Here is a 132,308-nt window from a genome sequence, read left to right on the forward strand (position 1 = left end):
GATTGATACTGACTTCTGATTTAATCCCAACTCTGTCACCAACCCCTTGAGCCAAAGTGCTTCCTTTACAGCTTCTGTAGCAGCTGTATACTCAGCTTCAGTAGTTGAAAGGGCCACTACACTTTGTAGTGTTGCCTTCCAATTTACAGCACAACCATTCAACATGAACAAGTATCCTGTGAGAGACCTTCTCTTATCTAAATCCCCTGCATAATCTGAGTCAACATACCCCTTCAGAACCTCATCATTTGCTTCTATCTTGCCATACATCAGACCCCAATTTACAGTGCCATTGAGATACCTGAGTATCCATTTTACTGCCTTCCAATGGTCTTCTCCAGGTTGTGCCATGTATCTGCTGACTACACTGACAGCATGAGCTATGTCTGGCCTAGTCAAGACCATTGCATACATAAGGCAGCCTACTGCATTTGCATAAGGTACACTTGCCATACCTTGCTTCTGAGCTTCTGTTTGAGGGCACTGCAAATTACTCAACCTGAAGTGTGAAGCCAATGGTAGTTGCACAGGTTTAGCCTTACTCATGTCAAAGGTTTCTAACACCTTTCTCAAGTATTTTTCCTGTGATAGAAACATGATCCCTTTACTTCTATTCCTTCTAATCTCCATACCTAGAATCTTCTTTGCATACCCCAGGTCCTTCATTTCAAATTCTGAATTCAGCAGTACTTTGAGCTTATCAATTTCTTCTCTATCTTTGCAAGCAACCAACATGTCATCTACATATAGAAGGAGGTATATGTACAAACCATCCTTGATTGTCTTGTAGTAAACACAGCAGTCATAGCTACATTTGATGAACTCATGTAGTTGCATGAATTCATCAAATCTGAGGTACCACTGTCTGGGAGACTGCTTAAGCCCATAGAGTGACTTCTTTAGCTGACATACATGGTCTTCTTTACCAGGGAACTCATACCCTTCAGGCTGGGACATTAGTATTTCTTCCTCAAGCCTTCCATGCAAAAATGCTGTCTTGACATCGAGTTGATCAAGCTCCATATCTTGCACAGCTGTTATGGCTAATATAACTCTGATTGAGGCATGTCTGACCACTGGAGAAAACACTTCTTTAAAGTCTATCCCCTCCTTTTGTGTATAACCCTTGGCTACAAGTCTGGCATTGAATCTCCTTGGTTTAGATCCATTTATGCCCTCCTTGATTTTGAAGATCCATTTGCAGCCAACCACTCTCCTATTTCCAGGCTTTTTTACCAGCTCCCATGTGTTGTTTTTATAAAGGGAAGCTATTTCATCATCCATAGCTCTCTGCCATTCTTCTTTGAACAAGCTCTGGGTTGCTTCCTTAAAATTCTTTGGTTCCTGATCATCTATATCTTTTGCAGCTGCAAGAGCAAAACCTATTAGATCTGCATAGCCATATCTCCTTGTTGGTTTAATCTGCCTTTTTTGTCTATCTCTGGTGAGCTGGTATTCTCTGACTTGCTCCTGAGAACTTGACTGATCTTGAGGTGCCTGTGTGACATCAGTGATTTCAGGAACACCATCTGAATCTGCAGTTTCAGTTGTGTTTCTGGAAGTAGATGGCTCCACCTCAAACTCTAGCTTCTCTGTTAGTCTTGAATTTTCAGTTTCCATATCATGTGTATGATTCATCTTCATCAAACTGCCCTCATTGAACACCACATCCCTGCTTACTATGCATTTTGGTGGATTAAGGTCAGTGCACCAAACTTTAAACCCTTTGACTCCTTCTGGATAGCCTATGAAGATACCTCTCAATGCTCTAGCTGCTAGCTTACCTTGACTGACATGAACATAGGCTGGGCAGCCAAAAGCTTTAAGTATCCCATAGTCAGCAGGTTTCCCTGACCATATTTCGAAGGGTGTTTTGAAATTGATTCCAGTAGAGGGGCTTAGGTTGACAAGGTAACAGGCTGTGAGTAAGATTTCTGCCCACAATGTTTTTGGGAGCTTGGACTGAATCAGCATACATTTTACCCTCTCCATAAGGGTCTTGTTCATCCTCTCAGCTAACCCATTCTGTTGTGGGGTCATCCTTACTGTTCTGTGTCTAGCTATACCCTCATTTGCACAAAAGTTGTCAAATGGCTGGTTGCAGAATTCAAGACCATTATCAGTTCTCAGCTTCTTCAATCTCTTTCCAGTTTGGTTTTCTACCATCTGTTTCCATTCTTTAAACTTCTCAAAAGTCTTATCCTTGTTCTTTAACACATACACCCATACTTTCCTTGAGAAATCATCTATGATGGACAAAAAATACCTATTCCCTCCCAAAGATACACACTGTGCAGGCCCCCACAAGTCTGAGTGTGCATAATCCAGCCTCTCATTTGATTTCTGACTAGACCTTTTGAAGCTCCCTCTTGAAGACTTCCCTAGAACACAATCTTCACAAAACTCCAGATTTCCAATCTTGTCAGAACCAAACAACCCTTGTTTTGCTAACTCTTTTAACCCTCTCTCACTTATGTGCCCCAGCCTTAGATGCCATAACCTGGTTTTATCTTCAGCATGCTTAATGGATACATCAGCTACTCCAGATATCACCTCACCATCTAAGATGTAAACCCCATTTTTCCTAGTCCCTTTCATGACTAGATTTGAGCCATTCAGAACACTTAATTCACCAGATTCAAGCTTAATTTTACACCCTATTTGGTCCAACACTCCAAGAGAAATTAGATTTCTTTTCAAGTCTGGCACATGCCTAACTTGCCTAAGTACTCTTATTGAACCATCATGTAGCTTAAGACTTATATCCCCAATTCCAATGATTTTACAAATAGAGTTATTACCCATCATCATTCTACCTCCATCAAAAGCTTGATATTCATTAAAGTAATTTCTAAAAGGGCACATGTGAAAGGTACATCCAGAGTCCAGAACCCATTTACCTTTTTGGCTGTTTTCTGTTGCCACACATACACCAGCAGACTCATATCCTTCCTCTTCTACTACAGCAGCATCCCCACTCTGATTTCTTGAATCTTTTGTCTTGAACTTCTTTTCTGGGCAATCCCTCTTAAAATGGCCTTCTTTGTGACACTGAAAACATTTTAGATCTCTTTCTTTGTTCTTGGATTTGCCCTTCTTCTTTTTCTTGTCAGTTTTCACCTTTGCTGTCAGTCCTTCACTTCCACTATTCTCTAAATGCCCTTGCTTAGTTTGAAGTTCCCTAGTATTTAGGGCAGATTTAACTTCATCAAGTGTTAGAGTTTGCCTTCCATACATCAGGGCATCAACCAAATTTTCGTAGGATTTTGGTAATGAACTGATTAGCAAGAGAGCCTTCCCCTCATCATCCAGAGCAGCATCAATGGTTTCCAGGGTATCACATACCTTGTTAAACTCATCAATGTGTTCTTCTAGTGAAGCTCCTTCCACCATTTTCAGTGTAAACATCCTCTTCTTGATGTAGAGTCTATTTGCAAGAGACTTGGTCATATAAAGACTTTCTAGTTTGCTCCATAATCCAGCAACTGTCTTTTCTTTGGCCACTTCTCTAATGACAGAATCACCAAGACTCAGGATTATTGTACTCCTGGCCTTTTTGTGGATTTCAGCAAATTCCTCTGGAGTCTTTGATGAAGAAACCCCTTTACCTTCCTTCATTTCAGGCTCAAATGCATCTCCCAAACCCTGAGTGATCAGCAAGGCTTCCATTTTAATCTTCCACATATTGAAGTCATTCTTGCCTGTGAATTTTTCTATATCGACCTTAGAAGACACCATACTTGGACTTGATCACAGAACACCAAAGCTCTGATACCAATTGTAGTGAATCAGCAAGCCTATAACCAAGCTAAACTGAACACTACCCTAGGATGCTTGTGATTTAGTCAATGCAAGTTGCACACCCCCAAGATTTACTTAGACAAATTCACTCAAGAATAACAAAGCACAATAGCTAAGAACACAAAAAAGAAACTGAAACAAGAACCAAGATAAAGAACCACAGACACCAAGAATTACGTGGTTCAGCTGAGCATGAAATGCTCAGCTTACATCCACGGGAGAAGCCTCAAGATGAGCTTTATTGAAACAGTAATGGAGATTGTTACAGAGCCTTGTTACAGCCTTTACAGAGAACAAGTTAACGCTTTCTCTCTCTCTTAAATGCCTCTTCACAAGACTCTTCGAAATCGCTTCTGAATCTCCCCAAAGAACCAGCCTTTATACTCTGTTTTGGCAGCCAGCTTGATTTCCAGAATGAGCAGCTCGTTAACACGTGGTTTAACAACTTTAACGAACTCTGAATAACCCTCGTCACATGCTTCCTCACGTGGTTACTTAAACTGATACACAAAACTCGCTTGAGCTCTGTCGTTTCGATCAGTTCGTTTTCTGTTAAGAACCAGCTGAGAAGCACGTGAGCTTAATGAAGCTTTACAGCTCCAAAACACGGTCGTTTCTGGAACCAAACTTGATTCATTTATCTCACAGTTGTACATTGTTAAATCAATAAAACAGTTACAATTCATTACTCAATATGATCCAAAATTCTCTCAGAGTGCAGCACCTGATATATAAACCCTTTCTCGCTCACTTCTCCTCCATTCAGAATAATTCTTCTTTCTGTGGGAATCTTGAAATCTCTTCATTAAAAGTGATCTGTTTGTATTCAGTCTTGATTAATGAAAGAGTGTGAATTTTTTCCTTCAAATATGGTAGCTTGTTCTTAGCAATCCAGTTCTGTTTCTTTGTTCATTGTTCTAATTTCTTCTCAATCTTGATTGATCTAAGCTCGAAGTGTTGTCTTATCTCTTGTGATTAGCCATTACAAATTACAGCAAGATGATGAAAGCAGCGTGGAGTATCAGCAGCAGCAGCGTTTGACATGGGATGCTCTCCGTAAGAGTATCAACGGGCTTGTTAACAAGGTCAGTGCTTCTAACATCAAGAATATAATTCCTGAACTTCTTTAAAACAATCTGATTCGACGACGAGGTCTATTCTGTCGTTCGTGCATGAAATCCCAATTGCCATTGCCAGGTTTCACAGATGTGCTAGCTCAAATGTATGAAGCTACTAAATTACTTTTCCGATTAAAGCATAAACAAATATTAAAGATGGAACGATGCAAAGTCCACAACTCACTAGTAGTCAGGCTGCCTTCACATAGATTGTTGTTGCAAGGTCAACACCCTCAATTTTATAAATATTACATGCTTTCCATCACACCCAAAAACAAATCACAGAAAAATTCTCCACTTTTTTATTAACATTAGTAAAATAAATCAATTCTAACTTGTTCCTAAATGCAATTGGTTTGAAATTAGGATAGGCTTTTGTATTTCATTGTTTGACCCGAAAGTTTAGGTAAAAGTCAATATTATATTAATTGGTAATTAGAGTTTAACTATTAAGTTAAGCCTTCCCTTCCTAGTTGGATTAGATTATGTTGGTTATCAATAAAATTAAAAAAAGAAAAGAAAAGATAAAGTATTAGAATCTGTCAGTTCTCCAACTTACGTGTGGAATATTTATTGTTTATTTTTCATTTTTTTGGATTAAGTTCTTAGCTCATCAAGAAGAATCTGATTATTAGAAATATAATTATTATTGATAATTTATGAATTTGACTAAAATGTTCCACAGGGAAGAGACAAGATATGCTTTTTGTTAGCCATTTAAATTACAAGTTTCCATATATTTAGGAAACATATTTGTCTTCGTATGTTTTTTAGTTGGCTTCAATCAATTCTCTATTTTAATTTTTAATTAGAAAATAAATTAATACCTTACATTTGGATCTCTATAATAACCAGCCTTCATTCATACCCTCACACACTGTGCAAACCTAAAGATGATAAGACTAGCACATCGGTCAAGCAACACACAGATGATTTACTTTCATTTGCTTTTTCTTTTTTCTTCTCCCTTTTTTTTGATATGATAAAAATAAAATTCTATATATTTTTATCAAATAAACCAGATGTGCAGACAACATATTCATTGGCTTAGGGTTTATTCAACAATAATACGAAAACAATTTCAAACAATGATAAATATATAAGTTTAAAACATTTATCATACTTCAACATATCTTTATAAATATAAATAAGTTTGTGGGCCATTTAAAAGTTAAATTACTGTTAATATTTATGGGCTATATTCAAGTTTTCAAAGCCCAACTTCTTTAATTTTGTATTTAAAAATTTTGGATGTCAGAAAAAAGTAAATATATAGGGGGCCTGAGTACTGTTTATCGAGAACCTTAAATCTTAATGAAAAATTAACTAAAATTAAATGATTTTTTTTCATCACTTGAGCCCCCCCCCTCACACTATGAATCCGCGCCTGCAATAATCAATAGCCACTAGATCAGCATACCAATATTCAATTAAATCGACTTAAAATTCTAATTTCTTCCTTTATTAAACAAATTAATCTAATTTATTTTCTCAATTTATCTTCACAAATTTATATAATCAAACTTAATCTAAAAATTATCCTAACTCATGAACTTTTAATCAATCCAATCCTTAGATTTGATTTCATAAATACCCAATCGAAACTAATTAGTAGTCTCACAACCACCACTATCACTGTAGCTTTGGCCAAACTCATTGACAACTGCAACCACAAGACTCCTCAATGACCGGTCTTGAGCAGGTGGTTGAAGGATTTTCTGATGGAGGATATAAGTGATGAAGGATTTGAACAAAAAATTTGTTGGATTTTGATTCTTTTGATTTTATTTTATTATTTATGATGTAAAGTGAAAAAATACCCTTAAATTTAAGGGTGAAATGATTATTTTACTTAAAACTTGTTAAATATTTTAAGGTGTTAATGTTTTGGTAGATGGTTGATACAAATTACAAATAAATTCAAACTTTTGTGGTATTTTGTTAATAAGGTAAATAATTTTTTACTTTATTATTAATAGTACAAAGTCAAAAATACCCTTGAATTCGAGGATGCAATAGTCATTTTACTTAGATTCTGTTAAATATTTTAACGTGTTAACATTTTGATGAACAATTGATACAAATTACGAACATAGTAGAAAATTAAAAAAAATTAAACTTTTACACTATTTTTGAGAATATTGTAAACTTAGGTGGATAATTAATAATTCTTCAAATATAAATTAATTAGAATCACATAATGAGACGTATATATTAAACTGTTAATTTGATTTTATGTAATAATAACAATATAATGTGATTTCATTATACTGAACAAATTTCCTTTAAAAAATTCTATTTAATGATCATCCATCATGACCTCCACTAAAACCGTAAAGTCCCAAAGGAGAAATCTACTTGAGTCTTGAGGTTTGACCCTAACTCCTGAATTAGGACACGAGTAAAGCAATTGAGTTTACACTTGAAATCTGATTGGCTCCATTAAGTCTCAGTAATCAAAATATCTTCAGCTACACTCGACTAGATTAATGATTAACACGAATCATCATTAAGCCTAGCTAGCTCAAATGTTTAAAGCTATTAATTAATTTTCGAATTAAAGCATTCATATTAGGGATGGAACAACAAATTAATCACAGAAAACTTCCCGGCTTTCTTGCCTTTTTGTGTGAAATTCCTAGAAGGGAAAAAAATTAAGAAAAAGATTACGTATATTAATGGATAATATTAATTAATCATTTCAATAATTATAAAAAAGTAATAATCTACTAGCTATATAAAATCAAGTTTATATATATCTTATTTTTACAAGTAATTAGTTCGAAAATTTGGAGAGGCTCTGGTAACATGTTTCATGTATTAATTAGTAAATAATCGATTTTTTTTTTATTGGAGCCCTAGTTTATTAGTATTTTAGAATAATAATAGGCTAAGGGGAAATGACTAGTTTATTAGTACAAAACTGGCTATTCCCATTTCCCAACGCCAGAAGCAGAAGAATGAAATAAAATAATCAGGAAATGAATCTGCGTGGGCCACGTTTGGAACAGCGAGATAAAGAATGAAGTCATTCAACCGAGAGAAGAGCACGAGGTATTTTTCATTGTTAAATAATTAAATTTTCTTTTTAAATGGAGAGATAAAGAATTTACTGATTTCTTAAAAAAATAATAATTAATGAACTGGTTATACAATATTATAATTATAACTCTCTATTAAATATAGAATATGTATAAATGTATGTAACTTAAAAAAAATTATTAATTCAAGTATTATTATGGAAATACTAAAAAATGAAGCTATGAGACATAAGATGGCTGTCTAATTTGCCATGCTTAAAGTCACTCCTACTTCCTAATTGATTAAATTCTATTAATTATAAATAAAACTAACCAAAAAAAATATATTAAATATGTCAGTTGTGCAAACTAACACTATTAAAAAGAAGATAATTGACGAATTTAATGACTTTAGAAATTGAAATGTTCGACAGGAAAAGACAAAGTCAGCTTATTGTTAGCCATTTAAATTACAAGTTTCATGTATGTAGGAAACGTATCTGTCTTTAAAATGATTTTCTTTTATTTTTTTTTAATCATTCATAGTTTAAATAATTCAAAATTATTTATATGGTTTATTTGAATTATCCAAATTTATAAGGGATAAAATCTGTCAAATTGAGCCAAAAAAATTGAAAAGCAAAGATGTAATAATGAGATATTTTACAAACTATATTATGTAAAGAACATTTACCGCATGTATGAAATAAACAGGAATAATGTTGTACAAATGCAAACGCAGACACAAATAACCGCTAATTTTCAACGCTACTCAAAATTCCTTTTAAGCATACCAAAGGCGTTATTATCTCGGGTATTTCACGAAATCCATAAATACAGTCTACGTCATCGATCAGGTCAAACAAGGCACGCTTGGCAGCGTCATCAGCAGAAGTTATTCCTAATGCTAAGTAATCACGAGCCATTCTTGCTAGTGTCGGAAAAGACGGAGCATTGCTACGCCACCATGCTAGTATGTCAAACTGTTTATCTCTAGGAACTTTAAGCAAATCGAAATAGCGATCGAGCTCTGATTTTGGTGATGAAGGCCTTCCCAGGGCGTCTAGCATTTCATATGACTTTGAATTGCTGGAGTCTGGTGGTGCATATTCATTATAAACGTCTCTAAAATCTTTGTTCACTTTCTCAAGGTATCTGTCAGCGTCACTGCCATAAATCTCTTTGTAACGAAGTTGCAGACCATCCATTTTGAACCGTGGGTCAAGAATTACTGCAATGACTCTAACCAAATAATGTTTGCTAAAAAATAGATCAGTCGCTTCCTTCATCACTTCTTGGCAAAAAAGACAATCTTCAATGGTGTGGTTGCACCGATCCGTTAATATCTTATGCACGTACGGAAGATCTACAATTATTGGAATGTCTACTGTCTCCCACCAGAAGCTGTCAGCAACATCCTTCAAGAATTTCAAATGCTCGAGCGTGGCAGTTACCTCATCCCATTTTTGTTTACTTAAATTAATTGACCTAAAATCGGAATCGAATTGCTCCAGCGCTGAAAATACTTCTTTCAAGCCCCCCATCGTCTCGAAGCAATCTAAAAGACCACAGAAAGAAGCGTCAGGCCATTTGAGCCAGGAAATCGCTCGTTTTAGGGCACCGTCCAACAGAAAGAATCTACGGTCCTTGTTATACACATAATCAGCCCAGACCGATAAGGACTCTATCCCATCCTGCAAGTAATCTACGGTCCACAATTTACCATAAATATAATCCAGTAAATAAACAGCGTCAAGTAGGCAGCCGGCAAAAGGGAGTGAACGTCGTTGACTAAACCCCCTTAACATCTCTGCAATTTCGTCATGCCGTTCGTCTTCTGGATCATTTCGCTCAACATGAAGTAGAAAGCATATATTCGTGTCGATCTTCCAATCCAAGCATGATTGTTTCACAGCTTCTACCAAATTCTCGAAATCATCAAGAGGATCTTCCCAAAAACTAATAATCTTGCTCTGCCGTTCCCAACAATCATTAATATAGTGTACTACCAAGACACGTCCATTAGCAATTTGTAGGGTGAAACGACAAGAGAGTTTTTTAAGAAATTGGCAAAGATTTTCCTTCTCTTCTTGGTAGAGTTGGAGTATTTCATCCTTTCTTGACTTTAACAGTTGGAGTATTTCATCTCTTCTCGAAATGAACACCCATGGGTCACTAGTATCTCCTTCTGGGTCGAACCAGTGCTTGATCAGACCACGAATAGATTTTTCTTTTTCTTTAATAAGACTGGCTAACTCTTTTGTTTTGATTGATGGGGACAGTGATTGATGTTGATCATCCCTATCACGACCACCAGGCCCTTTTCTCTTAGGGTTATCTCGGCATCTGTGCAAATGATTCCAGAGACGTGTGGTTCCGTCCTTGCTGTCAGCGGGAAACTCCTTCTTACAATGTTTGCATGCAGCCTTGACTTTTCCATCTCTGTTGACTTCTGTCATCTCATCCCAAACCTTTGAAGTCCTATTTCTTTTCTTATTAGCTGATGATGATGACCTTCCTACATTTGGGTCTCCCTACATTATTAACGATTCTCAAATAAGATAAGGATTGATCGCATGCTCAGCCTCTTCAACTTAGCTTTAACTAATCAATTAAGCTTACCAAATTTAATTATCTAATACAGAGGTAAAACAAAAGATCAAATCCGCACGTAAGATTTTAATTAAACTCTTAATTTGTGATCTGTCAAACAAACATACAACTAATTGGATAATTTTGAAACACTTATATGCAAAGGCGTGCTTTCTAAATGAAATTGAATACATGAAACATTATTATTGTATTTCAGAGCAAAGTTTTGTGAAAAATCTAAATCTAAGTGTTTATAATCCACTGCTCAAACTCAAATTTATAATTTGTTCGAAGAATGGAAAACAGAGCAAAAATCTGATTTAGATTTGAGAAGAAAACTTATTCTCAATTTTTCTCACCATGCTAAGCTATTAATTTTTGCACACCAACAAACAAATAAATAAAGGAATAAGAGAAAATAAAATATAAGCTGAAATTAGATTCAATTCAGCGTTCTCTGTTTCCATACTTTTATTTTTAGAATTTAATTTAAAAAACAAAATCTATAGAGAGTAAGACAGACACACCTCCATGGCCAGTAGCAGTTACCAATTTAAGACTTGAATTCGCAGCCAGCAAAACAAACAGATAAATATACCAGTTACCATATCAAACTCACTCTTTTTTTTTTGTTTCAATTAGGTAAACCAAAGTGCGTGTTTATATCTCAATAATAGTGATATTAATAATAAAACAATTAAAACAATCAGTACTTTAGATAATTTTTTTATTAATGTAAAATAAAGAATAAACAACTATCAATTTTTTATATAAAGACATAAAATATTAATTGAATAAATATCACATGATTTATGCAATTATTTTTATTCATTGGATTTTATTTATATAATTTTTTTCATATTTTTCATTCCATAAAAAAGTTTTCATGTTTTACTTGTTAAATCTTTTCTTTAATTTAAAAATTAATATAAAGTAAGAATTCGGTATCAAGTTCGTTTTCAGCTCAGCTCAATGTAAATTAATAAATAAATATTTAAAAAAAAAGATTGTCATCTGTCGAGATCCTGCTTTATTAATGTTCTTTGGGTGTTGGATGAGTAATAAAATTAATTTAAATTTTTTATTATTAAAAAAAAATTAATTGCTAATCGGTGTTGAGTAATCATATCAATTTCTGTTAATTCAAAATTTGTTTATCTGTTTTTTTTTTTTGATATGAAACTGTCTCTTTCATTTCTCAAACTCAGAAGACAAGTACAAAAATGTTTCTGGAATATTATCCAGCCATGAGACAAAACTATCTTGTTCTAGAGCTGCTTTAGCTAATGAATGAGCTACCCCATTACAATTCCTTGATTCATATTGAATTTTGGCCTGTTGCAGTCTCTTGATCCTTTCTTGGATTTCAGAAATGATCCAAAAGATTTCAGTCCTTGTGCTTTTTTTGTTAAGAACTAAATCAACCACCTCCTGCGAATCTGTCTCTATAATCAAAGGCAAGCATCCTGCACTTTCTGCAATTTCCAATCCCAGCTTTGTAGCTTCAGCTTCAGCAAATGCCACACTACCACTAAAAGTCGATGGCTTCATGGCTGCTGCCACACACTTTCCTTCTGAGTTCCTGATGACCACTCCTAAACCCTCTTTATCTTGCTCTTCTCGCACTGCAGCATCTACATTCACTTTAAAGTGCCCTGCTGGAGGTGGTTTCCACTGTTGACTGCTAATGGCTTTCTTTCCCAGATTTGATTGTAACTCAGGCTGCCTGATTTTTTTGTATGAATTCACCACAGCTTCAGCTCTTGCAACTGATATCTGGGGATCTTCCATTTTGTTCCTGAGAATATGAAGATTCCTTGAGTGCCAAACTACCCAGCATAAAGCAAATATCAGTTCCATATCAGATTTGCGTTTCTTTTTGGCCATTTCTATCAACACGCTGGCCATATCTTCGCATCTAACCTCCCTGATTTCACTCCCATGGTCTATAAGGCTCCATATCTTTTGAACAACTTTGCATTTAAAAATAGCATGAGCCATCGACTCCTCTGTTCTTTGACATCTCTGACACCAGGGGCTTTGTAACACCTTTCTTCTCCACAAATTAGTTGCTGTTGGCAGAAGGTTTTTGACCATTCTCCACATAAAAATTTTTATTTTTTCTGGTAGCTCTGTATTCCAAATTATGCTCCATGAAGTTTGGTTTCTCTTTGAACTGCTTGGCTGATCAGGAAACTTTTGATTTAGGGCCACTTGATATCCACTCTTAACTGTGTATTCCCCCCTTTTGTCAAAATGCCATAGTGGTTGATCCGGGCTGGGATTCCTGGGAAGAGGAATTCTAAGAATATGTTGTACATCTTCCTCCACAAAGCTTTGCTGAACCAGCAGCTCCTTCCATTGATTTTCCACATCTATAAGTTCAGATACTGTCGACTCCAGTGGTAGCTTTGGAGGAGAGAAAGGTTTGAAAGTCTTAGGTCTTGGGATCCAGCGGCTGTGATATATCTGAGCACTCCTCCCATCACCAATTCTCCATCTCAGCCCCTCATTTATAATTTGCCTCCCCCACAGAATACTTCTCCATATGAACGATGGATTTGATCCCAAATTTGCCCTTAAGAAAAATTTGTTTATCTGTTGGATGAGTAATAAAATTAATTTAAAATTTTTTATTATTAAATAATTAGAAAAAAATTAATTTTTATATGGTGCACCGTGCACATGATGAATTGGGTAATCATATACTCATTTTAATTTTATTGTTACACTTATCAAAATTTAAAAAATTTATCATTTTATGCAAAGAGCAGTCAATTCAAGTTTTAAGATTTAAAAATTGTGAAAGCTGCAAAGCCAAAGCATGCTGTAAAATTGAGTGGTCATGTCAATTTTAATGACATAAGGTGATATTTCAATGCAAGTTCCCGACAGGCTCTTTTTATATCGTCTGCAGTCACCTACTCACCTATTCTTTCCGCGCACTTTCTTCATGTAGGCCACTTTTTACTTGATTTATTTTTTTGATTACATTTTCTTTTTTCTTTTTTTAATAATTCTAAGTATTCAGTATTTTAGATAAGGTTTTTGTTTTTAAAGAATCTAAAATAAAGGATAAACAATCATCAATTTTTTTAATAAACTAATATGTAGTATAAAAGTATTAATTGAATAAATACTACATGATTTATATAATTATTTTTATTAATTAGATTTTTTATTCAAAATTTTATGTTATATTAATTTATACAAATAATTTGTGGCTCTGTCATTATTTAAGAATTAATTACGAAATGATTTTATTAAAAGTTGATGTAAATTAACATCTCCGTATATTTGCATTTACGAGAGATTGGACTAATCAAAATGCTACTCAAATAATTTAGACAAATTCAACTAAAATAGAAAAATTAAAATAACATAAAAGACTTACTGAATTGGTACTGAAACATAGTGTCAAAAAAAATTGGTACTAAAACATACAACATTATGATTTATGAACTCTCACTATACAAACAATCTTTAAAGCTCCTATGGTCTTTATTTATCATTTTCCTTTTTTTTTTCTTTTTTTTTTCTTTCTGTTCTCTTTAATCATGGAAAAGTGGACTTCAAAAACCCAAAAACCATGGTCAAAAAGTTAATGTGAAAACTGAAAAGTGAAAGGAAGAAATAGATTAAAGAACGGTTTGAGATCACATTTAAATGCTCAAACATAATTTTAAGAATTTAAAGGTTTAATTTTAATATTTAGTAAAAAAAACTTATAAAATCAGTCCATACTACAGTTTTAAAAAATAGAAAAGGAGTAAATTTTTAAAATTTAATTTTGAAAATCAATTTTATCTTTTTAATATAATTTCATAAATATCTTTACAATTATTAAATAAATCCAAAACAATCCCATTCAAATTGAAAACAAAATAAATATTTCAATAAATTTTTATTATAATTTCTTCTAATTCAATAATTTTTTACCCTATTTTTTCTTCATATTTTTCATTCTATGGTGGGTTTTTAAATCTATTCTATTGGAATAATCCGAAATTCCACTTAGAAATTTGTAGGATCCATTTAATTAATTAGGCGGAATTTAATAGTTATAGTACATTCTCACCTTGAACTCAAAACCATTACTCCTTAAATTTTACTTTTTATCTCAAAATTATGTTAAAGATTTGGCCCAAACAAACTCTAACTTGATCATAAAGTGCTTTTGTTTTTGTTTATTTTAAAAAAATGGCGCTGTCGAGTGTCGGCAATTGATGGCAGCATTTTTTAAAAAAATTAATTTAAGATGTGAAAAAATATCAGACTTTGGATTTTCATGTTTTACTTATTAAACCTTTCTTTTTTAATTTAAAAAAATTTAAATTAATATAAAGTAAGAATCCGTGCACTCGAGTTCGGCTTCACAGCTTTGCTCAATGTAAAACGCGGGGTTTTAACTTTTACAGTTTTACTATGTTTTAAATTTCTCTTATTTTTCCTTTAAAGCAGGAGGTGTCAGGGTATTACAAGAGTGGCCAGTGATATTTCCACACCACAAGTTTTGTAAGCCCATCATATTTTTAGAAAATTATTATAATAAAATTCCTATTATTTTTTAAAAATTAAAAAAAATTAAAAAAAATTAAAAAAATTAATTAATTAAATTCATTTTTTCTTTCTTTTTTAGAACTCAACTGTATGAAACCATACCACAGCATTCATCTTTATCCCATGAAACCATTAGATTTCAAAGCAAGTGATCCGATGCGCAAGAGGTGGCCACGTTTGTCTCAAAACATACCGGAAAAGTCGGCGAAGAAAAGGTAAATTCACCCGTAGCAAAACTCACAGTTTTTGTCGTACCTTTCTCAAAATGCACGGTGACTGTACGTATCGACACCTCGAAATCTCTAACGGAGCTTCTCCATCCCGGCCGTCGCGTCCAACACCAAAAGACAAAGTTTCGCCGGCGCTGTCATTTGGGTATAATGGGTTTCAATTTTGAACCAATAGAGGGAAATTTTGTGAAAGAGAGAGGGGGAAGAGAATTCTCAAAAATTCGTCAGCCGTGGAAGGTTTGATAGTCTTTTCTTAAATCTTAAAGCATTTCAGATATTTGGCTCGTCGTGATTTTTATTTTGTCATGATGAATTTTTTTTACTTTGGATTTGTCTCATTAAAAAGTTTATTTTATTTGAATTTTTTGTGGATCATTGAAGTCAGTGGCGGACTTTTATACCCCTTAATTTTTCATTAATTTAGTAAAATTATAGAGTTTTAATTTTATTTTTATATATGTCCCTAACTCAATTACCCTTATATTTTCATCAATTTAGTATAACAATAGAGTTTTTATTTTATATTCAAATATGTCCCTAACCCAATTACCCTTATGTTTTCATCAATTTTATATAACAATAGAGTTTTTATTTTATTTACAAATATGTCCCTTATTCAATTATATTATTTTCAATTGAAATTAGTGACTTATTTTATAAAATGATTAAATCATATATTTATTGAATAGATTGAAAACATTAGGGAGCTAAAATTTTATTACTACTTTAATTTATTTTAAAAAATTCTAATTGAAAAAAAATATGTCAATGTAATATAACATTGTCACTAGTATTAAAAGTACTTACAGAAACAACATGCAGTAACAATTATCAATATTTTATAAAATTTTTATGTGAATTTTCAGATTTTATTTATTAGTTATATTAACTAAGAGGGCAAGTTAGAAAATAAAATTTGAGTATTTTAAGGAGCTTTTGATAGAATAATTATCAACATCTAGTTTTTTAAAGAGAGATAGAGCACCTGACAAAGAAACAACTGCACCCAAATACATTTTTGCTGAATTGAGTTTAGTTTATTATTGAAACTTTTGATTAATAATACATTTACAATTTGAAAGGATAAATAAATTTTAATTGTTTAATTTATTAAGTTTAGTAATTAAGTACTTCATCTCAAACATAAAAGTGTTACTTGTAATTTTTAATTGATTGTAATTACATGTATTGATCTGTTTTAATTTGAAATTCTTAATTGATTTTTTAATCCTTATATAATTATATATTATTATAGGCTGCAATGTTAGATTCTATAATTGAAAACCTTTTGTTTTTTACTCTTTTTCTATAATTATTTTTGTTTATAGTTCATATTTAGAGAGATAAGATTTTTGGTATTCCTCCTTATTTAATAAACTTATTTTTATATATAAATTTTTATGTTCGCTTCAAAATATAAATTTTAAAATTTAGCCCGGGGTAATATTAAGTCCTGGATCCGCCCCTGATTGAAGTTGTTATTTTTGGTATTATAAAGATGGGTTGTTTGCATGCATTGCAAGAATATTGACCTGTTATGCCATGTTTGTCAATTTCAATGAAATTTGAGGAAACCCATTTGCCTGGTTTGTTCAAGGAGCCTTTAGATTTGTGAGTCATTGTGTAGTGGGTTTACAAAAATGGTTTGTTGTTAAAAATGCTTTGGTTGTGACGGGTGAAATGGTGCTGAAGATAAGTTGGTTTGAGCACTGGAGTAATCCTTTTTTTTTTTTTTTGTATGTATATATAAAAAGGAAGAAATATCAAGTTTCATATACAGTGTTACTTGTTTTTTATGGCTCATACATCGTTTACATGCCCTCTTTTTCCTTTCAACTAGAAAATATCCACAGCGGCTACATATTATATGTGGTTCTTTAGCTACAAACAATATGTTAGTTTGATTATGGAAGTATAAATTGAAAAAGTGGCATAATAGTTTTGTTTTAACCTTGAATTACCACTTTTCAGTGAGGTATCTATTTTGCTTGCTCGTTCATTTTTTCTATGGGATTTCGTGTTTGATCTAGTTTGACATGCATTATACAATTATCAATTTTACCATGATTAGAGGTTTCATAAATTTCTTGAAGTGTTTTGTGTTAGGATCGGTTTAGAAGTGTTAATTTGCGAAACTTAGAAAATTTATTTATACAATGGTCTATATTCTCTCTTTATAATTTGTGAAGAAACAGAAAAACGAGGGAAGTAGTGTTTTTATTCTCTGAAAAAGAAAACAACCTGATCCCCACCCTGACCTGCCCCCATCGCCAGCAGTATGGACCTATAAAGTTCATCCGACTACGTTGATTGAATTGTTATTTAACCCTTGATTGACATGTTTGACTATCTGGGTATTTGTATTTTTCTAGTTATTTTTTCTTCTTATTTGTGCATTTCTCATTTAATAGAATGCAAGAATGATGATTTTTTTTTTTCAGGGGTTTGATAGTGAGCATCAGCAAAATCAAGTTACGTAGTTGAATCAAAGATATCACAGCTATTGGTTAGCTGGGAGCTGTTTTTATCTAATCGACCTGTAAGGTCATAATCCAAATCCATTACGATTCATTGTTTTTATGTACATGTGGATTAATGCATCGGAGCATCAGTTAGTTGCTGTAAATTAGTTTATGAATTATTTATTGATTGGTGGATGTGGTTTTGAATTATCAACATTATTGTAATTGAGTGAGTCGAATATGCACTGTAATTAAGATCTCCAGCTTCATTGATGCATGTTGGAGGATTTGATGTGTAGTGATAGTTGGATACGTGCTCTTTATGGATGTATATAGTTCACATTTTGACTTTTATATTTGCATTTTTTAACTTATGTAATAATTGCTTGATTTTTATTTTCATTTGTCTTTTTTTTTTATTAGCTGTTGCATGTACCTCTCATGCCAAGATTATTGATGACGAACCAGAGAAAGAAACAGCTATAGAGACTATAGAGTTTTAATTTATATTATTACGTTCAGTATTTATTAAGTTGAAATTGTTAAAACATGTTTTTATTTTGTTTGTGCATTCTTTATAGGTTTATGAAGACTGTCAGAATGTACAACAATGCTGATAGTTCTTGAAGCTATAGCAAGTTTGGTGATGGTTCCTAAGAAGCTACTGCAAGTTTATGTACAGGGTTTATAATTATTTTGATTTGTCTTATAAATTTGAAATAAACTTGTTTGATAATTATTTCTTTTGGTTATTTGGAGGATGTTAAAATTTAATCATTTGTATTAGTTAAAAATGTTTATATTAAAAAATATTAATTTGTCTGGAAAAAGAAAAGGAGAACCATGCCCATAAGCTGTGTACGTGGTGTCTCATTCATTGAAATTCTCTCCTATTTATTTTGGTAATTATCAGATTTATGTAATTAATCATATCATGTTGGACGCATTCTTAACCCACTGCTTTAGCACTATGCTAATTCGTATGGTTTGTCTCTGCATATAAGTAGTACATATGAATATCATAGTAACACATGAATCCATTATACAATTCAATCTGTTGGTGCTTAACAAAATTGAAAGCAAATGATAATACTGCATGTGAGGACCAAAGCAAAACACTCTAATATTGCCAGTGAAGCCTAACGCATTCCACCCTACTATTCCGCTAAAATCAAAGGTAATAAGCAAGTATATCAATACGTAGACCACATAATCCATAAAGCTGTCTACTGTCGTTGTGCATCATGGGGAGTGCAGACTTGATCCTTGTATAAGTACAACCCCTCATTGTGCAACATCGGGAGTGGGGACTTAATCCTTGTATAAGCACAGACCTCGATACGAGAAGTAATTTTCAATCTTTGCTGTTATCTTTGACGCACTAGATTATGATATGCAACTACCTAATCCAGCCATATGCTTCAATGTATATGACGCACCAGGTTATGATCTGCAACTGCCTAATCCAGCCATTTGCTTCAATGTATATACAATGAACTTAATCAAACAGAAAATGCAGAGTTAGCTACTGGCGGTGACTATTTCCCATTCGCCTCGACCTCCTAAGCTCATGTAAGCACGCTTTCTCCATGTCTTGATAGATAGAATGTGCTGCAACATCAACATGCTTTTGATGGTTCAAAGCACTTGAACGAATCCTATCCTTCAAATAGTTGAAACTGTAAGTGATAAGTTCGATAACAATGCGTGCCCTCTCAGTATCCAAATGAAAGTTGATCTAAACAATATAAATAGACACTTTAGTAGCTCCTCCAATTAACTCCACTGCATATATCTTGTCCATCTTCAACCCTGAATGCTTAAGTTCACAGAGCTCTTCGAACTTTTGACAAGCAATGCCGCCCTTAAAACAAACCCCCAGCCAATACGCATGTAAATTAATTTATTTGGATTTATCATCTGTATGCAGCAAAACAAACTTTGCACCAAAATTGGTAAGTAAATTATATATATACTAGCAGCATGAATCAAAAAGAAAAGGAAAATAAGCCAATATAATTGATTTGTGTGTGTGTGTGTGTAATAGTTTACCAAATGAAAGCACCACAAGTAAATTTGAAAAAGAAAAAAAAGGAAAAAGGAATTTCATGCAAGAATTGGAATTCAAAATGTAATGGCTCAGTCAGTCTGGAGTCATTTTATTGTCAGTGTCTTATAGTGCCATATTAAAGAACAATGCACTTGTAAGAGAAAAAGCATCCCTCACACAACAAACTCCATTTGTCATGTTCTATAGTTCCTCACCCATTTAAACAACACATAAATTGATATAATAAACTTAAAACGTGCCTTAAAGAGTAAAATCTGCACTTAAACTCCACCTACCTGAAGTCCCTATCATCATAGAGAGATTTAACTGATATTGGTTCCATTATGTTTGCACAAAGAATTGCTTTTGTACATTTAACTTGCTTCTTCAGTTCAGTTGTAGCCTTGGCAGACTTCCTCAAGTCTCCTCATTATCAATTTGTTTATTGAACTCATCTGCAAAGTATTCAAGCAACAATAATTCCATGTTCCGACTGCCAAGTTCTACATCTCATCTAATACCCTTAACTTGCAAAATTGTCAAATATCAACTAGAATCTAAAAGTAATTAGATATGCAGAACATAACAAGTGGCACATAAAGATTGTATAGAGCATGGATGAAGTGAAGAAAAAATAATGCTACGGGAATAATGACCACTCAACTCATATTGCATGCTTATATCCCAAAATTATTTAGTCAGAGAGTACAAATACTTACAAATAGCTTATGAATCCATCATACTGGCTATCAAATACTATTGTTCTAACTATGTTATCATCGGCTTCCAATGCATGATTGCAGCTTTTTAAATCACTAGATCTCCGCTTACGAGTTTATCGTTCCTCATTCCTGTAGTGAAATTACAAAATCATTTATCGTTTCCAATCTCACCTTCTCTGAATCTAATAAATAATCATACTGTTCTTGCAAGCTAATTACAAGTTTAAATCTTTTAAAATGTGTAACGACCTTTTATTTTTGACAATATTTTATTTTGGGATTATTTCCATTAGCTAATTTTTAGGTGTTTTGAATTACTGGTTTTGTTATTTAAAATTGTTTGGAGTGTTTTCTTCCGAAAAGGGTGGCTTAATCAGTGTGGGCTCTTTGGCTCACACTTTTAAAGAAGCGGGTTGGCTGCTGTAAAAAGGAGGAGAGTTATCAATAAAAAATCAGATTTTTAGTCAAATTAGTGTTTCTTCTTCCTGACTGTTTCATTGGTATCAGAGTAGCGAACTGGCACCGTAAAAAATGACGGAGGGAACTAGAGCACACGATCAGCGACGTCTCGAAGAATCGGTACATCAATTGCAAGAGGCTTCTAACCAGCAAGCAATTGAGTTGAAGGAGTTTTCTCAGATGATGATAGCGATTAGTCTCAAACTTGATCAGATGATGGGCACATCAGGGGCTTCAGGATCAAGAACCGAGTCGAACTCTGGTATGTATAACTCACAGATGAGATTTTCAAAATTGAATTTTCCAACATTTGAGAGAGAAAATCCTAGTGGTTGGGTCTACAAGTGTGAACGATTTTTCAAATACAATGGGGTGGAAGAATCTGATATGGTGGGATTGGCAACCATTCATTTGGAAGGAAAAGCGTTGGAGTGGTTCCAAGGATATGAGGTGGCTATTGCAGAACCTAGTTGGAGGCAGTTCTTTACGGATTTAATGGCGCGGTTCGGTCCGGGTACCTATGATAACCCGGTTGGACAGCTCAGTGAGTTAAGGCAGATTTCAACAGTAAGGCTTTACCAAGAACAGTTTGAAGCATTGGTGGCCAGAACTCGAGGATTACCAGAAGATTTTTTTTGTGCAATGCTTTATGAGCGGATTGAGGAATGCCATAAAGAATCAGGTAGCCATGTTTCAGCCGAAAACACTAATTCAAGCAGTTGGGTTAGCTTTGTTACAAGAGAGTACCTTGGAGGCAATGATCAAAGAAGCCAAGGCTTCAACAAGGACAATGTCCTCCTATGTAATCCCTACAGCAGAATCGAAACGCAATTCTATGGGACAAATTCCTCCAATCAAAAGAATATCTGCTGCAGAAATGCAAGAGATGAGGGCTAAGAAGTTGTGCTACTACTGTGACGAGAAGTTTGAACCAGGGCACAAATGTAAACGGCGGCAGATTTACTTGTTGGAATGAGAAGACGATGAAGAACTCAGTGATGAAGGTAACAAAATTGGGGATGATGAAGAGGATCATTTGGTGTCTCTCCATGCTATGTCTGGGGCTGTCTCTCATCAAACTATGAGGATTAAAGGAAATATAAAGAAGAAGGGAATTATCATCTTAATTGACTCTAGTAGTACTCATAATTTCTTGGATGTGTCGGTGGCCAAGCGGACAGGGTGTGAAGTACAGCAAGATAAACCATTAATGGTGCCAGTGGCTAATGGCTCCAAAATTGCTAGTGCTGCAACGTGTAAGCAATTGGTCTGGAGTATGCAAGGGAGAGAGTTCAAAGCAGATATGAGACTGATTCCGTTGGGGGGATGTGATATGGTATTAGTAATTCAATGGTTATCTCAATTGGGCCCAATATTGTGGGATTTCAAGAATTTATGGATGGAGTTCAAGTGGGAAGGAAGAAGAATGATGTTAAGAGGTTCTACGGTGGGGCCCTTGAAGCTAGTTTCGGCAGTCCATATGCAAAAAGATCTTAAACAAGTTCCTCAAGTTGCTGTTGCCCATATCTTTTCACTCTTATTAGAGCCATGTATTAACTCTACTACTATAGAAATCATTACAGATGAACCAGCACAGTTGCAACATTTATTAAAAAAATATCATGGCGTATTTATGGAATCAAAAGGGTTGCCACCACCAAGGGCTCAAGATCATCGAATTCCTTTGTTACCTGATAGTGTTCCTCCAAATATAAGACCCTATAGGTACCCATATGTGCAGAAGGCAGAGATTGAACGAATGATTAAGGAGTTGCTTGCGGCAGGGAGTATACAGAGGAGTGTAGGTCTGTTTTCTTCTCCAATTCTCTTAGTTAAAAAGAAGGATGACACTTGGCGCATGTGTGTGGATTATCGTGTCCTTAATTCTATCACTATTAAGGATAAATTTCCTATACCTGTTATTGATGAGTTGCTGGACGAGTTACATGGAGCTAAGTTTTTCTCTAAGCTGGATTTGCGGTTGGGATACCACCAGATTAGGGTACACCCAGATGACATCTTTAAAACTGCCTTTAGAACTCATGAAGGGCACTATGAATTCTTGGTCATGCCTTTTGGTCTTACGAATGCTCCATCAACATTCCAAAGCCTTATGAATGAAAATTTTCAGCCATTCCTGAGGAAATTTGTGTTAGTATTTTTTGATGATATCTTAGTATATAGTAAAAATTGGGTTGAGCACATGAAGCAATTGGAGCTAGTACTGGAGACGCTTATCAAAAATTATCTTTTTGTCAAAAAATCAAAGTGTTCTTTTGGCAAAGAACAAGTAGAATATTTGGGACATTTGATTTCTGAGCAAGGAGTTGCTACTGACCCTGCAAAGATTGAAAGCATGAAGTGTTGGCCATCTCCTAACTCGTTGAAGGCGTTGCGTGGGTTTTTAGGTCTTACTGGGTACTACAGGAGGTTTATAAAAGATTATAGGAAGATTAGTCGGCCCTTAACAGATTTGCTTAAAAAGGATAATTTTTTATGGAATCATACTGCGGAAGAAGCTTTTAATAACTTGAAGTCAGCAATGTGCACAGCACCTGTTTTAGCCATGCCCGATTTCCAAAAAACCTTTGTTCTTGAATGTGATGCATCAGGGGAAGGCATAGGAGTAGTGCTTTCGCAGAAAGGCAGACCCATATCATATTTGAGTAAGGCACTGTCACCAAAAAACTTGGGCTTGTCTGCTTATGAAAAGGAAATGTTGGCAGTAGTGTTCGCAGTGCAGAAATGGCGGCCTTACTTGCTAGGGAAGCATTTCAAGGTTATTACTGATCATTTCAGCTTGAAATACATGTTGGAGCAGCGCATATCAACATCCACGCAGCAGAAATGGCTTACTAAGTTAATTGGTTATGATTTTGAAATTATTTACAGAAGTGGAAGAGAAAATAAAGCGGCTGATGCCTTATTTCGGCTACAGGAATCCACTGAGAATGCGATGGTAATGGCGATCTCCCTTCCTATAGGTGTTTGGGTGGAACAACTCAAACAAGAATGGCAACAGGATTCAGAAATTCAGAAATTAATTCAAGAAATAGTTACCAACAGTGCTCGACATTCTAAATTTACTTGGGAAAACAATTTACTCAAGTATAAGTGAAGACTTTGGGTTGGCAAACATTCAGCTTTGAAGCAGCTAATTATGTCTGAGGCTCATGGTGGAACAAAAGGTGGGCATTCGGGGGTTAGAAAAACCTTAGACAGAGTTAAACGGTCTTTTTATTGGAAAATGATGCGAAGGGAAATTTGTTCCTTTGTGGCAGCTTGTGATAATTGCCAACGAAATAAACATGAAAATGTGTTATCTCCAGGTCTGTTGCAGCCCTTACCAATTCCTAAGCATAATTGGACTGATATCTCTATAGATTTCATAGAAGGACTGCCAAAGTCTAGTGGTAAGCAAATTATTTTTGTAGTGGTGGATACGCTGAGTAAGTATGCACACTTCATGCCCATAAGTCATCCATATACTACTCTTGATGTTGCACAACTTTTTCTAGATAATGTGTATAAGTTGCATGGCTTGCCAAATTCTATTGTTAGTGACCGAGATAAAGTCTTCACTAGTACTTTTTGGCAAAGTCTGTTTTCCTTGTTGGATGTGAACTTGTTAATGAGCACTGCATACCACCCGCAGACCGACGGTCAGACTGAAGTGGTTAACAAGTGCTTAGAACAATATTTGCGATGCATGACAGGTGATAGGCCAAAAGAATGGGTGAAATGGCTTCCTTTGGCTGAATGGTGGTATAATACTTCTTATCATTTATCAACTCGAATGACACCGTTCGAAGTTGTTTATGATAGGCCACCTCCTTCGTATATTGCTTATGTTCCTGGTACATCTACCGTAGCAGCTGTTGATTTGAGCTTAAAGGATAGGGATGCCATGATACGTTTGTTGAAAGCCAATTTGGTGGATGCACAAGCTCGAATGAAGCTATATGCTGATAAGAAGAAATCCGAGAGGAAATTTGAGGTGGGAGACATGGTATTTCTACGGTTACAGCCTTATAAACAAGTAAGCTTGTCAATTCACAGCAATAGGAAGTTGTCTCCGAGATTCTATGGGCCTTATAAGGTTATACAAAAGATTGGACAGGTTGCCTATAAGTTAGAGTTGCCTAGAGAATCCAAAATTCATCCCGTCTTTCATGTTTCGTGTTTAAAGAAAAAAGTTGGAAAGGCTGTCATTTTGATTACAGAGTTACCAACAATACGAGAAGACGGGCACCTATAGTTAGTACCTGATTCTATTTTGGATAGGAGAGTAGTCAAGCGAAGCAATCGTCCGTATGTGTAGTGGTTGGTTCAGTGGTCTAACTCCTTTCCCGAAGATGCAACTTGGGAGGATGCAGTTAAGATTCAGGAGAAGTTTCCTTTGTCCAAGCCTTGAGGTCAAGGCTTTGATAAAGGGGGAGGGAATGTAACGACCTTTTATTTTTGACAATATTTTATTTTGGGATTATTTCCATTAGCTAATTTTTAGGTGTTTTGAATTATTGTTTTTGTTATTTAAAATTGTTTGGAGTGTTTTCTTCCGAAAAGGGTGGCTTAATCAGTGTGGGCTCTTTGGCTCACACTTTTAAAGAAGCGGGTTGGCTGCTGTAAAAGGGAGGAGAGTTATCAATAAAAAATCAGATTTTTAGTCAAATTAGTGTTTCTTCTTCTTGGCTGTTTCAAAATAATAATAATTATTATTATGGGTGTTAATAAGGAATTAACTACTGCATCGGTTGATTAGATATGCACAAGAATAGATCAAAGCGACCCGAAATTTACTCTGATTTGATATATACCTTAACTTTCAGCACTGCTAACTTTCGATTGCACTTTGCAGCGACGATTATAATTTCGCCGTCAATTGCCCAAAAGTGAAAGGTCATATTCGTGTTCTAATCACCAGAGTTTTTAATTCCCACAAATATGGCTATCCTCTAATTGTAATTTTATGTCTTAATTGCTGTCTGGAGATCAATTTTCTGCTGAAATCAGTGAAACTCTAATCAGTTCAAAGAAATTTCTGGAACCCACGCTCACTAAACTGTTATTATATTAATATACTCAACCGGTTGCAACAGTTGCTAGTCACTGCATCAATTATCCAATAATTAATTTCAGCCGTTAGATTGAACAAGGGAGCATCCAACGACTTTGTTCAATGAGGACAAAAACGGTGGTGTAGTATTCCAGTTGTAACATAGGCGGACCCTTTTATTATATTTGACCATTAAGATTGTTTGCATATAAATTTTATTTAAAACATATTATATTATAAAAATAAAACTAAATGTTTAAATTATTGGTTACAATAATATATGTTTCTTAGGGTAATTTAATCTTTTTTATATTTTAAAAGTAAAATAGTTAAATTAAATTTATGTTAAAGTAACTTTAAAGTAAAAGATTATTAAAAGATCTAAGGCAGAAAAAGAAAAAAAAAATATTATAAGAATAATTGTGTTAATTATCTGCTGGGAATTCACCCAACCATAAGACAGAACCTGAGCTTCTCAACGCTCTTTTAGCAAGAGAGTAAGCAACAACATTACATTGTCTTGGTGCATATTGGACTACTAGGGATTGAAATTCTTGAATGCTTCTTTTGAATCTCAGAGATCGCCCACCAAATTTCTGTTCTATTGCTGGTTTTTTTGTTGACCAGATCAGCCACTCAACTGCAGTCTATTTCAATGATAAAATCTGTAAGGCTAGCCTCTTTGGCCATCTCCATCCCCCATTTGACAGCTCGAGCTTCTACAAAAGAGATAATCCCTTGAAATTTTGTGCTGTTGGCTGCTGCAGCTATCACTTGACCTGAATAATTCCTTATGACAGTCCCTAAGGCTGCAGCTATCACTGATCTTTATAGACAGCAGCATCAGCATTAACTGTAAAGTAGTTGATTGGTGGTGGCTTAACATTCATGCTGTTTTCTAACTTCTTTGCTTCTCGTGAATTCTTGCACCTTTCCCCGCATTTTTGGGTAGGCATCCATGACAGCTTTAGCCTTGGCCGCTAAGAACATGACAGCTTTAGCATTTTGCTTTACATCAGCGCTTGACTAAGAACTTTCTCCTTCATTCCATGTGCTTTCATTTGCTATCTCATCACCCTTCTTTCCCTCCTTGTTTCAAAACTTATTGTCCACAAGCTTCCCTTTGCATCCAAAGTGCTGGAGAAAGTTGTGTTCGTCTTGGCCACTACAATGCCATACTCTGAGAAGCTTTAATTTGCAACTTGAGCATCCGTAATTTCAGTGAAGAAACGTCGAGCTCATCAAAAGTTTGTGTCCTCCAACACCTGGATCTGCTGTCGTTTCCTCTCTTAACAAATATGTCTGCTTCTGTGGATCTTGATACGTACGATTAAGATCAAAGTTTCAAAATAAGGCGGCCGTGTTATCACTTGGGTTTGGTGAGTAAATGTTCCAGTTATGTATAGTTGTTGTGTCACAAATTAAGTGTAAGTTGTGTTACCTCAAATTTCATTTATATGAGCGTTTGTGCTATTATTGTGTAGCATTATGAAACTGAATTAATTACTTAACAACATCAATCTTGCGTGCTTTAACTACCGAATTAGTAGATTTGTTAATTCTTATATGGACAAAGATCGGAACAGGTAATAAGTATTATTAAATATTAGTGTAATATCAGTTTTTCATAATATTAAAATATTACTAAGGGTCAGTTTGAGAATACTGTAACTTTTAAAATAATTGTCGTTAGTTGTGCTGTAAAAATAATCAGTTATAAAGATAATCAATTAAGTGTTTGGCAAATTTTGTTTTTAGAAATACTGTGAGTTTTAAAAGTAGTTATGGACGTTTGGTAAATTTTACTGTTAAACTGTTGAGAGAAAATAAATAACTAAAATGTACATAATGTGGGATAAAAGTTATTTATATATATAAAAACGTGTACATATAATATTTTTAATAATGTATTATAATAATTTTTACTAAAAATAAAAATTTATAATATATTATTTTTATTTTTATCTTAAAACAATTGATAATTAAATTTATAATATAGTGAAACAAATTTAATAATAATTCGACTAACAAATTGATATTAATAAATTTATATTGATGGATTATAATAAAAGTTTATTAAAACATTAATTTTGTTTCTAATTTGAATAAGGATAATTTTGAGTTTAGGGGATAATTTTAAGAATATTTATGGAATTATATTAAAGGACAAAAATGATTTTCAAAATCATAATCTAAAAGTTACTCATTCCATGATTTTCAAAATCCGCTGTAAGAGGGGTTGATTTTGATAAAAATGATTTTGATTTTTTTTTTTACCAAACACTAAAATTAGCTTTTAGATTTTCAAAATCACTTTTAAATATCTCAAAAGCAATCTCAATCGGGCACTAAGTGATATGTCACTTATTCTTAATTGTTATATTTAAGGTTTAATTACTTCGTGTTAGAATTCCATTAGAATTAGGATTTCGATTTTTGTTTTCTTATTTAATTTAGGATTTCCACGTTTCCTTGTAGGTTTAGTATTTCTCTACTACAACCCTATAAATTAAATAAGCAATGTCCCAGGCTTTTTAGTCCAAGCAATCAGATTAAAAAATAGTCTTTTGACAATACCCTTTTCTATTCTTTTTCTTTAATTTTTCAGTTAGAGTAATTTGAAGCAAGCATTACAACATCAACAACAGTGCGGGCAAGGTGAGGATAATGATCGAAGGAGGACTGTGGAAGAACACAGAAGATGGGATGCTGAAAGCCGCCGTTATGAAATATGGCAAGAATCAGTGGGACCCGTATCTCCTCTCTCCTAGATCGTAAAGAAGGGGAACCAAGAACGGGGGAGGAAGCGACGGAGCTTCTTTGGGAGCAAATGAAAGATGAAAGTGTAAAGAAGGAAAATTCTCAACAAAATGGAGCGCATTTGAGGAACAAAATATACGATGAACACTTAAATTAGGGGTGCCGTTGGGGAGGTCGTTATTGATGGTTCAGAAAATTTTGAGGGGTGACAGTGTGTAGTGTGTGGCTTAATATAGGGTGTGTTTGTGATTAAGGTGTTGGAGTTTCTAAGCTGCAGTTGTTGTGGAAAAAAAATTATAACTATGAAATAAAAGTTAGTAATATGTAGTAAATATAAATTTTAAATAATAATTTGAACAAAATTGTTAAAGATATAAAAAATTTTCTATTATAAAAGTGAAAAAATACATTAACATAGCTTCCAAACTACAACATTAAAGTGTTTGGTAAGCAGTTAGTGTTTATCAAACATTTTAGTGCCGTAACTTGAAAGCTACAGTTGTCCAACCTCAATCTCGAACAAACCCATAAACAACGGAACCGTTACGAAAAAGATTTGATGGGATTTGAGATTTATAATTTGTAAATTCTCACAATCACAGCAAATAAAAATGAATAGCCAACAACACTTCGATTGATCATTGTTTCTGCTTGTGTATGATGGCCTTTTAGAGCTGGCAATTGTGGGGACCCGGTCTATGAATTTTACGCGTATTCCAGACTGTGAGTTAATCTGATTAATTAACATTTATAATAACATTTATAATAATAGAAGAGAGAGGGTTAGGTATTTCCGGTAGTACACATGTACTTGTCGATCAATGTAATACTCAGTAGTTACATGCGTGCAAAAGAATCCAGCAACTGTGTAATTATTAAACTACAGGTAATATGAACCAACAAATATTGATTGTTAAAATGTAATTAGTTTGACTTTCATTATATGTATACATATATATATATTTTTTAATTTTTGTGTCAATAATTAAATTTCATTACACCTACGTGAGTGACCTTTGAAATTCAAATTTTGTTTTTATATCAACTCAAGAGATTTTAATATCCACCTCATAAAATAATTACTGCATAATATATCTTTATACACTACGGATATTTGTGTGTAAATTTTTGCATAATATATAGTCATTTACGGTTGAATTTTTTGCAATGATGTATAAGTTTGTATTTTATGAATTACATATAACCTCAATCGATGAAGATAATGGCATGTAAATATCACAAATTAAAATGAATCCATAAAATTAAATATTCGATGATGTACAATTAATAAGTATACAAACAACCTTTTTTTATGGGGGATTATTGTAAAGATAGTTGTAGTACTAGTAGGACCTTTTATTATTATAATTTGTTTTTAAAGAGAATTATTGCTCATGTTATTTACACCATACAAATTACTGAGATCCATTTACATCAACTCTAATATGGCACCGCTCAGATTTTTTAACCCTCTCAAATATTCGAGGGACTCCCAACTCCATTCCTGAAAGAAAAACTGTCTTCACTTAAACTCTGAGACTGCAAGAAAAAACATTTAAATTAAATCCCTGCAATGCGCCTGCAGGGGCTCGAACCCCTTCCCTCACATTTGTAAGGGAGTGGTTCTAGCTTAGCCCAAGTGGTTTTTATTATTATAATTGTTATTAATAATAATTTATCAATTTTTTGTTTTTCCAAAGGCGCGTTGTTATTATTGTTGTTGTTTGGTGTGTGTTTGGTCTGATTTTTAAATTTTATTCAAGTTACAACTTTACTTTATTGAACTTTTTTTCTTTTTCATTTAAAATAAATGGACCGTTGATAACGCATCTGAAACAAGAGTAACGCTGCGGACTCCAACGCGCCAAAAGATTGGGCCGGCTGATGATAACCGTTGGATTGTTCTTAACGGCTACTTCCGCGTGACTGGTGGAGTTACGACAAGTGGCAGGTGTTTGAAAAAATGTTGGTGCTGTCGGTACATTGTTGCGTCAACTTCTTCTTGGAATTTTTTTTGGTCAAGTCCTGGACGGCCTTGAAAATGACCATTAAATGATTCAATGGTGAGTAAGTTCTTGTTTTCGTAAAACAAGGATCAAACCGGGAGATAAAGAAAATACAAAGTATGTAATTAAGTATTTTTAATTAAGAAAATAATCAGTTTAATGTTAATATCTGGTCAATAATTATTGTACTGAATTTTCGATTAAGATGTCAACGCTTAAATTTGAAAATACAACTTTTATTCACTCTCATTAGTACATAGATTTAAAATCAAAAGAAAGATAAGGGGCATTATGTAGTTATCCTTGAAAAAAAAATCTTTTGATTATATTGAGGAATTATCTGATAGGTCCCAGTCAGAATTAGCGGAAACAACAAGCAAATAATTTGTTCTTCTTAGGGTGAGAACTACCACAATTGCTAATTGAATTAGATAAGAGTATGATATCTTTTTATTGAAATATTCGAGTCTATTTATAGAACAAAATTAATGAAATAAAGTAGTTAAAATCAATTAAACCACTTAGCTATAATTTCGAAGTAAATAATAATCTTAAAGGAGACATGATTAAATCTGAATTCTTCATCAATACGGCTTGACGTAGTAAGCTTTCCGTTGATTTTTTGAAGAGTCCTTGAAGGAACGTGATGCCCACCTCACGCATGGCTTGCATGGTTACTTGCATGTGCCCATGCATATTCATCATATTTGCTGTTGGGTTTTGCTTCTCATTTGGACTTGCGTATGCTCTTATCATTATCCTACCATGATATAATTATTGTATTAAACATTTATCCATTTACACATTTTGAGTTACAATTTTGGAATGTGAAAATTTCTAATGATTATCCATCATGACCTCCATTAATACAGTAGAGTACCAGTGAAGAAATCTAGTTTGCACCAAACACCTGAGTTGGAACAGAACAGAAGCAAAGCAGTTAAGTATAGGGGTGGGCAAAATAACCGTAGTCTTAAAAAAACCGAACCGAACCGACGGTTTTTTCTAATTTGGTACGGTTTTTTTTAATAAAAAAACCGAACGGTACAATTTATAAAAAAACCGAAATGTCGGTTCGGTATTCGGTTCATTTAACTGAACCGAAAAACCGAACCGAAAAACCGAATTATTTTTAAATTTTATTAAATTAAATATGTGTTAATTTTTAACTGATTGTGTAAGATAGCTAACATAAACTTGCATACACACAATCAGAGTATATATATATATGTTAGTATTACAATTTCGTAAATTTTTATTTCCCAAAATAAACCCTAAAATCAAATATAAAAAAATTTCGTAAATTTCGTAAATTTCAATTTCTTGAAGAATTTTTTAGGCTAATGCAATCTTAAGAACAACAGCAAGTAGCTGAGGAGTAAATGATAGTTGATTGATGTTGCTTACCAGTAAGTTTTCTTTATTTTTTTTTTAAACTAGCATCTTATTATATAGATTGTTTATTTAATTATTTATTAATAGTTAGTAAGATATTATTGATAAAATGTGTTTTGAATACTTTGTATTTATTGTTAATATTTGTAATGAAATTAGAATGAACTTGTTGAAAAAAATTATTACATTTATGAAGCCCAATGGGCTAAAAATTTGAAAATTCAAAATAGGCCCAGAACCGAAAAAACCGAACCGAACCGAACCGAAAAGAACTGTTTGAGTTCGGTTCTTTTTTAGTTCGGTTCTTATTCGGTTCTTTTTATAAAATAACTGATTTAAATCGGTTCTACTTAATTTCAAACCGAACCGAACCGAACCGTACCCACCCCTAGTTAAGTACAGTTGGCTTCATTGGACTTCAGTAATCAAATTGCCTCCAGCTACACTCCACTAGATTTATGAGGCCAACTGTAAACTCAAATCTGCCTAAAATTGGACTAAAGTTCAATACGATAGAAATTGTGTTAAAGCCCTTGGTTATGGGACTGCACTTTGAGAGATGCGTTACCAAAGAAAAGAAATTTACAGTATTTTGTCAAGTATAGCTTGATTAATTTAATTATTATTAAGGGATAAAGAATTAAGAACCAATGCTCATCTAATGTTTTTGCTGATTTTTAAAAGGTATGAGCGGTAATTATTAGATAAAAATGTATAGGTAATTAAATCTCAACCATACATTGTAAAAATGCACATATGACTCAAAATTATAAAAGAATTAGTACGAAAAAGATCAATCAGCACTTATCTAAATTCATTCACAAGAGATTAAATTTTATTCGGGTTTAGGCTAATTAGGGATATATGTGTGTGTGTGTGTGTGAGAGAGAGAGAGTTTTATTTTTTTATTTTCTTTAACATGTGTTTTTTATACTGACATAGTGACATTAATGTTTAACACGTACAACTCATTGTTAAGCCTAATTAGATATCTCGAATGTATAAAGCTACTAAATTACTTTTCCAATTAAAGCATAAATAGATAGTAGAGATGGAATGATACAAAGTCCACGAGTCACCAGTAGATAGGCTAGGCCGCCTTCACATAGATTGTTCATTGTTGTTGCAAGGTCAACACCCTCAATTTTATAAATAATACATCCTTTCCATCACACCCAAAAACAAATCACAGAAAAATTCTCCACTTTTTCGTTAACATTGGTAAAATAAATCAATTCTAACTTTTTCCTACATGCAATTGGTTTGAAATTATGACAGGCTTTTGTATTTCATTGTTTGACCCGAAGGTTTAGGTAATGATCAATATTATGTTAATTAGTCCTAGTTGGATTAGATTATGTTGCTTATCAATAAAATTAAGAAAAGATAAAGTATTAGAATCTGTCAATTCTCCAACTTATGTGTGGATTTTTTTTTTTGGAATAAAATTCTTAGTTCATCAAGAAGAATATGATTATTAGAAACACAGTTATTATTGAAAATTGATAAATTTGACTAAAATGATCCACAGGGAAGGGACAAGATATGCTTTTTTGTTAGCCATTTAAATTACAAGTTTCCATATATTTAGAAAACATATCTGTCTACGTGTGTTTTTGAGCTGGCTTCAATCAATTCTCTCTTTTAATTTCCAATTGGAAAATAAATTAACATCTTAGTTTGGATCTCTCAGATGGTTGTCCTTCAATCATGCCCTCGCACACGCTGCAAACCTAAAGATGATAAGATAAACACATTGGTTAAGCAACACACATATGGTTTGCTTTCATTTGCCTTTCCTTTTTTCTCCCAAATTTTTTTGATATTATAAAATATAAAAATCTATATATTTTTATCCAATAAACCAGGTGTGTAGACAGCATACTCATTGGTTTAGGGTTTATTCAACAATAATATGAAAACAATTTCAAACAATAATAAATATATAAATTTAAAAAATTTATCATACTTCAACATATCATTACAAATATTGATGAGTTCGTGGGCCATTTAAAAGTTAAATTAATGTTGATATTTATGGACTATATTCAAGTTTGCAAAGCCCAATTCTTTAAATTTGCATTTCAAAATTTTGGATCTGAGAAAAGTGAAAATCTACAGGGGGCTGACTCCTGAGTAGAGTTTATCGGGGACTTTGACGAAAACTTAACTAAACTTAAATGATTTTTTTATCATCACTTGAGTTCCCCTCCAGTCACACTATTAATCATCCCCTCCACTCCAATAATCAATAGCCACTGGCCCAGTACACCAGTATTCAATTAAATAGACTTAAAAATCTAATTTCTTCCTTCATTAAAAAAAATTAATTTAATTTGTCTTCTCAATTTATCTTCACAAATTTATATAATCAAACTTAATCTAAATTTACAAATTAGCTTGAATCCTAACTCATAGACACTTAATCAATCCAATCATTAAATATGATTTCATAAATACCCAATCAAAACTAACTAGTAGTCTTAGAGCCTCCACTGCCTCTGCAGCTTCAGCCAAACTCATCGATAGCTACAACCACCACAAGAATCCTCAATGGCCGGTCTTCAGCAGATGGTTGAAGGTTGTTGTGATGGAGGATATTAGTGATGAAGGATTTGAACAAAAGTTTGGGGGGTTTTGATTCTTTTAATTAAATTTTTTTATTTATGATGTAAAGTGAAAAAAAAACCCTTAAATTCTAGAGTGAAATTGTTATTTAACTCAAAACTTGTTAAATATTCCAATAGTATTAACGTTTTGGTGGATGGTTGATACAAATTACAAATAAATTCAAACTTTTGTGATATTTTAATAGGGTAAGTTTAAGATAGATAAATGATAATTTTCTACTTTATTATTTATGGTACAAAGTAAATAATACCCTTGAATTCAAGGATGCAATAGTCATTTTACTTAAATCCTGTTAAATATTTTAACTTGTTAACGTTTTAATGGACGGTTGATACAAATTGCAAACTTAGCGAAGAAAATCAAACAAATTTAAACTTTTATATTATTTTTAATAATATCGTAAACTTAGGTGGATAACTAATAATCTTCCAAAAATAAATTAATTAAAAGAGAATAACATAAAGATACGCATATATTAAACTGTTAATGTAATATAATGCAATAATAGCAATATAATGTGATTTCATTATACCGAACTAGTTTCCTTTAAAAAAAAAATTTGTTTAAAAAAAATAATTAATGAACTGGTTAGACAATATTACAATTACAATTCTCTAATATTAAGATTATTAAATATAGAATTTATATAAAAATATATTTATTGTCGGATAATTATTACTTTCGAATTGTAGGTAACTTAAAAAAATTTATTAATTCAAATATTATTATGGAAATACTCAGAAATGAAGCCTTTTAATGATATGAGACATAAGACGACTGTCTAATTTATCAATACTTAAAGAAGCTCCTATTTTCTAATTGGATTAAATTCTATTAAGTATAAATAAAACTGACCAAAAAATAAAGTACTAAATATGTTAGTTGTGCAAAACTAACGCTATTAAGAAGAAGATAACTGGTGAATTTGATGACTTCAAAAACTGAAAGGTTTGCAGGAAAAAGACAAAATCAGCTTATTGTTAGCCGTTTAAATTACAAGTTTCATGTATATAGGAAACTTATCTGTCTTTAAAAATTAAAATGATTTTTTTTTGGGGTTAGTCATTCATAATTTAAATAAATCAAAATGATTTATATGGTTTATTTGAATTATCCAAATTTATCAGGGATAAAATCTGTCAAATTGAGCCAAAAAAATTGAAAAACAAAGATGTAGTAATGAGATATTTTACAACTATATGATGTAGAGAACATTTACCGTATGTATAATATAAATAGGAATAATGTTGTACAAATGCAAACGCAGTCACAAAGATGTAGTAATAAGATTTTTTTTTATATGGTTTTCATTTACTTAACTCACGCTCCTATTTTCCACAAAAAAGAATTATAGGGCAACTTAACTGTAAATTCAAGCAAGGCTAGTTTCGGGATTAAAATTGATATTTCTCCCTTTTTTCCCACTAAGTGCGCAATGCATTACCTGATCACTTAAATCCACTTCCAAATATTTTCATCACTATTTTCGAAAATTTCAAATCAAACCCCAACCCGTACTTGCACGCTTCCAGCGACTTGTTTACAACCATTACATGCACCCGTTCCCTGTTTGCTTGCATGCGTTACTTGTTAAATAACTTCCAACCCATTACATGCGTTATTTTGTCAAAAAGTTGATTCCCTGCAGCTTAGCAGCCCATTACTTTTTTGTCAGGTTATTCCCTAACGTCTTTGTGTCTCTTCTGCAGCCGTGAGATGAAATCCAACGGTGACTGTGCTACAAAACAAAAGACTGGGGTAACAAACCCATGACGCAACGTAGCAGCCCCCTTGCTTTGGATCTCCTTTTTTCTCCCAAATTGTTTTTTGATATGATAAAATATAAAAATCTATATATATTTTTCCAATAAAGCAGGTGTGTAGACAACATATTCTTTGGTTTAGGGTTTATTCAATAATACTATGAAATCAATTTTAAACAATAATAATTATATAAATTTAAAAGATTTATCAGACTTTGATATATCTTTACAAATTTTATTGAGTTTGTGGACCATTAAAAGTTAAATTAATGTTAATATTTATGGGCTATGTTTGGGAGGGATACTGTTTGGGACAAATGCGTCGAAGGGACCAGGAATGACGAGCAGATATCTGATGGCGGAGTTCTGCGAACCGGTGTGTTCCGTTAAAGCCTGGCGCGTGGAAGAACAGGAGCAGAAACATCCTGCTCGTCCACGATGTTGTCGTCCGCGAGGCCAATTCCTATAAAAGGCATAAGGCCATTCCGGCTAGAGATCGAGAGGCGAGGAGACCCGGTCGACGGCAGTTGGCAAGACGTGCTCTCCAGCACGAGAATCTAGGCACAACAGCCACGCTTTCCCCAGAATCGCGACGTAACACGCAAGATCTCACAGAGCCATGACAGCCACACTTTCCCCAGAACCGTGGCGTAACACGCAAGATCCCACAGAGCCATGACAGCCACACTTTCCCCAGAACCGTAGCGTAACACGCAAGGTCTCACAGAGCCATGGCAGCCACGCTTTCCCCTGAACCGTGGCGTAACACGCCAGATCCCATGTTTTGCCCATAACGCAGCAGTTGGAGTCCCATACCGTCTCGAAAAGAGCGGAAGACTGAGATTCAGAGGAAGCCTATAAAAAGGTAGCCAACGAAGGTAAAAGGGTTGGCATTCTTGAGAAAAGGGGAGAAAACCACAAGAAACGCCATAAGACCTGTGGCAAGCTTTTCCCGAACCTTCATATCTGACTTGAGCGTCGGAGGGTTTGCGCCGGGAAAACAACCGGCGTACTCTGACTTATCTGTGTACGCAGGGACCTCTGGAGAAGAAGCCTGGCGAGGAGACCTCCTGGTCGTGACGAAGTTGATCGAGCAGAGATCCTGATCGTAGAACGAGGAGAACCGGAATCTCGCATCAACATTTTGGCGCCGTCTGTGGGGATCCAGAGCAAAAAGCTTCTGTCGATAGCAAGAAGAGGGGTGGAGTAAGCGAAAGGCAATGGAGATAGGAGGAAGTATAAGATGAAGCTCAACCCGGAGAAGTGTGCTTTTGGGGTCGAGTCAGGGAAATTCCTGGGATTCATGGTGAGCCATAGGGGGATTGAAGCAAATCCCGAGAAGATCCAGGCGATTGTACAAATGACGTCTCCTCGAAACCTGAAGGAGATGCAGAGCCTCACGGGGAGGTTGGCGGCGTTGAGCAGATTCATATCCAAGGCTACAGATAAGTGTCAGCCATTCTTTCAAGTGATAAGGAGGGGAAAGAAAACGGAATGGACCCCAGAATGCGAGGAAGCCTTCCGGAACTTGAAGCATTACTTGCAGCAAGCTCCGCTACTGTCCACACCGAGGGATGGGGACAAGTTGAATCTGTATTTGGCGGTATCTGATCGGGCCGCCAGTTCCGTTCTAGTGAGAGAGGAAGAAGGAATTCAGTATCCGATATACTACACCAGCAAGGCCCTGCTCGACGCTGAGACCAGATACCCAACGATGGAGAAATGGGCACTGGCCCTTGTGGTTGCTGCTCGGAAGTTGAGGCCGTACTTTCAAGCATTCCCGGTCTCGGTAATAACCAACCAGCCATTGCGTCAAATTCTGCACAAGCCTGATGCCTCTGGTCGGCTCGTCAAATGGACTGTAGAGCTGAGCGAATTCGACATAGACTATAAACCCCGCGCGGCGATAAAGGCCCAGGCAATGGCCGATTTCGTAGCTGAGTTCGCGGAGCCCGAAGTATGCTTGGATCAGCAAGATGCAGATATAGGCAACGACGAAACTCAAGTATGGCAGATATCTGTGGATGGGTCATCAGGAGAGCGGGGTTCAGGAGCAGGGATTGTCCTGGAAGGCCCAGAGGGGGAGGAGATCTCTTATGCTGTAAAGTTGGAATTTGCAGCCACAAATAACCAGGCAGAATATGAAGCCTTGATAGCAGGGCTGGAATTGGCTAGGGCCGTGAAAGCGGACAGAGTTAAGATCAGAACCGATTCCCAGCTGGTTGCGAATCATGTCAGTGAAAGATTCCAACCAAGAGAGGAGAAGATGGAACAGTACCTAAGGATAGTCAGGCAGATGATGGGGAAGTTCGAAGCAGTGGAGGTGATACAAATCCCCAGGGAGCAGAATAGTCGAGCAGACATTTTGGCTAGGATGGCAGCCGTAGCCGACCCAAAAATGCCAAAGTCGGTCCCCCTAGAAGTGAAGTCTCGCCCGAGTATCGAGCAAAATTTGGGGGTGTTGCGGATAGAACAAAAAAGCTCGTGGAGGGACCCGATAGTTTCATACCTTAGAGACGGGGTCTTACCGCCAGATAAGCTACGGGCTCGGAAGATTAGAGCTCAAGCCTCGAGATACACGATGATCGATGGGGTACTGTATCGGCGAGGATATACATTACCGTTCCTTCGGTGTTTGGACGATGACGACGCGGATTACGTGCTGAGGGAAGTACATGAAGGAATTTGCAGAAATCATTCTGGCGGGAGGTCCCTGGCCCACAAGGTTCTAAGGCAGGGATATTTCTGGCCGACGATGCACCAGGATGCGCAAAGGAAGACCAGGAGCTGTGCAAGCTGCCAGAGTTTTGCAAATTTCTCTAACCAACCACCAGAGAAGCTCACCTCCATGGCCTCCCCTTGGCCATTCGCTCAATGGGGAATTGATCTGATCGGCCCATTGCCAAAGGGACGAGGAGCAGCAACACATGCAATAGTCGCTATAGATTACTTCACGAAGTGGATAGAGGTAGAAGCCCTTAGCAGGATCACAGAGAAGAAAACAACAGACTTCGTGTGGAGAAACCTGGTCTGTCGATACGGGATCCCATATGCCTTGGTAACGGATAATGGCAGGCAGTTCGATAATCACAGCTTCAGGGATTTCTGCCAGAACCTCGGGATAGAGCTGAAGTATTGCTCGCCTGCTCACCCTCAATCGAATGGACAAGTAGAAGCAGCCAACAAGACAGTCAAGAGGCTTCTGAAAACCAGGCTCGGAGCAAAAAAGGGTGCGTGGGTTGACGAGCTGTCAGGTGTGCTATGGGCATACAGAACAACCCACAAAACCGCAACGGGGGAGACACCGTTCGCTTTGGCTTTCGGACATGAAGCGGTCGTGCCGGCTGAGGTAGGAACGACCACACACCGGACAGATCATTTCAATGAACAGGAGAACGACGAGCAGATATGTTTGAATCTTGATCTGCTAATGGAGAGGAGGGAACAAGCAGCCGAGCGATCAGTCACTTACCAACAGAGGGTTGCTCGGTATTATAACCAGAAGGTGAACATACGGCAATTCAGGGTCGGAGACTGGGTACTGAGAAGAGTGAATCAGAGCACCAAAGATTCGACTCAAGGAGTGCTGGGACCGAATTGGGAAGGGCCGTATAGAGTCAAGCAGATAGCGGGGCCCGGAGCTTACAAGCTGGTTCGCGCGGACGGCCACGAAGTGAAACGCCCATGGAACGCAGCACACCTCCGAAAATACTTCCAGTAAGACTTGCTCACATTTTAAAGCAATTTCTGCTCATGCTGTTTATCTTTTATTTTTATGTTTTATGTCCGAACAATTTCATGTAAGTCAAATCCTGCCATTAATGTAACGTCGACGAATTTTATTCGCTTGAAACCGAAAAAAAAATCCTAAGGCATGCAAAGGCTCATCAAGTCTCAGAGCCTGTCTTATGGCGAGACAGAAGCCAAGCATGCCAGGATCTGCTCGGCCACGAGAAGGCAGCAGAATCCAAATCGTTTGAAGAAGATTCCCAAGGCATGCAAAGGCTCGACAAAGTCTCAGAGCCTGTCTTATGGCGAGACAGAAGCCAAGCATGCCAGGATCTGCTCGGCCACGAGAAGGCAGCAGAATCCAAATCGTTTGAAGAAAATCCTAAGGCATGCAAAGGCTCGCCAAGTCTCAGAGCCTGTCTTATGGCGAGACAGAAGCCAAGCATGCCAGGATCTGCTCGGCCACGAGAAGGCAGCAGAATCCGAATCGTTTGAAGAAAATCCTAAGGCATGCAAAGGCTCGCCAAGTCTCAGAGCCTGTCTTATGGCGAGACAGAAGCCAAGCATGCCAGGATCTGCTCGGCCACGAGAAGGCAGCAGAATCCAAATCGTTTGAAGAAGATTCCCAAGGCATGCAAAGGCTCGCCAAGTCTCAGAGCCTGTCTTATGGCGAGACAGAAGCCAAGCATGCCAGGATCTGCTCGGCCACGAGAAGGCAGCAGAATCCGAATCGTTTGAAGAAAATCCTAAGGCATGCAAAGGCTCGCCAAGTCTCAGAGCCTGTCTTATGGCGAGACAGAAGCCAAGCATGCCAGGATCTGCTCGGCCACGAGAAGGCAGCAGAATCCAAATCGTTTGAAGAAGATTCCCAAGGCATGCAAAGGCTCTCCAAGTCTCAGAGCCTGTCTTATGGCGAGACAGAAGCCAAGCATGCCAGGATCTGCTCGGCCACGAGAAAGCAGCAGAATCCGAATCGTTTGAAGAAAATCCTAAGGCATGCAAAGGCTCGCCAAGTCTCAGAGCCTGTCTTATGGCGAGACAGAAGCCAAGCATGCCAGGATCTGCTCGGCCACGAGGAGGCAGCAGAATCCAAATCGTTTGAAAAAAATACTAAGGCATGCAAAGGCTCGTCAAGTCTCAGAGCCTGTCTTATGGCGAGACAGAAGCCAAGCATGCCAGGATCTGCTCGGCCATGAGAAGGCAGCAGAATCCAAATCGTTTGAAGAAGATTCCCAAGGCATGCAAAGGCTCGACAAAGTCTCAAAGCCTGTCTTAGGGCCAGACAAAAGCCCAGCATGCCAGGATCTGCTCGTTCGCGAGAAGGCGAGCAGACTCCAAGGCATTCGGAAAGTTTTCTACGGCACGCAAAGGCCTCACCAAGTCTCAAAGCCTGTCTTACAGCGAGACAGAAGCGATCAGCGTTTCAGACGAAAATTAATTCATAAGCACGACACGAGATAGTAATCAACAACATTTTTATTAATGGCTAACAGAGGGGATAAATTTCATAAACGTTGTTCATTACAATACAAGAAGAAATATATCAAAAAGATGGTGGATCAGTGAGCCGAGCAGCATCGGTTGGCTGGACCTCCTCGGGTGCAGGGGGGTATCACCAGTTGCGTCCGGGGGGGTGCTCGCCTCGCCAACATCAGCAGAGACTGCACGAGGAGGAGAGTTACCCTCCTCAATCACGATCGGCTCTAACCCCTCGGCATCTTCCTTGGCCGCCTCCTCGTCCATATGCTGAGCAACACCAGCTGCAAGGTCATCCATCTTCAGATCAGGGTGTCGCTTCCCGAGGACAGCCATGATGCAACGGTAGGAATGCCGAAGTCCTTGGTCGTACTGGTTGTCGACTTCTCTCTCTAAGTTCTCGACTTCCCTCTCCAAGTTCTCGACCTGGGCTCGGTGGGAGTCGCGGAGAGATTCGAGCTGAGCCGCGTACATAGCCATCTGCCTTTGCAGATCCTCCTTGACCCTGGTAAGCTCCTCCTCGAGGGTAATGGCTTTTGCTTGAGCAAGTGATTATTGCTCTATCAGCTTCAGGTTCTCGAGGTTCAGCTCCCCTGCTTTCTTCTCGGCAACGTCAGCTCTGGTCGTCGCCGATTGAATATCTTCCTTCATCTTCCGGTCGTAGCGGCCCACCTTAGCCTTGTAATAGGTGGTCATGCAGCTGAGGTGGAAGGCGCTATGCTGCATGGCCCCCACCAGCTCACCCAAGGTGCGGCCGTCAAAATCCTCCAGCTCCTTCTTGCTCACGAGTTTGGTTAACTCATTGAGGTAAGGGACCAGATGTTCTGCTCGGCTGTCGGGTAAGCGAGATCGAGGCCCGACAGGAAGAGAAGAGGTAGCAGGACCTGTGGCTACTCCACTGGCTTCCCCAACTTTTTCAGGGGCTGGAGGTAAAATCTTCAAGGGTGGGGCCTGCTGCACGACGTTGGCCCGCTTTGCAGTAGGGGCATCCTTACTCTGGTCCCCCTTCGTGGTTGGAGGTCGAGAACGTTTTCGGGTCAGGGCCCCAATCACAGCGTCCTCCATCCTATGGCCAGGAAGTATCAAGCGAGACTCGAGCAAGTTGTATGTGCTTAACAGTTCTCGGCTCGAGCAAGAATTGGCCCGTACCGCCTCGACCCGTTTAAGCTGGTCAGGTTTGAGCGGGAAGTGGACACCCCAAGAAACTACAACACAAACAGACACTTGGTTAGAGACAAGCCAATAAAACAAGGACAATTATGGATACAAGACATCTGAAGCGAGCAGGCAACCTGGGACCGTGAAACGGGGCGGGACCCGGTAATCCTTCCCGTCCATTTGTGCGACCTGACCCCAAGGACCCCCAGCAAAAAAGAACTTTCTCTTCCAATTCCCACCACCACCAGTAGGGAGGTCGGTTATGGGTTTTCTGGTCTTGGTGCTAGATTGGAAGTAGTACCAACCGGCATCTTTGGGGCTGCTCTTTAGCTGGTACAGGTGCTTCACCTCATCAATTGTGGGCTCGCTTTGACAACATCTGTCCCACAATATGAACAGACCAGAGAGCACTCTCCAACCATTTGGGTTCAGCTGACCAGGAGATAGATTTAGCCCGCTAAGTACCCGGGCAAAGTAAGGTTGCAAGGGACATCTCAGCCCGTACTTAAAGCTATCCAGGTACAGGGTAACATATCCCCTAGGAGGCCGGCTAGGAGCATCCTTCTTTCCTGGGACCTTGAGAAGTATTTCACCAGGAATGCTATACCTCAGCCGGAGGTCCTCGAGCTCATCAAACGTGGTCGTGCACGTCATGTAATCAATAGCGTAGTCCCGCGATAGGGCTCTACCTCCTATTCTACTCCTCCCTTCTGGTCGCGGCGCTCCTGATGGGGACGCCTCACCAGAATCATCCCCTTGACCCTCACTCAAGGTGTTCTCCGATCCAGAAGATCCTTCTTCATCGCTACTGTCGCTCGAGGAGGTTGTTTGGGGAGACATCCTCCTAGCGCTAGTACCAACACTAGACCTAATGGGCTCTAAGGGGATCCCGGGATCAAAAGCGGGATCAGCGAGCAGACTAGGTGGGAAGTCCAACTCGTCGTCGTCAACCTCAATGACCTTCTCTTTGCCCTTCGACATTCCCTAAACTCTACCACAACGCCACCAACTACTACCCAAACGAAAGAAAAAAGAAGTTATCTATAAACTATCCGAGACCGAGGAGAGAGAAGTAATACCTGAAGTACTGCTCCAATCGGAGAAAGGCAAGGATGGGGGCTTCGTGCCGGAACTTCTTTGCCGGAGAAATAGAGACGTAGACGGAGACAGAGTGAATGGTGAATATGCCGTTCGAGAGGATTTGGCTTTCCAAATGAGGACGGACTCTTGGGTTGCCAGCATATAACTGCGCCGAATCCCGAGGATCTCGTAACCGTCGGTTTGAAATTCAAATGGAGGGGGGGATTTCTGCCACGTCACCTCGTCCGCAATTAAATGCGACATGACTCCTGGCAGCCTTTTCCAAACCCACGCGAGCGAGTACTATCGAGTTTCTACTGCTGGTCCACTACATTACCCAACACCAGAAACTGGGGGACCGGTGTTTGGGAGGGATACTGTTTGGGACAAATGCGTCGAAGGGACCAGGAATGACGAGCAGATATCTGATGGCGGAGTTCTGCGAACCGGTGTGTTCCGTTAAAGCCTGGCGCGTGGAAGAACAGGAGCAGAAACATCCTGCTCGTCCACGATGTTGTCGTCCGCGAGGCCAATTCCTATAAAAGGCATAAGGCCATTCCGGCTAGAGATCGAGAGGCGAGGAGACCCGGTCGACGGCAGTTGGCAAGACGTGCTCTCCAGCACGAGAATCTAGGCACAACAGCCACGCTTTCCCCAGAACCGCGACGTAACACGCAAGATCTCACAGAGCCATGACAGCCACACTTTCCCCAGAACCGTGGCGTAACACGCAAGATCTCACAGAGCCATGACAGCCACACTTTCCCCAGAACCGTGGCGTAACACGCAAGGTCTCACAGAGCCATGGCAGCCACGCTTTCCCCTGAACCGTGGCGTAACACGCCAGATCCCATGTTTTGCCCATAACGCAGCAGTTGGAGTCCCATACCGTCTCGAAAAGAGCGGAAGACTGAGATTCAGAGGAAGCCTATAAAAAGGTAGCCAACGAAGGTAAAAGGGTTGGCATTCTTGAGAAAAGGGGAGAAAACCACAAGAAACGCCATAAGACCTGTGGCAAGCTTTTCCCGAACCTTCATATCTGACTTGAGCGTCGGAGGGTTTGCGCCGGGAAAACAACCGGCGTACTCTGACTTATCTGTGTACGCAGGGACCTCTGGAGAAGAAGCCTGGCGAGGAGACCTCCTGGTCGTGACGAAGTTGATCGAGCAGAGATCCTGATCGTAGAACGAGGAGAACCGGAATCTCGCATCAACAGGCTATATTCAAGTTTGCAAAGCCCAATTCTTTAAATTTGTATTTCAAAATTTCGGATGTGAAGAAAGTGTAAATATATTGGGGGCCGGAGTGTAGTTTATTGGGGACCTGAATGAAAAATTAACTAAACTTAAATGATTTTTTTTCATCACTTGAGTCCCCTCAGGCCGCAATTTGAATCCGCCCCTGCAATTATCAATAGCCACTAGCCCAGTATACCAATATTCAATTAAATAGACTTAAAAATCTATTTTCTTCATTTATTAAAAAATTAATTTAATTTATCTTTTCAATTTATGTTCATAAATTTACATAAATCAAATTTAATCTACAAATTATCCTAAATCCTAACTCGTGAATTTTTAATCAATCCAATCCTTAAATTTGATTTCATCAATCCCAATCAAAACTAATTAGCAGTCTCACAACCATTACTGCCACTGCAGCTTCGGCCAAACTCATCGAGAGTTGCAACCACCACGAGACTCCTCAATGGCTGGTCTTCAGTAGATGGTTGAAGAATTTTGAGATGGAGGATATCAATGATGAAGGATTTGAACAAAAAGCTTGCTGGGTTTTGATTCTTTTAATTTTATTTTATTAATTATGATGTAAAGTAAAAAAAAACTCTTAAATTTAAGAGTGAAATGGTTACTTTACTCAAAACTTGTTAAATATTCTAATAGTTTTTATGTCTTGGTTGATGATTGATTCAATTACAAATAAATTCAAACTTTTGTGGTATCTTGCTAATAGGGTAAGCTCGATGGGAAGAAAAGCATCGACACCACGCATGGTCTATTGAGGGAAGCAGCATTAGCTGAGTGGAAGTATAGTGGACCCTACCAGCAGAAGCAATGGTGAATAATTACCAATAAATAAGTGAAAAGTGTGTGGTGTCACATATATTGTCCTGTAAAGTAAATTCTTAAGATATAAAGATGTACTATGTAATGTAATGTAAAGTAGTGATGAATTATAAAGTAAATTTTTTTTGGAATAAGATGTAATAATGTAAATAGTAAAAAGATATTCTATTGATGCCTATAAAAGGAACTCCCTACTAGTGCGTTGGATCATCGAGTTTGGAGTCTTGCGTTGTAATAAGAGTGCTTGGGTGGAATCTTCTATTCTCTTTCTCTTATAATAAATTTGGAGATTGTGTGTGTATATTACAAGGAATTGGTTTGAAAATTTGGAGAGGCTCTGGTAACATGTTTCATATATAGTTTGATCTCGAAACCTTAGCGTAAGTAAGAATCAATATTGTATTAATTAGTAAATAAGTGATTTTTTTTTATTGGAACCCTAGTTTATTAGTACAAATCTAGCTATTCCCAAAGGCCAGAAGCAGAAGAATGAAATAAAATCATCAGGAAATGACAAGTCAGGGCCACGTTTGGAGCCCAGGTGAAATGGGAAGAAGTCATTCAATTCAACCGAGAGAAGAGCGCAAAGTATTTTTCATCGTTAAATAATTAAATTTTCTTTTTAAATGGAAAGATAAAGAATTTAATGATTTGTTAAAAAAATTAATTAACAAATAGCACATGAGCTAATTATAGGCGACATATTAATTGAATTACAAATTTTATATTCCAGCTACTGTTATTGATTTGAAAATTGTCGCAACTCCCTCCGTACTTCTTTCTGCGAATCTCCAAACAAGATATCAAATCTCAAGTGCTTGAATGAAATTCAACTTTTAATGAAGTACATATAGTATAATTTGCAAAAGCTCCCAAAAAAAAAAAAAAAGAAATCCCAATATAAATAAATCAAAGATAAGTTGGCAAAAGTAGTGTGCTAATGGCCATAAATGCAAAGTGGGAGTCCAAATCACAGCAAGTGGGTAGTGGTACCTTAAATCTTTTAACCAACCAGCATGAGATAATTTGATCGAATGCACGCTGAGTGCTGACAAAAAAGCGCAGCATTTTCCGGAAAATGACAATCATTGAAGAATCGGCCAACCATTTACAACTCATTTAATGAAAACAAAAAATGAAAAAGAAAAGGATTTTGTTATGTTACATTGAATGTACCATACACAATCAACAAGAACCACACAATTATGTGGATCCCATAATTTGTGTGGTTCTTATGAGTTGTGTATGGTACATTCAATGTAACATAGGGGCTCCCAAAAGAAAAAATAGAAAAATAGCTGTTTACCACTGATATTTTATCATCTTCTTTGAAGGAGCCAGATAGATTCCAAAACTTCTAAAGCTGTTTCAAAATAGCAAAAATGACTGTGTAACCCGGTGGGGAAGAAAATTAAAATGATTTTTTTTTTGTTGGAGTTAGTCATTCATAATTTAAATAAATCAAAATGATTTATATGGTTTATTTGAATTATCTAAATTTAATTGAGCCAAAAAATTTGAATAGGAATAATGTTGTACAAATACAAACGCAGTCACAAATAACAGCTACCCAAAATTCCTTCTAAGCATAGCAAAGGCGTTATTATCTCGGGTAAGTCACAAAATTTAAATTTTTTATTAATATCTCTTATGTCGCACTGGAGGTCAAACAAGGCATCCTCGCCATCCTCATCATCAAAAGGTGATTCTAATGCTAAGTAATCACGAGCCATTCTTGCGAGGGTCGGATAGAATGGAGCATTGCCACGCCACCAAGCTAGTATGTTAAACTGTTGGACTGCTGGTACTTTAAGCTCTTTCATATACAGATCAAGTTCTGATTTTGGTGATGAAGTGGCGTCTAGCATTTCATATGACTTTGAACTGCTGGAGTCGGTTGCTGCATATGCATCATAAACGTCTCTAAAATCTTTATTCACTTTCTCAATGTATCTATCAGCATCCCTGCCATAAATCTCTTTGTAATGAAGTCGCACACCATCCATTTTGAGCCGTGGGTCAAGAATTACTGCAATGACTCTAACCGAATAATGTTTGCTTAAAAATAGATCAATAGCTCCCTTCATCACTTTTTGGCAAAAAAGACAATCTTCAATTGTGTGGTTGCGTCGATCCTTTAATATCTTATGCACGTACGGGAGATCCACAATTATTGGAATATCACCTGTCTCCCACCACAAGAAGCTGTCAATAACATCTCTCAAGAATTTCAAATGCTCGAACGTGGCAGTTACCTCATCCCATTTTTGTTTACTTAAATTAATTGACCTAAACTCGGAATCGAATTGCTCCAGCTGTAAAGATACAACCGAATTAGTTTATCTGATGTTGCCTTGTTTTGCACATAAGCAGCACACTCCTTTAAGGACTGTATCCCATCCCCCATGTAATCTTCGAATTTCAACACGCTATAAACAAATTGAAATAAATCATCCATATTAAGTAGGCACCCGGCAAAAGGAAGTGAACGTCGTTGACTAAACAAACTTTCCATCTTTCCAATTTCGTCATCCAGACCGTCTGCTGTATTAAAATTAAGAGAAAGAACTACAAATGCAAACATATTCGTGTCGATCTTCCAATCCATACATAATTGTTTCACAGCTTCTGTCAAATTCTTGATACGATCACGAGGACAGTGCCAAAAACTAATAATCTTGCTCTGCAGTTCCCAACTATCATCAATATAGTGTACTTCCAAGAGACATACACGATCCATACCTCTGTTGCCGGAAACAAGTCTTCTGAAAACAAGTCGTAAAGTGAAACGACAAGAGAGGGTATTAAGAAATTGGCCAAGTTTTTCCTTCTCTTCTTGGTACAGTTGGAGTATTTCATCCTTTCTCGAGTTTAACACCCATGGATCCAAATCCTGCCAATCCGGAAAATCCTCCCATTCCTCATCACCAGTATCTCCTTCCATCTTGGAGAAGTGTTTGATCAGACCACGAACATATTTTTCTTTAATAAGACTCGCTAACTCTTTTGTTTTGATTGATGGGGACAGTGATTGATCTCGATCATCCCCATCACGACCATCAGATCCACTTTTTCTCTTAGGGTTAGCTGGGCATCTCTGTAAATGATTGTTGAGATGTGTGGTTCCTTTCTTGCTTGAACCGTCAAACGTCTTCTTACAGTGGTTGCATTGGGCTATGACTTTTCCATCTATGTTGAGCTTTCTCATCTCATCTCAAACCTTTGAAGCCTTTTTCCTTTTCTTAATAGCTGATGATGATGAGCTTCCTACATTCGGATCTCCCTACATAGTTAACAATTCTCAAATAAGATAAGGATTCATTGCATTAACTTTAATTAATCAATTAAGCTTACCAATTTAATTATCTGATACACTGACGTACAGAGGTAAAACAAAACATATCAATTAATCTGCACTTGAGATTAGATTTAATTAAGAATTCTCTGTTTACTTACTCTTATTTCTATAATTAATCAATTAATTTTTTTATTAATTTATAGAGAGCAAGACATACGCTGCTACGCACCTCCATGGCCAGTAGAGCAGCAGTTACCAGTTAAAAACTTGAATTCACAGCCTGCAAAACAAACAGATAACATACCCGTTACCACATCAAATTCACTCTTTTTTGTTTCAATTAACAAAACAAATTAAAGTGTGTGTGTTTATAACTCAATAATAATACTAATAAGAATAAGAATAAGAATAAGAATAAGAATAAGAATAATAAAACAATTAAAGATATGATAAAATGAAACAAAATCAAAACAAAATGCTTACTTGACAGTAATTTGTTGCTGATACAATTGAATAAGAGCTGCAGATCCTGTTTTATTAGTTGTCGTCCTCCTTCCAAGTTCCAACCTCTTATCTCTTCAATCAGAGAACTGGTTCTATCTCGTGAGCTTTCATTGTGTATATCGATACACATGTATAAATCTATTTATATAAAAGTCTTCGAATCTCCGAATATAAAAGTCTTCGAAGCTCCGAAGAAGTAAAGCTATTTATATAATGAATGACAATATGGACCACAAAGCTAATGACAAAAGCTGATTAAAATGGGATCACTTGTTCTTTTCTCGCAATTTCCTCGCATGGTTGTACTTTTACTTTATTGAATTTTTTTTCGCTTACCTTCTCTTTGTTTTGCTTTTGCTTTTGTTTTTTTTTTTTTTCTTAATTCTAAGTAATCAATACTTTAGATAAGTTTTTTTTTAATCTAAAATAAAGTATAAACAACAATCAATTTTTTTTTTTTATAAACTAAGATGTGGCGGAAAAGTATTAACTGAATAAACTCTACATGATTTATATAATTATTTTTATTAATTGGATTTTAATTATATAATTTTTTCATATTTTTCGTTCCACCAAAATTTTTCTCTTCCAGCAACCATAGGAGCATCGTCGGTTTAAAAATCGATTCTATTCGACTAATCCGAGATTGCCCTTAGAAATTTGTAAGATCTGTTTGAGGGAAAAATATGAAAGGCAATAGAGCGCCACGTGTCAACCAATAGAATGATTCCAGCACAATCGGAGGTACCCTGCATAATCCGAGGTGCCCGGCATGACTTGAGGTACCCCATATAATATGAGGTACCCCATACGAATAGAGGTACCCGTACAAATAGGGGTACCCCACGTAATAGGGGATACCCCACGTAACTCGAGGTACCCAGCAAAGCGGATGCAAGAGAATCTACCAAAAATATCCGCCATGAGAAACGTCTCCACCTCTTAAAAGATATTATTTGATTTTGTCAGAATTATGAATAAAAAACGACGTGCTAAAAGGAGGGACAGCCGCTTGCTACCTCTGCCAAAAGTGAAGGACACTGTCCCAAGGACAGTGGTCCCCAGCCGCCTACCCGACAGCTACTGCAGAGGTATCCTGGACCACTCTCCAGCGCGTGCCACGTTTCCAAAAGATGAGATACGCCGCGAACATGCAAATAATGGCCCAAAAAGTTATAAAGAGGTAAAAGGACGTTAGCCAAAAAGGGTACGCCACGTGGCAGCTGAGGTACTCTATATATAAAGGCGCCTAGGTTTCATCCTCCAAGAGGCTCTGATTCGCCCAAAAGAGGCTCTGATTCGCCCAAAAACACTCACACCCCAAAAAAAAGAGGTTTTCTTCAACCTTAAACCCTAATTTACAGAGGGCTAGCCAGCTCTCTTTACCATTAAAGCTTGAGTTTGCTAACTTGAGCGTCGGAGTGTGAACGCCGGGGTACCCCGGCTTTACCTCTAACCTCTATTTCATTGTTTTGCAGGCGTTAAGCTCATTTTGAGGGATACCTCTCTTGTTTCTGACCTTCCACCATTGTTACCACTCTCTCTCCCCTTCTTACCTCCCCCGAATTTTAGATACACTGCACCGCACACAATAAACTAGTGAGGTATCCCATTTCCCCCAAAAATATAAATTTATTGTTCTAGATTGATTTGACTTTTCCTACCCCAAAATCAGTCGAAAACAATTGGCGCCGTCTATGGGGAAACACACAAAAAGCCTCCTCCACGATTACCAAACTAGTTGTTGTGTGTACTCCAATACATGGCACCTGACGTACCTCCCGAAGGTTTAATGGGGAATTCTATAAGGATGAGAGATGACAGCAACAGTGAGGGTAGTGATCCCGCAAGAAGGGTAGCCCGCATCAGCAAGGGCAAGGGTATCAAGCAATCGACGGGTGTTCGCCAAGAAGAAGAACCTATTTCGCACAAGCATTTTGAGGATCTTACTCATGCAATACTTAGGGCGGTCGGATCTCGGGCACCCGAAAGTTCACTTCCACCAGTGACGCTAGAAGCTCTACCACCTCAAACGGACGACCAAGCTATGGTCAGAAGAGGGGTACCTGAGGCCAGCAAGCTAAAGCCTAGGCCATCGGGTACCCATTCTAAGTTTCAAACCGTGGGCGCCCGTGACGAGCGTTCCACTGCCTCTTGCAATTCCCGCAGCAGCCAGGGTACGAGGCGTGCAAAGCGTACCCACGAGGATCTCCGTGAGAAGTTAAACGCCAAAAGGGCTTCTCAAATGGCCGCGACATCATCGGGTACACCGAGGGTACCCCTCGAACTTGTGGAAAAAATGGAGAACCTGGAAGCCCAAGTGAAGCTCCTCTCCGAGAAACAAAACATCACAGCTGCTCCAACGCCAATGACCTACCAATCACCATTCACTATGGAGATTCGAACATCAGCTCTCCCCGAGGCGTTCGCCATGCCTCAGATACCCCAATACTCGGGTACCACTGACCCCTCGAAGCATGCTGAGCTATACCGCGACCAAATGCTTATCAAGGGTGTAGATGAGAGCGCCATGTGTAGGATGTTTACACACACACTCAAGGGCCCCGCAAAGTCATGGTTTCGCTCTTCGAAAGCGGGTAGCATATCTTCCATACACCAATTGTTATCCGAATTTACTAAAGAGTTTTCCTACGCTTCCACTCAAGATAGGGTAGCCTCCAAACTTGCCTTTATCAAGCAAGGGGAAGTCGAGCCTCTGGCGGAGTATGTAAGTCGTTTCCACCAAGAGGTGCTGCGAACCGGAGAATTTAGAAACCAATACACATTGACCCATTTTAAGAAAAATTTACGGTTGGACAAGTTATGACGTTCTTTTCAAAAGAAGCGCCCACTTTCATATGGGAAAGCCCGTTCCCGGGCGTTGCAGTAAGTGGAGATGGACGAAAAATACCAATTGAAGCGCCAAGAAGATAAGGCCGATATTACAAAGAACAAGGAGAAGCCCAAGAGGGTGGAGGCCCCAATACCGCGGGTACCCCGAGCACGGAGCCCTCCACAGCTTTTCCTGCGGGGACGAGGGTATAACCCTCAGGGTACCTTAAGGGTACCCCAACCTCCAAGATCGCCACCACCGGATCAGCGAGAGCCACCACCGAGGCCTCGGTACGAATCTTACCACCCACTGAATCAATCCCCAGAGCAGATCTTCTACCATATTCGGGATAGCAGCCTCCTCCGTCCTCCTAAGCCAATGAAGAAGTACCCCAACATGAAGCGTAGCCTGAAGTATTGCGAGTTCCATGAGGACTTTGGTCACAGCACAGCCGAGTGCTTCACCTTGCGAGAGGAAATTGAATCTTTGATTCTCAGCGGGTACCTCAAAGAATTTGTTGCTGGCATGAGAGAAGCTCGGAAATCTGCGGAACATGATAAAGGCAAGCGGGTAACTGATGGCAGTCCTGAACGAGAAGTACCCCCTGGACACAAGAAAGGCGTGTATGTCCGAATGATCATGGGCGGACCGACTTTAGCGGGCCAATCTAGGAGGGCGATCAAATGCTATGGTAGATCGTTGTCGATAACCACCAATATTGACAGAGAAGTCAACCTTAATGAATGGGGTACACCGAAGGTACCCCACCATCCCCCGCCTATCCTTTTTACAGAAAGAGACGCGGAGGGCATCTCATATCCCTACGACGATGTCTTCGTAATTACGTTAAAGGTTGCCACTGGTAAGGTAGCAAGAACTCTCGTAGATACCGGCAGCTCCGTTGACATCATTTTCAAAAGCGCCTTGGATCAACTATTGATTGAGTCGCCAAAGATCACCCGCTATGCTACGCCTTTTATTGGGTTCGCCGGAGATATGGTTATACCAAAAAGCATCATTACGCTGCCCGTGACACTTGGTAAGGTACTTTACTGTGTTGTTCATATGATTGATTTTCTTATTGTAGATCGCCTGGGTGCCTACAATATTATATTGGGTAGGCCGTTTTTAGTAGCAACTAAAGTGGTGGTATCCATGCACTACCTCGCCATGAGGATGTCGAAGGCTTTGGGAGCAAAAAGGGTACACGTCAAGAGCGACTCCCAGTTGGTGGTAAGCCAGATTACCGCACAATATCAAGCGAAAGAGGAAAACATGAAGGGGTACCTCGGAAAAACCAAAGAGTTGATATCCCAATTTTGCGAGGTTAAGGTGGAAAGGGTATCCCGTTTGGAGAACAGCGAAGCCGACACCTTGGCAAAAATGGCACCCCTTGGTGTAGCTCAGTCAGCTGGCCCCATCACGACAGAACACATACCCGCCCCCAGCATTGATCTCCTAGAGCCGCTGGAAGTAGGATCGCTATCCAACGAGGTACTTTGGATGGAGCCTATCATAAGGTACCTCAAGAACGGAGACCTCATCTCAGATAAAAGTGAAGCAAGAAGATTAAAGTATAAAGCCGCGCGGTATTGCCTGATCCAGGGTACCCTATACAGAAGAGGGTTCACTCTTCCTTACTTTAGATGCTTGGGAAGCGACGAAGTCGAGTATGTCATGAGGGAGATACATGAGGGGAGTTGTGGCAATCACTATGGAGCACAATCACTGGCGCAAAAAGCTCTCCGTCAGGGGTACTACTGGTCAACCATGCAGCAAGATGCCAAGAATATGGTACGAAGCTGTGACAAACCCCAAAGGTTCGCCAGGGTACCCCACCTACCCCCAGAGAAGCTAACAATTATATCTTCCCCTTGGCCCTTCGTTATGTGGGGAGTGGACCTCATTGGCCTGTTACCTACTGGGATGGGGCAAGCAAAATATGCAATCATGGCGGTAGATTATTTCACAAAGTGGGCGGAAGCGGAGCCACTAACAAGCATCACAGAAAGGAAAACCACAGAATTTATTTGGAAGAACCTTATTTGCAGATTTGGGATCCCCTATGCAATTGTCAGTGATAACGGCAAGCAATTCGATAATGAAAAATTTCGAAGCTTTTGTTCGGAGTTGGGAATAACCAACCGATTTGCTACACCTACCCATCCCCAATCTAATGGGCAAGTCGAAGCCGTTAACAAGATTATCAAAGGTATCCTGAAGAAGAAGCTAGAAGAAAGAAAGGGAGCATGGGTAGACGAGCTACCTGGGGTGCTGTGGGCGTACCAGACTACTCAAAACACCTCCACCAGGGAGACCCCATTTTCCCTCGCATTCGGTGTTGACGCAGTGATTCCAGTAAAAATCGGGGTACCCTCTCACAGGGTTGAATACTTTGATGAGGCCGAGAATACGTCCTTAGTTGCTTTAAACCTTGATTTGGTGGCTGAAAAAAGGGCTAGAGCATAATTGAGGACAACCATATATCAGCATCGCATTTCGGGTCTATATGAAAAAAGGGTACGCCCTCGATCCTTCAAGAAAGGAGACTTGGTCTTGAGAAGGGTAACTCAGAACACTAGGGTACCCTGCGAAGGCGCTTTTGGGGCAAATTGGGAAGGACCTTACCGCATCGAAAAACCCGTTGGGTCAGGTGCATACAGACTACTCCACATGGATGAGACAATCGTGAGGCACCCCTGGAATGCTGTAATGCTACGGAAATATTACTAAAGGACAGTGTCTTAACCTCTAGTTTTTTGCTGTTATTTACTTTCTTTAATATTTTTGTGTGGTAGGCCAAATGGGGTACCCCAAATGCCCTATGGTGGTCAGTTGCAACTTTAGAGTTTCTTTGATTTTCAAATGAAAAGGATATGAGGTCTTGTGGTCTTCCATTCTCCTCAGGGTAACAAAGCTAAGTCATGTATTGATCAACGCTTTCGTTATCTATAAATGCATTTTCTTTCTCAACAAATATGATGTGGTTTCTTACTTTATTTTTCGCCATTTCGATCTTAGAATGCGGATGATATTCATTTATCGCCATTAATATACCCTCGCATCTGGTAATATGTAATTCTCGCCATACGTTTGTCAATTATGACTAACCTATCACAGGACCAGCCAGGGTACCTAATATGCCTAAATCGTGACGATCTATGTAAAGCCAAGATACGCAACGGAAGGAACAGCCCGGGGGTAGCATTTCTGCGGAAGCATGACAAAGCTACCTAGACAAAGAGAGGGAGGGTCAAAGAGGACCCGAGGATGAAGAAAAATCGGCATACCTTGGCGGCATGAAGTTCAGCTTAGGTATGAGAACACCCACACCTTCGTCCTCGTACTTGAACAAAGTAGGGGGTAAGCTATTCAAAAAATTTGGAGAGAACTTCGAAAGAATAAGAAAGTGATTGGTTGGACCAATTGCGCTTTCAACGTTTGATCGAGATGTCGCGATGATATTTTGATTACCTATTTGTGGGGAATCCGCCATTGTTTCCGAGAAGGACATGCATTAAATTTGTGGGGAATCCGCCTGATGTTGGATATTTGTTAAGGTACCAGGGTACCCCATATCAAAAAAAAAATGAGAAGTACCATAGACATTTACAAGGTAACAGTTTAGCTAAGCATTCATTTGCAGAATAACAAGCATGTAAAGTACAAGAGGACTCGATGGCATGATATCATAATAAAAGAGGAGTCCCAATAATACAAAATATCCCGAGAAACCAAAAAGAAAGAAACAAGGTCCAAATAGCAAAATGTAGATAGATCCGAAAAAACAAGAGCACAGTGAGAAGGTTGCACCAAGGGGGAACGCCATCCCCAACATCCGTCTCCAGAGGGCGATCAGCAGAGGACTCCGAGGTACCCGGAATATGAGCAGCCGAAGTAGGGGCATCCGAGGCAGGCAACGGCTGAAGCTGATGGGGTACCCTAGGCGACCCAGAAGGGGTACCCGACCGTGCCTAGGAAGACTTCTTCCTCTCTGCAATCGTCTTCAGAATCGTAACCTTGTTGACAAATTTCTTCACCCGGGGTACCTCCAAGTCCGGATCCACACTCCACATCTCCGTCATGATGAGTGAGAATGCATCCTCCGCCATTGTCTTTTGCCGGGATAGCATATCCCCGTTGATGACCCTCAACTCATCACGATCCTTCTCCACCCGAGCTTTCTCTCCCGACAGGTCAGCAATGCGTTCTTGCAAAGTTTTAACTTCTCGGGCAAGCTGATCCTCGCGAGATTGATGGCTTTGGAGCTCACTCCTTAACTTGTCGACCTTTGACTAGGGGGCAACAAGGAAGTCGGGGTCTGGAAGGCAGTGGCTAAAGAGGAAGGATGCCTGCGGGTCATGAAAGACATGTTAAATATATGTGTATGACAATAGGATTAAATAAGTAAAAAAAATGATGAAGGGTACACCCGGGGTACCCCGGGAAAGCTTACCTTTTAGGTAGCCCTAAGTGCTTGACCATAGCGCTGGCTCAAACTCATCTTGTCAACCTCTTCAGCAACCTCGGAGGTAACATTTTCAGCAGAGTAGTAAAAACAGCTAGCCAAGTGCGAAACCTCCTTGTTGGAAGCCGGGTTTAGGTCACCCTCACGTAACTCATCGGGAAAAGCGGAAACTAGCCCGAATTTTCTCTTTTTCAAGCGAGGGGTACCCTTCGACCCGCTGTGGGAGGTACCCTGAGATTTCTCCTTTGGTCCGGAAATTCGAGGTGGCCGGAAATCTTTCTGGGGTACCGCCGAATCCTGAGATCCAGAAGCACCGCCCACTACCGCTTGGAAAAAGGCATCAAAAGCGTCACCTACCGATTCCATAACTGCACCCAATGCACAAAAGTTATGTTAGCCGGACAAGTACTAAGTACTACAAAAGCAAAATGGGAAATGAAAAGCGGGGAAGCAAAATAAAGATGCGGTGATAACGGGATACCCCAATCCCGTAGATAATAATAGGGTACCCTTCGACAACCGAACCATACATGAGTCACCACTGGGAGCAGGTAGAGGACTTCGGTCAATCAGCCCCGCTCTCCATAATCTACTCTCCTCCAGCACATCACTACCTCTATGTGCACCTCGAAACCTATCCATAAACTTCTTCACCTCTTTCCCCACCTCTTGAACTGGGCATGATCCTTTAGCCCACGTCACACCTGCAAAAGCATAAAGAACCCAAGGTTAGCGAGACATTCAGGCGAAAGATTCCGATAAAAAACCGTAAGTAAAGGGAGATACTTACAGTTTACATTAAAGGAATGAGGAACCTCCACGGGGTTGCCTTTTTCATCCAGAGTTTCTGTCCCCCACCTACCCTCAGTAACAAACCATCCCTTTCGGTAACCCTTCTTCAAGGCGGGGTTCCCCTCAACAATATGGCCATGATCACCCCAAGGGGAGAAGTAAGCAATACCGGGACCCTTAGGCTTTTTGAATTGGTAAAGACCCCTCAACTCCCGAACAGAAATGTCGCCCTTCAAGACCTCCAACCATAACACATGTAAGCCCGTAAGCGTCCTCCATCCCGGAAGAGACAGCTGCCTAGGAGCTACCCCTAAGTAACTAAACATTCTCATATAGTAAGGTTGAAGGGGCAGGCGGAGTCCTAGATCAAAGAGATCAATATGGAGAGCTATCCCATCAGACTTCGGACACTCAGGCCGCTCATCCACATGAGATACCCTAAGTGAACAGAATGAGGAATAATGTATTTGGCTCTAATTTGTTCTAAGTCCCCCAAGGTAGTCCTCCTAGTGCCCAGGGAAAAAAGGTTGCCAGATTTTGAAGATGTGGCAGGGGGAGATTTGGGAGGCTGGTCTGAGGAACGAGCGGGAACCTTTGGCTTAGATGACTTACTATTTTTTTTAGGATGGGGGGTTGGTCGTTTACTAGGAAAATGTGGGCTGACACGAGGGGTACTCCTAGGGGGAGGGGGCTCAGAACGAAAATTACAGCTCTTAGAGGTACTAGGGGGGACCGATCCCCCTCGCTAATGGACATGTGGGAAGGAGAACCCGCAGAAGGGCTGTCGACCCTACTAGCCCAACTGAACGTCGCTTCCTCACGGGTCCCACATGTTTCTTACTCATCTACTTTTCCCCAACAATACACCCAACAATACACCCAACAATACACCCAACAACACATCCAACAAGCCACATGTTTCTCAAACAGCAACATATTCATACCAAGCACCACCCACCACACATCAACCACCAAATGCAAACACCAACAAAAAAAAACAAAAAAAAATAAAAATAAATTTTTCTCAGAGTATGCAAAATAGCGCCACTGTGAATGCGCCAAAGGAGGAGAAGCAATGAGGGATACCTGTGATTCACCAATTCGGCAGATCGAGATTGATAATCGCGGCGAGACGAAGCTGCAGGCAACCAAAAATAGTGGGTAAAAATATGCAAGTATAAAAATAAAAATAAGCTTAAATATATATAGTTATTTATAAATAAATGAATAAATAAAATGAAGAATGAAGAAGCTGCAGCAACCGGCGTCGGCTGTCATGGCTGCAACTACCGAGAACCGACGCCGGAGATCACGAGAAGGATGCCGGACACCAAAGGAGGACACCGGCCGAAACAAAAAAAAAAATCGAGAAGCTGCAGCCACCAAGGAGAACGACCCCGGAAAAATGCAAAGGAGGACGCCGGCCAAAACCAAAAGAAAAAAAAAATCGAGAAGCTGCAGCCACCAAAACGCCGGAAATCTCCAAGAAAAAACGCTGGCCGAAACGAGAAAGAAAGATGAAAAAGAAAGAAGAAAAAGAGAGAAGAAAAGGAGAAAGAAGAGAGAGAAAGCGAGATAAAATGAAGACACAAGGAGGGAGGTTTACCGTGTGTATCACCGGACCGAAATCTCGCCGTAAGCTACCGGAAAATCGCCTTGAACCAACCAGATCTGGAGCCCAAAACCGCCACTGCAACAGCTGAGAACCACGCCGGAAAACGCACCAGATCAACGCCTGCCGAGAGAAAAAGAGAAAGAAGAAAGAAAGAAAAGAGGGAAAGAAGAAAGAAGAAAGAAAGAAAAGGGAAAAAGAAGAGAAAATGGGAAAGAAAGAAAACAGAAGAAGAAGGAAATAAAAGAAAAAGAGTGAAGAAAGAATAAAGCCTAGGGGAAGATGAACGAGCGTAAAAAAAGAGTAAAGAAATTTTTTTTTTTACCTGTGATAATGTTGATGCAGCTAAGAGAAGAGACGAAATTATGAAAGAAAAAGGCTACTGAAAATAATCAATTTTTTGGAGATCGTTTGGGAATTTTCAAAATAAATGAGAGAAGATTGACACACGTCAGGAGTTTTTAATTCAACCTGACAGAACACGTTGCCCAAGAAAGGAGTTTAGGGATGTTTGAGTGAGATTGGTATTTTCAAAATTCAAACTGCATGTCAGACGGCGACCACTTCCCAAGAAAAATGAGAGAGACATATGAAGACAACTGTTCGTTCTCATCGTCAAAAAAAAAAAGCGGGAAAAGGAAAAGACAGAGAGAAGAATTTTAGTTCGAAGTACACAAAGTTAGTCAAGGGAAGAAGCTAAGCAAGGTACCCTCCGGTCCAGCCGTGTCGCCACGTGTCGCGCATACAATGAGTTTCTTTTGCCTCCAATACTTCTCGCCAAAAAGAAACTAGGGGGATGTTATTTGAGGGAAAAATATGAAAGGCAATAGAGCGCCACATGTCAACCAATGGAATGATTCCAGCACAATCGGAGATAGCCTGCGCAATTCGAGGTGCCTGCCATGACTTGAGGTACCCCGTATAAATAGAGGTCCCCTGCACAATTAGAGGTATCCCACACAAATAAAGGTACCTCATATAATATGAGGTACCCCATACGAATAGAGGTACCCAATACAAATAGGGGTACCCCGCGTAATAGGGGGTACCCCACGTAACTCAAGGTACCCGGCAAAGCGGATGCAAGAGAATCCACCTAAAATATCTGCCATGAGAAACGTCTCCGCCTCCTAAAAGATATTACTTGATTTTGTCAGAATTAGGAATTAAAAACGACGTGCTAAAAGGAGGGACAGCCGCCTGCTACCTCTGCCAAAAGTGAAGGACACTATCCCAAGGACAGTGGTCTCCAGCCGCCTACCCAACAACTACTGCAGAGGTACCCTGGACCACTCTCCAGCGCGTGTCACGTTTCCAAAAGATGAGATACGCCGCGAACATGCAAATAATGGCCCAAAAAATTATAAAGAGATAAAGGACGTTAGCCAAAAAGGGTACGCCACGTGGCAGCTGAGGTAGTCCATATATAAAGGCACCTAGGTTTTTGTTGTGCAAATTTTAATATACTCGCAAGCGCACGAATCTATTGTAGTATAGATCAATGCTGACGAGTGTCGATCCCACGAGGAGGTGGATTTTAATTGTGTATAGAATTAATTTTGCAAAATGGGTGGTTGGAATTGTGGTGGAAGTGATTTAAATTATCCTAAAATTGGAATTGAAATTGCGATAATAAATTCTAAAATTGGAATTGCGATGGCGAGAATAAGTTGAAGCGAAATCTATTGAAATGACGTACTTGGGTATCTGGATCCGTATCAATATGCATCATGGGCTAAATAATCCGTATTAATGCCAATTAAATCATGAGGGGGGAATCCACACCTCATGAACCACGCTCTAATCAATATGGTGCTAAGGGCTTATCGTGCCAAATAATAATAACCTTATACTAGAGGGCCGGTGAAACCAAGGCGGTACTAGACAAGATTAGTATTATTTGTCGACGAGAAGTCAAAACATCCACAAAAACTAGAGGGGAAGAGAAAATAAATTTACCAAATAAAGCCCATGACACATGTTGAGACTTCACCTTCAACCCAAGCTTGAAAGAAAATTAGCCACTCATAATTGAATTAGGGGCAAAATGGGAATTTATTAAAATACGTAGAAAATACAAGATAGAGAGGGAATTACAGAAAATAGATCCCAAAAATGGATTCAGAGATATCAAATTAGGGGGTAGAAGCCCCATTTTTATAGATACATGGAGTAAATCATGGCCATCGGATTAAAAACAGCTTGGACGCTCAGGATTGCGCCACGTCATCAGTCAACAGTACGCGGTTTGACCACGCGGATGAACAGTAATGTGGTTTGGTTGAAAATAATCCTGTGTGATGCATGTACCGTACGCGAGATTTTTCGTCCACTGATATACTGCCACGTCACCATCAACAGTACATAAGAATTTTAGCCCAACAGGATCGTGACACCTCATCAGTCAATGCCACATCATCGGTCAATGTCACGTCATCGTCCGTCTATGAGGGGGGAATCCACACCTCATGAACCACGCTCTAATCAATATGGTGCTAAGGGCTTATCGTGCCAAATAATAATAACCTTATACTAGAGGGCCGGTGAAACCAAGACGGTACTAGACAAGATTAGTATTATTTGTCGACGAGAAGTCAAAACATCCACAAAAACTAGAGGGGAAGAGAAAATAAATTTACCAAATAAAGCCCATGACACATGTTGAGACTTCACCTTCAACTCAAGCTTGAAAGAAAATTAGCCACTCATAATTGAATTAGGGGCAAAATGGAAATTTATTAAAATACGTAGAAAATACAAGATAGAGAGGGAATTACAGAAAATGGATCCCAAAAATGGATTCAAAGATATCAAATTAGGGGGTAGAAGCCCCCTTTTTATAGATACATGGAGTAAATCATGGCCATCGGATTAAAAACAGTTTGGACGCTCAGGATTACGCCACGTCATCAGTCAACAGTACGCGGTTTGACCACGCGGATGAACAGTAATGTGGTTTGGTTGAAAATAATCCTGTGTGATGCATGTACCGTACGCGAGATTTTTCGTCCACTGATATACTGCCACGTCACCATCAACAGTACATAAGAATTTTAGCTCAACAGGATCGTGACACCTCATCAGTCAATGCCACATCATCGGTCAATGTCACGTCATCGTCCGTCTATGTGAACAGTGTCGTGAACAGTAACGTATACAGTATCGTACACGTGAATAGTACCGTATATGTGAATAGTGCCAATTTTCCATTTATGCTCCTCCTAAGGTTTTCGACCGTCCTAAGTTCAAAAATGATATCCGTTTTGCCGTCTGATCTCTCATTTATTGTGAAATGACTATAATACCCCTAAAATACACAAAATACTTAATTAAAATAAAACACACGTAATTAAATCACAAGAAGGTTAAATACATACAAGTAAGGGTTGTTAGTAAGACTTGAAATGTAAAATGACAGTTTTCTCCTTTATAAATATACATTTTCTAACACTCAACACACCCCCCAACCAGCTTATTGCTAGTCCCTAGCAAATAAAGCGAAAACAAAATTTAAATTCAAAATGATTTTTTTTAAAGCACTCGTGTTTATTCAATTAGACTAATGCTAGAAATCAAATAAAAGTATAAGTATTATCTCCAGTCTAAAGCAACATCACATCCACATCAACCATCCACATGAATCAGCCCAGTAGACTTTGTTATAGCTACTTTCAAGAATGACATGTCAAACCCCAAAATCTCACTGGAAGTAGTGACACTCTCACAAAGAAATTAAACCCAATAAAAATAGGCACTCTAATGAATGGTAATTGAGAGAAAATAATAAAGAAGTGATATCACATGCTCTCACCAAGATGAAATAAATATGCCCTCAGCTTATAAATAATACGATCTCAAGTGAAATAAAAATGCTAGTCAACCCACTTTATTCATCTTTTTTTTTATTTTTTTTTATGCATTACTACATCTTTTTAGCCCATATAATTAGCTTCTATTTCAGATTATAGTTCCCTAAAATCAAGGACTTTTATTAGGACGTAACGTAGGCTAAGGATATGGTTAACAAAGAAGGGAAATAAGAAAAATAAAGTGTATGTTTGAGAAAAAATGCAGAATTTTTTTATTTTTTTTTTGAAGTTGCAAGGTGGATTTCACATTTTATTGTTATTTGTTTCTTCTTTTTTTTTTAACAACAATTTTTTGTTTGTTTTTTTTCTTTTTTTTTTTTGCTTTTATTTGGCTTAACTTCACTGAACAAAAATACTTATTTACATTTTTCTCAAACATAGATAGGTGATGAAACTTATAAGATATTGGGTAATACTCCAAATCGGAGTGGGTCAAGATGATAAGTTGACAAGTTGACAAAGAAAATGTTTTTTTTTTTTAAAGGCTCAAAAGGGTTAACTATGGATATATCACAAAAGGGATGGCTAGAAAGGCTCAAACGGGTCAAAGATGGCCTTTCCATCGTCTTTTAAGGCTCTAAATAATCATTCATATCTACTAGTTATATGGGCCTCCAAATATAGCAACATAAATTTTTTTTTTCTTTTTTTTTTACAATTTTTTTTTTAGGGTTAACTTAAAAGAAATCTAGAGATCGTGTATAAAATAATAAACTGCTAAGCTGTATGAAGAATGGTCAAAATGATTATTTTTCAAGAAAAATAATAGGCTCAAAAACTCACTTGGTACTTATTATGACATGTTCATTCCTTCAAGCAACTCATATTTGTCTCCGACATCAACATGTAAAGTAGCAAATATAGTGTAACATCACTTAAGACCGAAGATAATACAAATACTAAAATTTAAAATTCATCATGTCATCCAATGTTAAAACAAATCACACAATTTTTTTTTAACAACATTCTACCCCCCAACCTATTCTAAACATGAAAGGAAAATATGCATGCAGAAATGTGAAAATGATGCAGAAAAACTAATTAGAAAAGTTACACTTAAAATGATGGAAAAACAAAATGATTGATTTTTTTTTTAACTTAGAAGATGCGTTTCTAGAGGCACTACACTCCATATTCAGCCATCCTCGACTCAAAAGTTGGAAAATATATATTTATAAAGGAGAAAATAAAAAGAAAAAGAAAAATGAACATCATAACTTAACAAAGAAAAATAATTTTTTTTGTTGTTTTTTTTTATTTTTTTGGTTTTTTTTTCAAATAATGAAGATGCGTTTCTAGAGTAACTACACTCCATATTCAGCCATCTTCAACATAAAAAGTTAGCAACAGTTAGTTTCTACAACAAAAAATTAGTAAAAACTTAACCAAGATTCCACATTTGTCGACTATTCCCTCTCCCCAACCAAAACGAAACATTGTCCTCAATATTTTAAAGGAAAGAAGTAGAGTTTAGAAGACATCACCTGGGTGGTGCAACACAGAAGAAAATATTTACAGGCGGAGAGTTAAATCTAATTTATACTTCTTACTGCTACTACTGTTACCATTATTATTTGGACGCTCCAACACAAAGATCCAGGGGTCTGGCTCCGGTCTATAAGCTTGTAACATATCAAGTAGCTCATTAGCAGTGTGAGCACAAATAAAGAGTTTTTTCGCATCGGAAGGAATGAAGTAGTTTTTTATTGTATGGTTAAGAAATGCGATAAAGCCATCATAAAAGTTATTGACATTTAACAAACCGATGGGTTTCTGGTGGATGTGCAGATGGGCCCAAGATGCTAGTGTGATAAGTGCCTCTAGTGTTGCAAGATCTCCTGGAATGAAAATAAAAGCATCAGCATGATTAAGCATTTCAGTTATTCTTTCTTGCATACCTGAGATGACTAACTCTTCTCCAGTTGTTGAGTCAGACGAACTGCTCAATGGTTTTAGAACGCTTAGGATGATGCCTAACACTTGACTTCCTCTGATAAAAGCTGCTTCTGAGACCATTTTTAATAACCCTCGGTTACCTCCTCCATACACCAAATGTAATTTTCTTACTGCTATGCTTTGACCAAGATCTATGGCTGCCTCCACGAACTTTTTATGTTTGCCATAGTTAAATCCAGAAAGCACACAAATGTTCTTGAATTATCTATTGGGAGTAGCTGCCGTTGGAATACTTCTCAAAAAATAATTTGTGAGTGCATGACAAAAAAAAATCACATTTAAGAGTCTTGGTGACAGTGGGTCACAGTTGTGTATGAGGTAACATGTCAGTGTCAAATAACGCGTAAAGCACGTGGCTCGCGAGTCAAAAAGGAAACAGTAAAAAGGAAAAAGCAAACAATAATAAAATTATTAAAGACAATAATGCAAATAACAAAACAACAGTAAAATAAAATAACAGTAAAGTAAAAGGATATTTACACGTAGTTGCGACTGTGGCTCACATCTTCCTCTGGTTTTACGTCCAGAAACGGGTTGAACGCCTTCTATGGGTCGAGGATAGGCTTCCTATCCAGTTTTCTTATAAACTGGTAAACAGGGTCGTTTATAGTCAGATTCCCGAGACTATATCGTGCATGCTCTTTCTGGAATAATGGCCATAACTGGAGAATTGCTCCTTGCACATATCCACTAGGATGCGTTTCAAGAGACAAAAGGATATCGTCTAATGACTCCTTATTCAAGCCATCCCTAATGAATTGAATCTTATCTTCCTTGTTATCAGACACCATTCCTAAAGAATATGGGTTTCTACCGCAACTCATTCTGGCACACTTATGACAAGCAACAGAAATTCTTCGAGCTCGTCGTTTTCTTGCATAATTTCTTTTACCACAACCAGGCATGAATGCAATAAATTTTGGAGGTAACTCACCTGCCAATCGTACTTTTGCCTCGATTAACCAACGGATATCAGCAAGTATGTTATTCCTCATGAGCAATCGCATGCGTTCGGACCGAGCTTTATAGATCGTAAGGAGGGCATTCTGAGGAAGTGAAGGGAATCGCTTGTGAAGCTTCGCTAGAATCTCGTTTCTGTCCATACTTTCGCTTCAGAATATCAGTTATTATGGGAAACTGAAGTAACCGACTTGATTGTCACGGAGTACCGTTATCCGCCACTTCACCGCGGTAACAAACTAAAGCACACAAACAGAAAAACAAATTAAAACACACAAAGAAAATTAAAATTGTCCTCTTATTGAATTTACCTCAAGCTCCAACTGGATGTCGTAAACACTTCTCTCAATGTCTCTGAGTTGGCTTTCTAAACCTTCAACATAGGCTACTAACTCTGGTGGTTGTAGATCCCAAATGCGATGTGTTTTACAAAATTAAATCTACCTTTTGAGATGAGTTTTGACACGTTGAAGTGGTTTAAGAATGTTCAGGAGGAACGGTCTAAGTATGAGACTCATGATTAACAATAATAAGAGAAAACTTAATAGTTAAACAAACACACTTATGCAAAAATAATTTCAATTAGCAAAAGAATAATATAAAGAAAGAGAGAAAAAAAAATCAAATCACCGAAAAGAAAAGAAAAAAAAATCAATTCAAATCTGGTGGGTCACTCAAATTTATTTCGGTGTCTTCTCCATGTGGTTGGTACTCTAGATATGGCTTTAATCTTTGACCATTAACTTTAAACGTGACACCGTTCTTTGGGTCCTTAATTTCAATTGCTCCATGTGGAAAAACAGTATGAACAATAAAGGGACCAGACCAACGAGAGTGTAACTTACCTGGGAATAGGTGCAAACGAGAATTGAATAAAAGCACTTTCTGACCTGGAGTGAACGATTTTCTCATAATTTGCTTGTCGTGGAAGACTTTCATTCGTTGCTTGTAAATCTTGGCATTTTCGTATGCGTCATTGCGAATTTCTTCAAGTTCTGCCAACTGTAATCTTCTTTTTGAGCTGGCTTGCTGCATGTCAAAGTTGAATTTCTTGATGGCCCAATATGCACGATGCTCGAGTTCCACAGGTAGGTGGCAAGCTTTTCCATACACTAGCCTGTAAGGTGACATCCCAATCGGGGTCTTGAAAGCCGTTCTATATGCCCATAATGCATCATCAAGTCGTAATGACCAATCTTTTCTATCTGGCCTCACCGTCTTTTCTAGTATATGCTTTATTTCTCGATTGGAGATCTCAACTTGACCACTGGTTTGCGGATGATATGGGGTCGCCACTTTGTGTGTGATTGAATACTTTGTCAAGAGAGCTTTGAATGCTTTGTTACAAAAGTGGTCACCACCATCACTGATTATCGCTCTAGGGAATCCAAAGCATGAAACAATGTTGCTTTTTAAAAATCCTATCACCACCTTGTGATCATTGGTTCTGCATGGAATTGCTTCTACCCATTTCGATACGTAGTCAACAGCAACCAATATGTATTGATGGCCAAAAGAAGGGGGAAAGGCTCCCATAAAGTCGATACCCCATACGTCAAAAATCTCAACCACTAAAATTAGATTTAATAGCTTCATGTTCCTTTGTGTAATGCTCCTCATTCGTTGACACCTATCACATGAAGAACAGAAAGTGTAAGCATCTCGAAATATAGTTGGCCAATAAAAACCACATTGTAAAACTTTAGTCGTTGTTTTCTTAGCACTGAAATGGCCTCCACAAGCTTGTTCATGGCAGAATGAAAGGATATTCTGAATTTCACTTTCTGGGACACATCGCCTAACAATTTGGTCCGCACAATACTTGAACAAATACGGGTTATCCCAAAAGAAATTCTTTATCTCTGCAAAGAATTTAGCCTTGTCTTGCTTGGTCCAATACTCTGGAAGTTTACCTGTAACAAGATAATTAACTATATTAGCATACCAAGGTAATACTTCCACACTCATTAATTGTTCATCTGGAAATGACTCATTCAATGGTAATGATTCTGTAATTGTGTCAAAATGGAGACGAGAGAGATGGTCCGCCACAACATTTTCTGTGCCTTTCTTATCTTTGAATTCCAAGTCAAATTCCTGCAAAAGTAACACCCAACGAATTAGTCTAGCTTTTGCATCTTTCTTTGTGAGAAAATATTTAAGAGCAGCATAATCTGTGAACACAATTATTTTACAACCAATGAGATAAGACCGAAATTTTTCCAATGCAAACACTACTGCTATCATTTCTTTTTCAGTAGTTGAATAGTTCAACTGTGCATCATTCAATGTCATACTAGCATAGTAAATAACATGAGGAATTCGATCAACTCTTTGTCCTAATACTGCTCCTACTGCATAATCAGATGCATCACACATGAGCTCAAATGGTAAGCTCCAGTTTGGGGGTTGAATGATGGGTGATGATGTCAACAACTGCTTTAATTTTTCAAAAGCCACAAGACATGAATCATCAAAGACAAAAGGTACATCCTTAGCAAGTAAATTGCATAAGGGTCTAGAAACTTTGCTAAAATCTTTAATGAAACGTCTATAGAAACCAGCATGCCCAAGGAAAGATCTTACTTCTCTGACTGTTTTAGGTGGAGGAAGATTAGAAATGAGATCTACCTTGGCTTTGTCAACCTCAATACCTTTGCTCGAAATAATATGACCGAGAACAATACCTTGTTTTACCATAAAATGGCATTTCTCCCAATTTAAGACCAAGTTCTTCTCGATACATCTCTGCAGAACTAGTGTTAGATGATGTAAACATTGATCAAATGAGTCACCAAAGACAGAAAAATCATCCATAAAGACTTCAAGAAATCGTTCAACCATATCAGAAAAAATGCTCAACATGCATCGTTGAAATGTAGCAGGTGCATTACATAATCCAAATGGCATTCTCCTATATACAAATGTGCCAAAAGGGCAAGTGAAAGTGGTTTTCTCTTGATCTTTTGGTGCTATGGGAATCTGATTATATCCTGAATAGCCATCTAGAAAGCAATAAAATTCATGGCCTGCTAATCTATCAAGCAATTGATCGATAAATGGTAAAGGAAAATGGTCTTTACGTGTGACAGAATTCAACTTTCTACAATCAATGCATACACACCAACCTGTAGTTACTCTAATTGGTATCAATTCATTATCAGCATTCGTAACTACTGTGACTCCTGACTTTTTGGGGACAACTTGTACAGGACTGACCCATGAACTATCAGAAATTTGGTAAATAATACCTGCGTCTAATAACTTAAGGACTTCAGTTCTAACAACTTCTTTCATATTAGGATTTAACCGACGTTGCATTTCCCTAGTAGATTTAGCATTTTCATCAAGGTGAATGTAATGCATGCAGTCTACTGGGTTTATACATTTTTATGTCTGCTATGGTCCATCCTAATGCCCCTTTGTGCTCTTTTAAAACATCCAACAACTTACCTTTTTGTTCGTCATGAGGGATGATGAAATGACTACCGGTAGAGCACTTTCTTCCCCAAAAAACGCATATTCCAGAGTGTTGGGCAATGGTTTGAGCTCGAGTTTCGGTGGTGATTCTGATAATGGAATGAGTTTCTTCTTTGATGGTGCTAGTTGTTCAACTCTTGAATTCCATTTATTTGTGTCCATGGATGGTGCTGAGTCAAGCAGGGCGTTGACCTCATCGATTGATATGTCAATATCAAAATCCAAACCAAAGTGAGTTAAACATGTTTGTAAAGGATCATCACTAAGGTTTGAAACAAAAGTGTTATCAACTAATGCTTCAATTAAATCCACATCAACAATTTCATCATCTGCATTGTGAGGTTGTTTGGCAATGTTGAAAATGTTTAGCTCCATAGTCATGTTGCCGAAGGACAACTGCATATTTCCGGTCCTGCATTGAATGTGAGCATCCGCAGTTGCCAAGAAAGGTCGGCCTAGAATAATAGGGATGTGCTTCCTTGAATCCTGTATTGGTTGAGTGTCAATTACAATGAAATCAACAGGAAAATAAAACTTATCTACCTGGATAAACACGTCCTCCACAATACCACGAGATATTTTCGTGGACCGATCTGCAAGTTGTAACACCACTGGAGTTGGGTGTAATTCTCCAAGTCCAAGTTTCAAAAATACTGAGTAAGGCAACAAATTTACACTAACTCCTAAATCCAATAAAGCATTCTCAATTGTGTGGTTCCCTATGCTACATGAGATAGTGGGGGAGCCTGGGTCTTTGCATTTTAAAGGAATTTTATGTTGGAGTATAGAACTAACGTTTTCTATTAAAAATGCCTTCTTTTGAACATGAATGTTTCTCTTTTTAGTACAAAGGTCTTTAAGAAACTTGGCATAAGATGGAACTTGTTTAATAGCATCAAGTAAAGGGATGTTAACACTTACCTGTTTGAAGATTTCAAGAATCTCACCTGTAGATTTTCCCTTCTTGCCTTTAGCTAACCTCTGGGGAAATGGAGCTTTGGGAACATATTCTCGTGGGTTGGTTTCTTTTTTCTCCTCCGGTGATGAGTCCTCAACATTCACAGGTACAATTTGATTTTCTTTTGTCACCGGCATCTCCACTTTGTTGTCAACTTCCTTTCTTTTTCCCAAGGTCATAACTGCTTTGACCTCTCTATGCTACTGTGGTGAACTGGTACTTGCTTCATGTACTCCTTTAGGATTAGGCACTGGTTGACTTGGAAATTTACCTTTCTCAACGGTCATTGCTAAAGTCTGAACTAAAGAAACAAGTTGTCCCACCATCTTTTTGAGGCTTGAAACTGATTGAGCTTGTGAATTGAAGCCTGCTCTCAACTCATTTCGTAGTCCATCAATGGTGCGGTTCTGTTGCTCAATTGTAGAGTGAGTAACATTCTTGAGATTCTGGAATGCATCCTCCCATGGTGTGGGTTGAGAGTAGTTCTGGTTCTGATTGTATGGTCTGAATAGTGGCTGAGAGGCTTGAGGAACTTGAGGAATTAGTTGCATTGGTGGAGCTGGAGCTGCTGGTCCATTCTGTTGGAATCCTTGAGACCATGAAAAATTAGGGTGGTCTCTCCATCCAGGGTTATATGTGTTAGAGTATGGGTTGTAATTAGATGGTTTTCTCATTACACTTATGGCATTGGCTTGATCTGAGTATGAGTCATGGTCATGTGGTTCTGTTGATTTAGCAATCGATAATGATGCTATTTGTCGAGCAAGACCTTCAACCATCTCCTTAACTTCTTTAATTCCCGAAGTTGACTCGCCAATTTGAACCTCATTTACTCCCTTAATTCTTCTAGTGTTCCTGAATGATCGACTCCGTTGTTGGGAATTGTCTGCTTGTCGCTGGAAGAATTCCCAAATCTCTGATGCACTTTTTGACATTAGCTCCCCTCCACTTGTTGCCATTAGCCATTCTTGCACATTCGGCAATAATCCCTCCAAAAAATATTGGCATTGGTGCCATTTCTTGTACCCATGATGTGGACACTTCAAGAGTAGCCCATTGAATCTCTCCCACGTTTCGAAAAATTGCTCGTCCTCTCTCTGGGTAAACTCCGAGATTTCCCTGCGAATAGTATTGGTTTTATGCACTGGGAAATATGTATTCAAAAATTTAGTTACCATTTGTTCCCATGATGCAATGCTATTAGCAGGTAATGTATTAAGCCATGAACGAGCTCTATCCTTTAAAGAAAATGGGAATAGTCTAAGTTTTACATCATCATCTGAAAAATTCTCATATTTAAATGTTTGACAAATGGCATGAAAATCATTCAAATGATTATATGGGTCCTCATTTTCTAGGCCATAAAATGTGGGGAGACAATTTAGCACACTAGGTTTTAATTCAAAACTCCTAGCAGCTACATTTGGGTATCTTATGCATGATGTGCTCAAATTAGCTAAAGGACTAAAATAATCCTTAAATGGCCTCTCCTGTGGTGCTTGTAAATTCATTTTATTTTTATTTTTAATGTGCTTTTGTGTGCGAAGTGTTTTTTCTAGTTCAAGGTCTATATGTTCAAGATTAGGTAATAATGACTTACGACCATGCATGCAAAACAAATAAAATAAAAATAAAGATGGGAACAAAACAAATAAAAATAAAGAAGAGGGAAAAATTACGATACTAACATTATTGCGCTATTACAACCTTTCTATAAAAATACACAAAAATAAATACGTGAAATAAATTAACTAAAAATTAAATTAATAAAATAAACAAAAATTACAAAGAAAAATAAATTGAAAATTAAATTACATAATTTTAAAGAAGAGAAAAAGAAAAGAAATACTAACCTTTATATGTAGATTCACTTTTTTTTTTAATAATTAAAAAAATACAAGAAAACAAATAAAAAGAAATTATTCACAAAAATTAATTCTATGAATTAAAATTACTTACCTCCCCGGCAACGGCGCCAAAAACTTGTTGTGCAAATTTTAATGTACTCGCAAGCGCACGAATCTATTGTAGTATAGATCAATGGTGACGAGTGTCGATCCCACAAGGAGGTGGATTTTAATTGTGTATAGAATTAATTTTGCAAAATGGGTGGTTGGAATTGTGGTGGAAGTGATTTAAATTATCCTAAAATTGGAATTGAAATTGCGATAATAAATTCTAAAATTGGAATTGCAATGGCGAGAATAAGTTGAAGCGAAATCTATTGAAATGACGTACTTGGGTATTGGATCTGTATCAACATGCATCATGGGCTAAATAATCCGTATTAATGCCAATTAAATCATGAGGGGGGAATCCACACCTCATGAACCACGCTCTACTCAATATGGTGCTAAAGGCTTATCGTGCCAAATAATAATAACCTTATACTAGAGGGCCGGTGAAACCAAGGCGGTACTAGACAAGATTAGTATTATTTGTCGACGAGAAGTCAAAACATCCACAAAAACTAGAGGGGAAGAGAAAATAAATTTACCAAATAAAGCCCATGACACATGTTGAGATTTCACCTTCAACTCAAACTTGAAAGAAAATTAGCCACTCATAATTGAATTAGGGGCAAAATGAGAATTTATTAAAATACGTAGAAAATACAAGATAGAGAGGGAATTACAGAAAATGGATCCCAAAAATGGATTCAGAGATATCAAATTAGGGGGGAGAGACCCCCTTTTTATAGATATATGGAGTAAATCATGGCCATCGGATTAAAAACAGTTTGGACGCTCAGGATTGCGCCACGTCATCAGCCAACAGTACGCGGTTTGACCACGTGGATGAACAGTAATGCGGTTTGGTTAAAATAATCCTGGGTGATGCATGTACCGTACGCGAGATTTTTCGTCCACTGATATACTGCCACGTCACCATCAACAGTACATAAGAATTTTAGCCCAACAGGATCGTGACACCTCATCAGTCAATGCCACATCATCGGTCAATGCCACATCATCGTCCGTCTATGTGAACAGTGTCGTAAACAGTAACGTATACAGTACCGTACACGTGAATAGTACCGTATATGTGAATAGTGTCAATTTTCCTTTTATGCTTCTCCTAAGGTTTTCGACCGTCCTGAGTTCAAAAATGATGTCCGTTTTGCCGTCTGATCTCTCCTTTATTGTGAAATGACTATAATACCCCTAAAATACACAAAATACTTAATTAAAATAAAACACTCGTAATTAAATCACAAGAAGGTTAAATATATAAAAGTAAGGGTTGTTAGTAAGACTTGAAATGTAAAATGACAGTTTTCTCCTTTATAAATATACATTTTCTAACACTCAACAGTTTCATCCTCCAGAAGGCTCTGATTCACCCAAAAACACTCACACCCAAAAAAAAAAAGGTTTTCTTCAACCTTAAACCCTAATTTACAGAGGGCTAGCCAGCTCTCTTTACTATTAAAGCTTGAGTTTGCTAACTTGAGCGTCAGAGTGTGAACGCCGGGATACCCCGGCTTCACCTCTAACCTCTATTTCACTGTTTTGCAGGCGTGAAACTCATTTTGAGGGACACCTCTCTTGTTTCTGACCTTCCACCATTGTTACCACTCTCTCTCCCCCTCTCACCTCCCCGGATTTCAGATACACCGCACCAAAGCTAGTGAGGTATCCCATCTCCCCCAAAAATATAAATTTATTATTCTAAATTGGTTTGCCTTTTCCTACCCTAAAATCAGTCGAAAACAAGATCCATTGAATTGATTAGACCGAATTTAATAGTTATAGCACATTCTCCACTTGAGGTCAAAAATATTACTCCTCAAATTTTCCTTTTTACCTCGAGATTCTCTTAAAATTTTGGCCCAAACATACGCTAACTTGACCATAAAGTGTCTTTGTTATTGTTTATTCAATTATATCTCAAAATTCCACCAAACTTGGCCCAAACGAATTCTTGTTATTGTTTATTCCATTCTATCTCAAATTCCATTAAAATTTGGTCCAAACTCCAAACGAACTCTAACTTGACCGAAAATTGTTTTTGTTTTTGTTTATTAAAAAAAAATGGCGGCTTTGGCCAGATGGCAACATGTTTTTTTTAAATATCTATTTATTAATTTAAGATGTGAGAAAATTTAAAATTTTGGGTTTTTATGTTTTACTTATTAAATTTTTTTTTATTTTAAAAATTAATAGAAAATAAGAATTCGGGCATTCAATTAAAGATCTGATTGTTTTATTTTATTTTATTGTGTTTTAAATTTTGTTCATTTTTCCTTCGCTAAATGATAAGGAAGTCATTTACATTAAATGCGCCAAAATGTCTCAGCTCTATCTCTTCTTGGTAGAGTTGTAGTATGTCATCCTTTCTCCAGTTAAACTCCCGTAGATCAAACTTCGGCCTATCCCATTCCTCATCTGTAATAAGACGGGCTAACTCTTTTGTTTTCATTGATAGGTACAGTAATTCATCTTGATCATCCCCATCACGACCATCAAATCCACTTTTTCTCTTAGGGTTAGCTGGGCATCTCTCTAAATGATTCTCGAGATGTGTGGTTCCTTTCAGGCTTGAACCGTCAAACTCCTTCTTACAATGGTTGCATTCGGCCTTCACTTTTCCATCTGCGTCTCTGTACCTTCTCATCTCCTCCCAAACCTCTGAACACTTTTTCCTCTTCTTAATAGCTGATGATGATGAGCTTCCTGCATTCGGATCTCCCTACATAGTTAACAATTCTCAAATAAGATAAGGATTCATTGCATTAACAGTTAACAATTCTCAAATAAGATAAGGATTCATTGCATTAACTTTAATTAATCAATTAAGCCTACCAATTTAATTAACACCGATGATGGATCCAAATCCTCATCACTAGTATCTCCTTCTGTACTGGAGAAGTGTTTGATCACACCACGGACAGATTTTTCTTCAATAAGACTGGCTAACTCTTTTGTTTTGATTGATGGGGACAGTGTTTGATGTTGATCATCCCAATCACGACCATCAGATCCACTTTTTCTCTTAGGGTTAGCTGGGCATCTCTGTAAATGATTCTTGAGATGTGTGGTTCCTTTCAGGCTTGAACCGTCAAACTCCTTCTTACAATGGTTGCATTCGGCCTTCACTTTTCCATCTGCGTCTCTGTACTTTCTCATCTCATCCCAAACCTCTGAACGCTTTTTCCTTTTCTTAATAGCTGATGATGATGAGCTTCTTGCATTCGGATCTCCCTACACAGTTAACAATTCTCAAATAAGATAAGGATTCATTGCATTAACTTTAATTAATCAATTAAGCCTACCAATTTAATTAACACCGATGATGGATCCAAATCCTCATCACTAGTATCTCCTTCTGTACCGGAGAAGTGTTTGATCACACCACGGACAGATTTTTCTTCAATAAGACTGGCTAACTCTTTTATTTTAATTGATGGCGACAGTGATTGATGTTGATCATCCCAATCACGACCATCAGATCCACTTTTTCTCTTAGGGTTAGCTGGGCATCTCTGTAAATGATTCTTGAGATGTGTGGTTTCTTTCAGGCTTGAACCGTCAAACTCCTTCTTACAATGGTTGCATTCGGCCTTCACTTTTCCATCTGCGTCTCTGTACTTTCTCATCTCATCCCAAACCTCTGAACGCTTTTTCCTTTTCTTAATAGCTGATGATGATGAGCTTCTTGCATTCGGATCTCCCTACACAGTTAACAATTCTCAAATAAGATAAGGATTCATTGCAGTAACTTTAATTAATCAATTAAGCCTACCAATTTAATTAACACCGATGATGGATCCAAATCCTCATCACTAGTATCTCCTTCTGTACCGGAGAAGTGTTTGATCACACCACGGACAGATTTTTCTTCAATAAGACTGGCTAACTCCTTTGTTTTGATTGATGGGGACAATGTTTGATGTTGATCATCCCAATCACGACCATCAGATCCACTTTTTCTCTTAGGGTTAGCTGGGCATCTCTGTAAATGATTCTTGAGATGTGTGGTTTCTTTCAGGCTTGAACCGTCAAACTCCTTCTTACAATGGTTGCATTCGGCCTTCACTTTTCCATCTGCGTCTCTGTACTTTCTCATCTCATCCCAAACCTCTGAACGCTTTTTCCTTTTCTTAATAGCTGATGATGATGAGCTTCTTGCATTCGGATCTCCCTACATAGTTAACAATTCTCAAATAAGATAAGGATTCATTGCATTAACTTTAATTAATCAATTAAGCCTACCAATTTAATTAACACCGATGATGGATCCAAATCCTCATCACTAGTATCTCCTTCTGTACCGGAGAAGTGTTTGATCACACCACGGACAGATTTTTCTTCAATAAGACTGGCTAACTCCTTTGTTTTGATTGATGGGGACAATGTTTGATGTTGATCATCCCAATCACGACCATCAGATCCACTTTTTCTCTTAGGGTTAGCTGGGCATCTCTGTAAATGATTCTTGAGATGTGTGGTTCCTTTCAGGCTTGAACCGTCAAACTCCTTCTTACAATGGTTGCATTCGGCCTTCACTTTTCCATCTGCGTCTCTGTACTTTCTCATCTCATCCCAAACCTCTGAACGCTTTTTCCTTTTCTTAATAGCTGATGATGATGAGCTTCTTGCATTCGGATCTCCCTACATAGTTAACAATTCTCAAATAAGATAAGGATTCATTGCATTAACTTTAATTAATCAATTAAGCCTACCAATTTAATTAACACCGATGATGGATCCAAATCCTCATCACTAGTATCTCCTTCTGTACCGGAGAAGTGTTTGATCACACCACGGACAGATTTTTCTTCAATAAGACTGGCTAACTCCTTTGTTTTGATTGATGGGGACAATGTTTGATGTTGATCATCCCAATCACGACCATCAGATCCACTTTTTCTCTTAGGGTTAGCTGGGCATCTCTGTAAATGATTCTTGAGATGTGTGGTTTCTTTCAGGCTTGAACCGTCAAACTCCTTCTTACAATGGTTGCATTCGGCCTTCACTTTTCCATCTGCGTCTCTGTACTTTCTCATCTCATCCCAAACCTCTGAACGCTTTTTCCTTTTCTTAATAGCTGATGATGATGAGCTTCTTGCATTCGGATCTCCCTACACAGTTAACAATTCTCAAATAAGATAAGGATTCATTGCATTAACTTTAATTAATCAATTAAGCCTACCAATTTAATTAACACCGATGATGGATCCAAATCCTCATCACTAGTATCTCCTTCTGTACCGGAGAAGTGTTTGATCACACCACGGACAGATTTTTCTTCAATAAGACTGGCTAACTCCTTTGTTTTGATTGATGGGGACAATGTTTGATGTTGATCATCCCAATCACGACCATCAGATCCACTTTTTCTCTTAGGGTTAGCTGGGCATCTCTGTAAATGATTCTTGAGATGTGTGGTTCCTTTCAGGCTTGAACCGTCAAACTCCTTCTTACAATGGTTGCATTCGGCCTTCACTTTTCCATCTGCGTCTCTGTACTTTCTCATCTCATCCCAAACCTCTGAACGCTTTTTCCTTTTCTTAATAGCTGATGATGATGAGCTTCTTGCATTCGGATCTCCCTACATAGTTAACAATTCTCAAATAAGATAAGGATTCATTGCATTAACTTTAATTAATCAATTAAGCCTACCAATTTAATTAACACCGATGATGGATCCAAATCCTCATCACTAGTATCTCCTTCTGTACCGGAGAAGTGTTTGATCACACCACGGACAGATTTTTCTTCAATAAGACTGGCTAACTCTTTTGTTTTGATTGATGGGGACAGTGTTTGATGTTAATCATCCCAATCACGACCATCAGATCCACTTTTTCTCTTAGGGTTAGCTGGGCATCTCTGTAAATGATTCTTGAGATGTGTGGTTTCTTTCAGGCTTGAACCGTCAAACTCCTTCTTACAATGGTTGCATTCGGCCTTCACTTTTCCATCTGCGTCTCTGTACTTTCTCATCTCATCCCAAACCTCTGAACGCTTTTTCCTTTTCTTAATAGCTGATGATGATGAGCTTCCTACATTCGGATCTCCCTACATATAGTTAACAATTCTCAAATAAGATAAAGGATTCATTGCATAAACTTTAATTAATCAATTAAGCTTACCAGTTTAATTATCTGATACACGGACGTACAACAGAGGTAAAACAAAACATATCAATTAATCTACACTTGAGATTAGATTTAATTAAGCATTCTCTGTTTACTTACTTTTATTTCTGTAATTAATCAATTAATTTTTTTATTAATCTATAGAGAGCAAGACATACGCACCTCCATGGCCAGTAGAGTAGCAGTTACCAGTTAAAAACTTGAATTCACAGCCTGCAAAACAAACAGATAACATACCCGTTACCACATCAAATTCACTCTTTTTTGTTTCAATTAACAAAACAAATTAAAGTGTGTGTGTGTTTATAACTCAATAATAATAATAATAATAATAATAATAATAATAGTAATAAAACAATTAAAGATATGATAAAATGAAATAAAATCAAAACAAAATGCTTACTTGACAGTAATTAGTTGCTGATACAATTGAATAAGAGTTGCAGATCCTGCTTTATTAGTTGTCGTTCTCCTTCCAAGTTCCAACCTCTTATCTCTTCAATCAGAGAACTGGTTCTATCTCGTGAGCTTTCAATGTGCACGACGATACAGGTACAAATCTAGTTATATAAAAGGTTTCGAATCTCCGAATATAAAAGTCTTCGAAGCTCCGAATGAGTAAATCTATTTATATAAAAGTATTCGAATCTCCGAATATAAAAGTATTCGAATCGCGGAATATAAAAGTCTTCGAAGCTCCGAAGAAGTAAATCTATTTATATAATGAATGACAATATGGACCACAAAGCTAATGACAAAAGCTGATTAAAATGGGGGACCTGTCTACCTTACAGTTTCTGTAACATGCGCACCCAATGCATGCACCACACCTGTCCTGCATATGGAGAAAAAGCATGCAATTGTTTTTGTTTGGTAGCTAGCTAACCAATCAGGAGCTGGCTACGTGGGATCTGTATGTTACAGAATCTGTAACTTAGCCAGCTCCTTTAAAATGGGATCACTTGTTCTTTTCTCGCAATTTCCTCACATGGTTGTACTTTTACTTTAGTGAAATTTTTTTTCGCTTACCTTCACTTTGTTTTTGCTTTTGTTTTTTTGTTTTTCTTAATTCTAAGTAATCAGTACTTTAGATAAGTTTTTTTTTTAAATCTAAAATAAAGGATAAACAACAATCAATTTTTTTTTATAAACTAATATGTGGCGTAAAAGTATTAACTGAATAAACTTCACATGATTTATATAATTATTTTTATTAATTGGATTTTAATCATATAATTTTTTCACATTTTTCGTTTCACCAAAATTTTTTCTCTTCCAGCAACCATAGGAGCATCGTCGGTTTAAAAATCGATTCTATTCGATTAATCCGGGATTGCCCTTAGAAATTTGTAAGATCCATTGAATTGATTAGACCGAATTTAATAGTTATAGCACATTCTCCACTTGAGGTCAAAAATATTACTCCTCAGACTTTCTTTTTTACCTCGAGATTCTCTTAAAAATTTGGCCCAAACATACGCTAACTTGACCGTAAAGTGTCTTTTTTATTGTTTATTCAGTTCTATCTCAAAATTCCACCAAACTTGGCCCAAACGAATTCTTGTTATTGTTTATTCCATTCTATCTCAAATTCCATTAAAATTTGGTCCAAACCCCAAACGAACTCTAACTTGACCGAAAATTGTTTTTGTTTTTGTTTATTAAAAAAAAATTGGCGGCTTTGGCCAGATGGCAACATGTTTTTTTTAATATCTATTTATTAATTTAAGATGTGAGAAAATTTAAAATTTTGGGTTTTCATGTTTTACTTATTAAAATTTTTTATTTTAAAAATTAATAGAAAATAAGAATTCGGGCATTCAAGTTCAGTGTCAGCCCAGTTCATTGTAAAAAGAGGGGGTTTTATTGTGTTTTAAATTTCGTTCATTTTTCCTTCACTAAATGCCGATCATTATAAATTAAATGCGCCGAAATGTCTCAGCTCCATCTAAATTAACCCCAAAAAAAAGTTTAGGAATATAATTTTTGTGTACATTCTTAAAATTATATAAATCTACGTGACTATTGAAAAAAACAGTAGGGATGTTTGGTTACTGGAAGTTATAGTAAATATATCTTGAGCCATTTAACAGATGCAGGGACGGGGGTGCATTTTTATTTTGTTTCTCTATATGATTGAAATCGGAATATTTGTTTTTCACCACGGAATATTCTGTTTCAGAAGAAGTTTCAGCCTTTCAGGTTCTTTTTTAAAATCTTTTAATTTTTTTCAATCTCTTCTACTTTTTGTCATTTGAGTAGTGCTAAAAGGCTAGAGAAATGAGATGTGGTCCATGTGGCGGGCCCTGACCGACGCTCAGATAGAAAAAAACAGCTAGAAAAGATAAGGGTCCTAACTACAATTTAACCTTTTAAAAAAGAAAATTATATTTTGGACCCTCGGTTTACATAATTTTTTTTTTTTAATTCATGGCCGTACCTCTCCCTCTTCTATCAGATAACTGGTTCTATTCTATCTTGTGAGCTCTCAGTGTGTAAGTGGATATATATATATATATATATATATATAGGACCTGTCTATGTTACAGATTCTGTAACAAACATCTCCCGTCATCCCACCATCCGATTTTCTTTTGTTTAGTTTCTCACTCCACATCCAACCACATCCAACGGCTGATGCTGCAGTCTGTACCTTACAGATTCTGTAACGTAGTTTTGTCCTATATATATAATAGAGATATTTGTTTATATAAAAGTCTTCGAAGCTCCGAAGAAATTAATGAGCCTTATTATTAAGTCTATGAGATAAGCTGCCTGACAATATGGTCCAAAAGGCTAACGAGATAAGCTGACTGAAATGGGGCCACTTGTTCTTTCCTCGCAATTTCCTGATGTAGGCCACCTTTTACTTCAGTGATTTCTTTTGCTTACCTTTTGTTTGTTTCCCCCTTTTTTTTTAAATATATTTCTAAGTAATCAGTACTTTAGATGAGTTTTTTATTAAATCTAAAATAATGGATAAACAACCATCAATTTTTTTATAAACTTATATGTGGCATAGAAGTATTAATTGAATAAATACCACATGATTTTTATAACTATTTCTATTAAGGATCCACCTACGGTACCACCGTGGTATCTGTACCACTGGTTTTGTCTTTTGTGCCAGCAGTGTTGTAAAATTTCATTGAACCCCTTTCATTCATTTTTATTTAAGCTTTACTTCATAAATATTAAATTAATTTCTATTGCATCCATATAAATATTATAATTAGCACCTTATACTATTTGTTATTTATACATATTTCTTCTATATTACACTTTTATCACAATACTCCTCTCTTTATCACAAATACCGGCAAACCCGACCCGAATTTTGTTTCCATTTCCGTCCACACCACCGGCGAAGGTTGGTACCGATCGGAAGATCGCGCGACGCCGGTCATCTCCACACCATCCTTGTCACAAAAATAACCGGGTCAACCCGACCCGCGAACCCAACCCGGATTTTATTTCCGTTTCCGGCAACTCCACCGGCCAAGGTTGGTACCGATCGGAAGCTCGTATGACGCCGGTCATCTCCATGCCATCCTTGTCGCTGTAAAGCATTCGGAAAGCTGCCGATCGAAGCCGTGAAAAGTCACAGAATCCCCGCTTCAATTCGCCACTGTTTCTCCAGTTTCCGGTGACGCCACCACTTGAGTTTTGTTCTCCACAGTTCCCTCTGTCTTTTCTGACCAACCACAGCCACCGGAGGAGCCGATTTGCCGTTGAAGGGCCGTTGAAGGATTCACGGGTTTGGGAGAAATGAACTTAATATTTGTGAAGCAAAATTCAAATAAGAATAAATGAAAGGGCTTCATGAAATTTTACACAAAAAAGACAAAAGCAGTGGCATGGTGCCACTGTTGCACGATAGGCGAGTCCTTCTATTAATTCAATTTTTTATTCAAAATTTTTACATTATATTAATTTATATAAATAATTTGTGATTCTATCATTATTTAAGAATTAATTATGAAATGATTCCATTGAAAGTGACTGTAAACTTGTATCTCTATATATCTATATTGTGCAAGAGATTAGACTAATCGAAATGCTACTCAAATAATTTAGACAAATTCAACTAAAATTGAAAAATTAAAATAACATAAAAGACTTACTAAATTGATACTAAAGCATAGTACCAAGAAAAAAAAATTGGTTCTAAAGCATGTAACGTTATGAGCACTCAATATACTTTGTAAATATAAACAGAGCCTTCGAAGATCGATGGGGTTCTTATTTATCATTTTCATTTTTTTTCATTTTCTTTTCTTTTCTTTTTGTTCTCTATGGATGAGTAGACTTAAAAGAAACCGAAACACTATTTCTAGAAGATTTACTAACAAAAACTTTATTTAAATAAATTTTATTTAAAAAATTGTATTAGACAGAGCCTAAATTTATTCATAATAATATTCATACATATGCTTGAAAAGTAGTAAATTAATAAGGAGCAGTACTTAAGTCCAGGGGCACAAACGACGTCAATTCGAACATGGTGATCGAATCCAAAAGCATAAAGGTTAAGAGCTTAAAATATTCTTTCCTTTAGACAAAATCCATCGAATCATCATTTTTCTTTTAATGGGTCACATACATCTCGAGAAATCAAAGCGAAACTAGAATCTGAAACGTTTTGTCCCAAATAGTCAAAATTGATAGATAACATTATCTTATTCCATACGCTAACTAATAAGTTAATTAAAATTTAAAATAAATATACATCTACCGGGGACGAAAGTTTTTCTAAACTCGGAACTTAGAAAAATCCGACCCCACAAAATCTGTCTGTTAATAACAACAGCATATATATATATGCTCATCAAGCATTTTTGAAATAGGAGGAAACTGCAGTAACGAACAACACATTTTCACTTAATTAACCCACAATGGACGAAGCCACTAAAGCCCTCGAATTGCAGAATGTGATCATGCCATTTTGCCTTACATCAGCGCTTGGATTTGCTAAATTGTTTGCTTAAGTTCAATCGGAACTTTCTCCTTCATTCACTCACCTTTCTTTCCCTCTTTGTTTCAAAACTTATTGTCCACAAGCTTATCTTTGCATCCAAGGTGCTGGAGAAAGTTGCTGTCATTGTTGCTGCCATTACGTTTGTCTTGGTCGCTACAGTCCCATACTCTGAGAAGCTTAAGTTTGCAGCTTGGGCGTCTGCAATTTCAGTGAAGAAAACTTCGAGCTCATCAAAAGGTTCTGTGCTCTAACAGCTGGCTCTACTATCATTTCCTTTCTTCACAAATATGTTTGCTTCTGTCGTCGATCTTGATACGTACGATTAAGATCAAAATTTCAAAATAAGGATTTTGTGATGCTTGAATATCAGTGTTGTGATGCTTGAAGGATTTTGTGATGGAATCCATCAAATTTCAAAATAGAATCCTCAATAGCTGGTCTTCAGCAGATGCTTGAAGGATTTTGTGATGGAGGATATCAGTGTTGAATGATTTGAACAAAAAGTTTGGGGGGCTTTGGTTCATTTAATTTAATTTTATTATTTCTGTAAAGTAAAAAATGCCTTTAAATTCAAGAGTGAAATTGTTATTTTACTCAAAACTTGTTAAATATTCTAATAGTGTTAATGGTTTGGTGGATGGTTGATACAAATTATAAATAAATTCAAACTTTTTGTGATATTTTGTTAATGGAGTAGGCTTAAGACGAATGACCGATAATTTTCTACTTTATTATTTATGGTACAAAGTCAAAAATACCTTTGAATTTAAGGATGCAACAGTCATTTTACTTAGATTCTGTAAAATATTTTAACTTGTTAATGTTTTGATGGACAGTTAATAGAAATCACAAACTTAGTGAAAAAAATCAAAAAAAATCAAACAAATATAAACTTCTATACTGTTTTTAATAATAGCGTAAACTTAGGTGGATAACTAATAATCTTCCAAAACTAAATTAATTATAAGAGAATCACATAATGATACGTAGACATTAAACTGTTAATTTAATTTAATGTAATAATAATAATATAATGTGATTTCATTATACGGAACAATTGTCCTTAAAAAAAAAAAAATTATTTAATGATCAACATCATGACCTCTACTAAAACTGTAGGGTCCCAAAGAAGAAATCTACTTGAGGTTTCAACCTAACACCTGAATTAGGACAAGAGTAAAGCAATTGAGTTTACACTTGAAATCTGGTTGGCTTCATTGAGTTTCAGTAATCAAAATACCGCCAGCCACACTCCCTCTAGATTAATGTTTAACACGAATCATCGTTAAGCTCAGCTAGCTCAAATACAATGTATAAAGGGACTAATTAATTTTCGAATTAAAGTATTCATATTAGGGATGGAACAACAAATTAATCACAGAAAACTTCCCCACTTTCTTGTTTTTTTTTTTGTGTGAAATTCCTAGAAGAGAAAATAGTAAAAAAAAAAAAAAGAAGATTCCGTATATTAATGGATAATATTAATTAATCATTTCAATAATTATGAAAAATAAAATCTACCAGCTAGTAAAACCAAGTTTATATATATCTTATTTTTACAAGGAATGGATTAAAAAATTTGGAGAGGCTCTGGTAACATGTTTCGGATATAGTTTGATCCCGAAACTTTAGCTTAGGTAAGAATCAGTATTGTATTAATTAGTAAATAAACGATTTTTTTTTAAATTGGACCCTAATTTATTGGTATTTTAGAATAATAATAGGCTAAGGGGAAATGACTAGTTTATTAGCACAAAGCTAGCTACTCCCAAAGGCCAGAAGCAGAAGAATGAAATAAGCTAATTAGGAAATGACTCTGGGTGGGAAGTCAGTGCCGCGTTTGGAACACAGGGGAAATGGGAAGAAGTCATTCAACCGAGAGAAGAGCGCAAAGTATTTTTCAATTGTTAAATAATTAAATTTTATTTTTAAGTGGAGAGATAAAGAATTTACTGATTTCTTAAAAAAATAATAATTGATGAACTGGTTAGACTATATATATTACAATTATAGCCCTCTAACATTAAGATTATTAAATATAGAATTTGTATGAGAGTGCTTTTATTGTAGGATAATTAATACTTTCGAACCGTATGTTTTAAAAAAATTTATTAATTCAAGTATTACTATGAAAATACTAAAAAATGAAGTCTTCCAATGATATGAGACACAAGGTGGTGTCTAGTTTGCCAACGCTTAAAGATGCTCCTACTTTCTAATTGGATTAAATTCTATTATTATAAATAAAACTAACCCAAAAAAAAGTAATAAATATGTCAGTTGTGCAAAACTAACACTATAAAGAAGAAGATAATTGATGAATTTGATGCCTTCGCAGGGAAAAGACAAAGTCAGCTTATTGTTAGCCTTTTAAATTACAAGTTTCATGTATACAGGAAACATATCTGTCTTTAAAATGATTTTTTTTTTGTTAATCATTCATAATTTAAATAATTCAAAATGATTTATATCCTTTATTTGAATTATCCGAACTTATCAGGGATAAAATCTGTCAAATTGAGCCAAAAAAATTGAAAAGCAAAGATGTGTTAATGAGATATTTTACAAACTATATGATGTAAAGAACATTTACCACATCTACAATATAAATAGGAATAATATGTTGTACAAATTCAAATGCATTCACAAATAACCGCTAACCGCTAATTTGCAGCGCCGTCCAAAATGCTTTTAAGCATAACCAAAGGCGTTATTATCTCGGGTAAGCCACTGAATCCAAAATTAGAAATAATTTTGTACATGTCAAACATCAGGGGAAACGAGATACCCACGTTAGGAGCAGAAGGCATTTCTATTGCTAAGTAATCAAGAGCCATTCTTGCGAGGGTAGGAAAAGATGGAGCATTGCGACGCCACCATGCTAGTATGTCGAAGTCTTCATCTCGAGGAACTTTAAGCATATCGAAATAGCGATCAAGCTCTGATTTTGGTGATGAAGGCCTCCCCATGGCGTCTAGCATTTCATATGACTTCGAATTGCTGGAGTCAGTGGCTGCATATTCGTCATAAACGTCTCTAAAATCTTTATTAATTTTCTCAAGGTGTCTATCAGCATCACTGCCGTAAATCTCTTTGTAATGAAGTTGCAGACCATCCATTTTGAACCGTGGGTCAAGAATGAATTCGATAGCTCTAACCAAATATTGTTTGCTAAAAAATAGATCAATCGCTTCCTTCATCACTTCTTGGCAAAAAAGACAATCTTCAATGGGGTGGTTGCATCGATCCGTTAATATCTTATGCACGTATGGAAGATCTACAACTATTGGAATATCAAGTGTTTCCCACAGGAAGCAGTCAGTAACATCATTCAAGAATTTCAAATGTTCGAACGCGGCAGTTACCTCATGCCATTTTTGTTTAGTTAAATTAATTGACCTAAAATCGGAATCGAATTGCTCCAGCGCTGAAAATACTTCTTTCACGCCCACTGCAGCCTCGAAGTACTCAAAAAAACCACCCCGGGTAAAAGGACTCTCTTTGAGCTCGGAAATCGCTTTTTCTACGGCGCCGTCCAACTGAATTTGTTTATCTGATCTTGACTTGTTATCCACATAATAAGCACACTCCTCTAAGGACTGTATCTCATCCCTCAAGTAATCTTTGGAACGCAATATACCATCAACATAATTCAATAAATGAAGAGCGCTAGGCAGGCAGCCGGCAAAAGGAAGCGAACGGCGTTGACTAAACCAACTTTCTATCTTTCCAATTTGGTTATCCCAATCATCTGCTGGATCAATTTGACAAGAAAGAAGTAGAAAGCATATCTTCGTGTCGATCTTCCAATCCAAACATGATTGTTTCACAGCTTCCATTGAATCCTCGACATCACAAGAAGGATGTTCCCAAAAGCTAATAATCTGGCTCTGCGGTACCCAACAATCATCAATATAGCATACTACCAACAAATATCCTCCAAACCGAAAAGATCTAACAAGTTGTAAAGTGAAACGACAAGAGAGGTTATTAAGAAACTGGCGAAGTTTTTCCTTCTCTTCTTGGTAGAGTTGGAGTATTTCGTCCTTCCTTGAGTTTAACACCCATGGATCCAAATCCTCCCTTTCATCATAACTAGTATCGCCTTCCATTTTGGACAAGTGTCTGATCAGACCACTGACAGATGTTTCTTTAATAAGACGGGCTAACTCTTTTGTTTTGATTGATGGGGCCAGTGGTTGATGTTGATCATCCCTATCACGACCTTCAGATCCACTTTTTCTCCTAGGGTTAGCTGGGCATCTCTCTAAATGATTTTTGAGGTGTGTGGTTCCTTTCTTGCTTGAACCGTCAAACGTCTTCTTACAATGTTTGCATTCAGCCTTGACTTTTCCATCTGCGTCTATGTACTTTCTCATCTCATCCCAAACCTCTGAAGCCCTTTTTCTTTTCTTAATAGCTGATGATGATGAGCTTCCTACATTTGGATCTCCCTACATTAAGATAAGGTTTGATTGCATGCTCAGCCTCTTCAACTTAACTTTAATTAATCAATTAAGCTTACCAATTTAATTATCTAATACAGAGGTAAAACAAAAGATCAATACTTAAGATTTCAATTTGTGATAAACCAATAGGTTTTTGGCCCAGTGGAATAACTCTTACACTTACAATGTTGAGAGTAAGAGTTCGAGTTCCATAAAAACATTATAGGGGTTAGTTTCAGTCCTCTCTCGATTATCAAATAATTGAGTAGAGTCAATTTATTCCTTATGAAATATAAGTGGAGTGGATACTCCTCAAATATTAGAGAGGGTTTAAAGAATTTGAGCCGCACTTCAAAAGAGTACATGCCACGACGAAGGTCTCAGTTGTATAATCTGTTTATAAATATTAATTATAATATCTGATATTAATACTCCTAAAATATTAGAGAGGGTTTAAAGAATTTGGGCCGTACTTCAAAAGAGTACATGCCACGACGAAGGTCTCAGTTGTATAATCTGTTTATAAATATTAATTATAATATCTGATGTAATATCAGTAATAGTATCCATAAAATATTAGTGTTTAAAGAATCCGAGCCGCACTACGGAAAAGTACATGTCACGATAAAGGTTCTGGTTGTATAATCTATTAGTAAATATTAATTTTAACATTTGATGTAATACTAGTAACAGTCCTGTATAACAATATTAAAAAAAATTAATTTGTGATTTGTCAAAGATACATACAACTAATTGGATAATTTTGAAACAGTTGTATGCCAAAGACGTGTTCTCTAAATGAAATTGAATATATGAAATATTATTATCATATTTCTGAGCAAAGTTTTGTGAAAATCTAAATTTAGCAACTGATCCAACCGATAAATTCGGACGAAGAGACTGCCCCGTAAGCAAAAATCTTGCAATCCAATCCACTGCTCAAAACTCGAATTTATTATTTGATCGGAGAATAGAAAACAGAGCAAAAATCTGATTTAGATTTGAAAGAAAAGAAGAAAACTTGTTCTCAAATTTTCTCACCATGCTAAGCTATTAATTTTTGCACACCAACAGATAAATAAATCAAGGAATAAGAGAAAATAGAATATAAGCTGAAATTACAGATTTAGATTCAATTAAGCATTCTCTGTTTACTTACTTTTATTTTTAGAATTACTTTTTTTTGAAAAAAAAAATCTGGAGAGAGTAAGACAAACGCACCTCCATGGCCAGTAGCAGTTACCAATTTAAAACTTGAATTCACGGCCTGCAAAACAAACAGATAAATATACCAGTTATCATATCAAATTCACTCTTTTTTTTTGTTTCAATTAAGTAAACCAAAGTGTGTGTTTATATCTCAATAATAATGATATTAATAATAAAACAAATAAAGATATGATAAAATGATACAAAAATTAATACAAAATGCTTACTTGAAAATACTTAATTGCTGATAAAATTGAATAAGAGTTGCAGATCCGGCTTTATTAATTCTCTTTCTCCTTCCAATTTTCAACCTCTATCTCTTCAATCAGAGAGCTGGTTCTATTCTATCTCGGGAGCTCTCAATGTGTATGTATATTATAAAAGTCTTCGTGTGGGGTCACTTGTTCTGTCCTTGCAATTTCTTCGTGTAGCAACTTTGACTTTAGTGATTTTTTTGCTCACCTTTTCTTTGTATCCTTTTTTCTTTTTAATTCTAAGTAATCAGTACTTTAGTTAATTTTTTTAATTTAATTTAAAATAAAGGATAAATATATAAAGACATAAAATTATTAATTGAATAAACATCACATGATTTATGTAATTCTTGTTATGTGTATAATTTTTTTTCTTAATTTGATTCAATCACAAGTTTTCTCTTCCATCGACCATAGGCGCATCATTGGATTAAAAATCTATTCTATTCGAATAATTTGAAATTCCACATGGAAATTAAAAGATCCATTTGATTAAGAGTGACGCTACTGGCACCCCTCTATATATCTCATGAAACCCCTCTTATTTTTTGTTTACAAATTTACCCTTTGTATTTAAATTATATTATAAATAAAACTTATCTAATTAAACCCCCTATATTTTCTTTTTTTTTCTCCATTATAAACTCATTAAATCTATAAAAAAAATTTAAAAATAAATTGTTATAGAATAAGAATTTGATCTAAATATAAACAAAGTTTTTGTAGGAAATATAATTTTGTGAAGTTTGTTTACTTAGACCATTTTTTTTTAAAGATTCCCACACATGTCTTTATTTATATACTAAGGTTATTTATTACCTACTAAGAAAAACAAAGATAGATAGAGATCAAAATTATAAATTCATGAATGTTATAATAAAGAAAAGATTGAAAGTGGTTTGGAATATGAGAAGGGCGAGACAGAGCGCCTAATAATTTTTTTTTTAAAGTATCGATGTAGGGGTTTATTAAAAAAGTACTACAAATGAGGGTTATTTTAAAAATTAAAAAAGATATGTAGAGAAAAGAGGTTTAAAAATAATATTAGAGATGTGCCAATAGTCCAACTCTTTAATTAATTAGGCCGAAATTAATAGTTTGACTACATTCTCAACTTGAGCCCAAAACTATTATTCCTCAGGCCCAAATATATTCGAACTTGGCCTTTCTGCTATTGTTTATTCTGGTCTATCTAAAAATTCCATTAAAATTTGGCCCAAACGAACTCCAACTTGATCAAAAAGTGTTTTTGTTTTTGCTTATTTATTAAAAAAAAAAGGGGCGCTGTGGCAGATGGCAACCTGTCTTTTAAATATTTATTTATTTATTTAAGATGTGAGAAAAATTCAAACTTTGAGTTTTCATGTTTTACTTATTAAACCTTTTTTTAATTTAAAAATTAATATTTAATAAGAATTTGGGTATTCAAGCTCAGTTTCAACTGAGCTCAATGTAAGAACTAAGAACAGAGGGTTTCTACTTTTGTCTTATATTTAACTCATTTTTTCTTTTACATCGGGAGGGTATGGGGTGACCCCGCGACAAGTTTTATAAGTTGATCTCATTTTCAAAAAATTATTACAACAAACTTCCCATTATTTTTAAAAAATTAAAATAAAGAAGAAATTTGAAGAATTAACCAGTTAAATTCATCTTCTTTCTTTTTTTTTAATTATTTTTTTATATTACACTAAGGCTCCGTTTGGTACAACTTTTCAATTAGACCTTATTTAAGTATAGTTTTTGTTATTAGAGCTTTTATAAATAGAGTTTTTACTAAAAGAAGTTTAGTTGTTTGGTTGTCAATAAGAATTTTTATTAAAATTTATGAAATTATTTTAATAGGTAAATTTTTAAAAGTTATATTATGAAAAGAATAAATAAGATTGTTAAATAAATAGAGTATATTTTAGATATTTTAACATTTAAAAAAAACTTTTTAACCCCTACTCCCAAAAGCCTAAAATTTGAGTTTTTGGTAGTAGAGATAAAATAGCTTATTTAAGCTTCAAAATCTCTATTAGAAAAACAACTAAACAGTAACAAAAATTATAATAAGAATTTATGGTATTAAATAAGCACTTGTAACCATTAAATAAGTCATATAAAGCAGACACTAAGATTGTTTAAACATAAATTTAATATGACTATTTTACTTCATAAGATAAAAGTACCAAAATACCTGAAAATTTCTCATAACTTCAATAATTTTTTATACAAAATTTATTGTATCTAAATGATGTATAAGTACAACAAAGTATGATTATTAATATTCATCTAAGCTAACAATACATACTTATAACATGTGAGGAATTGAACATTTATAAATTTTGTTTAAAACATATTAAATTATAAAATATAAAATTAAATGCCTAAATAATTAGTTGTTGTAATACATTTTTTTGGGAGTAATTTAGTCTTTTTATATTATAAAGGTAAAATAGTCAAATTAAATTCATCTTAAAATAACCTTAAATGGTCAAAGATTATTAAAACACTTAAGGCAAAAAAGGAAAAAAAATATAATGAGAATAATTTATTTAATTAGTTGTTCAAACTTATTGTTAATTTATAATTTTATAAAATAATATGAATTTATTATAATTATCTTGTTGTAATGATTTGTACGGGGAAGCGGCAAACTGGCAATCTAACTGTCTTGATTAGTTCTTTGAATACTGTGCGTAAACAGATAATAGTCACAACAAAATTAATTAAATTGCATGGTCTAATTAAGGGTTGTGAGAAAACTGCTTAATCTTCACCTTTACACATTTACTAATCACTGTGAATCAATTAACAAATCATTATTTGGGTGATTAACACTTAATTCAGTTCTATTGGATTTAATTGCTGAACACCAATACTTCACATCAAATGGATTATAGGTAATTTTTAGGGACCTCCCCTGAGGTTTGAAGTATTAACAATCTGAAAGAATGTATGACTGTAATTACACAAACCTCCCTTAGCGTTAGTATTTTGTAACGTTGACTGTTAGTGGACTGCTAAAATTTTCAAAATACCCTTGTCACCAAATAAGGATGACGAATATTGTCGCCAACATCACAAAACATATAGAAAGACCAAGATTCCCATTAATTGTAGAAAGAATTGACATTGCATAATAATTAATAAATAATATATCAAAACTTGAATAAAGCTGCCAATATTGCTTTAAAATGTGGTGAAGGTGGTGAAATGAACAGATTGCATGGTTTCTGTTGATGTGGGATTAGCAGTCGATGAAGTTGTTGAGGGGAGTTTGGCAATGGTGGGAAAGCACCCTGATCGCCTAGATTTGGATGGGCTTTTGGGGTTGGTTTTTCATATTTTGGTTTTAAGCGCTGAAACTTTTATTATGAGATGGCTGGCGAGAAGAAGGTACATAGGTTGAAATCTGTTTTGAGGAAGCATGGCGGAGAGTGGCGGTGGTTAGAGGCGACAAAGATGAAGTTGGTGGTGGATCGGTTAGATTTTTGTTTTCAATTATGGAATGTGACAAACTTGATTGAGTTGGCTGGCGGGAAGACAGGACAAGAGGTGGATTTCTGGTAGTACAGGGAGGAACTAGTGGTGGTTCACTACCGTCATGGTTCGCCGGGCCATTTGCAAGATCGTTTATTGGTTACAACAACTTCGTTAAAGCGTTTGGTGCTGGAGAATGGTTGTTGTTTGGTTAATTGGTTCCAATGAAAAAGAAAATGATGAAGTTCATGAAAGAGAAATTGAAGCTAATAGTCACTGGGTATTGATGTGTATCAGTGAGCAAAACTCATATCCTGGGTTTTGTTTATTTTTCATTTTTTCATGATAAAGTTCATGAAAGAGAAATTGAAGCTAATAACCACTGGGTATTGATGTGTATCAGTGAGCAAAAGTCAGATGTTGGGTTTTGTTTAATTTTCATTTTTTCAAGTTTGTTTTAAAATTACAAATTTACCCACAAATACTAAAGATATACGAAATGTTATACTAACGCCAAGGGAGGTTTGTGTAATTACGGTCATACATTCTCTTAGACTGTTAATACGTTAAACCTCAGGAGAGGTCTTTAAAAATTACCCAATGAATTATTTTCCAGTGCTTTAACAAATTGCAGTGCTTTAACAAAATTTGTTTGATTACAATCCGGGCATCTGAGGTTGATTTAGTAAAATCTTATTTTTATAATACTGACTTTAATCAGAGTTATTGGGTTGTTTATTGAATTTTAGGGTACGTTTGGGATTGAGGTTGGACAGCTGTAGCTACAGCACTAAAGTGTTTAGTAAACACTAACTGTTGTAATTTTTAAGCTATATTGTTATGATTTTTTACTTGTATAATATAAAATTTATTATATATTTAATAATTTTATCAAAATTATTATTTAAATTTTATATTTACTATATATTATTAATTTTTATTTCATAATTACAATTTTTTTTTTACAGCAGCTGTAGCTTAAAAGCTACGGCACCTCAATCTCAAACGCACCCTTAGTTATGGCAATGGAGCCGGAATCAGGCTCGATTGCCCTGAATCTTCCAATGACTGATGGACGGCAAATCGGCTTCTCCGGTGGCTGTGGATGGTCGGAAATTGAAGAGGGAGTCATGGGGAACAAAACTGAGGACGCGGCGTGGTCTAATTCCGGCGGAATCGACGGTGGTGAGGGGATTTGGCCGCGACCTTTTGTGCAACAAACGGCGCCGTTCCGGTCGGGTTTTCGCGACGATGACGGCACAGAAGTGAAGGCCGGCTCAAGAGCTTTCGTTTACTACCCTCCACTGCCGATGAGATGGCCGGAAATTGGAGATATGTCCGGTCCGGGTTCGTGGGTTTGGTCCGGCTTATTCCGGTCGGGTTTGACACTTTCCTCTCCCTCGCGTGTGAACACGCCTACCCTTTAAAAAAATTGCTAAGCATCCTTTTATTTCGTCTGTAACCGCCTTCTTCTTTCCACTTTTTTTTTTAATAAATAAATCCACGCGGAAAGCACATATGTTACAAAATCTGTCAAATCGAGAAGTAAAGATGTATTAATGAGATATTTTACAAATTATAAGATGTAAAGAACACTTATTCTATATATAATATAAATAAGAATAATGTTGTACAAATGCAAGCTAATTTTCAGCGCTACCCAAAAATCCTTCTAAGCATACCAAAGGCGTTTTTATCGCGGGTAAACAATAAACAAAAAAAGAAAGATTTAAGTAATCCCTCAGGGCAGCCAAGGCACCCGTGGCAGCGTCATCAGCAGAAGGTATTCCTAATGCTAAGTAATCACGAGCCATTCTTGCGAGGGTCGGAAAAGATGGAGCATTGCTACGCCACCAAGCTAGTAGGTCCAACTGTTTATCTCTAGGAACTTTAAACAAATCGAAATAGCGATCAAGCTCTGATTTTGGTGATGAAGGCCTCCCCATGGCGTCTAGCATTTCATATGACTTTGAATTGCTGGAGTCGATGGCTGCATATTTGTCATAAACGTCTCTAAAATCTTTTATTAATTCTCTCAAGGTATCTATCAGCATCACTGCCACAAACCTCTTTGTAGTGAAGTTGCAGACCATCCATTTTGAACCGTGGGTCAAGAATTACTGCAATGACTCTAGCCGAATAATGTTTGCTAAAACATATATCAATAGCTTCCTTCATCACTTTTTGGCAAAAAAAACAATCTTCAATGCGGTGGCTGGATCGATCCTTTAATAGCTTATGCGCGTAAGGAAGATCTACAATTATTGGAATATCACGTGTTTTCCACGGGAAGCTGTCAGTAACATCCTTCAAGAATTTCAAATGCTCGAACGTGGCAGTTACCTCATCCCATTTTTGTTTAGTTAAAATTAATTGACCTAAAAACAGAATCGAATTGCTCCAGCACTGAAAATACTTCTTTCAAGCCCACTGCAGCCTCTAAGTACCCAAGAAAAGCCAAGGAAGAAGGATCAAACCTGAGCCAGGAAATCGCTTCTTTTACGGCTCTGTCCAACTGAATTCGATCATCTAATGTTGACTTGTTATGCACATATCGAGCACACCCCTTTAAGGACTGTATCCCATCCCTGGCGTAATCTTCGGAGTACTTATAACGCATTAAAAAATCAGCGTCAAGTAGGCAGTCGGCAAAAGGGACCAATTTCTACTCACTGTGCCTCAATTAATAAATCATTATTTGGGTGCTTAAGACTTGATTCAATTCCATTGGATTTAATCGTTAAACACCAATACTTCACATTAAATGGATTATTTTGCAGTGCTTTAACAAAATTTTTTTGATTATAATCTGACCACCTGAGTTTGATTTGGTAAATCATATTTCTATAATACTGACTTTAATCAGAGTTATTGGGTTGTTTATTGAATTTTAAGTTGGTTAGTTGATTATTTGGTAAAAGCAGCTAAAGGGATTAAAATGTTCGAGAAACTTCAAAGCAGTTCCAACTCATTTTACTAAATGCGGATCAACATAAATTTTATGTTAAGTGCAACAAATGTCTCAGCCCCATAAATTAACCAAAAATTAATATATATTTTTTGTTTTCTTTTATTTTTTGGTGTTAAACTGATTAGTTTATTTTTTTTTCTTTTTAATAATATCTAAAAAATTATTATAATAGGACAATATTGTAAAAATAAGTTAAAGGAACAAAAGATAATGATAAAAATGTCAATAATTTAATAGTAAAGATGATTTAAGCTATTTTTAAAAATATAAGAATTAAACGGATACTAACTTCAAAATATAGAGACTAAACAAATTTTTACCCCTTCATTAAATTTAAAGTTACAAATATTGTGGAAAGCACCAAGAGAAATAGATGATACTAGGTAGTCACAAGCCACCCCTGCCAAGTGCCAACAACCGATAATATGGAGTGTCTTGCCACGCCACCGATGTTAAAATAAAAAAAAAAAAAAAAGTAAGGGTGCAGACAATGCCTAATGACATAAATTATTAATTAAATAATAACATGACATGATTTGTATAATTATTTTCATTAATTTTTTCTAAACCAACATATATCTTTATGTCATTTTAATTTATACAAATAATTTATAGCCCTATCATTACATGGGAATTTTTCATAATTTTATTGAAAGTTTATTTAAAACTATCAAAGTTATACCTCTATATATTGTAGAAAAATTAGGGATGGCAATGGGGAGGGGAGGGGAGGGGACCAATCTCCCCATACCCATCCCCGATATTTGCGTATGTCCCCGTCCCCTCCCCGTTCCCGTCAGAATTGCTTGAAAGAATCCTCATCCACTCCCCGAATAATAACAGGGGATCTCCGAGGGTCCCCGGTCCCCAAATAACTAATAGTCTAATACATTTTTTTATTTTCGATTTTAAATTAATCATATTAAAATAAAAAATTCAGATAAAAATAAAGTTCAAAATATATCTTACATTAATATTAATCCATTACAAAGTCACATTCAAAATATAAATTATTAAAATAATTATCTTTGTCAATGACTCAATCTTCATAATCCTACAATAAAAAAAAATTTATTTTTATATCGGCAATAAAATAAATGAAATAAATGTAGATACTTAATTAATATTTTTAATAAAACTATTTACCTCCTGCTCGTCCTGCTCCTCCTATTCTTCCTCGAGAAATGTGGCAAATTGAGAGATAGCCTCATATTTCAAACCTAAAATAATGAAAATGATATAAGTAAAGTAACTTATAAATGCAAATATTAATAACTGTATAATATAATTACAATGTAAAATAAACTCATACTGCTATTGTAAGCTCGTAACCAACTTTGACAGCACATTAAGGTCTCCAATGTGCTTGGATGAAGTTTGTTACGGTATGGGCTCACAACTCTACCACCGGTGCTAAAAGATGATTCAGAAGCAACTGTTGTAATTGGAAGTGCCAAAATATCTCTAGCAATTCGAGCTAATGTAGGATACCTATTAGCATTTAATAATATAAATATTTTGACATTTATTATTTTTAACAATATTTATAATTTTTTTATTTATTTATTAGTAATTTTAAAAATAAAAATAAAATTAAAAATTAAAATGGAGAAATGGGTAGGGGATGGGGATTCCACCTCATCCCCGTCCCCTCCCCGAATAAAAAATTGGGTAAAAAATTTTCCCCGTCCCCTCCCCGAATAAAAAATTTGGTATAAAATTATCCCCGTACCCTCCCCGAATGGGAAAAATCTCCGAGGGTACCCGTCCCCATGGAAATTTTTACCATCCCTAAGAAAATTTCAATATAAATAGAAAAATTTTTAAAAAATAAAAATAGAAGACTTGCCAAACTGATCCCACGACATTTGTCGTTACGAGCTCTCACTGTAAAAAAGGCTAATTAGTTATCAGACTATCTCCAATCGAATTACTCATTCGTCAGAAATTAAAAAAAAAGGCTAAAATAATTTTATAATTAACAACCATCTCTCATCTCCTAATTTCTAAACTTCTCTCTCCCATCTCAATCTAAGACCTTGAATTAAAAATAAAGTTTCAAATTTTTTTTAGATTTTTTTCTATTCTTAATTGGAAGGATGAAATATGTTCCCATATACTATCGTTTAATTGCTGTACCAAACCTCCTTTTAATCCCATCAAAGAGGTCCATTACCCGTTAGATAAGCTTATATCTGTTAAAAAAACTATCAAACCCCCCCCCCCCCCCCCCCCCCCCCCCCCCCCCCCAAAAGAAATTTTAAAGATAAAATTTCTGCTGACGTGGTCTGGGTTGTTAAAGGTAGTTATATGGTTTCCGGAAATTTTCCAGAAGCGCGATGCTGGTGTGTGTTAAGGTTGAGAATGAAGCTGAACCTGGATCAACTCACGTGGGGATGCCAGCTGGAGTTTACTTGTTAACCAAGGAAGATGCTTACACAAGTAAAGTGATGCAATCTACACGTGCAGAGTAAGAATTCATTACTAAAACGGCAGCGCTTAACTTACATTTGATGTAACAAACAATCAATAAATATATGTCATTGATTTTGATATTTCTTAAATCTAATGGATAAAAATAATTTTAACCTAAAACGAAGTACATGTGTAATTGTTATTTATAAAAAATTTCATTTCTAATCATATATTTACTTATTTTTTCAAATAAGTCCTCATTAATTTTTTTTAATTAATGGTTTTCTCATCCATCTCTTCTATAATTATTTTTAAAACTTTATAAAGTTTTTATTATATTTTTATAAAGATTTAAATTATTATTATTATATTCATAAAAATCACAAATTCTGAATAAATTTTGTACCTACATTTATAATTTATTTTCTCTCTTGAGACATAGACTAGATTTTTCTTCTAACAAACACATAGACACACACACACACATTCAATCTATTTTTCATCCTAAATACATACTATCAGTGATGTCACACAGATTTTTTAATCTAAATTTAGTATCTTGAATTATAAGAGATATTATATGTGATATATATCTTATAAATCTAATGAATTATTAAAAAGATGTTACAGTGAATAAATTACCAAAACCTTTAACGAAAGATTTCAACCATTTGATCTGATCAATGATTCAAACATGTGGTATGTGGAGAAATAATCAATTAAATTAAATGTCATTGTATTTATTAAATAAATTAGAAAGCTCAAATTAATCTATAAATGATATAGAAAGGGTAAACAAAATATTAGAAATTAATAATTTCAATGAAGGAAATATAAAATAAATTAATAAGTTAAGAGATCAACTAAGTAAAGAATTTAATAAAATTAAATAATTCATAAAAGGCTTCAATATTGATTATCATGATATATTAAAATAAGAGACCATTAATATAATCAATAAATACTCATTAGATATAAGATTAAATAAGTTAGAGATTCAATTAAATAAAATAGAAAAAAAAAGTTGAGTAATTTAGTACTAAATTTGCTATAAATATAAATGGAGAACTTTAAAAAAAATTAAAAGACTAACGGTTCTATTACTTGGCTGCAGCTTAGGGGTGTAAAGTAAAACTATAAAAATTATTGACCTTTTCAATAATTATTATCTTTTTCAAGGGTTTAAAAATTTTTAGCTGTAACATACAGGTAATGTAAGGTAAGCTTTGCCTACTAAAACAGCAAAGTTGTACATTGTTAAATCAATAAAACAGTTACAATTCATTACTCAATATGATCCAAAATTCTCTCAGAGTGCAGCACCTGATATATAAACCCTTTCTCGCTCACTTCTCCTCCATTCAGAATAATTCTTCTTTCTGTGGGAATCTTGAAATCTCTTCATTAAAAGTGATCTGTTTGTATTCAGTCTTGATTAATGAAAGAGTGTGAATTTTTTCCTTCAAATATGGTAGCTTGTTCTTAGCAATCCAGTTCTGTTTCTTTGTTCATTGTTCTGATTTCTTCTCAATCTTGATTGATCTAAGCTCGAAGTGTTGTCTTATCTCTTGTGATTAGCCATTACAAATTACAGCAAGATGATGAAAGAAGCGTGGAGTATCAGCAGCGTTTGACATGGGATGCTCTCCGTAAGAGTATCAACGGGCTTGTTAACAAGGTCAGTGCTTCTAACATCAAGAATATGATTCCTGAACTTCTTTAACACAATCTGATTCGACGACGAGGTCTATTCTGTCGTTCGTGCATGAAATCCCAATTGCCATTGCCAGGTTTCACAGATGTGCTAGCTCAAATGTATGAAGCTACTAAATTACTTTTCCGATTAAAGCATAAACAAATATTAAAGATGGAACGATGCAAAGTCCACAACTCACTAGTAGTCAGGCTGCCTTCACATAGATTGTTGTTGCAAAAGGTCAACACCCTCAATTTTATAAATAATACATGCTTTCCATCACACCCAAAAACAAATCACCCAAAAATTCTCCACTTTTTTATTAGGATAGCTAGCCTTCAATCATGCCCTCGCACACGGTGCAAACCTAAAGATGATAAGACTAGCACATCGGTCAAGCAACACACAGAGGAATTACTTTCATTTGCTTTTTCTTTTTCTTTTTTTTTTCCGCCCTTTTTCTTGATATGATAAAAATAAAAATCTATATATTTTTATCGAATAAACCAGATGTGTAGACAACAAATTCATTGGCTTAGGGTTTATTCAACAATAATACGAAAACAATTTCAAACAATGATAAATATATAAATTTAAAACATTTATCATACTTCAACATATCTTTAAAATATTAATAAGTTTGTGGGCCATTTAAAAGTTAAATTACTGTTAATATTTATGGGCTATATTCAAGTTTTCAAAGCCCAACTTCTTTAATTTTGTATTTAAAGATTTTGAATGTGAGAAAAGCGTAAATATCTAAGGGCCTTAAGTATAGTTTATCGGGGACCTTAAATCTTAATGAAAAATTAACTAAAATTAAATGATTTTTTTTCATCACTTGAGCCCCCCCCCCCCCCCCCCCCCCCCAAGTCACACTATGAATCCGCGCCTGCAATAATCAATAGCCACTAGATCAACATACCAATATTCAATTAAATCGACTTAAAATTCTAATTTCTTCCTTTATTAAACAAATTAATCTAATTTATTTTCTCAATTTATCTTCACAAATTTATATAATCAAACTTAATCTACAAATTATCCTAACTCATGAACTTTTAATCAATCCAATCCTTAGATTTGATTTCATAAATACCCAATCAAAATTAATTAGTAGTCTCACAACCACCACTATCACTGTAGCTTTGGCCAAACTCATTGACAACTGCAACCACAAGACTCCTCAATGACCAGTCTTGGGCAGGTGGTTGAAGGATTTTGTGATGGAGGATATAAGTGATGAAGGATTTGAACAAAAAAATTGTTGGATTTTGATTCTTTTGATTTTATTTTATTATTTATGATGTAAAGTGAAAAAATACCCTTAAATTTAAGGGTGAAATGGTTATTTAATGTTTTGGTGGATGGTTGATACAAATTACAAATAAATTCAATTTTTTGTGGTATTTTCTTAATAAGGTAAATAATTTTCTACTTTATTATTAATAGTACAAAGTCAAAAATACCCTTGAATTCGAGGATGCAATAGTCATTTTATTTAGATTCTGTTAAATATTTTAACGTGTTAACATTTTGATGAACAATTGATACAAATTACGAACATAGTAGAAAGTAAAAAAAAAAAAACTTTTACACTATTTTTGAGAATATTGTAAACTTAGGTGGATAATTAATAATTCTTCAAATATAAATTAATTAGAATCACATAATGAGACGTATATATTAAACTGTTAATTTGATTTAATGTAATAATAACAATATAATGTGATTTCATTATACTGAACAAATTTCCTTTAAAAAATTCTATTTAATGATCATCCATCATGACCTCCACTAAAACCGTAAAGTCCCAAAGGAGAAATCTACTTGAGTCTTGAGGTTTGACCCTAACTCCTGAATTAGGACACGAGTAAAGCAATTGAGTTTACACTTGAAATCTGATTGGCTCCATTAAGTCTCAGTAATCAAAATATCTTCAGCTACACTCGACTAGATTAATGATTAACACGAATCATCATTAAGCCTAGCTAGCTCAAATGTTTAAAGCTACTAATTAATTTTCGAATTAAAGCATTCATATTAGGGATGGAACAACAAATTAATCACAGAAAACTTCCCGGCTTTCTTGCCTTTTTGTGTGAAATTCCTAGAAGGGAAAAAAATTAAGAAAAAGATTACGTATATTAATGGATAATATTAATTAATATTAATGGATATTAATATTAATGGATAATATTAATTAATCATTTCAATAATTATAAAAAAGTAATAATCTACTAGCTATATAAAATCAAGTTTATATATATCTTATTTTTACAAGTAATTAGTTCGAAAATTTGGAGAGGCTCTGGTAACATGTTTCATGTATTAATTAGTAAATAATCGATTTTTTTTTTATTGGAGCCCTAGTTTATTAGTATTTTAGAATAATAATAGGCTAAGGGGAAATGACTAGTTTATTAGTACAAAACTGGCTATTCCCATTTCCCAACGCCAGAAGCAGAAGAATGAAATAAAATAATCAGGAAATGACTCTGCGTGGGCCACGTTTGGAACAGCGAGATAAAGAATGAAGTCATTCAACCGAGAGAAGAGCACGAGGTATTTTTCATTGTTAAATAATTAAATTTTCTTTTTAAATGGAGAGATAAAGAATTTACTGATTTCTTAAAAAAAAAATAATTAATGAACTGGTTAGACAATATTATAATTATAACTCTCTATTAAATATAGAATATGTATAAATGTATGTAACTTAAAAAAAATTATTAATTCAAGTATTATTATGGAAATACTAAAAAATGAAGCCATGAGACATAAGATGGCTGTCTAATTTGCCATGCTTAAAGTCACTCCTACTTCCTAATTGGATTAAATTCTATTAATTATAAATAAAACTAACCAAAAAAAAAATATTAAATATGTCAGTTGTGCAAACTAACACTATTAAAAAGAAGATAATTGACGAATTTAATGACTTTAGAAATTGAAATGTTCGACAGGAAAAGACAAAGTCAGCTTATTGTTAGCCATTTAAATTACAAGTTTCATGTATGTAGGAAACGTATCTGTCTTTAAAATGATTTTCTTTTATTTTTTTTTGTTAATCATTCATAGTTTAAATAATTCAAAATTATTTATATGGTTTATTTGAATTATCCAAATTTATAAGGGATAAAATCTGTCGAATTGAGCCAAAAAAATTGAAAAGCAAAGATGCAATAATGAGATATTTTACAAACTATATTATGTAAAGAACATTTACCGCATGTATGAAATAAACAGGAATAATGTTGTACAAATGCAAACGCAGACACAAATAACCGCTAATTTTCAGCGCTACTCAAAATTCCTTTTAAGCATACCAAAGGCGTTATTATCTCGGGTATTTCACGAAATCCATAAATACAGTCTACGTCATCGATCAGGTCAAACAAGGCACGCTTGGCAGCGTCATCAGCAGAAGTTATTCCTAATGCTAAGTAATCACGAGCCATTCTTGCGAGTGTCGGAAAAGACGGAGCATTGCTACGCCACCATGCTAGTATGTCAAACTGTTTATCTCTAGGAACTTTAAGCAAATCGAAATAGCGATCGAGCTCTGATTTTGGTGATGAAGGCCTTCCCAGGGCGTCTAGCATTTCATATGACTTTGAATTGCTGGAGTCTGGTGGTGCATATTCATTATAAACGTCTCTAAAATCTTTGTTCACTTTCTCAAGGTATCTGTCAGCGTCACTGCCATAAATCTCTTTGTAACGAAGTTGCAGACCATCCATTTTGAACCGTGGGTCAAGAATTACTGCAATGACTCTAACCAAATAATGTTTGCTAAAAAATAGATCAGTCGCTTCCTTCATCACTTCTTGGCAAAAAAGACAATCTTCAATGGTGTGGTTGCACCGATCCGTTAATATCTTATGCACGTACGGAAGATCTACAATTATTGGAATATCTACTGTCTCCCACCAGAAGCTGTCAGCAACATCCTTCAAGAATTTCAAATGCTCGAGCGTGGCAGTTACCTCATCCCATTTTTGTTTACTTAAATTAATTGACCTAAAATCGGAATCGAATTGCTCCAGCGCTGAAAATACTTCTTTCAAGCCCCCCATCGTCTCGAAGCAATCTAAAAGACCACAGAAAGAAGCGTCAGGCCATTTGAGCCAGGAAATCGCTCGTTTTAGGGCACCGTCCAACAGAAAGAATCTACGGTCCTTGTTATACACATAATCAGCCCAGATCGATAAGGACTCTATCCCATCCTGCAAGTAATCTACGGTCCACAATTTACCATAAATATAATCCAGAAAATAAACAGCGTCAAGTAGGCAGCCGGCAAAAGGGAGTGAACGTCGTTGACTAAACCCCCTTAACATCTCTGCAATTTCGTCATGCCGTTCGTCTTCTGGATCATTTCGCTCAACATGAAGTAGAAAGCATATATTCGTGTCGATCTTCCAATCCAAGCATGATTGTTTCACAGCTTCCACCAAATTCTCGAAATCATCAAGAGGATCTTCCCAAAAACTAATAATCTTGCTCTGCCGTTCCCAACAATCATTAATATAGTGTACTACCAAGACACTTCCATTAGCAATTTGTAGGGTGAAACGACAAGAGAGTTTTTTAAGAAATTGGCAAAGATTTTCCTTCTCTTCTTGGTAGAGTTGGAGTATTTCATCCTGTCTTGACTTTAACAGTTGGAGTATTTCATCTCTTCTCGAAATGAACACCCATGGGTCACTAGTATCTCCTTCTGGGTCGAACCAGTGCTTGATCAGACCACGAATAGATTTTTCTTTTTCTTTAATAAGACTGGCTAACTCTTTTGTTTTGATTGATGGGGACAGTGATTGATGTTGATCATCCCTATCACGACCACCAGGCCCTTTTCTCTTAGGGTTATCTCGGCATCTGTGCAAATGATTCCAGAGACGTGTGGTTCCGTCCTTGCTGTCAGCGGGAAACTCCTTCTTACAATGTTTGCATGCAGCCTTGACTTTTCCACCTCTGTTGACTTCTGTCATCTCATCCCAAACCTTTGAAGTCCTATTTCTTTTCTTATTAGCTGATGATGATGAGCTTCCTACATTTGGGTCTCCCTACATTATTAACGATTCTCAAATAAGATAAGGATTGATCGCATGCTCAGCCTCTTCAACTTAGCTTTAACTAATCAATTAAGCTTACCAAATTTAATTATCTAATACAGAGGTAAAACAAAAGATCAAATCCGCACGTAAGATTTTAATTAAACTCTTAATTTGTGATCTGTCAAACAAACATACAACTAATTGGATAATTTTGAAACACTTATATGCAAAGGCGTGCTTTCTAAATGAAATTGAATACATGAAACATTATTATTGTATTTCAGAGCAAAGTTTTGTGAAAAATCTAAATCTAAGTGTTTATAATCCACTGCTCAAACTCAAATTTATAATTTGTTCGAAGAATGGAAAACAGAGCAAAAATCTGATTTAGATTTGAGAAGAAAACTTATTCTCAATTTTTCTCACCATGCTAAGCTATTAATTTTTGCACACCAACAAACAAATAAATAAAGGAATAAGAGAAAATAAAATATAAGCTGAAATTAGATTCAATTCAGCGTTCTCTGTTTCCATACTTTTATTTTTAGAATTTAATTTAAAAAACAAAATCTATAGAGAGTAAGACAGACACACCTCCATGGCCAGTAGCAGTTACCAATTTAAGACTTGAATTCGCAGCCTGCAAAACAAACAGATAAATATACCAGTTACCATATCAAATTCACTCTTTTTTTTTTTTTTCAATTAAGTAAACCAAAGTGCGTGTTTATATCTCAATAATAGTGATATTAATAATAAAACAATTAAAACAATCAGTACTTTAGATAATTTTTTTATTAATGTAAAATAAAGAATAAACAACTATCAATTTTTTATATAAAGACATAAAATATTAATTGAATAAATATCACATGATTTATGCAATTATTTTTATTCATTGGATTTTATTTATATAATTTTTTTCATATTTTTCATTCCATAAAAAAGTTTTCATGTTTTACTTGTTAAATCTTTTCTTTAATTTAAAAATTAATATAAAGTAAGAATTCGGTATCAAGTTCGGTTTCAGCTCAGCTCAATGTAAATTAATAAATAAATATTTTTAAAAAAAAGATTGTCATCTGTCCACAGCGCTTTTTTTTTTAAATAAACAAAAATAAAAATATTTTTTGATCAAGTTAGAGTCGTTTGGGCCAAATTTTAATGGAGTTTTGAGACAGAACGGAATAAACAACAACGAAAACAACTTATGGTCGAGTTAAAGTATGTTTACGCCAAATTTTTAGTAGAATTTTGAGATAGAAAGAAAAAATTTGAGGAGTAATAGTTTTGAGCTCAAGTTGACGATGTACTACAACTATTAAATTCGGCCTAATTAATTAAATGGATCTTACAAATTTCTAAATGGAATTTCGGTTTATTCGAATAGAATAGATAGCTTAGTTGAATATTAATAAATCAGACTTTGTTGTACTTATACATCATTTAGATACAATAAGTTTTGTATAAAAAATTATTGAAGTTATAAGAAATTTTTAAGTATTTTGATATTTTTATCTTATGAAGTAAAATAGTCATATTAAATTTATATTCGGACAATCTTAGTGTGGTCAAATATAATAAAAAGTTAATTACAAAAAAAATGAAAGAAGGTGGATTTAACTAGTTAATTCTTTAAATTTCTTCTTTATTTGATTTTTAAAAAAATACTGCAAAGTTTGATGTAATAATTTTCTGAAAATGAGATGAACTTATAAAACTTGTTGCGGGATCACCCGAAGGCCCTCTCGATGTAAAAGGAAAAATGAGTGAAATTTAAGTGTCTGTTTAAAACATAAAATTAAATGCCTAAACAATTAGTCATTATTTTGTTTTTTTGTAGTTATGACGGTTGTTATGACAGTTGTTAATAAAAACCGTCATAACTTATGAATCATTATTTTATTTTTTTGTAGTAGTGTGTAAAAGTTTTACTAATAAATACTACTTGAAAAATTGTACCTTACAAAGCCTAAATATATTTTATCCACTTTTCTATGTCTACTGGCACGGAGGATATAGAGGACTAGAGGGTGCCATAGCGCCTATAGAGTTTGAAAAAAATTTAAGATTACTAAATAGAATATAAAAAATTAGTGTAAAAAGTCTATATTGGCCTTGCACAATTAATGTATGAACTTAAAATATTGGATAATAAAGTGATTTAAGAGTTCCCACTAAGGCGCACTAATGTATGATAGCCTATTTCCTTTGAGTCTTAGAAATTTTATATAGGTAGTGAGGTGAGAACTCTTGCTTTCTAACTATTTTCCTTCATAAATTATAAATACAATTTTTTTTTTCCGTATGGTATTGACATTAAATAATAATCTTTTTTTTTATGATTTGATTTGGTAGTTATTTATTATTTTTAAGAATTTAAAAATTGAAAGTTCAAGTTAGATCTCCTTAGACTTTTCCTTTGAGCCCCGCCATTTTACGTATTTATTTCAACAAATCATAATAATATTCATACATGTGCATGAAAAGTAGTAAATTTTTAAGGAGCAGTACTTAAGTCCGAGCAGAAATGACATTGATTCGAACATGGTGATCAAATCCGAAAATATAAACGTTAAAAGCTTAAAATATTCTTTCCTCTAGGCAAAGTCCACCGGATCATAATTTTTCGTTTAATAGGTCACGTCCATCTCAAGAAATCAAACCGAAACTAGAATCTGAAACTTTTTGTCCCAAATAGACAAAATTGATAAATAACATTATCTACCGTTAATTAATAAGTTAATTAAAAATTGATAAATAACATCATCTCAGACAGAGCACTTGACTCTGAAACTTTTTGTCCCAAATAGTCAAAATCGATAAATAGCATTATCTAACGATAATTAATGTTAATTAATTAACATTATCTGCCGTTAATTAATAAGTCAAAATTGAGATGTAATATACGCTTATTTGGTAATTTTAGATTGAAAATTATCGTGAATATTATACAAATTAATCAATCCTAGTACTGTACTTTTTTTTTTCAATTCTTGGATTGATTAAATCTGAAGCATTATCTCAGACAGAGCACTTGACTACAAATGTGGGAAAATATATTACAAGTCTAGTTTCACACTTAAACTACAAATGTTGGGAAATATTACAAGTCTAATTTCACACTTAAAACTGTGTACAAGCATAAGTAAAGAGCAAATATCAGAGCCTTCGATTTTTTGCTGAATTTTTCTTCATTCGGTTTGTCAAACTCTCTGCCCGACTTTGAGGTTGATCTGACATTATCATCACAAAGAACCAGAAGATGATATGTGCGTACAGTCAACTGCAACAAATGGGGAAAAATAATACATGACGAAATTGTTCGGACCATTAAAAAAAAAAAAAAAGAGCAAATTGACAAAATTACGTAAAGATTTAAACAAAAACTTAAAAGGAGTGCATGTGTAGTTCTGAAACAGGCATACCTCTTGGTTATGAAAATAAACATAGTTCAAGAAAATTCACGGGGATCAAAGACGAGTTTGTGATTCAGTCGGACAAAAGGTATATCGGCTACCAAGTGCCAATATTCTCCTTCGTCCTTTTTGCACCTTTCCTCTAAATAAGGACATAAATAGATATCTAGAAACACAACTGAAGGAGGCAGGCCATTCTCTGGAAAAGATTTTAGACTGTAACATCTGCAGAGGTCAAGTCTTTCCAATGAAATGAGGTTGCGAACAAAGGACAGGGATTCCAGCCGAGGAAATTCTCTTATATCCAGTTCGACTAGAGAAGTAGGAAGCTGTTGGAAGGCCACATCGTCTTCCCTTCCTCCTGCGATGAAGAGTTCTCGAACTGAGGTGAGGTTGTGGAACCCCAAATCGAAGAATAGTTTACAGATGTTTGGGCTTTCAATCTGTAGTGTCGTGACTTTTGGGGGGAAACCAACTTCCTCAGGAATGGATGCTATTCGTGGACAATCTCGTATTTCCAAACGTTGAAGAGAAGAGAGATTGTACATGCCGTTGGGCAGGGCCGTTAGATATCGACAACCGAAAAGCATGAGCTCGCTCAGATTTGTGGGCAACCCTCCTTCAGCAAACGAAACCAAATGAGAACCAACCATCGAAATCCTTGTAATATGGCCAAGTTTGTGCAGACCATCCGGTAGTGATTCTTGATTAGGGATCGTAATTTCCTGGGGCAGAAATTCCGCTCTTGACTCCTCCAGCCCTGAATTTGAAGAATCAGAAACAACTGCTTCAACCGGATGACTTATCCAAGCCACCTCACTAAATCCATCAATTTCTAGTTCACAGAGTGGGGGGAGCGCCGTATATGACACCAACAATTGCTCACAACTCCGAATGACAATCCTTTCAAGTGAAGAAAAACGCTGGGGCAATCTACCTTTAAGGTTGGAACAACTTACAATAGAAAGCTCTCGCAAGCGCGGAAACCCTTTAGCAGCTTCTTGGTCACCACCAGCAGTACCTGCATGAGAAATCCATTCCTCCCATTCTTGCATATCCTTGAAACGAAGAGTCTCTAGTGATGGAAAAGGCTCTGAGCAATCATTTCCACAAAACTCCAGACCAACACTCTTCACTTTGGCCATGCCTTTGATAAAGAGATTCTTAAGCGAGGGCAAGTGCCCAACTGATGGCAAGGAGGTACACCGGTTACAATTTTTAAACCTTAGTACCACCAAATTATCAAATGAGGACTGTCGTAACCAAGTTGGAAATTTTGTACCACCATAACCCTGTACTTTCAGCTCTTTCAGTCCATAATGAGGTTTTAGCATCTCAAGAACCCGAGTTTGGGTTTGGATTTCTACTACCTCACTTGAATCGCTACTAGTAGTACTGTCACCCCATTTCAGCGATAGCGCTTCAAGTTTCTCCTTGCCATTTAATTGAACTTCCCTGGCATCTTCAGCATCATTCACATTCTCCAAGCCTGAAATAGTCCGTTTCTCTTGAAGAAGCGCCAAAGATCTCAACTCTCTTAAACCAGAGCAATTGCCCTTACCCACAGCGAATTTGGCCAGTGTTCGGAGACTCGTCAATTGACCAATTCTCAAAGGCATCTCTTCCAATAGATTTGAATGAGAATTTTTGAGATGCCGCAAGTTGACAAGGTTCCCTATGTCCGGAAACAACTTCTTTAGACGGTAACAATGCTCTACAATGAGTGTCTGTAAATTATAAAGAGAACTGACCGATTGAGGCAAAACTTCAATTGCAGAGCGGGAAAAGTCAAGATACCGTAAAAGCTTCAACTCCCCAATGTTATCCGGAAGCTCAAAGATCCAATAACGACACAAGGATACGGCTCTCAACCGCCGTAGTCTTGGTATGACATGAAAAACAAGGTTATTAGTCACGTACCGCTCCTTCCTTGTGCTAAGTGGCAATGCTAAGAAAGTTCGCAGATGTTCAACTTCATGGAGCCCCTCGAACCTTTTAATTCCGTCGAATCTGCTACTGAGATAAGATAAATGACGAAGATTTCTGGAAAATCTCCGTTGATTTTTTCTGTCCCACGTACTCTCCATGCTAGAGCATATTTCTCCAGAAGCCCAACATGCAAGATCATGAATAAGGTCGTGCATAAGAAACCGTGACGCATCTATCTTTGACCGTTGGAAAAATGACCTTGAATGGAGCACTTGAAAAGACTTGCGGCCTAATTCTTCCATTTCCATCTCATCAGTCTTATGTTGTAACAAACCCTCTGCCATCCATAGTAAAACTATTTGCCTCTCATCAAATTCATAGCCCTTGGGTAGCAACGAACAATGTGCAAAGCATCGTTTTACATGTGAAGGAAGATAGTAATAGCTAACCCTTAGAGCACGCATAATACCGCTCTTATCTTCGCCCAACTCCCATATTTTGCTAGTTAGCACATCTTCCCAATCTTTGGGGTCATATTTGCCTCGTAAAAGACCCCCCAGAGTCTTTGCTGCTAGAGGCGAACCGTTGCACTTGTCCACTATCTTCTCACCGATTTCGCTCAAGTATTGATGAGCGACAAAATCTGTTCTTCCCAAGGAGTGTTGAACAAATATACTCAAGCAATCATCACGCAACAAGTTTTCTAATGAGTACGCCGCACCAGGAGTGGTCACCATTGACGAAACATCTTCATTCCGAGTTGTAACGATAATTTTACTGCCTGGTAAGCCAGCTTTAAATGGTTTGCATAAGTTTGTCCAGTCATCATAATTGTCGGTCCACATATCATCCAAAACAAGTAAAAATTTCTTGTCTTTCAGTTGATTCTCCAGTTGCAGTTGAAGCAAGTTTAAATCATTGACATCAACACTTCCAACAGCTGCTTGTAGCATCACTTTTGTTATCCCAACAGGATCAAAATCTTAGGAAACATAAGCCCAGGCTCTGAAAGAAAAATATTTTTTCACTCTGACATCATTGAAAACAAGTTGAGCAAGAGTGGTCTTCCCCAGACCTCCCATACCTGTTATAGGAATAACGGAGAATCCCCGGCCACTATTTAAATCATCCCTCCGCAACAGTCCAACGAGTGCCTCCTTATCTTTTTCTCTGCCGTAAACTTCGTCTTCATCGACCAAAGAGGTTGTTGACAGCGGCCTTTCCTGGACTCTGCCGTACCTGAACCCTCCCGAAATTTCTTTCAAATCCAGTTGATCTTTCTCTGCTGCAATTTCTTCAAATCTGGCCGAAATCTCCTCTATTTGCTTCGCAATCATGGAATCGAACTTGACAGATCGCGGACTGAATTTTGTGCAGCAGGCAGGAATGAGCATCCGGAACTTACTTGTAGTACCGGTGGGTTGACGATCAGCTTGTTCAAGCAGCAACAACTTCCTCCGGAAGGCTTCAGTTGCAAACTCATCCAACATGTCTTCTGCATCGTAAGCCAAGTTTTGGAGTTTGTCTAACCACATCTTCACCAAGGGCTTTGTTATCTGCTTCTCCTCGGCATCATCCAGGACCACCTTGATCGTCACCAATAGCTCCTTCCATTTCTTAAGACCGGCTTCGATTTGTTCTTGGCGTGCAAATAGCTGAATCACCTCCGAAGCCAGCTTTTCAACCAACATCTCAACAGTGACTGTTAGAATGGCCTCCCCAATGATAGACATTTTTTCTTTTCTTTTTTTTTTTTAAAGGAAAAAAAGGAGTTGATCAGTAGAATGAAGTAACAAAATTATGCAGAACAAAGAAAAGGAACAGGTTTTTTTTATCTTTTATTTAATCAGAAAGATAAATTGATTATGAAAATAAGTTGAGAAATTGTATCGATCAGAAAAGATACGGGACTATGGGAGATGAAGTAGAGAAAATCTGGAAGCTAGGAGCAAGTTCAGTTGAAGTTGCGAAAAGGTCAAGCAATTAATCTTGCATATATTTCCTGACCCTTTTTCTTTCTAATTCATACTGACGTTACATCAACCCATCAGTAGTTCTTTTAGCATGGCTCAATTGTTTTTAGCCAAACAATTAAATAGTAACTACGTATGCATTAATGTAAGTTACAATTGGCTGATTATGAGTTACATCAAATGTAAATAATAGAGTGGAGTGAATTTAAGCCATTTAACGGAAACAGGGTCCGGATGCATTTTTATATTATTTCTCTATATGATTGAAATTGGAATACTTATTTTTCACTGGGGAATATTCCGTTTCAAAAGTAGTTTCAGGTTCTTTTTTAGAATCTGTTAAGAGTAGATGAAAGGAAATTCGGTCATCCTGTCCACCAACTTGCTCAAACAAATTGCTAACGAAAAAGTTAAAACCAGCTGTCGGTAGAGGAAAACTGTCATTATATTTAAACCTTGTCGGCCATTCTAGATTTAAAAAAGAAAAAAAAATTATCATCTTGTCATTATATAGTAATGGGTCCATGAAGTGAAAGAAAACGATAATTGATAAGAAGAATAATTTTATATAAACTTGTCTCTCTGGTAATTACTTGGCAAAGTTCCAAAAATTGAACAATTTTAAGGCTTGTCATCTTGACATAATTGATGAAATTTAAAACATATAAATATGTTAGACGATGACAAGCACATATTTCACCTCAAAGCTGACGTCTCTTTATTAAAAGACTTGTGGAAATTTCGGGAAAGCAGCCTATATCAATGCAATTATTGGACTCTTTGAAAATCCATCCGTGGTGAATGATTCATCTGCAATCCATTGAAAACTCACTCCCCATAAAAATTGTTATGGGTAATAATGGTTGTCCAGCTATTTTATGTTTAGTATTTATCAATAAGATACAAGAAGTTTCATAAGGTATCACTGAATTACCAACAAAATTTTAAAGGTATCATTTAATTATATTTCCGTTGATAAGTATATTGCAATAATATAGTTTGAAAAAGCTAGTATATATATAATAGTAATGCTGTACAAACACAAACGCACTCACAAACAATGCTAATTTGGGGCATTATCTATTTATTAAGCGCTTGACAACAATTCTTACTAAGCATACCAAAGCAATCGTTATCTCAGGTAAAATCTCTCGTTGTTATTGATATTTAGCAGCACTCTAAGTGGTCACAAGACATCCCTGCCAAGTGCCAACATCGGATAAGAAGGAGCATTGCGACGCCAATGTTGACTAATGAGCACGAGTCTATAGTGAACGACAATATGGTCAAAAGGCTAACGAGAAAAGTATACTAAAATAGGTCTCTTGTCCCGTCCTTGCAATTTCTTGTCTTGTTACTTCTACTTGGTGATTCATGCTAAAAACACATTATAACAGCAATAATAAAAAGAAAAAAAAAGTGGGGACAATGCCTAAATTAATCTAAAAATCCAAATTAAATAGGTAGTCAAATAAAATTACTTAAAAATCACCCAACAAACTGTTAATGGTGACAATCACCACCTCTTTAAATAAATTAATGTGACATAAAAATATTAATTAGATAATACCATTGCATGATTTATATAATTATTAGTTTTTTAGAGTCCAGTTATATTGTAACCGTTCTAAAGTAGAGCATCCTTTCATAATCATACGATCAAAGTTATAATGAGTTTTTTTAATGTTTATCATTTTGCATGTGTGACTGAGATTTGTGCTCTACCATAATCATAGCCTTATTTTTAGTATTTTTTAAATCAATATATAGCTTTATGTCATATCAATTTGTACAAATAATTTGTAGCTCTATCATTGCATGAGAATTTTTCATAATTTTATTGAAAGTTTATGCAAAACTATTAAAGATATACCTCTATCTATATTCTAGACAAATTCAACAAAAATAGAAAATTTTGTAAAAAATAAAAATAGAAGACTTGCTAAACTGGTCCTACAACATTTGACGTTATGACCTCTCAATGTACATGTATATGTAAACAACGTCTTCGAAGCTAGGATAGGGTCTTTTCCTACCGTTTTCTTTATTTCTTTCTTTTCTTTTCTGCTCTCTTTAATCATGGATGAGTAGAGACTCTAATCATGGATGAGTAGAGACTAAAGGAAACACTATATATAGTGATCATAAAGTTAATTAATTTGAAAAGTATAAGATAAAAATAGATTAAAGGAATCACTACCGGATGGCCTACACAAACTTAGCCATATTACAAAGGTTGCCCACAATTGGTGCATGTTTCCAAAATTATATTTTAAAACCATACGGCTTTATAGAATATTAAAAATTAATTTTATTGAGCCGTACGACTTAACAATGTGTTCGTATTAAAAAAAAATGAGGGCATTCATACCTGAAAATGATTATATATATATATATATATATATATATATATATATATTGTATGTACACATACACACATTTAAAAAATAAATTTTAACCAAAAAAAAAAACTCAGCCTGTCCCTTTAAATTGACTAAGGAAACCGATACACTTTAATTTTCCCTTTTATCTAAATTCTATTGAAAATTTGGCCCAAACAAAGTCTAATTATAACTTCAGTATCAAATTGTACGTTTTTACTGCAACAAGTTTTTATTATCTTATTTTATTTTTAATATGTGAGAGAATTTCAAACTTTGAGTTTTACTGTTTTTATTTAATATATTATTCTTTTTAATTTGTTATACTTTTAAAAATTAATATCAATTCAGAATTTGGGTAATCAAGTTAGGTTGGAGCCCAACTCAATATGCAACTTTGCAAGCACAGCAGACAATCAAGAGTGACACTATTAGCACTGTTCCAAAATTCTCTTAAAACCCCATTCTATACGGTAAATAATCGGTTAGTTATTTTGGTTTAAAGTGTCCGTTTAGTCTCTATATTTTTAAAAATATCTCAAGATACTCATACTCTTAGATATATTACACTCTTATCTTTATTTTTATAATAATACCATTATTTCAATTTTCTTGATTTTAATAAATTTCCAATTGGAAAAAGTTAATTATTTATTAGCAAATTAACAAAAAAATCAATATAAAAGAACTAGTATTTTCCATGACATTGCAATAATCTTACTAATTATTATTTATAAATAAATTGATACCAATCAACTTTAAGCAATAATTAATGCACTTACAATAATCTTACTAATCAATTATTTATAAACAAATAAATTTACAAAATTAATCTTAAAAGAAAAATAATAATAATAATAAATTTTCACTAATTTTTATTTTACTTTTAAGGTAGATTTGGTAAATTATTTTTTTATAATATTGACAATAATATTATTGTGAAAGGAAAGAAAAGTAATGATATGAGTGTAAAACAATTAATATCAAGAGTGTCTTGAGACATTTTTTCTTTAAATATAAGGATTAAAAGGCCAGTAAACTTAAAATATAAGAACCAAACAAACATTTACACCAAATAAAAGTAAACCCACTTATGTTTTTCTCTCTCTTTAATCTTTTTATTTTTTTAAATGAAATTTGCATGTATAACTTAAACTCAAAGATAACATCTTGCAATACTTACAACCTCTTATGCCAATGATTAAATCTATACGCAGGATAGGTCATTTCTTGTATCTCAAGAAGAAACCAATAAAGCTAAGTTTTACTTCCCTTGCGACCCAAAACCATTTGAATCACATTTGCTTCTCTCTCTCTCTCTCTCTCTCTCTCTCTCTCTCTCTCACTCACTCATATTTTTTTAGTCTCATCCAGATAATTGATTTGCATAAACATAAAACATCAATATGTCTTCCTTTTCTTTCTTTTTTCATATTGATTATTTTTGGAAGTTAGCATTTTTTAATTTTGTAGAGAGAGAAGGTTTAAAAAAAAGTTTATTTATTAAAAAAAAAGAAAGGATGTTTTGGTTATTAAAAAAATATAACAGGAAAAAGAGTTTTAAGAGAATTTTGAAATGGTGCCGATAGTTCAACTCTACAATCAAAATCCCACAACACCCAAGAATTCATAGTATTTTTTGAGATCTCCTATCTCAATTTATGTTAAAATTTAATTATTTACAAACTTTTATCCACTACTTAAAAAAATTATGCATTTTGCTTAAGACAAAAAGAGTGAAGGGGGGAAGTCCTTCATCGTCTGGAGATTACAACAAAAGGCTGTGGTTGAGCTCTTATAGTATTTGCAGTAAGATCCATTAGTGCTCAGGTAAACTTATGGTTAGAGAGAGAGAGTAGGAAGTAGAAGAAAAAAAACAAGAACATTCTAAAACTTAGTATAATATTTAGAAATGTCTGAGAGTAACAATAATAAATAATTGAATAACGCAATAATTAATGACCATAAATAAAAGTATTTTTAGTAAGAAACTGGATGTAAAATAACCAATTTCTTCTTTTGGAAACCTCGTGGGATCAATTGACGAACATTGCGAACAGTAGCGGATCTAAAAAAATAATTTACCGGGGGCTAAATTAAATAACAACAAAATGCAAAAACTGAAATTTGAATATATAAAATTTTTTATAACACATTTACAATTGTTCTCTATGTGATTTCATATTTTGAAAACATTGTGCAATTGACTTATTATCAACATTATTAAATACATATTTTTCTACATAAACAATAAAATTATTATTCATCCATTCATCTCTTATCCGATTCTAAAGTTCATTATTCACAAATTTCATTACTGAAAATGTTCTCTCTATTGTGGTTATAAAAACTGAAAGAACATGACTTTTTGATAAGTTGATAGAGATTATTTAAAAATTTATTAATTTTTCTTTTAAACAAAAAAGTTTTTTTTTTCAGTGGGGGCTCAAGCCCCCACTAGTCCTACACTACATCCACCCCTGCTTTGACCCAGTAGCGAATCTAGAAAAATAATTTACCAGGGGCTAAATTAAATAACAACAAAATGCAAAAACTGAAATTTGAATATATAAATTTTTTTATAACACATTTACAATTGTTCTCTATGCGATTTCATATTTTGAAAACATTGTGCAATTGACTTATTATCAACATTATTAAATACATATTTTCTACATAAACAATAAAATTATTATTCATCCATTCATCTCTTATCCGATTCTAAAGTTCATTATTCACAAATTTCATTACTGAAAATGTTCTCTCTATTGTGGTTATAAAAACTGAAAGAACATGACTTTTTGATAAGTTGATAGAGATTATTTAGAATTTTATTAATTTTTCTTTTAAACAAAAAAAAATTTTTTTTTCAGCTACACTACATCCGCCCCTGCTTTGACCCAGTAGCGAATCTAGAAAAATAATTTACCGGGGGCTAAATTAAATAACAACAAAATGCAAAAACTGAAATTTGAATATATAAATTTTTTTATAACACATTTACAATTGTTCTCTATGCGATTTCATATTTTGAAAACATTGTGCAATTGACTTATTATCAACATTATTAAATACATATTTTTCTACATAAACAATAAAATTATTATTCATCCATTCATCTCTTATCTGATTCTAAAGTTCATTATTCACAAATTTCATTACTGAAAATGTTCTCTCTATTGTGGTTATAAAAACTGAAAGAACATGACTTTTTGATAAGTTGATAGAGATTATTTAAAAATTTATTAATTTTTCTTTTAAACAAAAAAACACAAAACCAAAAGCACTGCAAACGCAAAACCAAAAGCACTACAACACAAACAAATACGAGGAAGACTTTCAATGTTGCCTTGCTCTTGCTTAGCAAAGTACACTGCGTTTTAGCAGTATATATATGCCTTAAATTATTTATACTCGAATTAATTATATTTTACTGTGGTGGGAGTTTAGTAGATTAGGGTTTTTGAATCGGTAATGGCTAGTAAAAGTACGAGGCAAAAAGGTGATGCCGAGATTAGTGATGCATACCAACGACCTTGTTAACAAGGTCAGTGCTTCTAACGTCAAGGATATAATTCCTGAACTTTTTCAGCACAACCCGATTCCAGGAAGAAGTCTATTCTGTCGTTTCGTGCATGAAATCCCAATTGGCGTCCGCCAGGTCTCACAGATGCGTTTGTGTTAAGATTTCGTTAGCTTCACTTGACTAATTGAGAGAGATTATTTCCTTACATGTGGCTGATTTGTAATCCCTTTGAATATGGGATCATTATTTACTTTCCCTTGTTTTGTGAATATTTGCTCTTGTAAACTTATATAAGTACTCTGTAATTCTACTGCAGAATATACATAGAAGAATAAAATCTGTATTCTTTTCAAATGTCATTTTTCATGGTATCAGAGCAATGGTTTTGATTCAGTAAAACACTTCCGCTTCTTTTTTTATGGATGATATTGATATTGATAGTGATAGCAGTCACAATCATTCACCAAATCATATATCTTCTCAAACCTCTCATCACACTATGTCTATGTCTACGGTTGATTCCTCAGACCCTCTTTTTCTTCATGCTTCTGATCATCCTGGCATGATTCTTGTTCCAAAAGTCTTAGATGGAACAAATTATGCTATGTGGAAGAGATCTATGCTAGTGAGTCTTAGTGCAAAAAACAAACTGGGATTCATCAAAGGAACCATTCACACACCAGATGAAGATGATCCAAAACATTCTTTATGGCAGCGCTGCAACGATATGGTGCTTTCTTGGATCCTTAACTCTCTAAATCAGGAGCTTGCAAATAGTGTACTCGATTTAGAGACACCCTCAGAGATTTGGACTGACCTTCAAGAACGTTTCTCTCAAGGTGATTTTTCCCACCATTATCAAACTCAGCAATCTATTGTTGAATTAAAACAAAATCAAGATTCAATTTTTTCTTATTACACAAAGATAAAAATGATGTGGGATGAGCTAACTACTTGCAGTCCTTCAATCACATGCACCTGTGGAGGACAAAAAGACTTGAAAGAAAAAGAAGAAAAGATTAGGCTGGGACAATTCCTCATGGGATTGAATGAAACATACTCAGCTTTGCGAGGACAAATAATGTTAATGTATCCTCTACCAACTGTCAAAAAGGCATATTCTCTTCTCCGTGAGGAAGAAAAGCAGCGAGGACTTACTGTAGCCAAAGGCATTGATCTCATTCATGCCATGAGTATCAAAGCTCATGATAAATCTAGAGAAACACAATTTGATGCACAACAACAAACCAAACAAGGATCATCCTCTCATCCCAAGCCACAAGGAATGAAGAAATCTTTCTTTTGTACTTACTGTGAGGGCACAACTCATTCAGTAGATCGTTGTTACTACTTGAATGGATTCCCAGTTGGTCATAAGCTTCATGGCAAAGACGTTCAGCCTCCAAATCGAAGCAGAAAACCTGTTGTGCATCAAACTAGTGCTGAAATGAATCAGAACTTAGCAAAGACACCAACTGAACAAACTCCCCAATTTACCTCTGAAGAGCTTGCCCAAATAAAAGCTTTCCTTAGAAATGGTAACAATCCTGCTCGAGCAAACTACACAGGTATCCCTATACCTTTTTGTTCATCTTTCAATACGTAAAAGACAGACTTGAATCACTGGATTATTGATAGTGGTGCAACAAATCACATAGCAACTTCAATACCTATTAAAACTCCTCTGTCATCTCAAGTAACCTTGCCTAATGGTGCCTATTCTAAGATAACTGGAATTGGTTCAACACAACTCTCAAACCACCTACATGTTAATCATGTATTATGTGCACCATCATTTCATGTTAATTTACTGTCAGTAAGTCAACTTACTGCTGCCATGAATTGTTCAATCCATTTTTTTCCCACTTTCTGTATATTGCAGGACCTAGCTTCGAAGAAGATGATTGGCTTGGGGAAGCAGCTTAATGGCTTGTACTACTTTGTTCCTCAAGTGAAGTCTACACCAACTTCTTTTTCAATCACTCATCATGCTGATTCTACTACACATATTACTTGGCACAAGCGGTTAGGACATCCCTCAAAAGCACCTTCACAATTTTTAAGCAATAATATTCCTGCATTTGTATTTGATTCTCAACATTCCTGTGAAACTTGCCCTTTGGCAAAGCAAACTCGATTACCATTCTCTTCAAGTTCTATTCAAACTTTGCATTCATTTGATCTTATTCATTGTGATATTTGGGGACCTTTTCGTACTGCAACTCATACAGGGGCACATTATTTCTTGACTATAGTGGATGATTACACTCGTTTCACTTGGATTTTTTTAATGAAATTTAAATCCGAAACCCAAGGATTAATAAAAACATTTATTTCTTTTGTGAACACTCAATTTAATTGTCAAGTTAAATGTCTTAGAAGTGATAATGGCTCAGAATTTTTTTCCATGAAACCTTATTTATCCACCCTTGGTATTTTATTTCAAAGCTCATGTCCATCTACACCTCAACAAAATGGTGTCGTTGAACGAAAACACCGTCATCTCTTAAACGTTAGTCGAGCTTTGAGAATTGATGCCAATCTTCCTTTAAAATTTTGGGGGGAGAGTTTACTTACTGCAGCTTATCTTATAAATCGTCTTCCCACTCCCTTGTTGCAATATAAATCTCCATATGAGTTGTTGTATAATAAGCCACCTAACTACACTCACTTACGAGTTTTTGGATGTCTCTGTTATGCAACAAATCTACAGCCATCCAATAAGTTTGATTCTCGGGCTCGACAATGCATCTTTGTTGGTTACCCTATAGGCCAAAAAGCCTATCGGTTATATGATCTCCATACTCACCAATTCTTTTCCAGTCGTGATGTCATTTTTCATGAGTCTATTTTTCCTTTTCTTCGTATCGAACAATCATTAGATAGCACTTTTCCTCAACCTAAGATATCAGATTACATCGATGATCTATCTCCTCCTGCAACTCATACTGTCCCTCCAGCATCAGAGACCATTATTCCCTCTCCTAATCCTTTATTGTCATCAACTTCTTCCCCTTCTTCCTCTATATCTTCTCATGCCCCTCCTATTCGTAAAAGTGACCGTGTCAGGCAACCATCTGTTCTCCTTCGTGACTTTCATTGTGGACAGATTAGTACAACACCATCAACTGCAACTTCAAGTCAGTCATTTTCAACTAAGTCAGGTACTCAATATCCTTTAAGCAAATACATTTCCTATGATTCTTTGTCTTCTACTCATAAACACTTTGTTAACACCATTTCAAGTGTCCTAGAACCAACCTCTTATGCTCAGGCTGTATTGGATCCGAAATGGAAAGAGGCTATGCAACGTGAACTTGATGCTCTCAATTCACAAAAGACATGGTCCTTGGTCCCTTTACCTGCTGGTCACCGTCCTATTGGCAGCAAATGGGTTTATCGTATCAAATACAATTCTAATGGTACGATTGAACGTTACAAAGCTCGATTAGTCGCCAAAGGATTTTCTCAACAAGAAGGCCTGGATTACACTGAGACATTTGCTCCTGTGGCTAAATTGACCACTGTTCGTTGTTTACTTGCTGTGGCCGCTGCAAGACATTGGCCATTGTATCAAATGGATGTGACCAATGCCTTTTTGCATGGTGATTTAGAAGAAGAAGTATATATGACTCCACCGCCGGGACTTTGTCGACAGGGGGAGAAGCTTGTTTGTCGACTTCATAAGTCCCTTTATGGGCTTAAACAAGCTCCTCGCAATTGGTTTGCGAAATTTTCTCATGCTGTCAAGAAAGCTGGCTTTATTCAATCACATTCGGATTACTCATTGTTTGTGAAGACAAAAGGCACATCTATAACCATGGTTCTTATTTATGTAGATGATATGGTGATAACTGGAAATGATGCAGTCGCTATACATAATCTCAAACAATTTCTTCACCAGCAATTTCATATCAAAGATCTCGGTCTTCTTAAATATTTTCTTGGGCTGGAAGTTGCAAGGTCCAAAGCAGGTCTTGTTATCTCTCAACGAAAATATACCTTAGAAATCATAGATGATGTTGGATACTTGGGTGCTCAACCGGTAAATTTTCCCATGGAGATGAATTTGAAGCTCACAAACCATCAAGGTGATTTGCTGCATAATCCAACTCGCTACAGGAGATTAGTTGGCCGACTAATATATCTCACAATTACGAGACCAGACATTACATACTCGGTTAACATCTTAAGCCAATTTATGCATGCTCCAAGAAAGCCTCACTGGGATGCTGCTCTTCGTATTATTAAATATTTAAAGGGTAGCCCTGGTTTAGGTTTGTTATTCTCCTCAAGCAATTCCTTTACTTTAAAGGCTTACTGTGATGCTAATTGGGCAAACTGTCCTATAACAAGAAGATCAACAACAGGTTATTGTGTGTTCTTAGGGGATTCTTTGATTTCTTGGAAAGTAAAGAAGCAGAAAACAGTCTCAAGGTCATCATCAGAAGCTGAGTACAGGTCCATGGCAGCAGCAACCTGTGAGCTCACTTGGCTTAGATTTTTATTCAATGATATGCAAATTTCCATAGGACCAGCAAGGCTATTATGTGATAACCAAGCTGCTCTTCACATAGCAGCAAATCCGGTATATCATGAACGCACCAAACACATAGATCTTGACTGTCATGTGGTAAGGGAGAAAATACAAGATGGTCAGATAATCACCAAATTTGTTCCATCTCATTTACAGTTGGCAGACATTTTTACAAAAGCTCTTGGAGGAAAGGTGTTTAAGAGGCTAACAACCAAGTTGAACATGCTAGATATACATGCTCCAACTTGAGGGGGAGTGTTAAGATTTCGTTAGCTTCACTTGACTAATTGAGAGAGATTATTTCCTTACATGTGGCTGATTTGTAATCCCTTTGAATATGGGATCATTATTTACTTTCCCTTGTTTTGTGAATATTTGCTCTTGTAAACTTATATAAGTACTCTGTAATTCTACTGCAGAATATACATAGAAGAATAAAATCTGTATTCTTTTCAAATGTCATTTTTCAGTTTGCATCTTCGGTGTCTGTTGCCAATACGAAATTTCCTGTAGTGGCTCAACTTTTGTTTAAGAGATTATTTTTTCAGCCTAAGAAAAGAGCTTATTATAACAACAAGCCGCAATGGGTAGCCACAGTTAAATTTATAACTCATTTTAGTTAATCAACAACTGGCCCGTTACAATATAGCTCTAGAGTTGCTCCTGGAGAATCCTGAAGCATTAATCCGCACTCCTTAAATTACAAAATTTATCGAGAAACTCTTGAGAAATGCTTCGTGTTAGCAATATTCTATGATTCGTCGGCGGCTTGAAACCTATAGAATACGTAATGCCCAAATTTTTTGCAGATTTGCTTGGAACCGATGGTCTGCCTTGGCATGTTTTCGCCTATATGCTGGTTATGAATCGTTTTACAGCTGAAATATTTAAATCGTATTTCTCATATGACATATAGAATTATCATAATCTATAAATTGTATCTTTGCTTTTCTGTTATAGTAATTTATACTCTCAAATCACGATCAATTAATGCCAATTTTATTATATCACAATTCGTCAGTAATAATTTTTTAGGTTATAACTTAAATTTAATCTGCACTTGACATGTGGGTACTTTTAAGCAATTATCAATAGAATTTTTTTTCTTTAAAAGTTAAAGAGAAAAATGTTCTTTTTTTTTCTATTTTGTATATTGCAACTCCCTTGTTTTTTTTTTTTTGAAAGAACGAGCCTCTTTTATATCTTTTGGTGGAAACCTAGGTTTCTCTATTTTATCTCTTTTTTAATTCTATTAAATAAAAAAAAATTTTGACTTAAATTAAACGATCAGATACGTATCATCTATGTTTGTTCTAGAGGCCCATCTTATTTTACCCTTAGACACAAGTATATTAAATGGAGATTCTTACCAAATAATAATTTAGGCTTTTGATGCAAATAGCTAGTTGTCTTTTTATCAAAAAAAAAAAAAAAGCTAGTTGTCTTGCTCATGAGTTCAGCAATGGTGCGGTTAACTAAGTGAGCTAACTCAGGGGTCATTTGGGTACATATAATTGTAGCTATAATTAAGTTGTAATTAAACTAGCCGATTATTTAATTTAAAATCTACTCCACTAAAAGATTGGAACTGACCTCCATACTGGTACGCTATCTAAGATAGTATTCTCAAATAATAATTCAATTCATATCACAATGATTTCTTTACTAAATAATCATTTGTACCACATTATTAATTAAACTGGTATTTTAACTATCTAATTAATTTAATTATATTTTGTCCCTTGACACTTGCTGATTTTCTCTAATGATCATTTTCAACATATTAATTATGTTGACACACTCTACTTAGACATTTAACTGTCTAATCAATTAAATTATATTTTGTCCCTTGACACTTACTGATTTTCTCTAATAATCATTTTCAACATATTAATTATGTTGATAGACTCTGCTTAGAGAATTCTATGATTTAGTACCAAAAACTCATAAAGAGATGTGTTGTATAAATGCTATGATGTTAATCTATAATTTCACTACTCATAATTGCTTCCACCAAGATACCGAGTAATCTTGACTACAAATGTATGTTGCGCCTTGTTAAGTAAAATGAAATAACAATCATAATTATGAAACCATAATTAACTCAAGATTACAATTGTAATAGAATCAATTCTTATGAGACTTAATAAGTCTAGCAGTTATTTCAAAATTAATTAAATATCATATGTGATCTAGTGCAATATAATCAAACTACGCAAGTAAATTCATATATAATTAAGATAAATGATTCAACGAATTTACTACAATCTAACATAAATAGACCGTCCAACTTTATTTATTAATTGCGAATTCAATTTGTTTTATTATAAGATAACTTGTACTATGTCTTTTATGAATCCACTTGTATTTATGTTTTCTATAAATCTATATAATGATAACATAAATACAAAATTGGATTTTTGGCTATGGATCATGAAAGAGATACGAAAATTATATTTTTGCTTGCGGATTGAATATACTTGAGCTAGGGTAATTATTGAAAATACATGAAACTAAGTGGATAAATTAATTGACTCAAGTCATAGAATTTAAAGGGCAATAAAAATTGAAACATTTGTACGCAAAGACTTGTTCTATATGAAAGTAGTATTGTGTATTTATATTTTTTAGCAGAAGCTTTGTGAAAATCGAAATTACTTTGACAAGATGTAACCTCACCCATTGTGTGCTTCTAATCTAACTATCTGGTCTATATAAAGCAAAAAATAAGGGATTCGGTGCCCATGGTTCAGCATAGTCGAGTCCATAAACTATACATAAAATTCCTCAAAAAATAAAAAATAAAATCACCGGTATGTGAATTTGCATTTCGTTTTATTTTATTTTATTTAAACTCTACAAATATCATAAATTGGAATGTTGTCGTTAGGGATGGCAAAGGGCATCGCCCACAATGGATTTGCCATTACCAAACCCATATACACACAAAATTTAAATTATCAAATCCACACGCAACCCGCTGCGGGTTTTAGTTTTTTAAAGAAATCTCAACCGTTGCGGGTTTTAACAATTACCAAACCTGCAATAGTACTCAGTCGATTTTTTGCAGGTTTCCACATTTAAAATAAAAAATGTTCAATATGTAAATTTATAATAATAACCTAAAATTTCACGTAACATACTCAATTCTAATTTATAACATCAATCCAACACAAATTCTCAAATTTAAGTATAAATTATACAAATTCATTAAAAAAAAAAAGCCACAAACTAGTGTGTAAATATAACAATTATCATTTTATATTATCATTCAACACAAGCTCCAAGAGAAGATATTCACTTTATTCACCACCATTACCACACATCCAGCACGATTTCTATAATAATGATTAAGATTAATATTCTTTAAACAATAATACATTTTAGATACTAATATGAAAAGCAAAATTATAATAGTGAAATAATCCATATATTAAGTTAAAGAATAATAGTCCATATATATATAATCCATGTATTAAGTTAAAGAAAATTCAATCAGAATTACAATAAGCACATTTTTAGATTTAATATTTTTCTATTAAAATTAAATTAAAAATAATTAAAAAAAAGTGCAGGTTGGTAGATATCCATACGGATATTTGTCAGATATTTGGCTAATATCAAACCCGCTTGCAACTTAGTACGAGTTTCAATTTATAATACCAAACTTGCCCACAAGCCATAAAATTACGCACAACGGATGGGTTTTGGCGGACAAATTTAGATGAATTTACGAATTTACGGGTACCATTATCCTCCCTAGCTGTCATCCCAAATTTCTAAAGATACGGTGCGTGATTCATTCCAGCTTCCCCTGTTTCAAATTATTATTGTTTGGAAGATTTTATTGATGCCAAGGTTAAATTACATAATATATAACATGTGTCACGTACGCACACACAAAAATTACTCTTAATAACTTAAAATATTTTAACAATAAAATAATACTTAAATTTGTTGGGTACTATTTTTGTGTTGATGCATGTAACTTAGTATACTTTATTGACATCACAAATTTGGATGTTATTCAATATCATCACTACTTTCTTAAGATAAGATTCAGTCCTAGCTTGCTCTCCTTTTATTTGTTACGGGGAAGATCACGTCCCATATCAGTGAATGTATAGGCCTCCGCTACTAGTTCTTCATAATAATTAATAATTGTGCAAATAAAAAAATCCAAGAATACAGGTGGCTTTGATCAGTTATTGGTGCAACTATGTGTATTACTTTCTCATTAATGTCAGCTAAATTAAAGCACCATAATCAATTCGAAATAGTTTCATTTACGGAAGGGTTTAGGATGATGAGATCTCCAGTTAAAATCAGCTTCTTCTTGGGAGTAGTAACCTTATTAGCAGCTCGAATTCATTTCTTCAACTGTTTTCGACTACATTGTCTATTTTGATGGATTTTACTATGGTCTATAATTAATTACTCAATGAAAAATTAACTCAAAATTGTTAATTGGTGACGGTGGCCAGGATCATATTATAGTGCAAAGCATGGCTGTTCCTATCCGAAGAATGGAAAAACATCTTGCTAATGAAAAATTTCATTCCATTAATCACTTTAAGACAAATGACTTTCATTTTTTTTCCAAAAAAAGGTCTTATTGAACAGTAATCTCTTAAAACTGTGGACAAACAAGAACACTTTCCATTTTAATACTAACAAAATACAGCCAATCCCATGGTGTAATGGAAGCAATTTTCATCCTTACCAGCTGAAGCTTCAAAACCTACTTGTGTAAGCCTGAATTGCAAGTTAATCATCAGCAAAGGAGAGGGCTGTAGAGAGAGACAACACATAAAATGTCTTAATTTATAAAAGTATGTAAAATATGTGCGTTTTATAGGAGTCACCGAAACTTTTTTTTTTTTTTTTAGATTATCTCCCCACTAAAACTTTAAATCGTTAAGAAGAAAAGGACCAAGTATTAGAAGAAAACTCATTGTTTTGTAACATTTGGAAACTAAATTTAAACAAGAAAAATGAAGTTAGAGGTGAGCTCCTTACCTCATCACTGACAAATTTTACAATTATTTCTCCTGCAAAGACTTTCAGTGCCGTGAGCAATACACAAAATCTAATTATGATAATCATTACATAAGGTAATAAAGATTTCAATCGAATTAAGAAAATGGAAAGCTGATAGAGAAGATGCAATATTAACCAGCTCAGTCATAACTGGCAAGAAGTTGTACATTAAAATCGTAAGCTTTTATGCAGATCAAAAACTTAAACTTTAACCAGTCTTCCTTCACGAGAGCTCTCTCTCTTTGATAGAGCCTCATGAGTGGAAGTACCTTGAGGGGCCTGTATGACCCATATGGTCACTCCGAGAGTGAATGTTGTGTTCTAGTTTGAAGTTAGATTAGTTACGTTTCGTAAGTTTTTCAGTTAAAGGGCAGTAAAGGCTAGAGCAGAGTTGGTGAGGGGTTTATTTTGTAGGGTCTTCTTGTTAGGTGACTTTTATTATCAAATCCATCCCTTGCAGTAACCCCATGGACACTGAAGAGTTAATCCGTAAGTGCAAAGCAATCACGATCAGAGAGAAAGACAAAAGCAAAATGTCGTTGGGAGTAAACATGAAAGAACAAAGAGGGTAAGTGTTAGCAGGCTGCCTGATGGGTAAAGTACTCCTCTCAAGGGGAGTCAACAGAGAGGGGCTCAAAGTTGCTTTACAGCAGGTTTGGAGAACTTTTAAAGAGGTTAAGATTGAGAGTCTGGAAAATAATATATTTATGTTCAAATTCGCGGAAGAAGTTGATAAACGAAGAGTGCTATCTGGAGGCCCGTGGCATTTTGATAGGGCGTTGATTGTCCTCACAGAGCCAAAAGGTATTGGGGAGGTTTCAAAGCAAGCTTTCACCCACGTCCCCTTCTGGGTGCAGATACGCAATATTCCAATTGCGTGTATGGAGAGGGACTTTCTGCAAGAACTTGGGGGAATGATAGGAAAAGTGGAAGAAATTAAAACAGATGAGAATGGGGATTGCTTTGGGGAATTTGCAAGAATCAGGATCTTCATCAACATAACACAACCATTGAAGAAAATCTTATTCCTAAATCAAGAGGGCGAGATAGATATTCCAATGCTAGTGGTGTACGAACGCTTGCCAGATTTTTGCTTCTGCTGTGGCATTATCGGTCATCAACTCAAAGAGTGTGTTCAGTACCAAGGCCAACCAAAAAAAGATCTCTCATTTGGGATGTGGATGAAAGCACTCATGATCGGGGGACGTTCAAGGAAATACCTAGGCAAAGAAAGATGGCAGTATGGAGGTGAAAGAACTGAAAAATCGACAAGGTCAGAATTCCATGATAAGTCCCAACAACTCCAGCAAGAGCAAGTGAAACTAGCTGACAAAAACGGGTTGGGATCCGGGGAGGAGGAAATGGGTCAAATTAAGGAGATGGATAGGACCAGTGAGGTGGAGTGGGTGGGTGAACAACATTTAATGAAGTGTGTGACAGAACTGATGGCTACGAAGCAGGCTAACGGCGAAATGCAAAGAGGAAGTACTGGCAATGTAACAGTCCCTAGAGATTTGAGAATCAACGCGGGAAATATAAACTCAACTGAGGGGGAAAAAATGGAAGCAGTTAGGGCCGAAAAACACAATGAGACTTTGGGCTCAAATGCAGCCCAAGAGGGAGCAGAGGAAACGAAAATATACACCGAGGCTGGTAGCTCCCAAACTCAGATAAACAAAAAGAAATGGAAGAGGCATGCACGTGCCACAAAAAATGAGGGGGGAGCAAGCTCGGGACTAAGAACTCATAAAAGGCCAAATAGTGAGGCAACATGGCCAAACTCGAAGCTAAAGAAAACTAAAGTGGATAACCCAAGCCATTCTGAAATGAAGAAAGTTTCTTTGATAGCAGAACAAACCAGGGTACACAGGGAGCTGTTAGTAACAGAGGAAATGGAGCTTACAACTTCAAGCTTAGAGGAGATATCGGCGGGGGCTGGTAGCCAGCCCCGCCGGAAGCCATGAAAATACTTAGTTGGAACATTCGGTGTTTGGGGAATCCCCGAATGTATCTAGCTCTCAAGAAAATTCTCCAAGTGCACAGTCCTCACCTTGTGTTTTTATGTAAAACGAAGCTGAAGACTATGCATATGAATGAGGTCAGTAGAAAATTGAATTATGAAAATTGTTTCGCTGTAAGTAGTATCGGAAAAGGAGGTGGCCTAGTTTTACTTTGGAAGTCTGAAACCAATGTGAAAATTAAATCTTTCAATCAGCATCAGATTGATGCTGAGATAGTGATGGGAAATGGGAAGGTTATTCGGTGTACGGGGGTTTACGATCACCCAAACATAAGACAGAGGAAGCATACATGGACATTGTTGAGGCGGTTATCGGGTTTCTCTTCCATCCCTTGGTCATGCTTCGGTGACTTTAATGAGATCCTTCATCCATTTGAAAAGAGTGGGGGAAATGAGAGGCAGGTAAGTTTAATTACTGATTTTAGAGAAGCTCTCCGAGACTGTGATCTCTTAGACATTGGTTACAAGGGGTACCCTTTTACGTGGAGTAATGGAAGGTTCGGCCCTGCTTTTGTGGAGGAACGGCTAGATAGATTTGTCTGTAATAGCGCATGGAGAGACATTTTTTCGGATGTTGCAGCTACTAATATTGACACTTGGACCTCTGATCATTGCCCGGTGGTGATGGAAGTTCAAATAAGGGGCTGTGGAATGAATTTTAACCAAAGGCGAGCCACTCGGATCCACTACGAAGATATGTGGAGCCCTTATAATGCTTGTAAGGAAATCATGGAGGAAGAGTGGAGCATGCAGGGAAGATGGAATATTGAAAATCTTGTCTTGGTGTTTCAAAAAGTGGCCAAGACATCTATGGCTAGGTTGATTCTGTGGAGCAAAGAAGAATTCCGAGGGCGACACAAAAAGCTGGAGAAACTAACGAAACAGCTCCGAAGCCTCAAGCTTAATCGAGTTCAGTATGTTGATGGGAATAAGATTAAAGAGGTGGAAAGACAAATTCAAAACTTGTTAACCGATGAGGAAATCTTCTAGAAACAACGCTCAAGGGCAGATTGGCTCAAAGGAGGGGACAAGAACACAAAATTTTTCCACCACAAGGCATCCTCAAGGAAGAAGAAGAATCGAATCTGGGGGATTGAAAATGCAGCGGGAAGTTGGATTGAAAATGCCGAAGAAGTGGAGCATGAGTTTAGCAAATACTTCACGAATTTGTTTACTACATCCAAGTCTAATCAAGCTCAAATAGCAGCTGCGCTGTCAGGAATATCTCGAAGAGTGTCTAGTGAGATGAATGACTTCTTGGAAATGCCTTTCACGCCCGAAGAAGTTGTGGAAGCATTGACACAAATGTGCCCAACAAAGGCACCAGGTCCGGATGGCTTGCCAGCAGTGTTCTACCAAAAGCACTGGCAAAAGGTCAAGCAAGGAGTTCTCTCAACATGCCTTTACATTCTTAACAAGCAAGGTGATGTAGCCTCTCTCAATCACACTTATATCGCTTTAATTCCAAAAAAAGGAAAGCCTAGAAAAGTTACCGATTTTAGGCCTATTAGTCTATGCAATGTTATTTATAGGATTGTTGCTAAGGCAATAGCTAATAGGCTTAAACATATACTGCCCAAAATTATCTCGCCAATGCAAAGTGCTTTCATTCCTAATCGGCTAATCACCGATAATATTATTGTAGGATATGAGTGCCTCCATAAAATAAGACATTGTAAAGGAAGAAAAAATAGCTTAGTGGCTTTGAAGCTTGATGTGAGTAAAGCTTATGATAGGTTGGAATGGGAGTTTCTTGAACAAACGATGAAGTCTCTCGGGTTCTCGCAGAATTGGATCAGCCTAATCATGAGGTGTATAAGCTCAGTAACATCCTCAGTGATTGTAAATGGTGCTGTAAGCAAGGTGATTCGGCCTCAGCGAGGCCTCAGACAAGGGTGTCCCTTATCTCCGTATTTATTCATTATTGGGGTTGAAGCCTTCTCCTCTCTTCTCTAGCAAGCAGAGCACCAAAGGCTTATTCATGGGCTGTCTTTTGGG

General features: G+C 35.9%; 6 protein-coding genes and 1 long non-coding RNA gene across 15 annotated transcripts; 2 read left to right on the forward strand and 5 right to left on the reverse strand.

Annotated features, from left to right (window-relative positions):
• Positions 1 to 8,694: 8,694 nt before the first annotated feature.
• LOC102619216 (zinc finger BED domain-containing protein RICESLEEPER 1-like) lies at positions 8,695 to 10,398 on the reverse strand. Its single transcript, XM_052436058.1, has one exon. It carries the CDS (start codon positions 10,396 to 10,398, stop codon positions 8,695 to 8,697), a length of 1,704 nt encoding a protein of 567 aa, XP_052292018.1.
• Positions 10,399 to 15,055: 4,657 nt separating this feature from the next.
• LOC127901355 (uncharacterized) lies at positions 15,056 to 18,016 on the forward strand. The gene is made up of 2 exons (XR_008053511.1): positions 15,056 to 15,558; positions 17,763 to 18,016. It is a non-coding gene; the product is annotated as an uncharacterized LOC127901355 (long non-coding RNA).
• Positions 18,017 to 21,086: 3,070 nt separating this feature from the next.
• LOC127900817 (uncharacterized) lies at positions 21,087 to 24,132 on the forward strand. Its single transcript, XM_052436059.1, has 2 exons — positions 21,087 to 21,816; positions 21,995 to 24,132. Exons 1-2 carry the CDS (start codon positions 21,087 to 21,089, stop codon positions 24,130 to 24,132), a joined length of 2,868 nt encoding a protein of 955 aa, XP_052292019.1.
• Positions 24,133 to 42,382: 18,250 nt separating this feature from the next.
• On the reverse strand, positions 42,383 to 43,969 carry LOC127900818 (uncharacterized). Its single transcript, XM_052436060.1, has 2 exons — positions 43,294 to 43,969; positions 42,383 to 43,035 (listed from the first exon to the last, which is right to left on the reverse strand). The coding sequence occupies exons 1-2, from the start codon at positions 43,967 to 43,969 to the stop codon at positions 42,383 to 42,385; spliced, it is 1,329 nt and encodes a 442-aa protein (XP_052292020.1).
• A 3,662-nt stretch (positions 43,970 to 47,631) lies between these two features.
• On the reverse strand, positions 47,632 to 106,236 carry LOC127901107 (zinc finger BED domain-containing protein RICESLEEPER 2-like). Of its 3 annotated transcripts, none has more exons than XM_052437280.1 (3): positions 106,080 to 106,236; positions 104,415 to 105,494; positions 47,632 to 48,407 (listed from the first exon to the last, which is right to left on the reverse strand). In XM_052437280.1, the coding sequence occupies exons 1-3, from the start codon at positions 106,083 to 106,085 to the stop codon at positions 47,706 to 47,708; spliced, it is 1,788 nt and encodes a 595-aa protein (XP_052293240.1). In that variant the 5' UTR covers positions 106,086 to 106,236; the 3' UTR covers positions 47,632 to 47,705. The 3 variants fall into 3 exon arrangements, with proteins under 3 accessions (XP_052293240.1, XP_052293238.1, XP_052293239.1); XM_052437278.1 differs by lacking the exons at positions 47,632 to 48,407; positions 104,415 to 105,494; positions 106,080 to 106,236 and adding exons at positions 86,494 to 88,418; positions 89,634 to 89,679; positions 89,849 to 90,009; XM_052437279.1 differs by lacking the exons at positions 47,632 to 48,407; positions 104,415 to 105,494 and adding an exon at positions 86,494 to 88,418 and having other exon boundaries at positions 106,080 to 106,210.
• Positions 75,067 to 79,557, reverse strand: LOC127901106 (uncharacterized). Of its 7 annotated transcripts, XM_052437270.1 has the most exons (10): positions 79,390 to 79,557; positions 79,149 to 79,199; positions 78,508 to 78,906; positions 78,038 to 78,436; positions 77,568 to 77,966; positions 77,098 to 77,496; positions 76,628 to 77,026; positions 76,158 to 76,556; positions 75,688 to 76,086; positions 75,067 to 75,574 (listed from the first exon to the last, which is right to left on the reverse strand). In XM_052437270.1, exons 4-10 carry the CDS (start codon positions 78,359 to 78,361, stop codon positions 75,134 to 75,136), a joined length of 2,760 nt encoding a protein of 919 aa, XP_052293230.1. In that variant the 5' UTR covers positions 78,362 to 78,436; positions 78,508 to 78,906; positions 79,149 to 79,199; positions 79,390 to 79,557; the 3' UTR covers positions 75,067 to 75,133. The 7 variants fall into 7 exon arrangements, with proteins under 7 accessions (XP_052293230.1, XP_052293236.1, XP_052293235.1 ...); XM_052437276.1 differs by lacking the exon at positions 78,038 to 78,436; XM_052437275.1 differs by lacking the exon at positions 77,568 to 77,966.
• A 2,286-nt stretch (positions 106,237 to 108,522) lies between the features above and the next one.
• Positions 108,523 to 111,786, reverse strand: LOC102618915 (putative disease resistance protein RGA4). The gene is made up of 2 exons (XM_006478636.4): positions 108,914 to 111,786; positions 108,523 to 108,771 (listed from the first exon to the last, which is right to left on the reverse strand). Exon 1 carries the CDS (start codon positions 111,784 to 111,786, stop codon positions 108,940 to 108,942), a length of 2,847 nt encoding a protein of 948 aa, XP_006478699.2. The 3' UTR covers positions 108,523 to 108,771; positions 108,914 to 108,939.
• Positions 111,787 to 132,308: the final 20,522 nt, after the last annotated feature.

This window comes from Citrus sinensis, chromosome 3 (genome assembly GCF_022201045.2).
Source record: "Citrus sinensis cultivar Valencia sweet orange chromosome 3, DVS_A1.0, whole genome shotgun sequence".
NCBI lineage: Eukaryota > Viridiplantae > Streptophyta > Magnoliopsida > Sapindales > Rutaceae > Citrus > Citrus sinensis.

Bases quoted from the DNA above. Each gene is read 5' to 3' on its own strand.
- LOC102619216 (XM_052436058.1), bottom strand. From the start codon at position 10,398: ATGACAGAAGTCAACAGAGATGGAAAAGTCAAGGCTGCATGCAAACAT.
- LOC127900817 (XM_052436059.1), top strand. From the start codon at position 21,087: ATGACGGAGGGAACTAGAGCACACGATCAGCGACGTCTCGAAGAATCG. The intron at 21,817-21,994 runs GTAATCCCTACA...TGGAATGAGAAG, and splicing joins CAAGGACAATGTCCTCCTAT to ACGATGAAGAACTCAGTGAT.
- LOC127900818 (XM_052436060.1), bottom strand. From the start codon at position 43,969: ATGTCGAAGGGCAAAGAGAAGGTCATTGAGGTTGACGACGACGAGTTG. The intron at 43,036-43,293 runs GTTGGTACTACT...TTTGTGTTGTAG, and splicing joins GAGCAGCCCCAAAGATGCCG to TTTCTTGGGGTGTCCACTTC.
- LOC127901106 (XM_052437270.1), bottom strand. From the start codon at position 78,361: ATGAGAAAGTACAGAGACGCAGATGGAAAAGTGAAGGCCGAATGCAAC. The intron at 77,967-78,037 runs GTAGGCTTAATT...TTAACTGTGTAG, and splicing joins CATCGGTGTTAATTAAATTG to GGAGATCCGAATGCAAGAAG. The intron at 75,575-75,687 runs GTAGGCTTAATT...TTAACTATGTAG, and splicing joins CATCGGTGTTAATTAAATTG to GGAGATCCGAATGCAGGAAG.
- LOC102618915 (XM_006478636.4), bottom strand. From the start codon at position 111,786: ATGCTACAAGCAGCTGTTGGAAGTGTTGATGTCAATGATTTAAACTTG.